This window comes from Ranitomeya variabilis, chromosome 5 (assembly GCF_051348905.1).
Source record: "Ranitomeya variabilis isolate aRanVar5 chromosome 5, aRanVar5.hap1, whole genome shotgun sequence".
Taxonomy (NCBI): Eukaryota; Metazoa; Chordata; class Amphibia; order Anura; family Dendrobatidae; genus Ranitomeya; species Ranitomeya variabilis.
Window position 1 is genome coordinate 227,550,353 of NC_135236.1, and position 144,179 is coordinate 227,694,531.

The following is a 144,179-nucleotide window of genomic DNA, read 5'->3' on the forward strand; positions in this document are numbered from 1 at the left end:
CCCACTTGCAACAGCTACAGGGCAAGTTGGAAGAGCCCAGTAAAGTGCCACAATTGGCGCATCTTTGGATATGCCAATTGTGGGGCAGCTGCAGGCTGCTATTTTTAGGCTGATGAGGGCCAAAATCCATGGGCCTCGCCAGCCTGAGAATACCAGGCCACAGCAGTCTGCTTTTTACTTGGCTGGTTAACAAAAGTAGGGGATCCCCCTATTTTTCCTAACCATCCAAGGTAAGCAGACTGCTGCGGCCTAGTATTTTCAGGTTGATAAGGTTCATGAATATTGGATCCTGACCAGCCTGAGAATACCGGGCCACAGCTGTCTGCTTTTTCCTTGTCTGGTTAACAAATACAAGGGACCCCACGCTTTTTTTTTGGAGGGGATCACCCTATTTTTGCTGACCATCCTAGGTAAGCAGACTACTGCGGCCTAGTATTATCAGGCTTGTAAGGTTCATGGATATTGAATAATTAACACCCTGAAATACCAGTCCCAGTAGTCTGCTTTACTCTGGCTGGTTAACAAATATAGGGGGACCCCATGCCATTTAAAAAAATATATATAGTAAAAAAAAAAGGAAAGGACATTACATATTAGCGACCTCTCTCTGCTTTCTGGAACTTCCTGTGTGGCCGGTGTCACACTTGCAAGTGTGATGTGAGAAACTCGCATGAGTCTATCACATCAACACCCGGCACTGCCACCGGAACTGCCACCGACACTCAGGACCGGAGTATGTGGCAGCATGTATTTCTATGGAGCCGCACACGCTGATCAAAGTGTTGGCGGCAGTGCCAGGTTTTGATGCGAGTTTCTCGCATCACACTCGCAAGTGTGACCCCGACCTGTCACGCACTTCCGGATCTGACAAAAGATTCAACATATGTAAATTAGCACACATGCATAGTAAGCTGCATTTTCACAGACAATACGCATGTGACTAATAATTAGATGTGATTTTACCGCATCTAAGGGTATGTCTCCACGGTCCAGAGCGGCACCGCTTTGAAGGCAGCACATGCCACATGTTCAAAGTGCTGCCGGCTCTTGTACGTTCAGTGATTCCGCATGTGCTCATTGAACCATGTGGAATCACTGCATCCTTTACATTAAACTGTGATATTTATCTTGCAGAGACTAAGCGTCTCCGCAGTATAAATAGACACGCTGTATGTGCATATATGGAGGGATGCTGGAGGCGTCCCTGCACGCATAGTGGAGATGGGATTTCATAAAATCCCATCCACTATGCTGTAACATCTGGACGCTGCAGGTTTGATGCTGCAGATTTACAAAGTGTCCAATTCGCAGCAAATACTGAACATGGAAACATACCCTAATGATAGTTTATGGGGAAATAAAGCTGAGGGGACTGAGCATCTCCACACCGTAAATACCTGTAGACATGCTGCGGTCTGGAAAGACGCACCGCATGTCCGTTTTCGTAGGTCTGCCACCAGCGTCTTTGAACGCATAATGGATATGGGATTTCTTGAAATCCCATCCACTATGCTGTATCATCTGGATGCTGCGAGTTTGACGCTACAGATGGACACAGCGTCCAACCTGCAGTGTTTACTGACAGTGGGAACATACCATAATATATCTGCAAACAGTAAATCACTTTTTTTTCCTTCCCAGAAGCCAACTTTCAATTAGCTTTGTTTCAAGTGACAAAAAAAAGCATGAAATGAAAAAATGCATCAAAAATGCATGTAAAAACGCATAAAAAATGAAGGTGACCTGCCAGTGACCTCAGATGCAGATTTGGTGCAGATTTTACCAACGTCAAATCCTGAGCAAATACTGAGCCATTCCTGACAGCGGAAACATACCCTTAAGGTGTTTTGTATACATTTGGTTTGGCCTCCCAATGGGGTTCAGGTATGTTCATCAAACCGTTCGGCAAACATGTTCAGTGAACATCTAAATGTTTGGCGAATCAAACCTATTTGAACCTTGAACGGTTCGCTCATCTCCTCCCCATGCCACTTAACTTCAATTTCAACTGTATTTAAATGTACCCCATTGCTTCTCCAAAAATTGCACTCGCCGTTTCAAGTAATGATGTCGTACACAAACTCCTCCATTACATGCTACAACACCAGCAATGGCCTTTCTTGAGTTTTACCTTTGCCCTATTAATCCCTTTTTGGGATCTAGCTGCTCGCCACATCCTCCTAGGCACTATGTCTGACCACACTACCACTGTTTTGGACATACCAACCAGAATGTCAAGAGATCAAAATTAATGTTTTTTCATCAATTCTCTAACCACTCTTACACCTAAATCATTGCCTCCTATGTGCAGAACTAGTATATCTGGCATGCTATCTTAACACGCGACCTTATGCAATTTGGATAAAAACCTGCTCCATATCTGTAAATCCAAGCCATCTAAAATCAGTGCATCCCTATGAAAACCTAGCTGCCGTCCCTCAGGATTGATATCCACACGGTGGGCCCCCCAACGAACAAACATCTCAAACCCAGAAATACAAACAAAAACCAACTGCTTTCCTATTCGTTCCAAAGCGTCAAATGAACTGGACGTCTGTTATCCTTTAATAGCAGACACTTTCTATTTATTATTTATTTATTTATAACCCTGTAAGGTCTGATTGACCATAAATTCTTTAGTATCATCTTTCTGTCCCTGAAGTTTAAAACCAAAAGCCAAAGTCGCCATAAACTATTGATTTTAGCTACTGGAAAACGCAATTCAGCCGCTTGTCCAATAAAAAACAACACTGCAAGCATTCTGTCCGTATCTGAAATGACCTCACCCCAATATATTAACCAGCTTATCCATACTCACCAAGTCAATGCATAAGCCTCCCACATACGGTCAGCAAACGAACCCTGAATCAGTCATCTCTCTCCTCGATAACCAGCCTCCGCAGGTGCATCGGGCATACCAATCCCAAATCCTGAGACTCTGGGACAAATTTTAAAAGCGATCCCACTGATATCGCCTTAAAGAATCTGCAATAGAATTCTCAATTCCTGGAACATGTACTGCTACAATACAATCATTTAGTTCTAGGCAACAAAAGACAAATTCCCTGAGCAATTTTATCACAGAAGGGGATGAAGCCAGGAAACTGTTAGTAATTATAAAAATGAATTATAGATAGCATTCCGATACCGCAAGAATCGGGTATCGGCCGATACTTGCGGGTATCGGAATTCCGATACCGAGATCCGATACTTTTGTGGTATCGGGAATCGGTATCGGGATTAATATCAATGTGTAAAATAAAGAATTAAAATAAAAAATAGGGATATACTCACCTCTCCGGCGGCTCCTGGACTTTACCGCCGTAACCGGGAGCCGTTGTACCTAAGAATGCAAGCTCGCAGGGCCTTAGATGAGGTCACTGCGCTCTGATTGGTCCGTAGCGGTCGCGTGACCGCTACGCGACCAATCACAAAGCAGTGACGTCACCTAAGGTCTTTCAAGCGCTTGAAATACCTTAGAAGACGTCACTGCATTGTGATTGGTCGCGTAGCGGTCACGCGACCGCTACGCGACCAATCAGAAGCTGCGGACGTCTTCTAAGGACGTCTCCTTCAAGCGCGCATTCTTAGGTACAACGGCTCCCGGTTACGGCGGTAAAGTCCAGGGCGCGTCAGAGAGGTGAGTATATCCCTATTTTTTATTTTAATTCTTTCTTTTACACATTGATATGGATCCCAGGGCCTGAAGGAGAGTTTCCTCTCCTTCAGACCCTGGGAACCATCAGGGATACCGTCCGATACTTGAGTCCCATTGACTTGTATTGGTATCGGGTATCGGTATCGGATTAGATCCGATACTTTGCCGGTATCGGCCGATACTTTCCGATACCGATACTTTCAAGTATTGGACGGTATCGCTCAACACTAATTATAGACTGAAAGTTAGAAACATCCCTCACCACTAGAGATGGGCAGACCCCTGGATGTTCTGGTCCGACGGGTTTGGCTGAAAAGTAAAAAAAAAAAGCTTGAGTTTCGGTACCAAAACAGTACCCAGACCCGGATCCTATTCACTTGTACGGGGAGCCCAAACATCCAGTGTTGCCACACTGTCATGTGCACGACAGAGCGTCAAACACTACTTCATTACTAAAATTATTACCGCTGGTCAAACAGGTATGGTTCTCAAGCTGTCAAATGACAGCATGAGCCCACAGCTGTGATCGGAGGAATAAAGTTTACCTCTGGTCACTGGCCTTAGCTGATAGGACTACTGCTCAAATCAACCAGCGCCTGCTGCTGCTATTAACAGTGAGAGTAGGCGGTAGCCTATGGCAGTATTCATCAGCCGGTACCTGCGCTTTAAATAAATAATTTTAAAAAAATGGAGTGGGTTCCCCTGTATTTTTGAGAATCAGCCAGGCAATACTAACTGCTAGGGGCTGCAACCCGAAAGGGGCATCACTTGTCCTCACTTCCCTCAAAACTGATAATCTAACATTCTGCAATGGACAAAACATAGAGCCATACTCACCAAGTTGCGCATGTGATGTAAGACTGCCAGCCACAGATCCCACATTCAGCTGGTCTCCAATAGGCGCTCTCAGTCTTGATGGCTCGTTCTCACTTCTGTCTTCCACCGGTCCTTCTCCCCTCACCTCTGTGGCAGCCGGGAGTATTTGTAATCCAAATGCTGACTCTGCATTTTCCAGGCTAGCACACTGCGGTGCGTTCCTGCCCAACTGATGACCTCTCTCCATGACCCGTCTTCTCCTTTCCTGGCCCCATCTCTTCTCCTGGGTCCCTATTCAATGATACCAGCAGGCCCTGCACCAGAAACTCGAGTACCAGGACCCACCACCTGATTTCTCACTCCTTGCAGCCTGGATCCAGCTCCAGCCATCCTGTCCACCTGAAATTTTATCTTCGTCCACTTGATGCTGCCGTTCTCCCATTTTACAAGCAGAATCTGTGACAGGAGCATCGCTGGCAGAGCCCATCACTGCAGAATTCACTTCCAGTCTCCCAGGAAAAGCATTGCGGCCTACTTTCTCCTGCAGCCCCAGGCTGGCTGTCAGGATTTCTCCCAGGCTGTGGACGCTGTCCAGATGACATATGCAGGTGCCCACTGCCCGGAGGGGCTCCTGAGATGACACATGAAGTGAGGGGTCAAATCAGGGCTCAATCTTTTTGGTGGCCTTGTCCTCTTCGGCCACCAACCAGACCCCTCAGGCTGAGGCTGTGGCTCTCCTCTTCACAACAGCATGGATAACTGCTGCTCCAGCCAGGCCTTACCTCTCCCCACTGCTGCAGCTCTCAGCCGGGCCAGAAGGGCCTCCAGGTTAGACATCCTAAAGGTAAGCAGGTGAGGGTGTGTGTGAGGATGGACTCATCGCACTGATATCCCCACAAGAATGGCCCTTTTTCCCACACTTTTTCTTTTATACACCCCTTTTACTGCCCCCTCCCACTCCTTCTTGATCCAATCCCATAGCATCCATTCAAACTTTATTTTTCACTCCAGGCCCAATCACCGTCATGTGAGCCTCTGCCTACAAGTACGGCTCCAGCCCCGTTTTCATACAGTACGTACGTGACCGTATGTTCTTTAAAATTTCAGTCCTAATTTCAGTATCAGGCACTGACAGTAGACTTTATGAAAGTCCCCAAGATCATTATGTTTGCCAATTTTTCTTGCTCCCAACACATTAATCTAAAAAACTGGCAGTTTACATGGAATTGAATGCAGCTCATCAATTGACTGGTACAATTGTCACAAGATGATAATAATCTTTGTTGATCACTTCACCTTCTTTTAATGTTATGGTTGCCCAGTGTATAAAAGCTTTAGGAAAGCCATTGCATAAGTTTAAAGGGATTGCCATCTTGGCAACCCCTTCTTAACTATTAAAGAGCTCAAGATAATCAAAACACATAGTCAACTCCCAGATCAGTGACATTCCTACAAAAGTCAGCACTGTGTCTCCTGTCAGCCATAAGACATTATGTCACTGCAGCCCCCCAAAAAAGACTCTACTGTACTCATACAAGCTTGTTAAGTTTAACATTAACAGGGAATAAGACTCTGTTCATGCCTGCAATGGATGCTCTGTAAGGAGCCTCCATCTCAGTTTCTCCTGGTATTGATATGAACAACAGCTATATTTACGATCAAGAAGACAGACAATGCAGCAGCGACCCTGTGCATACCCTGTAAAGGCCCCATCTCACATAGCGATTTACCAACGATCACGACCAGCGATACGACCTGGCCGTGATCGTTGGTAAGTCGCTGTGTGGTCGCTGGGGAGCTGTCACACAGACAGCTCTCTCCAGCGACCAACGATCAGGGGAACGACTTCGGCATCGTTGAAACTGTCTTCAACGATGCCGAAGTCCCCCTGCAGCACCCGGGTAACCAGGGTAAACATCGGGTTACTAAGCGCAGGGCCGCGCTTAGTAACCCGATGTTTACCCTGGTTACCAAAAAAACAAACAGTACATACTCGCCTTTCGGTGTCCGTCAGGTCCCTCGCCGTCTGCTTCCTGCTCTGACTGAGCCGCTGTACAGTGAGAGCAGAGCGCAGCGGTGACGTCACTGCTGTGCTGCGCTCTCACTGTACGGCGGCACTCAGAGCAGGAAGCAGACGGCAAGGGACCTGACGGACACCGAAAGGCGAGTATGTACTGTTTGTTTTTTTTGGTAACCAGGGTAAACATCGGGTTACTAAGCGCGGCCCTGCGCTTAGTAACCCGATGTTTACCCTGGTTACCAGTGAAGACATCGCTGGATCGGTGTCACACACACCGATTCAGCGATGTCAGCGGGACCTCAACGACCAAAAAAAGGTCCAGGCCATTCTGACACGACCAGCGATCTCACAGCAGGGGCCTGATCGCTGGTACGTGTCACACATAGCGAGATCGCTACTGAGGTCGCTGTTGCGTCACAAAACTTGTGACTCAGCAGCGATCTCGCTAGCGATCTCGCTATGTGAGACGGGGCCTTAATTCACAGGGGACTGCTTGGCACTGGCAATGTTCATTATGTAATAGATCTGGAGATATGATAAACCACTAAAACACACAAGAGCTACCCTACCTCTCAAGCACAAAAGACCGCCTAGCAGCTGCAATCAGGACAGGTGGGTGCCAGCCCTGCCACTAAATTGCAAATGGTTGGTTTTGATAGCTGATCCACTCTTGGGGTAAAGAAGAATATATATAATCAAAGCAGTGATAAATGCACTTAAGCACAGAGAAAAAAAAAGTGGAGAAACCCCTATGGCGTAAACTGCACAGTGAGCAAAAACCCTATATGTGATAATGGGACTGTTACATGCAGCCTAAGGAAGATCAAAGCCTAGGCTGAGGTGATAAATATGTTTCAGTATTAAATAAAACCTGATAAAAGTGATACAATAAGAATCTTTAGGTTATGCACCAAACTATAAGAAATTGCCCCAAAGTGAATTTACACATATAAACATATGCACCGTCCCAGGTATAAAACTGGTTCATATAACACTCCCCCTGGTAACTTACCAGTGCTTCAGGCACAAGTGTGTGAGAGTAGTAGAATCATGTCATAAAGCCAAGCTGTTTATTGCCTGAGTTGTAAACTGACCCATGCCCTGTCAAGCTGACAGTTGGCTGAAGTGTGCTTGAATAGTCCACAGTGTAGGAGGAGAGCTGCGTAAAGCCAGGAGAAGCTGTGGGCGATGGTATCCCTGGATACCAGCAAGAAAAAAAGATGGCACTAAACAGCCTGGCTTTATGACATGATTCTACTACTCTCAGACTTTGATCTACCTTAGGCTGCATGTACTGGTCCCATTGTCACATATAGGGTTTTTGCTCACTGTGCAATTTACGTTATAGGGGTTTCTCCTTTTTTTCATTGTGCTTAAAGGGAAGGTGCCACCAGTATTCTTGTAGTTTGTTTTTTTGTAAGATTAAGCTTAAAATAGCAATTAAAATGTATTAACCCTTGTCAGGCTGCATAATTTTACAACCTTAACAGGCTGCATAGGTACAATTGTACCTTCACATATACCTCCACTGTGGGAAGACTTTACTTGGTTTCAGAAACTAAAGTTCATTCAGCTACAAATGTTATGCTGATATCTATTGTTCAGTGTTGTTACTGGTCACTTATGTTGCTGTCAATTAAGTTAATTCAAACTGGGAGTGGCTTCTACTTGTCTTCCTGCCTCCCTCCTCTCATTAGCCATTTTGCTGTTCATCTCATTGCTGTGAGCACTAGTGTTGAGCATTCCGATACTGCAAGTATCGGGTATCGGCCGATACTTGCTGTATCGGAATTTCCGATACCGAGATCCGATACTTTTGTGGTATCGGGTATCGGGTATCGCAACAACATTAATGTAATAATGTGTAAAAAAGAGAATTAAAATAAAAAATATCGCTATACTCACCTGTCCGACGCAGCCGGGACCTCAGCGAGGGAACCGGCAGCGTTGTTTGTTTAAATTTCGCGCTTTTACTTGGTTACGTGAAGTCCCGGCTTGTGATTGGTCAGGGCGGCCATGTTGCCGGGACGCGGACCAATCACAGCAAGCCGTGATGAAATTACGTCACGGCTTGCTGTGATTGGTCCGCGTCCCGGCAACATGGCCGCCATTAACCAATCACAAGCCGTGACGTCACGGGAGGCTGGACATGCGCGTATTTTGAAAAGCGCGCGTGTCCAGCCTCCAGTGACGTCCCGGCAACATGGCCGCCATTAACCAATCACAAGCCGGGACGTCACGGGAGGCTGGACATGCGCGTATTTTGAAAAGCGCGCGTGTCTAGCCTCCAGTGACGTCCCGGCAACATGGCCGCCATTAACCAATCACAAGCCGGGACGTCACGGGAGGCTGGACATGCGCGTATTTTGAAAAGCGCGCGTGTCCAGCCTCCAGTGACGTCCCGGCAACATGGCCGCCATTAACCAATCACAAGCCGGGACGTCACTGGAGGCTGGAAACGCGCGCTTTTTAAAATACGCGCGTGTCCAGCCTCCCGTGACGTCACGGCTTGTGATTGGTTAATGGCGGCCATGTTGCCGGGACGCGGACCATTCACAGCAAGCCGTGACGTAATTTCGTCACGGCTTGCTGTGATTGGTCCGCGTCCCGGCAACATGGCGCCGTGACCAATCATAAGCCGGGACTTCACTGGAGGCTGGACACGCGCGCTTTTCAAAATACGCGCATGTCCAGCCTCCCGTGACGTCCCGGCTTGTGATTGGTTAATGGCGGCCATGTTGCCGGGACGCGGACCAATCACAGCAAGCCGTGACGTAATTTCGTCACGGCTTGCTGTGATTGGTCCGCGTCCCGGCAACATGGCCGCCCTGACCAATCACAAGCCGGGACTTCACGTAACCAAGTAAAAGCGCGAATTTTAAACAAACAACGCTGCCGGTTCCCTCGCTGAGGTCCCGGCTGCGTCGGACAGGTGAGTATAGCGATATTTTTTATTTTAATTCTTTATTTTACACATTAATATGGTTCCCAGGGCCTGAAGGAGAGTTTCCTCTCCTTCAGACCCTGGGAACCATCAGGAATACCGTCCGATACTTGAGTCCCATTGACTTGTATTGGTATCGGGTATCGGTATCGGATTGGATCCGATACTTTGCCGGTATCGGCCGATACTTTCCGATACCGATACTTTCAAGTATCGGACGGTATCGCTCAACACTAGTGAGCACACATTTCTAGGCTTGTGAAGTCTTCAATTTCTTGGAAACGAAGGTAGGAAAGTCTCACAGCATCTAACAGCCAGTTATACCTTTATTCTCATTATGTGGGGACAGAACAGTCAAATTGTCTTTCAGCCTGGACTTGGCTTACATATATTTTGTATGAAACTTATCACTATAGGTATAATTTTTATACGAAAAATGGATAATAATTAGTATCTACATATTGTTTTACGATGTTTTATTTATATTCAGCACAAAATACGAAGCCAAAATTCATCTAGCAAGTCATCATGAGTGATAGTAATGCTGGATCTAGTTTCCGCCATAATCCAAGAAAACGTGTTTGCAGGTTAGTATAATTTTGTGAAAAGCCAATAATGTAGTATTTCGGAAAATTATTTATTTTACATTTTTTCATATTTACAGATTTACGTCTGACGAAATAATGCGAATGCTAGAAGAATCTGATTCTGAGCATGAGGATGAACCATATGTTGCATCTGATGATGAAAACTATGTACCACAAGTGGATGTTACTGAAGAAGATTCAGACATTGAACAAGAAATGGTCATAGAGCATGAAAATGAATACGAATCAGACGAAAGTGTTGAGGATGATTCTGTGCCTCAAAGTGCAGGCGACATTTGGACTGCTAAGGATGAAACTCAATGGTGCAGTAATCCACTGCCAAATGCACAAACAAAATCTCGTAATGTCCTACGACAAAGAGGTGGCCCTGCAGCAATCAGCAACCTATATACAGCAAAAGAGCTATTCAAGTCCATCATGACTCCCGAGATGTGTGACATCATATTACGGGAAACGAATCGAAAGGCCAAGAGAGTTCGTGATGCTTACAACAACGAACTGGTACAACGTTTTCCTGATTCTTCCAAACGGCCACCACAAAAAACATTCAAGCAATTTACTGAAACTGAACTTCATGCATTTTTGGGCATACTGATTGCTGCTGGTGTGCACAGAGCCAACAAAGAGAATCTGGAGGAAATGTGGAATGTTGCTGCTCTGCCTCTTATACGTGCAGCCATGTCTCGTGACCGCTTCAAGATGATACTCAGATTTATCAGGTTTGACAACGAAAATACACGTGCAGAACGTGTGCAAACAGATAAAGCTGCACCAATACGGGACATCTGGACAATGCTGAACAGTAATCTGGAGAGAGCCTACAAGCCATATCATTGTATCACCGTCGACGAGCAATTATTTCCATTTAGAGGTCATACTAAATTTACCCAGTATATACCTTCAAAACCAGCTAAATATGGCATAAAGATTTTCTGGGCTTGTGACTCATCAAATGCCTACCCTTTACAAGGTCAGCTCTACACTGGGAAACCAACTGATGGTCCTCGACAAGTAAACATTGGAGAACGAACAGTATTGGACCTAGTGAGCTCGTATAAAGGCTCTGGAAGAAATGTCACCACCGATAACTTCTTTACAACCATGGAACTAGCTAAGGTATTGAACTCCTGGAACATGACACTAGTTGGTACAGTAAGAAAAAACAAAAGGTTCCTACCTAGCAACATGCAGCCTGCCAAAGAAAGGCCTGTAAACTCGACAAATTTTGCCTACAATCATGATGCAACAGTCTGTTCATATGTACCAAAGAAGAACAAATCAGTCGTGCTTCTATCATCTATGCACATGACGGGAGAAGTTGAAGAGACACTAGCAGCCAAGCCAGAGATAATAAAATACTACAACATAACAAAAGGTGGCGTTGATGTTATGGATAAAATGTTGGGAGAGTACACTGTGAAACGACGAACATCACGTTGGACTTTGGCATTTTTCTACAATATGATTGATGTCAGTGGGTTAGCATCCTACATCATCTACAGAGAACACAATCCAAGCTTCAGGGCAAAGGATCAACGAAGAAAGTTCCTGAAAGATCTCGCAAATCAGCTGTGTATGATTGCAATTGAAGATCATAGTACAAACAAAATGATAATGAGAAACCATTTTCTTCGAGGTGCAGTAGAAATGGTGCTTGGACGATGCATTGTGGTAGCATCGCAGCCAGCAGCTGGCCCCAACATACCTCATGGTAGTCGTGGACCCTCCACTGTTGTTGGTAGTTGCTATGTCTGCAGAGACCTGAGGCGAAAACAACGCAAGACTAGAAAGTCTTGTGTGGTTTGTGTGAAACCCATTTGCGATGAACACTCTGTAGCAAAGCCAACATGCATTACTTGCAAAGAAAATCAATAAAAAAAAGTTTCTTACATTTTCTTTTATAATGTAAATGAACAGTTTTTTACTTGTTTATAATAGTTAAATAGCATTATCATTAAAAAAAAAATTATGCTTTTTCCCTTGCATTATCTTCATTCAAAATATATGAGGTACATTTGTACCTATGCAGCTTGTTATGGATGCAAAAAGATCTCGACCCCTTATCTCGGAAGCGGGTGGAGATATTTTATTGAAATTTGGCCAATATATTCTGGACCAAAAATGTAGAGATGTCACGAAATTTCAGCCCTCTACGTCTTTTCAAAAAAAAGTTATTGCAATTTTAAAACGGAATAGTTACAATTGTACCTATTCAGCCGGATAAGGGTTAATGCAATGTTTGCACTGTTTGCAAACATTTCTATAAGAAAAATATATATTTTCTTAAAAATATATATATATATATTCACAACTAGGGGGAGCATTTTCCGTTTTAGACCTCAAACAGCTATAGTAAGACTTACCAGCTTTACTGTTAGCGGCAAAATTGGGGCAGTAACTGCTGACATCACCATTTCCCTCCCCTTTTGGGTGGTCTAGTATCCCTGGGGCAGAATGAAGAGTAGCATCACAGGGCAGCGCCATTTTGTGGGTGACTGCCCTGTGATCTGCTATCACCAGCAGTTACTGTTTTTCACTCTCCCATCAGTCTCTCCTATCCAGATGACATGATTCACCTCCCTCCACAACGCCTGGCCATTCAGTGCAGCTCCTTGTCTTATATTAGGAAGGGATGAATCATAACACCCCCAGAGCAGCTGACAGCTCCTGTTCCCATAATGCTAATAGTGCACTGTTCCTCCTTGATGTCTCTGCTATTCTGCCTGTGATTTTCTCCTACATTTTACTACTGTCAGCCCTCAATCTAGGATCTGTTCTGTTGGAAGCAGTACTGCTTATGTTTAGTTAGCAGATCTGAGGGCTCTATGAATATGGCAGCAGAACACTCCCACTGCCGTGAATTGTGCAGCCTACAGAGGCATGCCTTGTTTACATCAGTGACTGCTCCATTACAATAGATAGAGTCAGCGGCGGTCTGTTATCTCCTATGACCATGGGGTGCCGTATTATGACACTGACAGTGTCGTGCTGCTTCTGTGAAAACAAGATGTCAGCCCCAAGTGCCTTCTTTTAACTCCTATAGCACACGAAATATGTTTCAAATGCAATCAAATCTTAGTTATAACAACATGTTATGCTACATTACATTGATTTATTAATGATCTACAAACTTGGTACCTTCCCTTTCAGTGCATTTATCACTGCATTGATTATATATATTCGTCTTTACCCCCGAGCACGGATCAGACCTGGAAATATGCAATCATTTCTATTTGGAATAGAATCTATGATACAGATATGATCATTAGGGTTGAGCGACTTTCATTTTTTTAAGATCGAGTAGGGTTTTGGGAAACCCGATTTTGTCCAGAGTTGAGTCGAGTGCAGTCGGCCGATTATCGCTAAAAGTCGGGGATCGACCGAAACACGAAACCCAATGCAAGTCAATGGGGAAGCATAGTCGGCAGTGAGTGGAGGCCAGGAAAACACCTACAGTGCCCATTTTAATGCCAAAAACATCCATTCTTGTTTCTGAAGCTTGCCAATCTTAATTAACTGTATAATAATAGTTGGGCATAGGGAATTGGGGGAAAGTTGTGGGGGGAGTAGGGCTGGCTCAAGTTTTTCGTGGGCCCAGGAAATGCGGACTACGTCACGGCGGTGTTGCAGGGAAAGGTAAGTATTTAAACGTTGCAAGTGCTGTGATCCTGAGCAAGCAGGGGGGGGCCCACTCGTTCGCATTGGCACTGGCACAGGGCCCCTCAAAGTACGGCGGTGTGTTTGCATGGCGGGGGCGCCTCCCACCAGCAGCGACACTTTTGCGTACTCTGAGGGGCCCTGTGCCAGTGACGTCGCCAACGAGTATGCCCCCCCACCTGATGAAGGAACCTGCACTTTCATCTGCACCTTCCTCTTTGTCCCTGTGTAAGGTGGTATAACATGCGGGAAGGGGAACCTTACTTTCAGCAGGGTCAGATTCTGGCTGTCTAGAGTACAAGGGGAATGTAGTGGTCTAGGTCAATGTACCAGCAGACTCATTTAGCAATGGCTGGGCAATGGGCAGGATGAGGAGGAAACAGATATAGGGCCAAAGAATAAAGTAGGCTAAATGCAGTCCAAAATTGGTAACAGGACTAAACAGGCGGCATTGCTTTGTTCAGTGGAGTAGCAAACCCAAGAGCAGCAGACACTGTTTCAAGGGCCTAACCACACTAGTAGGCCAAATGCAGTTTAATATCTGATAGTATAGGGCGAAAGCCAGAATGTGGAAGCTCAGCTTTATTCAGTTGAGGACAACACCAGGGAGGGGCAGACACCTTTAGTAGGCCGGAAAAGCCTATTGCATTTTTTAAAATGGTAATTTGGAGCAGAAGGTTGAAGCTCAGCTTTATTTAGTTGAGGACAACACCAGGCAGGGGCACACAGACAGACACCTTTAGTAGGCCGGAAAAGCCTATTGCATTTTTTAAAATGGTAATTTGGAGCAGAAGGTTGAAGCTCAGCTTTATTTAGTTGAGGACAACACCAGGCAGGGGCACACAGACAGACACCTTTAGTAGGCCGGAAAAGCCTATTGCATTTTTTAAAATGGTAATTTGGAGCAGAAGGTTGCAGCTCAGCTTTATTTAGTTGAGGGCAACACCAGGGAGGGGCAGAAGCCGTTAGTAGGCCCTAACCACAATTTTGTTTTTTAAAAACCACTTAATGAGAGCCGGAAGGTTGAAGCTCAGCTTTATTCAGTTGAGGACAACACCAGGCAGGGGCACACAGACAGACACCTTTAGTAGGCCGGAAAAGCCTATTGCATTTTTTAAAATGGTAATTTGGAGCAGAAGGTTGAAGCTCAGCTTTATTTAGTTGAGGACAACACCAGGCAGGGGCACACAGACAGACACCTTTAGTAGGCCGGAAAAGCCTATTGCATTTTTTAAAATGGTAATTTGGAGCAGAAGGTTGAAGCTCAGCTTTATTTAGTTGAGGGCAACACCAGGGAGGGGCAGAAGCCGTTAGTAGGCCCTAACCACCATTTTGTTTTTTAAAAACCACTTAATGAGAGCCGGAAGGTTGAAGCTCAGCTTTATTCAGTTGAGGACAACACCAGGCAGGGGCACACAGACAGACACCTTTAGTAGGCCGGAAAAGCCTATTGCATTTTTTAAAATGGTAATTTGGAGCAGAAGGTTGAAGCTCAGCTTTATTTAGTTGAGGGCAACACCAGGGAGGGGCAGAAGCCGTTAGTAGGCCCTAACCACCATTTTGTTTTTTAAAAACCACTTAATGAGAGCCGGAAGGTTGAAGCTCAGCTTTATTCAGTTGAGGACAACACCAGGCAGGGGCACACAGACAGACACCTTTAGTAGGCCGGAAAAGCCTATTGCATTTTTTAAAATGGTAATTTGGAGCAGAAGGTTGAAGCTCAGCTTTATTTAGTTGAGGGCAACACCAGGGAGGGGCAGAAGCCGTTAGTAGGCCCTAACCACCATTTTGTTTTTTAAAAACCACTTAATGAGAGCCGGAAGGTTGAAGCTCAGCTTTATTCAGTTGAGGACAACACCAGGCAGGGGCACACAGACAGACACCTTTAGTAGGCCGGAAAAGCCTATTGCATTTTTTAAAATGGTAATTTGGAGCAGAAGGTTGAAGCTCAGCTTTATTTAGTTGAGGGCAACACCAGGGAGGGGCAGAAGCCGTTAGTAGGCCCTAACCACCATTTTGTTTTTTAAAAACCACTTAATGAGAGCCGGAAGGTTGAAGCTCAGCTTTATTCAGTTGAGGACAACACCAGGCAGGGGCACACAGACAGACACCTTTAGTAGGCCGGAAAAGCCTATTGCATTTTTTAAAATGGTAATTTGGAGCAGAAGGTTGAAGCTCAGCTTTATTTAGTTGAGGACAACACCAGGCAGGGGCACACAGACAGACACCTTTAGTAGGCCGGAAAAGCCTATTGCATTTTTTAAAATGGTAATTTGGAGCAGAAGGTTGCAGCTCAGCTTTATTTAGTTGAGGGCAACACCAGGGAGGGGCAGAAGCCGTTAGTAGGCCCTAACCACCATTTTGTTTTTTAAAAACCACTTAATAAGAGCCGGAAGGTTGAAGCTCAGCTTTATTCAGTTGAGGACAACACCAGGCAGGGGCACACAGACAGACACCTTTAGTAGGCCGGAAAAGCCTATTGCATTTTTTAAAATGGTAATTTGGAGCAGAAGGTTGAAGCTCAGCTTTATTTAGTTGAGGACAACACCAGGCAGGGGCACACAGACAGACACCTTTAGTAGGCCGGAAAAGCCTATTGCATTTTTTAAAATGGTAATTTGGAGCAGAAGGTTGAAGCTCAGCTTTATTTAGTTGAGGACAACACCAGGCAGGGGCACACAGACAGACACCTTTAGTAGGCCGGAAAAGCCTATTGCATTTTTTAAAATGGTAATTTGGAGCAGAAGGTTGAAGCTCAGCTTTATTTAGTTGAGGACAACACCAGGCAGGGGCACACAGACAGACACCTTTAGTAGGCCGGAAAAGCCTATTGCATTTTTTAAAATGGTAATTTGGAGCAGAAGGTTGAAGCTCAGCTTTATTTAGTTGAGGGCAACACCAGGCAGGGGCACACAGACAGACACCTTTAGTAGGCCGGAAAAGCCTATTGCATTTTTTAAAATGGTAATTTGGAGCAGAAGGTTGAAGCTCAGCTTTATTTAGTTGAGGGCAACACCAGGGAGGGGCAGAAGCCGTTAGTAGGCCCTAACCAAAGTTGAAGGCCAAATGCAGTTTAATTTCTGATACTATAGGCCGAAAGCCAGAAGGTGGAAGCTCCGATTTAGACAGTGGAGGACAATTTGAATTAGGGACTGCAGACAGACTTAGTAGGCTGTCCCCTGTGGACCATGCATCCAACACATTAACCCATTGCGCCGTAATGGACACGTAATCTTCCGTGGCCATGCCTACAGGTCCATGCGTCTGTTGTCAGGTGCACCTTTGTACTCACAGATTGCCAGAGTGCATGGACAATGCGGTCTTCTACATGCTGGTGGAGGGTTGGGATGGCTTTTCTCGCAAAAGAAGTGTCGACTGGTTAGCTTGTAGCGTGGTACAGCGTAGTCCATCATGGCCTTATTAATAGTAAATAAAATATATAACTAGGCTCTATGAACTTTTAAATAGGTTCCAGGGGTACACGGGCAGCATTGGTGTGGTCAGTGGAGGAGTATTGCAAGTAGGGGCTGCAGACAGGCTATCAAAGGCCTAAAATACCAAACAGTAGGCACTCATGGCAGTTTTACATCGGTTACATGGATACACAGGCAGGCACTCCAGGCAGCATTGTGGTCAGTGGAGGAGTATTGCAAGTAGGGGCCGCAGACAGGCTATCAAAGGCCTAAAATAACAAACAGTAGGCAGTCATGGCAGTTTTACATCGGTTACATGGATACACAGGCAGGCAATCCAGGCAGCATTGTGGTCAGTGGAGGAGTATTGCAAGTAGGGGCCGCAGACAGGCTATCAAAGGCCTAAAATAAAAAACAGTAGGCAGTCATGGCAGTTTTACATCGGTTACATGGATACACAGGCAGGCACTCCAGGCAGCATTGTGGTCAGTGGAGGAGTATTGCAAGTAGGGGCCGCAGACAGGCTATCAAAGGCCTAAAATAACAAACAGTAGGCAGTCATGGCAGTTTTACATCGGTTACATGGATACACAGGCAGGCAATCCAGGCAGCATTGTGGTCAGTGGAGGAGTATTGCAAGTAGGGGCCGCAGACAGGCTATCAAAGGCCTAAAATAACAAACAGTAGGCAGTCATGGCAGTTTTACATCGGTTACATGGATACACAGGCAGGCACTCCAGGCAGCATTGTGGTCAGTGGAGGAGTATTGCAAGTAGGGGCCGCAGACAGGCTATCAAAGGCCTAAAATAACAAACAGTAGGCAGTCATGGCAGTTTTACATCGGTTACATGGATACACAGGCAGGCAATTCAGGCAGCATTGTGGTCAGTGGAGGAGTATTGCAAGTAGGGGCCGCAGACAGGCTATCAAAGGCCTAAAATAACAAACAGTAGGCAGTCATGGCAGTTTTACATCGGTTACATGGATACACAGGCAGGCACTCCAGGCAGCATTGTGGTCAGTGGAGGAGTATTGCAAGTAGGGGCCGCAGACAGGCTATCAAAGGCCTAAAATAACAAACAATAGGCTCATTGCAGTTTTACAGCGGTTACATGGATAGACGGGCAGGCAGCTTGGTGGTGAGTGGAGGAGTATTTAAAGTAGGGACCGCAGACAGGCTTCAAAGGCCTAACATAAGAAAATGGGCTGGCTGTAGGCACTTTATAATTGGTTCCAGGGGTACACGGGCAGCAGTGGTCTGGCCAGTGGAGGACTAGTGGAAGGAGGGACCGCAGACAGGCTTCAAAGGCCTAACATAAGAAAATGGGCTGGCTGTAGGCACTTTATAATTGGTTCCAGGGGTACACGGGCAGCAGTGGTCTGGTCAGTGGAGGACTAGTGGAAGGAGGGACCGCAGACAGGCTTCAAAGGCCTAAAATAACAAACAATAGGCTCATGGCAGTTTTACAGCGGTTACATGGATACACGGGCAGCTTGGTGGTGAGTGGAGGAGTAGTGCAAGGAGTGTCTGTCCCAGTACTCCCAAAATATAAATAGATGTTAATGTCTCGCAAAACAACCAAAACAAAAAAAAAGGTGGCATACTTAGGTACAGGGGTGGGCTCATCTGCTGAGTTTCTGACATAGTAATTTGGCAGTAACTATTTAATGGTGCCAATATAGGACACAGACACAGACTACTTTAAGTTGCATCATAGATGTCTACAAATGTGTATTGTCAGTGCCAGACATTGAATGATGTCAGCGAATAGACTAAAGATTGGTGGAGCTGTGCGACATTATTTTGCATGTGGTAGAGCACATTTTGAGCTGGGGTAGGGGGGAACTCTCTAGAGGCCGGCGGGACCGCCCCAGGGCCCCTCATGTTACAACGGTGTGTCTGACGTTGGGTGCGCACCACCACCGCCAGAGACACTACATTGTACTATGAGGGACCCAGTAGCAATGCCGTCAACCGAAAGCGAGCACACCCACCTCTTCAGACAAACAGCAGTCTCACGGGTGCTTGCGCCAAGTCGCGATACCACGGCCCCGTGTGGGGAGTTTGGCCATTTAGGGAGGTGTAAACATGTCGTATGCTGTACAATCAGCTGCAGCAAATTAGACATTAGAAAAGTAATTCACAGGCAAGAGCCTTTCATAGGAAAGCTAGGTGTCGGCCGGGCAAGGTGGGGCAAAAGATTTCGAAATCCAGTTGTGGTTCATTTTAATGAATGTTAGATCGTCAACATTTTGGGTAGCCAGACGAGTCCTTTTTTCGGTTAATATTGAACCTGCAGCACTGAATACTCTTTCTGATAGGACACTTGCTGCCGGGCAAGCAAGCTCCTGCAATGCATATTCTGCCAATTCTGGCCAGGTGTCTAATTTGGAGGCCCAGTAATCAAATGGGAATGACGGTTGAGGGAGAACATCGATAAGGGATGAAAAATAGTTAGTAACCATACTGGACAAATGTTGTCTCCTGTCACTTTCAATTGATGCAGCAGTACCTGTCCTGTCTGCGGTCATAGCAAAATCACTCCACAACCTGGTCAGAAAACCCCTCTGTCCAACGCCACTTCTGATGTGTGCACCCCTAACACTCCTAGTCTGCTGCCCCCTGGAGCTCGTGTGAGAACGATCACGTGCGCTGTGTGCTGGGAATGCCTGAAGCAAACGGTCAACAAGAGTTGATTGTTTGGTTGCTAATATTAGTTCCAAGTTCTCATGTGGCATAATATTTTGCAATTTGCCTTTATAGCGTGGATCAAGGAGGCAGGCCAACCAGTAATCGTCATCGTTCATCATTTTCGTAATGCGTGTGTCCCTTTTTAGGATACGTAAGGCATAATCCGCCATGTGGGCCAAAGTTCCAGTTGTCAAATCTCCGGTTGTGATTGGTTGAGGGGCAGTTGCAGGCAAATCTACGTCACTTGTGTCCCTCAAAAAACCAGAACCCGGCCGTGACACGCAACCAATTTCCTGTGCCCCCGGGAAAGGTTCGGCATTAAAAATATACTCATCCCCATCATCCTCCTCGTCCTCCACCTCCTCTTCGCCCGCTACCTCGTCCTGTACACTGCCCTGACCAGACAATGGCTGACTGTCATCAAGGCTTTCCTCTTCCTCTGGTGCAGACGCCTGCTCCTTTATGTGCGTCAAACTTTGCATCAGCAGACGCATTAGGGGGATGCTCATGCTTATTACGGCGTTGTCTGCACTAACCAGCCGTGTGCATTCCTCAAAACACTGAAGGACTTGACACATGTCTTGTATCTTAGACCACTGCACACCTGACAACTCCATGTCTGCCATCCTACTGCCTGCCCGTGTATCCTCCCACAAATAAATAACAGCACGCCTCTGTTCGCACAGTCTCTGAAGCATGTGCAGTGTTGAGTTCCACCTTGTTGCAACGTCTATGATTAGGCGATGCTGGGGAAGGTTCAAAGACGGCTGATAGGTCTGCATACGGCTGGCGTGTACAGGCGAACGTCGGATATGTGAGCAAAGTGCACGCACTTTGAGGAGCAGGTCGGAGAACCCAGGATAAGTTTTCAATAAGCACTGCACCACCAGGTTTAAGGTGTGAGCCAGGCAAGGAATGTGTTTCAGTTGGGAAAGGGAGATGGCAGCCATGAAATTCCTTCCGTTATCACTCACTACTTTGCCTGCCTCAAGATCTACTGTGCCCAGCCACGACTGCGTTTCTTGTTGCAAGAACTCGGACAGAACTTCCGCGGTGTGTCTGTTGTCGCCCAAGCACTTCATAGCCAATACAGCCTGCTGACGCTTGGCAGTAGCTGGCCCATAATGGGACAACTGGTGTGCAACAGTGTCATCTGCCGATGGAGTGGTTGGCAGACTGCGTTCTGTGGAAGAGCTGTAGCTTCTGCAGGAGGACGAGGAGGAGGAGGAGGAGGGGGTGCGAACGCCTACAGCCAACTGTTTCCTAGACCGTGGGCTAGGCACAACTGTCCCTAAATTGATGTCGCCTGTGGACCCTGCATCCACCACATTCACCCAGTGTGCCGTGATGGACACATAACGTCCCTGGCCATGCCTACTGGTCCATGCATCTGTAGTCAGGTGCACCTTTGTACTCACAGATTGCCTGAGTGCATGGACGATGCGCTGTTTAACATGCTGGTGCAGGGCTGGGATGGCTTTTCTGGAAAAAAAGTGTCGACTGGGTAGCTCGTATCGTGGTTCAGCGTACTCCATCAGGGCTTTGAAAGCTTCGCTTTCAACTAACCGGTAGGGCATCATCTCTAACGAGATTAGTCTAGCTATGTGGGCGTTAAAACCCTGTGTACGCGGATGCGAGGATAAGTACTTCCTTTTTCTAACCAGAGTCTCATGTAGGGTGAGCTGGACTGGAGAGCTGGAGATCGTGGAACTTTCGGGTGTGCCGGTGTACATGGCAGACTGAGAGACGGTTGGAGACGGTATTGTTTCCGCCGGTGCCCTAGATGCAATATTTCCTCCTACAAAACTGGTGGTTCCCTGACCCTGACTGCTTTTGGCTGGCAAAGAAACCTGCACAGATACTGCCGGTGGTGCAGAAAATGGTGGCCTTACAGTGACGGAAGGGATGTTGCGTTGCTGACTAGCTTCATTGGCCGAGGGTGCTACAACCTTGAGGGACGTTTGGTAGTTAGTCCAGGCTTGAAAATGCATGGTGGTTAAGTGTCTATGCATGCAACTAGTATTTAGACTTTTCAGATTCTGACCTCTGCTTAAGCTAGTTGAACATTTTTGACAAATGACTTTGCGCTGATCTGTTGGATGTTGTTTAAAAAAATGCCAGACTGCACTCTTCCTAGACTCGGATCCCTTTTCAGGGATTGCAGACTGAGCTTTAACCGGATGGCAACGCTGTGCTCCAACAGGTTTTGGCTTTGACACGCGTTTTGGGCCAGATACGGGCCCGGCAGATGGAACCTGTTGCGATGTTGATGCCTGCTGCGGCCCCTCCTCCACCTCCGCTTCTGAACTACTGCCGCCTGCACCCTGTTCCCCCAATGGCTGCCAATCGGGGTCAATAACTGGGTCATCTATTACCTCCTCTTCGAGCTCGTGTGCAACTTCGTCTGTGTCACTGTGTCGGTCGGTGGTATAGCGTTCGTGGCGGGGCAACATAGTCTCATCAGGGTCTGATTGTGGATCTGTACCCTGAGAGGGCAATGTGGTGGTCTGAGTCAAAGGAGCAGCATAGTACTCTGGCTGTGGCTGTGCATCAGTGCACTCCATGTCAGAATATACTTGTAATGGGCATGGCCTGTTAAATGTTTCACTTTCTAAGCCAGGGACGGTATGTGTAAAGAGCTCCATGGAGTGACCCGTTGTGTCGCCTGCTGCATCCTTCTCTCTTGTTGTAGTTTTTGCTGAGGAGGACAAGGAAGCGACTTGTCCCTGACCGTGAACATCCACAAGCGACACGCTGCTTTTACATTTACCAGTTTCGGAAGAGGAGGCAAAAGAGCTAGAGGCTGAGTCTGCAATGTAAGCCAAAACTTGCTGTTGCTGCTCCGCCTTTAAAAGCGGTTTTCCTACTCCCAGAAAAGAGAGCGTTCGAGGCCTTGTGTAGCCTGACGACGAAACTGGCTCCACAGCTCCAGACTTAGGTGGAATATTTTTATCCCCACGACCACCTGATGCTCCACTACCACTACCATCATTACCAGCTGACAATGAACCCCCACGACGACCTCTTGCACCAGACTTCCTCATTGTTTTAAAATCTTAACCAAAGTAACTTTATTTGTTGCTGTCAAACAACTTACACGGTGAGCTATAACTTCAGTATGATTTCAATATCCCTTAACAGGTTGGTGAGACCACAAGGAAAATCAGGCACAATGTTACACACTCTGTTTTCTGTGGCACAAAATCACAGAGATGACACACACGCAGGACTGTCACTCAAGCACTAATGTCAATATTAATCTCCCACCTAATTTATTTTTTTTTTTTTCTCAGGGAGACTTTAGAAACCAAATAATATTAAAAAAAAAAAAAAGGCTTTCTATGGCCCACAATTAGAGAGAGAGAGGTGGCACACCCAGGAGTCAAGACTGGCGCACAAGCTGAAAGGGCAATATTACTCTCCCACTGTTTTTTTATGTTTTTTTTGTTTTTTTCAGGGAGACTTTAGAAACCAAATAATATTAAAAAAACCAAAAAAAAAAATAGCCTTTCTATGGCCCACTGAATGAGAGAGAGAGGTGGCACACCCAGGAGTCAAGACTGGCACACAAGCTGAAAGGGCAATATTACTCTCCCACTGTTTTTTTAGGTTTTTTTTTTTTTTTCAGGGAGACTTTAGAAACCAAATAATATTAAAAAAAAAATAAAATAAATAGGCTTGCTATAGCCCACTGAATGAGAGATAGCACACACAGCAGTGACACACAAGCCCTGACTGAGGCCAATATTTTTCTCCCACTGATTGATGTAGTGTTTTTGTGTTGAGGTAGAATTTAGAACACAAATCACGGAAAAAATAAATAGGCTTTCTATGGCCCACTCAGTGAGAGATGGCACACACAGGGATGGCACTGTAGCAGAAATGCCAATCTTAATCTCCCACAAAAAAACCAAAAAAAAAACAGGGACTGTCCTACAATTACTATCTCCCTGCAGTAATCTAAGCCAGGTATGGCAGGCAGCAATAGGAGTGGACTGATGCACAAATTAAATAAAAAGTGTGGACAAACAAAAAAGATAGCTGTGCAGAAAGGAAGGAACAAGAGGATATGTGCTTTGAAAAAAGCAGTTGGTTTGCACAGTGGCGTACACACAGCAATACAGCTATCACGGAGCCTTCTAGGGCAGCCCAATGAGCTACAGCGCTGAGGGGAAAAAAAAAAAAAAATAGCTTCCACAGTCCCTGCACACCGAAGGTGGTGTTGGACAGTGCAAATCGCTGCAGCACAAGCGGTTTGGTGGTTAGTGGACCCTGCCTAACGCTCTCCCTGCTTCTGACGAAGCGGCAGCAACCTGTCCCTAAGCTCAGATCAGCAGCAGTAAGATGGCGGTCGGCGGGAACGCCCCTTTATAGCCCCTGTGACGCCGCAGACAGCAAGCCAATCACTGCAATGCCCTTCTCTAAGATGGTGGGGACCAGGATCTATGTCATCACGCTGCCCACACTCTGCGTTCACCTTCATTGGCTGAGAAATGGCGCTTTTCGCGTCATTGAAACGCGACTTTGGCGCGAAAGTCGCGTACCGCATGGCCGACAAGCACAGGGGTCGGATCGGGTTTCATGAGACGCCGACTTAGCCAAAAGTCGGCGACTTTTGAAAATGATCGACCCGTTTCGCTCAACCCTAATGATCATAGCCTTCCAGCAAGATTGCAAGATTGGAAAAATATTTACAGAGCTGACAAGCAAACATTAACTATAAACCTATTTCTGATTCAGAACACTTATTTTAGACAAGCTGACTGCAATTAGATCTTGAAGTTCAGGATATTAATAATACCATTGATTGGTTTTGGCATTTTCTGTCTGATTACTCCTTTTACCTATCAAACATGGTGTTCATAATGAGTCATGAGTACAGTTGGACATTTACCAACATTAATTAGACTGAAAAGGTTAGAAAGATATCAACATTAAATATAGCCGTTTATTATTAGGTGATCATGGAAAATTATGATGTAGATTTTAGGTTCTGCAAAAACAGAAGTAATTAAATTTGACAAACTGAGTTAAGAAAGGTTGATCAGCATTCCCTGGAGTGTTGTATCTGTAGACTAAGCTCTGAAATCTGCAGTTACCCTTTTAATCTCAAGAAATCACTGTAAAATCTACTATCATATCCAGGAGCAATTACCATGATTTATATATAACTGTGGGACACATTTGCTAACTTCCAGAAGTTAAATCTGTTTTCTGCTTTTTTTTTTATTTATGCTCATTAAAAAGTTTTAGATAACCCTTTCGTTTAATAATTTCAGCTGATCAACGAGGCAAACATGCATTTGTAACATAGTGTTAATTTAAACAATAATAACACATTGACTGTAATACACAACACATTGGCAGCAATTTTAAAGTTTTTCAGTATTTCTTTTATTGTTTACTTCATTTTGCTATCATTAAATATAGCCCAGGTATCTGTTTTTTTATCCAGTAAAAAACACAAATGTAATAATATGCAGCTACTGAATAGCAAACATTGATTCCGAATAAAAATAAAATTGCAATTACAGATAAATTACTGTATAGATTTTTCCCTTGGCTAAAATGAAGGTAAATGTTGCATTGCATAGAGCCACTGAGACAGCACGGATACTATTTTCCATTTCATTACTTTATCAGTTATAATCACTTAGAGTCATAACAGCTAGGCTAAAATATTGGAATATACAGTGTATGTAAAATGATCTATTACTAGTAACTCTTTTTTATCCTGCCTTACTGTGGTGACAGGCAGATGTAGCCAAACTTCACTATGCAAATAACACGACTTCTGATAACTTTTCTTAGAAAGTTAACTCATGTACAATAAATGGATTAAGATAAATTGACATTGCAAAAGTCACTGATTGATGTCAAGTTATGTGTCAGACTATACTTTTCAGTGCTGTGTTATCCCAGTGCTGGATTATCTGCATTCTGGTAAGAGTATGGGCACACTTTAAATATTTGCGGCAAATATTTCTGCACCAAATGTGACTTTTTGCCAAACTATTTCTGCATTTTTTACTTGCGTTTTCCATGTGATTCTATTTGAGGTTTTTCCCCATGCATTGGGATAGGTGAAAAAATACTGCAAAAACACTGAAAGAATTGACATGCTCAAATTTGAAATAGCTTCAAATCTGTAACGAAAAAATAAGCAAGGTATTTAAGAGACCAAGAATCTCATTCACTTTACAGATACTAAGAAATGTTTCAGTGTTTAGGCAAAACTACAAAGTAAAAATGCAACAAACACACAGCAAATACATAATCTGTGCACATACCCTAACCGTGGTTACATCTGTGAATAATAACAGAGATCAGACAAAAGAGAAGTCAGTTTTAAGGTGCATTTAGACAAGCCGAGACTTGGTGAATGATCATTTGAGTATCAACCTGTGTGAAAGATCATATGTCAGGCTGGATCATTTATACTGGCATAATCATATTGAGTTTCAACACCCTATTTGTTGCTAAGAAACTCACTACCCTTTCCCTTATGTGAGCAAATGCATGCTCATCTCGACCAAACTTGCACAGTAGGGGAAATAAGGTTTTGATGCCTTGCTGATTTTGTGAGTTTGACCACTGACAAAGACACGAACAGTCTATAATTTTAAGGGTAGGTTAATTTTAACATTGAGAGATATAAAATCCAGAAAATCACATTGTATAAATTGTATAAATTTATTTGCATTTTGCAGTGAAAAATAAGTATTTAATCCCTCTGGCAAACAAGTCTTAATTCTTGGTGGCAAGCACAGCAGTCAGTTGTTTTTTGCAGTTCATGATGAGGTTGCGCACGTCAGGAGAAATTCTGGTCCACTCCTCTTTGCAGATCATTTCTACATCATTAAGATTTTGAGGCTGTCACTTGGCAACTCGGAGCTTCAACTCCCTCCATAAGTTTTCTAAGATATTAAGGTCTGGAGACTGGCTAGGCCACTCCATGACCTTAAAGTGCTTCTTTGTGAGCCACTCCTTTGTTGCCTTGGCTGTATGTTTTGGGTCATTGTCTTGCTGGAAGACCCAGCCACAATCCATTTTTAAGGTCCTGGCGGAGGGAAGGAGGTTGTCACTCAGCATTTTGCGATACATGACTCCATCCATTTTCCCATTGATGCAGTGAATTAGTCCTTTGCCCTTAGAAGAGAAACACCCCCAAAACATAATGTTTCCACATCCATGCTTGACAGTGGGGACGATGTTCTTTATGTCATAGGCAGCATTTCTCTTCCTCCAAACACGGCGAGTTGAGTTAATGACAAAGACCTCAATTTTTGTCTCATCTGACCATAGCACCTTCTCCCAATCACTCACAGAATCATCCAGGTGTTCTTTGGCAAACTTCAGATGAGCATGCACATGTGCTTTCTTGAGCAGAGGGACCTTGTGGGCACTGCAGGATTTTAAACCTTTACGGCGTATTGTGTTACCAATGGTTTTCTTAGTGACTGTGGTCCCAGCTTCTTTGAGATCATTAACAAGTTCCCCTTGTGTAGTTTTAGGCTGATATCTCACCTTCCTCATGATGAGGGATACCCCACGAGGTGAGATTTTGCATGGTGCCCCAGATCGATGTCGATTGACAGTCATTTTGTATTTCTTCCATTTGCTTACTATTGCACCAACAGTTGTCTCCTTCTCACCCAGCATCATACTTATGGTTTTGTTGCCCACTCCAGCTTTGTGTAGGTCTAGGATCTTGTCCCTGACATCGTTAGAAAGCTATTTGATCTCGCCCATGTTGTAGAGGTTAGAATCTGAATGATTAATTGAGTCTGTGGATAGGAGTCCTTTATAAAGGTGACTATTTAAGACAGCTGTCTTTAATGCAGGTAACGAGTTGATTAGGAGCGTCTAACTGGTCAATAGAAGCCATAACTCGTTGGTAGGGATCAAATACTTATTTCTCACTGTAAAATGCAAATAAATTTATATAATTTATACAATGTGATTTTCTGGATTTTGTTTTTGATATTCTATCTCTTAATGTTAAAATTAACCTACCCTTAAAATTAGGTCAGAGTGTGCAAAATTGATTGAACTTAACAGACAGCACATGCAACAGTGACTTCAGTAAAGCTGGAAATGCAAGTTGGCAGGTAGATAAACAGAGCTGGCATCACTAGATACAACAGGGTCAAATGACGAGAATGCACAGAAACAGCAGGGATGTGTAGGCAATTTGAAATCTTGTAGGAGTGTAGTAACACACAGAAGCAGAGGAGCTGTAAGTCCAGAGTAAGTGCAGACACCATGATAGCTGAAAGTTAGTTATCAGTTATCAGCAGTGGCGTAACTTGAAACTCATGGGCCCCGATGCGAAAGCTCCAACGGGGCCCCCAAATATTTTAAATCTTCAATAGCAATAGTCTTTTCTATAGGCCAAAGGGACTTTTAGGGCCCCCTAGGCTCCAGGGCCCGGGTGCAATTGCAACCCCTGCACGTGTTGTAGTTACGCCCCTGGTTATCAGGTACCTTGGCACAGTAAATGTAATGGTGGGAACAGCTTCAACATTAGAACAGATAGATTTGTTATTAACAAACTCAATTTGCCAGAGCTGAAGGTGTGAAGAGAACTAGGAATGCATGGCTGAGCTTGTAATAGAAGCTTTTTCCAGGATATCAGTCTGGAGCAGCAGAACAAATAATCAGATCGGGTTTTAAGCAGAACCAAATGGGAAATGTGGTTTAACTACAGGAAAACACATGATTACAGAGTGCAATATAACCTCAATACTCAAGCAGCAAGCAGGTACCTGAGCTGGTTTTAAGGGGAATCTATCAACAGGTTTTTGCTATGTAATCTGAGGACAGCATGAGAGATGATAGATTTCAGGGATGTGTCACTTATTTGGCTGTGTGTTGTTATTTTAATATGATGAATGTTTTAACACCAGGAGGTTACCACTGCCTGGAAAACTGCTTGCTTGAGCCCTAGTCTGACCACCCCCCTCCTCTGATAAACAGCATACTGTCAATAGACAGTGTACACAGAAAGCTGTGGTGTGGGCGGGGTCAGCTTTCTAAGCTCTGCTACATGCTATATCTAAAAACGTTGTGCAACGACTACTGCACCCAGTAACCAAAGTGATACATCGCTGGAATTGTTTTTTTTTTACCTACATTATGCTGCTCGCAAGTGAGTTAATAACTTGGTGACAGATTTCCTTCAAATGGCCTTGGATAATGACATGATAGATGCATGGCAAGTTACAATAGTATCAGTGCACAGACTAGCACTAACAGATCTGGCCATAGAGGAAGGAAGCAAAGCCCAGCGCTAATGTTTGGCCAGGTGAGTAACAGTATAGGAGAGGCATAGGAATAGCTTTTGGCCATACAGCTGTTCTGCCGATGGTTAACAAAGTTACATGAAAAATGTTACTAAACACGTCAGACACAGCGACACTGTATGTAAAATTAACTTCATTCAATTAAAGCCAATAATAGAAACTGAAATAACCAAAGAGTCAGCAATTCATTGAGGTCATTATTTATACCTTGCTAAACAGAAGGTTTATTAAAATTGTTATGTGACAGCAAATCCATTTTAAGATTTGTGATAAATAAAAGTTTAGAGCCATATGTGGCTAGATTTGTGAATGCTTGTTAGCAGGCGACTATCCTCAATGCTTTGTAGTTCATTCTTTTACTCTGTAAGAAACAGTTTGATGGGAACATTAAATTTAATTTGTGCAGAAAACAAGAAAACTAAGTAATCTGTTAGGGGAAAATCCATAGACATTTTAAGACGATTATAAGCCTCCAGGTAGAAAACAGTTGCTTTTTAAACTTTTTAGGTCATGGTAAGTGCCCTATGTGATAAAAGAAACAGTTTGATATATTTTATAGAATGCTCTGCATTCATAATTACAACTGCTACATTTGTAAAATAGCCATGATTTATTTTAGAATTTCAATTGACATTCAAGGTAAAATTTCACAATGATGTGTTCTTGCTTATAACATAAAAATGAACAAAACAAATGAATTAAATAATACAAGAACACTCCCACCTTGAAAAATGTGTTTTTTTTTGCATTTGATAGTCAAAGCAAAGAAGTTGATAATGGGTTGTAATAACATATTATTTATTGCACCTGTCTCCCATTTGTATTGACATTGAATTTCAATTCATGTACAAAAGAATCATTTGACATTTTATAAATATGTGGTTTGTTATTTCAAGCTATAAAAATAACCATCCTCTGATCACAATTTCATCAGCAACTAGACACATTTGCTTTTTCAACACAAGTGTTGTATAACAAAGGATACAAACAACATAACTCTGTGTAAGTAGCAGACATAAATGTCGCTATAGGCCTCATTCCATCCCCTTACTGAAAATTGACTGTTGCTAATCAGTAGCCATTAGCTATTGGTTAACCCATTAGCGACAGAGCCAATTTGGTACTTAAAGGGAACCTGTCACCCCCAAAAATCGAAGATGAGCTAAACCCACCTGCATCAGGGGCTTATCTGACCTTTCCTGGCACCTGAACACTGCAGTACTTTGCTCTGCCCTGAACAGGGCAGACAAAGTATGCCTGCGCCGCAGCATGAAGGCAAGAAGAGGACGTCATCGTAAGAAGATGGGAGGTCCGGGACCGGACCGCAACGCCCATCGGACCCAAACCGCAGTGGGACCACCCTTGGGTGAGTATAATCTAACCTCTTTTTCTCATCTTTCAGGATACATCGGGGCTTATCTACAGCATTACAGGATGCTGTAGATAAGCCCCTGATGCCGGTGGGCTTAGCTTACCCTCGATTTTGGGCATGACAGGTTCCCTTTAATGACCAAGCCAATTTTTAAAATTTTGACCATTGACACTTTATGCGGTTATAGCGCTGGAATGCTTCAACAGATTCCACTGATTCTGAAAATGTTTTTTTCATGACATATTGTACTTCATGTTTTTGGTAAAATTGCTTTTATATGACTTGCGTTTATTTATGAAAAAATGGAAATTTGGCCAAAATTTTGAAAATTTAGCAATTTTCAAACTTTTTTTGTGCCCTTAAATCAGAAAGTCATATCGCACAACATAGTTAATGAATACCATTTTCTACATGTCTACTTTACATCAGCACAATTTTGGAAAAATAAATATTTTTTGTTAGGAGGCTATAAGGGTTAAAAGTTGACAATTGATTTCTCATTTTTCCAACAAAATTTACAAAACCATTTTTTTAGTGACCACCTCACATTTGAAGTGAGTTTGGGAGGTCAGTATGACAGAAAATACCCAAAAGTGACACCACTATAAACTCCACCCCTCAAGGTGCACAAAACCACACTCAATAAGTTAATTAACCCTTCAGGTGCTTCGCGAGAACTAAAGCAATGTGGAAGGTAACAATTAACATTTTACTTTTTTCACACAAAACTAACTTTGTAGCTAAACTTTTTTATATTTACAAGGGTATCAGGAGAAAGTGGAACACAAAATTTGTTGTGCAATTTCTTCTGAGTATGACTATACCCCGTATGTCTAGGAAAGCCACTGTTTGGGCGCATGGCAGAGCTAAGAAGGGAGGGAGCACCATTTGACATTTTGAATGCAAAATTGGCTGGAATCGATGGTGGGCACAATGTCATGTTTGGAGACCCCCTGATGGACCTAAACAGTAGAAAACCCCCAATTTTAACTCCAGCCCTCTACACAGCCCTAACCCCAGCCCTAACCCCAATACACCCCTAACCCTAATTGTAACTTTAACCATAACCTTAACCACAACTCTAACCCCAACACCACTTTAACCCCAACCACACGACCCTAATCCCAACACAACCCTACCTCTAGTCCCAACCCTATCCCTAACCCAACAATAACCCTAGCTCTAGCCCCAACCCTAACCCTAGCCCCAACCCTAACCCTAGCCCAACCCTAACCCTAGCTATAGCCCCAACCATAACCCTAATCCTAGCCCAACCCTAACCCTAAACCTATCCCCAACCCTTACACTAGCTACAACCCCAACTATAACCCCAACCCTAACTCTAACCCAACCCTAACTATAATGGAAAAATAGAAATAAATACTTTTTGTTTTATTATTTTTACCTTACTAAGGGGGTGATTTACTATTTTTTTCATTTTGATCACTGTGATAGACCATATCACAGTGATCAAAATGAACCAATCAAAAATGATGCAGGAGGGTCCAGTGACACCGGAGGTACCGAGGGACCCATTTCTCTCTCCTCTGAAGTGCTAGATCACATCAGAGCAAAGAGAAATTAAATGGGAAATTGGACTTTTTTTTTGCGGTTGCCATTGAATAACTATGACGCAACACTGGGGTCAGTAAAAAACAAAACAATCAAAAGAAAATTTTTTGCACACCATAGCTCAAAGTAATGACAAGTGCATAGTATCACATAAAGTCATACATAAATCCAGGCTAAAAGGTGTGGATGGTTACCCAGAGTCCAGACAGCTCCAGTGTAAGGGTAACCTTCTTTTGTTTCTGTACTTTCCTATTAATTAATTTTTTTTCCCTAGCTCATTATACCCTTTGTGTGATACTTCATATGAGTTGCCAGAGACAAAAGCCAGCAGCGTCCAGCTTATTTATTTATGTGCTTGTTTGCATCTAGTCATTTGCACCTTGCACATTATTCCTGTTTATTTCAATACACCTGTCTTTATATACTAATTCAGAGTAGGGTTGAGCGAAACAGATCGGCACTTTTCAAAAGTTGCCGACTTTTAGCCGACTTCCAGATGTGCCTTTTCTGTGGTGGCTGGGGGCAGATGTTTTTAGCCACGGGGGGGGCCAATAATCATGGACCCTCTCCTGGCTATTAATATCTGCCGTCAGTCACTGGCTTTACCGCTCTGGCGGAGAAAATTGCGCGGGAGCCCACGCCAATTTTTTCCGCGATTTAACCCTTAAATTTAATAGCTACAGCGCCGAAATTTTGCACATACACACTACTAACATTAGTAGTGTGGAATATGCAAAAAAAAGGGGGATATGAGATGGTTTACTGTATGTAAACCATGTCTCATATCTTGTCGGGTTTAGGCAGGAGAAATGAAAAGCCGGCAATTGAATTACCGGCTTTTCAACATTATCGCGCTGAAGCAAATATTAAAAAAGTATGCTTCCCCATTGAAAGGCATTGGGTTTCGTGTTTTGGCTGATCCCTGACCCCGACTTTTCAATAAGATCGGCCGATTTCACTCAACCCGACTTTTGAGAAAGTCGGGTTTCGTGAAACCCGACTCGATCTCAAAAAATGAAAAGTCGCTCAACCCTAATTCAGAGTCTATTTTTGCAAGTTGCTGTATTTTATATATAACTTTGGACATAACTTACTTGCTCAGTGTTGGCTCGTTTTCCATTGCTGTTATGTGTGTTTACATCTCCATTTTTTTTACTTTTTAACTATGTGTTCTAATATAATTACTTTTCATGCAAATTATGATTGAAGGACTACTTCTTTACATACGTTTTACACATGCCTCCTGACGAAGCCATAGATGGTGAAACGCGTGTCGAGGCTAGCGCGTCTCACGGACACAGCAGCACATAAAGAACATCATGTCCCAAGGTATGGTATTGTAATCAGTTACCTTGTTCCAGAACCCTAGATGTTAATAACTGCCAGCTTGTACTTACCACCATTTCCGCACTGCAACAAACTACTATTAGAACCGAGTAGTTCTTGTAAAATAGTATGTAACCACTGCTATTGTTATACTGCAGCAGGTTGCTATCAGACACCAGCAGCCTTCTATTGCTGGATATTGGCTGGATGTCTGCTCACATTCATTTAGCCGACCGCACCAATTTAAGTACATAAAGGCAGACCTCCAATTGGGGATTATTGTTTGGTCTATCGTACTGGATAAAAATATGTAGCTATGCCCACTGAGACACGTTTTCTGTTATTTCTTTTTGGCACCACATATTGTCATCTTTATAGTGTCAATAATCTTTCAGCTGTATTTTACCAGTTATACCCCTCTTTTGTATTCCTGTTTTACTTTTTGATACATGTTTAATAAAAGTATGTTGTTTAATCATATTTACCCCTCCCTGATTTCTTTGGGACTCCTTAATATAGACTTGATATCATTATAGTGTAGTGCATTATCACTGCACAGTGGAATTTCTTATAGAGGACCCGAATTGAGTTATGCTCTTTAGGAGCAAACTTTTTGTTTTTGGTACATATGTTTGGTCTGGGGGGTTTAATTCCGTTTTGGCCACGGATACTCTTTTGTAGGTTGTATTATTCTTTACATAAGTTGTCTGTTGTGTCACGGTCCTCTGTTATGACCCCAATGGCGAGGGTCTCAGAGGAACGTGGAAGTCTGCAGAATACAAAAATCCAGCTCATAGGGCAGTGGTAACTGGGTTGACCATATATCTACTCCTAACGCCAACACTAGAAGTAGCCGGGGATCATTCCTACGTTGATTCTAGATGACACGCGCCAGCCGGAGAATCTAGCTACCCCTAGTAGAGGAAAACAAAGACCTTTCTTGCCTCCAGAGAAGGGGACCCCAAAGCTGGATAGAAGCCCCCCACAAATAATGACGGTGAGGTAAGAGGAAATGACAAACACAGAAATGAACCAGGTTTAGCACAGAGAGGCCCGCTTACTGATAGCAGAATAAAGAAAGGTAACTTATATGGTCAACAAAAACCCTATCAAAATCCACACTGGAAATTCAAGAACCCCCGAACCGTCTAACGGTCCGGGGGGAGAACACCAGCCCCCTAGAGCTTCCAGCAAAGGTCAGGATATAGATTTGGAACAAGCTGGACAAAAATACAAAACCAAAACAAATAGCAAAAAGCAAAAGGCAGACTTAGCTGATATAACTGGAACCAGGATCAGTAGACAAGAGCACAGCAGACTAGCTCTGATAACTACGTTGCCAGGCATTGAACTGAAGGTCCAGGGAGCTTATATAGCAACACCCCTAACTAACGACCCAGGTGCGGATAAAAGGAATGACAGAAAAACCAGAGTCAAAAAACTAGTAACCACTAGAGGGAGCAAAAAGCAAATTCACAACAGTACCCCCCCCTTAGTGAGGGGTCACCGAACCCTCACCACGACCACCAGGGCGATCAGGATGAGCGGCATGAAAGGCACGAACTAAATCGGCCGCATGAACATCAGAGGCGACCACCCAGGAATTATCCTCCTGACCATAGCCCTTCCACTTGACCAGGTACTGAAGCCTCCGCCTGGAGAGGCGAGAATCCAAGATCTTCTCCACCACGTACTCCAACTCGCCCTCAACCAACACCGGAGCAGGAGGCTCAGCAGAAGGAACTACAGGCACAATGTACCGCCGCAACAAGGACCTATGAAATACATTGTGAATAGCAAACGACACAGGAAGATCCAGACGAAAAGATACAGGATTAAGGATTTCCAATATCTTGTAAGGCCCAATAAAACGAGGTTTAAATTTGGGAGAGGAGACCTTCATAGGAACAAAGCGGGAAGAAAGCCACACCAAATCCCCAACGCGTAGTCGGGGACCCACACCGCGGCGGCGGTTGGCAAAGCGCTGAGCCTTCTCCTGTGACAACTTCAAGTTGTCCACCACATGATTCCAGATCTGCTGCAACCTCTCCACCACAGAATCCACCCCAGGACTGTCAGAAGGCTCCACATGACCCGAAGAAAAGCGAGGATGGAAACCAGAGTTGCAGAAAAAAGGCGAAACCAAGGTGGCGGAACTAGCCCGATTATTAAGGGCAAACTCAGCCAACGGCAAGAATGTCACCCAATCGTCCTGATCAGCAGAGACAAAACACCTCAAATAAGCCTCCAAAGTCTGATTGGTTTGCTCCGTCTGTCCATTAGTCTGAGGATGGAAAGCAGACGAAAACGACAAATCAATGCCCATCCTACTACAAAAGGATCGCCAGAACCTGGAAACGAACTGGGATCCTCTGTCAGACACAATATTCTCAGGGATGCCGTGCAAACGAACCACGTTCTGGAAAAACACAGGAACCAGATCGGAAGAGGAAGGCAGCTTAGGCAAAGGAACCAAATGGACCATCTTGGAGAAGCGATCACATATCACCCAGATAACGGACATGCCCTGAGATAGCGGAAGATCAGAAATGAAATCCATGGAGATATGTGTCCAAGGTCTCTTCGGGACAGGCAAGGGCAAGAGCAAACCGCTGGCACGAGAACAGCAAGGCTTAGCTCGAGCACAAGTCCCACAGGACTGCACAAATGACCTCACATCCCTTGACAAGGAAGGCCACCAAAAGGACCTGGCAACCAGATCTCTGGTGCCAAAAATACCCGGGTGACCTGCCAACACCGAGGAATGAACCTCGGAAATGACTCTGCTGGTCCACTTATCCGGGACAAACAGTCTGTCAGGTGGACAAGACTCAGGCCTATCAGCCTGAAATCTCTGCAACACACGTCGCAGATCCGGAGAAATAGCTGACAAGATAACTCCATCTTTAAGAATACCAACAGGATCAGCGACTCCAGGAGCATCAGGCACAAAGCTCCTAGAAAGAGCATCGGCCTTCACATTCTTTGAACCTGGTAAATACGAGACAACAAAATCAAAGCGGGAGAAAAACAATGACCAGCGGGCCTGTCTCGGATTAAGGCGTTTAGCAGACTCGAGATACATCAGATTTTTGTGATCAGTCAAGACCACCACACGATGCTTAGCACCCTCGAGCCAATGACGCCACTCCTCAAATGCCCATTTCATGGCCAACAACTCCCGATTGCCCACATCATAATTTCGCTCGGCAGGCGAAAACTTCCTAGAGAAAAAGGCACAAGGTTTCATAACAGAGCAACCAGGGCCTCTCTGCGACAAAACGGCCCCTGCCCCAATCTCCGAAGCATCCACCTCAACCTGAAAGGGAAGTGAGACGTCAGGCTGGCACAAAACAGGCGCCGAAGTAAACCGGCGTTTCAACTCCTGGAAAGCCTCCACGGCAGCAGGAGCCCAGTTAGCTACATCGGAGCCCTTCTTGGTCATATCCGTCAAAGGTTTCACAATGCTAGAAAAATTAGCGATAAAACGACGGTAGAAGTTAGCGAAGCCCAAGAACTTCTGAAGACTCTTAACTGACGAGGGCTGAGTCCAATCAAGAATAGCTCGGACCTTGACTGGGTCCATCTCCACAGCAGAAGGGGAAAAAATGAACCCCAAAAAGGGAACCTTCTGTACACCAAAGAGACACTTTGAGCCCTTGACAAACAAAGAATTTTCACGCAAAATTTTAAAGACCAACCTGACCTGCTCCACATGCGAATCCCAATTATCAGAAAAAACCAAAATATCATCCAGATAAACAATCAAAAATTTATCCAGATACTTCCGGAAAATGTCATGCATAAAGGACTGAAAAACTGAAGGCGCATTGGAGAGCCCAAAAGGCATCACCAAGTACTCAAAATGACCTTCGGGCGTATTGAATGCGGTTTTCCATTCATCACCTTGCTTAATGCGCACAAGGTTGTACGCACCACGAAGGTCTATCTTGGTGAACCACTTGGCACCCTTAATCCGGGCAAACAAGTCAGACAACAGCGGTAAAGGATACTGAAATTTGACAGTGATCTTATTTAAAAGCCGATAATCAATACAAGGTCTCAAAGATCCGTCCTTTTTTGCCACAAAAAAGAATCCCGCACCAAGAGGGGAAGAAGACGGACGAATATGTCCTTTTTCCAGAGACTCCTTGATATATGAACGCATAGCGGTATGTTCAGGTACCGACAGATTAAACAGTCTTCCCTTAGGAAATTTACTGCCTGGGATCAAATCTATAGCACAGTCACAGTCCCTATGAGGAGGCAGTGCACTGGACTCAGACTCACTGAAGACATCCTGATAATCAGACAAATACTCCGGAACTTCCGAAGGCGTAGAAGAAGCAATAGACACAGGCAGGGAATCCTCATGAATACCACGACAGCCCCAACTTGAGACTGACATAGCCTTCCAGTCCAGGACTGGATTATGGGTCTGTAACCATGGCAGCCCTAAAACGACCAAATCATGCATTTTATGTAAAACCAGGAAACGTATCACCTCGCGGTGTTCAGGAGTCATGCACATGGTAACCTGAGTCCAATACTGCGGTTTATTTGCTGCCAATGGTGTAGCATCAATACCCCTAAGAGGAATAGGATTTTCTAATGGTTCAAGAGTAAATCCACAGCGCTTAGCAAATGAGAGATCCATGAGACTCAGGGCAGCACCTGAATCTACAAACGCCATGACAGGATAAGATGACAGTGAGCAAATCAAAGTTACAGACAGAATAAATTTAGGTTGCAAATTACCAACGGTGACAGGACTAACAACCTTAGCTATACGTTTAGAGCATGCTGAGATAACATGTGTAGAATCACCACAGTAGTAGCACAAGCCATTCCGGCGTCTATGAATTTTCCGCTCATTTCTAGTCAGGATTCTATCACATTGCATTAAATCAGGTGTCTGTTCAGACAACACCATGAGGGAATTTGCGGTTTTTCTATCACATTGCACCGAATTAGGTGTCTGTTCAGACAACACCATGAGGGAATTTGCGGTTTTGCGCTCCCGCAACCGCCGGTCAATTTGAATAGCCAGTGCCATAGTATCATTCAGACCTGTGGGAATGGGAAAACCCACCATAACATTCTTAATGGCTTCAGAAAGGCCATTTCTAAAATTAGCGGCCAGTGCACACTCGTTCCAATGTGTCAGCACGGACCATTTCCGAAATTTTTGGCAATACACTTCAGCCTCGTCCTGCCCCTGAGACATAGACAGCAAGGCCTTTTCTGCCTGAATCTCAAGATTGGGTTCCTCATAAAGTAAACCGAGCGCCAGAAAAAACGCATCAAGATCAGCCAATGCCGGATCTCCTGGCGCCAGCGAAAAAGCCCAATCCTGAGGGTCGCCCCGTAAGAACGAAATAACAATTTTTACTTGCTGAGCAGAATCTCCTGATGAACAGGGTCTCAGGGACAAAAACAATTTACAATTATTCACGAAATTCCTAAACTTAAACCTGTCTCCGGAAAACAGTTCAGGAATCGGTATTTTAGGTTCTGACCTAGGATTTCTGATAACATAGTCTTGTATGCCCTGCACACGAGTAGCCAGCTGGTCCACACTTGTAATCAAGGTCTGGACATTCATGTCTGCAGCAAGCATAGCCACTCTGAGGTAAAGGGGAAGGAGAAAAAAAAAAAAAAAAACTCAGAATCTTCTTTCTTATAATCCCTCTTCTGCAATGCATTAAACATTTAATACGGGCCTGGCAAACTGTTATGACCCCAATGGCGAGGGTCTCAGAGGAACGTGGAAGTCTGCAGAATACAAAAATCCAGCTCATAGGGCAGTGGTAACTGGGTTGACCATATATCTACTCCTAACGCCAACACTAGAAGTAGCCGGGGATCATTCCTACGTTGATTCTAGATGACACGCGCCAGCCGGAGAATCTAGCTACCCCTAGTAGAGGAAAACAAAGACCTTTCTTGCCTCCAGAGAAGGGGACCCCAAAGCTGGATAGAAGCCCCCCACAAATAATGACGGTGAGGTAAGAGGAAATGACAAACACAGAAATGAACCAGGTTTAGCACAGAGAGGCCCGCTTACTGATAGCAGAATAAAGAAAGGTAACTTATATGGTCAACAAAAACCCTATCAAAATCCACACTGGAAATTCAAGAACCCCCGAACCGTCTAACGGTCCGGGGGGAGAACACCAGCCCCCTAGAGCTTCCAGCAAAGGTCAGGATATAGATTTGGAACAAGCTGGACAAAAATACAAAACCAAAACAAATAGCAAAAAGCAAAAGGCAGACTTAGCTGATATAACTGGAACCAGGATCAGTAGACAAGAGCACAGCAGACTAGCTCTGATAACTACGTTGCCAGGCATTGAACTGAAGGTCCAGGGAGCTTATATAGCAACACCCCTAACTAACGACCCAGGTGCGGATAAAAGGAATGACAGAAAAACCAGAGTCAAAAAACTAGTAACCACTAGAGGGAGCAAAAAGCAAATTCACAACAGTACCCCCCCCTTAGTGAGGGGTCACCGAACCCTCACCACGACCACCAGGGCGATCAGGATGAGCGGCATGAAAGGCACGAACTAAATCGGCCGCATGAACATCAGAGGCGACCACCCAGGAATTATCCTCCTGACCATAGCCCTTCCACTTGACCAGGTACTGAAGCCTCCGCCTGGAGAGGCGAGAATCCAAGATCTTCTCCACCACGTACTCCAACTCGCCCTCAACCAACACCGGAGCAGGAGGCTCAGCAGAAGGAACTACAGGCACAATGTACCGCCGCAACAAGGACCTATGAAATACATTGTGAATAGCAAACGACACAGGAAGATCCAGACGAAAAGATACAGGATTAAGGATTTCCAATATCTTGTAAGGCCCAATAAAACGAGGTTTAAATTTGGGAGAGGAGACCTTCATAGGAACAAAGCGGGAAGAAAGCCACACCAAATCCCCAACGCGTAGTCGGGGACCCACACCGCGGCGGCGGTTGGCAAAGCGCTGAGCCTTCTCCTGTGACAACTTCAAGTTGTCCACCACATGATTCCAGATCTGCTGCAACCTCTCCACCACAGAATCCACCCCAGGACAGTCAGAAGGCTCCACATGACCCGAAGAAAAGCGAGGATGGAAACCAGAGTTGCAGAAAAAAGGCGAAACCAAGGTGGCGGAACTAGCCCGATTATTAAGGGCAAACTCAGCCAACGGCAAGAATGTCACCCAATCGTCCTGATCAGCAGAGACAAAACACCTCAAATAAGCCTCCAAAGTCTGATTGGTTTGCTCCGTCTGTCCATTAGTCTGAGGATGGAAAGCAGACGAAAACGACAAATCAATGCCCATCCTACTACAAAAGGATCGCCAGAACCTGGAAACGAACTGGGATCCTCTGTCAGACACAATATTCTCAGGGATGCCGTGCAAACGAACCACGTTCTGGAAAAACACAGGAACCAGATCGGAAGAGGAAGGCAGCTTAGGCAAAGGAACCAAATGGACCATCTTGGAGAAGCGATCACATATCACCCAGATAACGGACATGCCCTGAGATAGCGGAAGATCAGAAATGAAATCCATGGAGATATGTGTCCAAGGTCTCTTCGGGACAGGCAAGGGCAAGAGCAAACCGCTGGCACGAGAACAGCAAGGCTTAGCTCGAGCACAAGTCCCACAGGACTGCACAAATGACCTCACATCCCTTGACAAAGAAGGCCACCAAAAGGACCTGGCAACCAGATCTCTGGTGCCAAAAATACCCGGGTGACCTGCCAACACCGAGGAATGAACCTCGGAAATGACTCTGCTGGTCCACTTATCCGGGACAAACAGTCTGTCAGGTGGACAAGACTCAGGCCTATCAGCCTGAAATCTCTGCAACACACGTCGCAGATCCGGAGAAATAGCTGACAAGATAACTCCATCTTTAAGAATACCAACAGGATCAGCGACTCCAGGAGCATCAGGCACAAAGCTCCTAGAAAGAGCATCGGCCTTCACATTCTTTGAACCTGGTAAATACGAGACAACAAAATCAAAGCGGGAGAAAAACAATGACCAGCGGGCCTGTCTCGGATTAAGGCGTTTAGCAGACTCGAGATACATCAGATTTTTGTGATCAGTCAAGACCACCACACGATGCTTAGCACCCTCGAGCCAATGACGCCACTCCTCAAATGCCCATTTCATGGCCAACAACTCCCGATTGCCCACATCATAATTTCGCTCGGCAGGCGAAAACTTCCTAGAGAAAAAGGCACAAGGTTTCATAACAGAGCAACCAGGGCCTCTCTGCGACAAAACGGCCCCTGCCCCAATCTCCGAAGCATCCACCTCAACCTGAAAGGGAAGTGAGACGTCAGGCTGGCACAAAACAGGCGCCGAAGTAAACCGGCGTTTCAACTCCTGGAAAGCCTCCACGGCAGCAGGAGCCCAGTTAGCTACATCGGAGCCCTTCTTGGTCATATCCGTCAAAGGTTTCACAATGCTAGAAAAATTAGCGATAAAACGACGGTAGAAGTTAGCGAAGCCCAAGAACTTCTGAAGACTCTTAACTGACGAGGGCTGAGTCCAATCAAGAATAGCTCGGACCTTGACTGGGTCCATCTCCACAGCAGAAGGGGAAAAAATGAACCCCAAAAAGGGAACCTTCTGTACACCAAAGAGACACTTTGAGCCCTTGACAAACAAAGAATTTTCACGCAAAATTTTAAAGACCAACCTGACCTGCTCCACATGCGAATCCCAATTATCAGAAAAAACCAAAATATCATCCAGATAAACAATCAAAAATTTATCCAGATACTTCCGGAAAATGTCATGCATAAAGGACTGAAAAACTGAAGGCGCATTGGAGAGCCCAAAAGGCATCACCAAGTACTCAAAATGACCTTCGGGCGTATTGAATGCGGTTTTCCATTCATCACCTTGCTTAATGCGCACAAGGTTGTACGCACCACGAAGGTCTATCTTGGTGAACCACTTGGCACCCTTAATCCGGGCAAACAAGTCAGACAACAGCGGTAAAGGATACTGAAATTTGACAGTGATCTTATTTAAAAGCCGATAATCAATACAAGGTCTCAAAGATCCGTCCTTTTTTGCCACAAAAAAGAATCCCGCACCAAGAGGGGAAGAAGACGGACGAATATGTCCTTTTTCCAGAGACTCCTTGATATATGAACGCATAGCGGTATGTTCAGGTACCGACAGATTAAACAGTCTTCCCTTAGGAAATTTACTGCCTGGGATCAAATCTATAGCACAGTCACAGTCCCTATGAGGAGGCAGTGCACTGGACTCAGACTCACTGAAGACATCCTGATAATCAGACAAATACTCCGGAACTTCCGAAGGCGTAGAAGAAGCAATAGACACAGGCAGGGAATCCTCATGAATACCACGACAGCCCCAACTTGAGACTGACATAGCCTTCCAGTCCAGGACTGGATTATGGGTCTGTAACCATGGCAGCCCTAAAACGACCAAATCATGCATTTTATGTAAAACCAGGAAACGTATCACCTCGCGGTGTTCAGGAGTCATGCACATGGTAACCTGAGTCCAATACTGCGGTTTATTTGCTGCCAATGGTGTAGCATCAATACCCCTAAGAGGAATAGGATTTTCTAATGGTTCAAGAGTAAATCCACAGCGCTTAGCAAATGAGAGATCCATGAGACTCAGGGCAGCACCTGAATCTACAAACGCCATGACAGGATAAGATGACAGTGAGCAAATCAAAGTTACAGACAGAATAAATTTAGGTTGCAAATTACCAACGGTGACAGGACTAACAACCTTAGCTATACGTTTAGAGCATGCTGAGATAACATGTGTAGAATCACCACAGTAGTAGCACAAGCCATTCCGGCGTCTATGAATTTTCCGCTCATTTCTAGTCAGGATTCTATCACATTGCATTAAATCAGGTGTCTGTTCAGACAACACCATGAGGGAATTTGCGGTTTTTCTATCACATTGCACCGAATTAGGTGTCTGTTCAGACAACACCATGAGGGAATTTGCGGTTTTGCGCTCCCGCAACCGCCGGTCAATTTGAATAGCCAGTGCCATAGTATCATTCAGACCTGTGGGAATGGGAAAACCCACCATAACATTCTTAATGGCTTCAGAAAGGCCATTTCTAAAATTAGCGGCCAGTGCACACTCGTTCCAATGTGTCAGCACGGACCATTTCCGAAATTTTTGGCAATACACTTCAGCCTCGTCCTGCCCCTGAGACATAGACAGCAAGGCCTTTTCTGCCTGAATCTCAAGATTGGGTTCCTCATAAAGTAAACCGAGCGCCAGAAAAAACGCATCAAGATCAGCCAATGCCGGATCTCCTGGCGCCAGCGAAAAAGCCCAATCCTGAGGGTCGCCCCGTAAGAACGAAATAACAATTTTTACTTGCTGAGCAGAATCTCCTGATGAACAGGGTCTCAGGGACAAAAACAATTTACAATTATTCACGAAATTCCTAAACTTAAACCTGTCTCCGGAAAACAGTTCAGGAATCGGTATTTTAGGTTCTGACCTAGGATTTCTGATAACATAGTCTTGTATGCCCTGCACACGAGTAGCCAGCTGGTCCACACTTGTAATCAAGGTCTGGACATTCATGTCTGCAGCAAGCATAGCCACTCTGAGGTAAAGGGGAAGGAGAAAAAAAAAAAAAAAAACTCAGAATCTTCTTTCTTATAATCCCTCTTCTGCAATGCATTAAACATTTAATACGGGCCTGGCAAACTGTTATGACCCCAATGGCGAGGGTCTCAGAGGAACGTGGAAGTCTGCAGAATACAAAAATCCAGCTCATAGGGCAGTGGTAACTGGGTTGACCATATATCTACTCCTAACGCCAACACTAGAAGTAGCCGGGGATCATTCCTACGTTGATTCTAGATGACACGCGCCAGCCGGAGAATCTAGCTACCCCTAGTAGAGGAAAACAAAGACCTTTCTTGCCTCCAGAGAAGGGGACCCCAAAGCTGGATAGAAGCCCCCCACAAATAATGACGGTGAGGTAAGAGGAAATGACAAACACAGAAATGAACCAGGTTTAGCACAGAGAGGCCCGCTTACTGATAGCAGAATAAAGAAAGGTAACTTATATGGTCAACAAAAACCCTATCAAAATCCACACTGGAAATTCAAGAACCCCCGAACCGTCTAACGGTCCGGGGGGAGAACACCAGCCCCCTAGAGCTTCCAGCAAAGGTCAGGATATAGATTTGGAACAAGCTGGACAAAAATACAAAACCAAAACAAATAGCAAAAAGCAAAAGGCAGACTTAGCTGATATAACTGGAACCAGGATCAGTAGACAAGAGCACAGCAGACTAGCTCTGATAACTACGTTGCCAGGCATTGAACTGAAGGTCCAGGGAGCTTATATAGCAACACCCCTAACTAACGACCCAGGTGCGGATAAAAGGAATGACAGAAAAACCAGAGTCAAAAAACTAGTAACCACTAGAGGGAGCAAAAAGCAAATTCACAACAGTCCTCCATGTTTACTTTGCAGGACACTCGTGTTCTCTGTTATGAACGTAGTCTAAAAGTACTTTAAAAACACATAGTCCCCAATTCAATAAAGTATTTACCACAAAATTCTGGTGAAATAGCCGTTATTAAGCTGCAATGTGTTTGCGCAACTCAACATTTGCTCAAAAATATTGCACAGTTGGCGTTTACATGTCATTTTGCGTTTACATGCCGGTCTTGGACAGATACGGTATGTCAATATGGGTATAGCATTGGTGGGACATGTCGTGGTTATTGTAGTGGCGTATCTTACCCAGAAATGTACTCCAGTCCATGGCTAGAGTACATTTCTGGTGGAGTCATACATCAGTTAGCTGATGTATCGAGTTCCTTACGTGGAGTGCATCGCTCAATGAATTATCTACAAAATTCTCAACACCATTCTTAATGTATTAGTCCCAAAATGCTTAGATTTTGATATTATTGTGGTCATCTGTGTGGGGATGTGATGAGGCATTGTGGGGCTGATTTATTAAAGCTTTTATACTGGAAAATCCCATCAAATTAATAAAAATGCCTGCGCTTTGCACACTAGAAATGATACTCCAGTCTTCGACTGATGAATTGGTTCCTGCATCTTTTATTTATACCATAGTACAGTAATTGGCTGTCATTGCTCTGAGGACACTGTTGCTGTCACATTTATAGGAACAATGTGATTGGATGGCCATACTTCAATGTCCCAACTTTACCAAGATGTTAAATCCCATCCACAGGTAGATCGCTGTTTTGCTGGAAACTCTGTGTGAACACTCACTTTTGGTGCAAATTTAAGGACAGTTTTGACTAATTCTTAGGGGCCGAGTACTGTTGGTACACAGGTTGCTAATAGTGGTGAGCGAGTGTGTTCAGATAAGGTGTTATCCGACCACACTCATGTCCTACTAGAATATCATTGGCGGGCTTGAATACTAGGCTCCAGTCTTCATGGCTGCATGTTTCACGGCTGTTAGACAGCTGAAACACATGCAGGGATTGCCTGTCGAACAGCCGCAAAACATGCAGCCACGGCGACTTGAACATAGTATTCGAGCATGTTGAAGATACTCTATTAGGACTTGAGCATGTTTGGACAGCACCTTATCTGAACACACTCGCTCATCACTAGTTGATAACAAACTAAAATACCACCTTGAATTGTTGTTAGCACTTACCTTAAGTTAAACTAAAAAGCACCTACAACTCTCTGTTAAAATAACGCAAATGAAAATAAGAAAATAATTAGATTTCAATAACATTTTTAATTTTTTTTATGATGAGACACTCATTTTATGATTTATCATAGAACAAGAGCACAGCTTTAAACTCATTACCTAACCCATGCCTGTAATATCTAACTTGTCTTCATACAGTAAGTTTTCATGTTATCTTTGTGAATGAATAAAGCATTTATAACTCATTACTACATTGGAATAGAAATTTATGAGATCAAACAAGATGGAAAGGTTGTCGTTCCAATATTATGGACAACACTGCACAGTGTTATTGTCTTACTCAATTTCCTGGGCAGTATTGTATTTAATTCAATTTTTATTAAATTCATCATACTAATCTATTATACTTAGTTTCATTTTATTGCAGACATTTACATGAGTGCTCCACATGTACTATCAATGCCTTGCATGTACAGTGAACACTAATACACTATATTACAAGCTTTTCTCTCCATTTTACACTTCAGAAAAGAAGATTTTAGTTGAAACTGCAAAATGTCTTTCTGCCAGTCTGTGAGCTCTCAGAGAAACTCATGAAGAATGGAAGCAATGTCAGAAATCTACAGTACATTGTTTATTCACCTTGAATATGATCAAGGAGATTTGCTATACGAAGCATAGAGCACTTGGCGGGTGCAAAAGGGGAATAAACTTGCAATACATTTTTTAAGCATAATTAAATATTAACAGGGAAAAGCAAACTGCTTAATTTGGCAAAATAAAGTATCTGGAACTTTTCCACATTTAATATTGTCCTGGTCATCCAGCCATATTACTTTCTTTGGACACCATCTGTACAGTTCACTGCAAGGTAATCCCGGGAGCAAAGAAGCAAAGTGTGTTGATTAACTTTGACAGTTGAGCTTATTTGGACATCTCTGGGTAAAGTGTGATTCAAAAATGCAAACAAAATGTCCCATTTTTGTCAAGAAAAAAATGGCTTTATCCATGTGTAAATATTATCTTGACGTAATGCGTTACTATTATCTTAAATGAATTTGCTCCTGTTATTAGTTGTTGAATCCTATAATGTACTTATTTAGTAGAGATTTTTTTAATATACTGTGTGCACAATGATTAAGCAAGTGAGTACTTTTAACATATCCTTTTTATGCAGATTGCCCAACTTCAAGCTATATAAACTTGAATGCTATTGGATGAATCAGATCATGTGAGATGTATTTGTGTAATGAGGGAGGATGAGGCCTAAGGATACAACACCCTTTATGATGGTGTGCAGAATTATTAGGTAACTTGTTTTCCTCTAGAAAAATGGGTCAAAAAAGTATTTAACTATCTGATATTGGGGCGTTATCATAGAACTGCCCAAAGTTTTCCTGCAAAATGGGCAGCACAGTGGCTCAGTGGTTAGCACTGCAGTCTTGCAGCACTTGAGTCCTGGGTTCTAATCCCACCATGGACAACATCTGCAAGGAGTTTGCATGCTCTCCCTGTGTTTGCGTGGGTTTTCTTCGGGTTCTCTGGTTTCCTCCCACATTACAAAGACATAGGGAACTTAGATTGAGAGCCCCATCGGGGACAGCGATGATAATGTATGTAAAGTGCTGCAGAATATGTTAGCGCCTTATAAAAATAATGAGAATTATTATTATTATTATTATTAAATAGTCAACACGGTTGTAAAAACGTGTTGAGAAACAGAAGACGCACCAAAGATTTGAGAATAATCAAATTTGAAGTGACCAGGAACCCATTATCCTCCAGTGGTGCCATATCCCAGAACTGCAACCTTCCTGGAGTGCCCAGAAGTACAAGTTGTTCAGTGCTCAGAGACGTGGTCTAGGTCAGGAAAGCTGAAATCCATGTATCAGTGAACAAGACACATCAAGATTAAGCCAAGAAGTATCTGAAGACAGATTTTTCAAAGGTTTTATCGACTGATGAGATGAGAGTGACTCTTCACAGACCATATGGATGAGCCAATGGCTGGATCAGTAAAGGGCAAAGATCTCCACTTCAACTCTGAAGCCAGCCAGGTGGAGGTGGGGTACTGCTATGGATTGGCATTATTAACTGATTCCCTACATTTGCAGTATATATACTGTACATCATAGTTGGGAAGTACTTCCCGACTGATGCAGTATACATGTGTCATGACAGTCTCCTGCACACAGGAGGCTGTGAGCAGGTGATCACCACCGGGTGTCATTTGATACTGACAGCTGACATCTGGCACTCAGTGCTTGGAGTGGTGCCTGCAACACTTCCAGCACTTTAACCCGCTAAATGCTGTGATTGATATCAATAGCAGCATTTAGCAGGCATGCTCCGCAGGGGCCCAATCGCTGCCATAGTGACTCTATGTGATCATGATGACATCTGAATCACCAGAGCTAGTAAACTTGCTACACTATTCTCTGATCATGGTGTAGCATGTTTGTCTATCGCCGCATCCAGAACGGCCCGACCTATAAAACGTACAACTAGTCAACCCCTTTAGTAAACACTGTAAAAAAAAAAAATAGACAAAAAACGATGCCTTATCATCATACTGCCAAGCAAAAAGTAGAATAAAACATGATCAAAAAGACGATTGTAAATAAATATGGAATGTTTGAAAATGTAATCTTGTCGCGCAGAAAACAAACTGCCATACAGCTTCATCAGTGGAAAAGTAAAAAAAGAATAAAGGGATGCAAAAATTATTATTTTTTCTATGAAATATTTTTTATTGTGTAAAGGCGCCAAAACATTAAAAAATTATAAGAATGTGGTATCAATTTAATAGTACTGACTTACAGAATAAAGCTTCCTTATTACTTTTACCACACACAGAACAGTATAAAAAAACAGCAATTGGTGAATTGTTGGGTTTTGTCAATGTTGCCTCCCAAAAATCATAATAGAAAGCGATCAAAAAATATCATGTGGCTGAAAATGGTATCAATAAAAATGTCAACTCGTCCTGCAAATAACAAGCCCATACATGACTCTGTCAACTGAAATATGTAAAAATCCAAACATAAAATACTGATATAGATCTGGTACTGCTGTAATCACATCGACGCTAATAATTAGTCGTCCAATCACTTATACAGTATGAGAAACAGCATAAAAAATAAATAAAACCAATTCTTCACCTGTTACACAGTTATTATTAAGGTTGAAGGAAGACTTTAAGTCCATCTAGTTCAACCCATAGCCTAACCTAACATGCCCTAACATGTTGATCCAGAAGAAGGCAAAAAAAAACTCATGTGGCAAAGAGTAAGCTCCACACTGGGGGAAAAAAATTCCTTCCCGACTCCACATACGGCAATCAGACTAGTTCAGACTAGTTCCCTGGATCAACACCCTATCAAGGAATCTAGTATACAGTGGGGCAAAAAAGTATTTAGTCATTCAGCAATAGTGCAAGTTCCACCACTTAAAAAGATGAGAGGTGTCTGTAATTTACATCATAGGTAGACCTCAACTATGGGAGACAAACTGAGAAAAAAAAATCCAGAAAATCACATTGTCTGTTTTTTATCATTTTATTTGCATATTATGGTGGAAAATAAGTATTTGGTCAGAAACAAAATTTCATCTCAATACTTTGTAATATATCCTTTGTTGGCAATGACAGAGGCACCACCATGACAGAAGTCTTCACAAGGTTGCCACACACTGTTGTTGGTATGTTGGCCCATTCCTCCATGCAGATCTCCTCTAGAGCAGTGATGTCTCAGGTCTATGATTAAAAAGATCATCAGAAAGGTCTTTGTAATGCCCCCTCATATATTTATACATTAAAATAAGATCACCCCTTAGCCTTTGTTTTTCCAAACTAAATAGCCCCAAGTGTAATAACCTATCTTGGTATTGCAGACCCCCCAGTCCTCTAATAACCTTGGTCGCTCTTCTCTGCACCCGCTCTAGTTCAGCTATGTCTTTCTTATACACCGGAGACCAGAACTGTACACAGTATTCTAAGGCCGGCCTCACACTAGCGAGTTTTACGGACGTAAGAGCGCAGAAATTACGTCCGTAAAACTCGCAAAATAAACGGCACAATTATTCTCAATGGGGCTGCTCCTATTAGCCGTATACACTCACTGGCCACTTTATTAGGTACACCATGCTAGTAATGGGTTGGACCCCCTTTTGCCTTCAGAACAGCCTCAATTCTTCGTGGCATAGATTCAACAAGGTGCTGGAAGCATTCCTCAGAGATTTTGGTCCATATTGACATGATGGCATCACACAGTTGCCGCAGATTTGTCGGCTGCACATCCCAAAGATGCTCCATACAAGGCAGGATGGATCCATGCTTTCATGTTGTTTACGCCAAATTCTGACCCTACCATCCGAATGTCGCAGCAGAAATCGAGACTCATCAGACCAAGCAACATTTTTCCAATCTTCTACTGTCCAATTTCGATGAGCTTGTACAAATTGTAGCCTCAGTTTCCTGTTCTTAGCTGAAAGGAGTGGTACCCGGTGTGGTCTTCTGCTGCTGTAGCCCATCTGCCTCAAAGTTCGACGCACTGTGCGTTCAGAGATGCTCTTAGGCCTACCTTGGTTGTAACGGGTGGCGATTTGAGTCACTGTTGCCTTTCTATCAGCTCGAACCAGTCTGCCCATTCTCCTCTGACCTCTGGCATCAACAAGGCATTTCCGCCCACAGAACTGCCGCTCACTGGATTTTTTTTCTTTTTCGGACCATTCTCTGTAAACCCTAGAGATGGTTGTGCGTGAAAATCCCAGTAGATCAGCAGTTTCTGAAATACTCAGACCAGCCCTTCTGGCACCAACAACCATGCCACGTTCAAAGGCACTCAAATCACCTTTCTTCCCCATACTGATGCTCGGTTTGAACTGCAGGAGATTGTCTTGACCATGTCTACATGCCTAAATGCACTGAGTTGCCGCCATGTGATTGGCTGATTAGAAATTAAGTGTTAACAAGAAGTTGGACAGGTGTACCTAATAAAGTGGCCGGTGAGTGTATTACGGTTCAGTATTATACGGCTTTCTACGGCCGTACAAAATCGCAGCATGCTGCGTTTGTCAGCGTATTGCGCAAAAAAATCGCTAATGAAAGTCTATGGGGGCGAGAAAAATACGGATTCCACACGGACCTGCAGTGTTAACCCCTTCAGATGGATTACTTCGTGGGACGAGACGGTTCACCAGACGGTATGTATCTTGTGCGTTTATTATTTTTCCAAGCGAGGGTGTTCCTGATGGATTGAGAGAACAATAAATTATTACAACAACCGCTGTGTTTATTTCATTAAACTACTTTTAAATCATGTGTGTGTGTGTTTTTTAACCCTTTCCAACAATTGGATTAATAATGGATAGGTGTCATAATTGACGCCTCTCCATTATTAATCTGGCTTAATGTCACCTTCCAATAGCAAGGTGGCATTAACCCTTCATTACCCCATATCCCACCGCTATAGGGAGTGGGAAGAGAGTGGCCAAGTGCCAGAATAGGCGCATCTTCCAGATGTGCCTTTTCTGGGGTGGCTGGGGGCAGATGTTTTTAGCCACGGGGGGGCCAATAACCATGGACCCTCTCCTGGCTATTAATATCTGCCCTCAGTCACTGGCTTTACCATTCTGGCGGAGAAAATTGCGCGGGAGCCCACGCCAATTTTTTCCGCCATTTAACCCTTTATTTCAGCAGCTACAGCGCTGAAATTTTGCACATACACACTACTAACATTAGTAGTGTGGAATATGCAAAAAAAAGGGGATATGAGATGGTTTACTGTATGTAAACCATGTCTCATATCCTGTCGGGTTTGTGCAGGAGAAATGAAAAGCCGGCAATTGAATTACCGGCTGTTCACAGATATCGCGCTGAATGAAATCTAAATACAGAATATATATATATGTGTCTCAATGACATATATATATATATATATATATATATATATATATATATATATATATATATATATACTGTATATATGTTTTCCCTAACATTTGAGCACATAAATCCATTAGATGTCGGTTTTGCAAGCCTGCGCGAAAATCTCGCAGTACGGATGCCATACGGATTACATACGGAGGATGCCATGCGCAAAATACGCTGACACACCCTGACTACGGATCAATATTTTGGGAACATTTCTCCGTATTACGGCCGTAGTACGGACGTATAATACGTGGCGTATTGTCTTACGCCAAGTGTGAGGCCGGCCTAAGTGTGGTCGAACTAGTGAGTTGTATAGAGGTAAAATTATGTTCTCCTCATGAGCATCTATGCCTCTTTTAACCCCTTCACCCCCAAGGGTGGTTTGCACGTTAATGACCGGGCCAATTTTTACAATTCTGACCACTGTCCCTTTATGAGGCTATAACTCTGGAACGCTTTGACGGATCTTGGCTATTCTGACATTGTTTTCTCGTGACATATTGTACTTCATGTTAAAGGTAAAATTTATTCGATATAACTTGTGTTTATTTGTGAAAAAAATGGAAATTTGGCGAAAATTTTGAAAATTTTGCAATTTTCCAACTTTGAATTTTTGTGCCCTTAAATCACAGACATATGTCACGCAAAATACTTAATACGTAACATTTCCCACATGTCTACTTTACATCAGTACAATTTTGGAACCAAAATTTTTTTTTGTGACGGAGTTATAAGGGTTAAAAGTTGACCAGCAATTTCTCATTTTTACAACACCATTTTTTTTTAGGGACCACATCTCATTTGAAGTCATTTTGAGGGGTCTATATGATAGAAAATACTCAAGTGTGACACCATTCTAAAAACTGCACCCCTCAAGGTGCTCAAAACCACATTCAAGAAGTTTATTAACCCTTCAGGTGTTTCACAGGAATTTTTGGAATGTTTAAATAAAAATGAACATTTAACTTTTTTTCACACAAAATTTATTTCAGCTCCAATTTGTTTTATTTTACCAAGGGTAACAGGAGAAAATGGACCCCCAAAGTTGTTGTACAATTTGTCCTGAGTACGATGATACCCCATATGTGGGTGTAAACCATTGTTTAGGCGCATGGCAGAGCTTGGAAGGGAAGGAGCGCCATTTGACTTTTCAATGCAAAATTGACTGGAATTGAGATGGGACGCCATGTTGCGTTTGGAGAGCCCCTGATGTGCCTAAACATTGAAACTCCCTACAAGTGACACCATTTTGGAAAGTAGACCCCCTAAGGAACTTATCTAGATGTGTGGTGAGCACTTTGACCCACCAAGTGCTTCACAGAAGTTTATAATGCAGAGCCGTAAAAATAAAAAATCATATTTTTTCACAAAAATGATCTTTTCGCCCCCAATTTTTTATTTTCCCAAGGGTAAGAGAAGAAATTGGACCCCAAAAAATGTTGTGCAATTTGTCCTGAGTACGCTGATACCCCATATGTGGGTGTAAACCATTGTTTGGGCGCATGGCAGAGCTTGGAAGGGAAGGAGCGCCATTTGACTTTTCAATGCAAAATTGACTGGAATTGAGATGGGACGCCATGTTGCGTTTGGAGAGCCCCTGATGTGCCTAAACATTGAAACTCCCTACAAGTGACACCATTTTGGAAAGTAGACCCCCTAAGGAACTTATCTAGATGTGTGGTGAGCACTTTGACCCACCAAGTGCTTCACAGAAGTTTATAATGCAGAGCCGTAAAAATAAAAAATCATATTTTTTCACAAAAATGATCTTTTCGCCCCCAATTTTTTATTTTCCCAAGGGTAAGAGAAGAAATTGGACCCCAAAAAATGTTGTGCAATTTGTCCTGAGTACGCTGATACCCCATATGTGGGTGTAAACCATTGTTTGGGCGCATGGCAGAGCTTGGAAGGGAAGGAGCGCCATTTGACTTTTCAATGCAAAATTGACTGGAATTGAGATGGGACGCCATGTTGCGTTTGGAGAGCCCCTGATGTGCCTAAACATTGAAACTCCCTACAAGTGACACCATTTTGGAAAGTAGACCCCCTAAGGAACTTATCTAGATGTGTTTTGAGAGCTTTGAACCCCCAAGTGTTTCACTACAGATTATAACGCAGAGCCGTGAAAATATATATTTTTTTTTCTCAAAAATGATTTTTTAGCCCCCAGCTTTGTATTTTTACAAGGGTAACAGAATAAATTGGACCCCAAAATTTGTTTTCCAATTTGTCCTGAGTACGCTGATACCCCATATGTGGGGGGGAACCACTGTTTGGGCGCATGACAGAGCTCGGAAGGGAAGGAGCGCCATTTGGAATGCAGACTTAAATGGATTGGTCAGCAGCCGTCACGTTGCATTTGCAGAGCCCCTGATGTACCCAAACAGTACAAACCCCCCACAAGTGACCCCATATTGGAAACTAGACCTCCCAAGGAACTTATCTAGATGTGTTTTGAGAACTTTGAACCCCCAAGTGTTTCACTAAAGTTTATAGCGCAAAGCCGTGAAAATAAAAATTCTTTTTTTTTTTTCACATAAATGATTTTTTAGCCCCCAGTTTTGTATTTTCACAAGGGTAACAGGATAAATTAGACCCCAAAAGTTGTTGTCCAATTTGTCCTGAGTACGCTGATATCCCATATGTCGGGGGGAACCACTGTTTGGGTGCATGACAGAGCTCGGAAGGGAAGGAGCGCCATTTGGAATGCATCCTTAAATGGATTGGTCTGCAGGCGTCACGTTGCATTTGCAGAGCCCCTGATGTACCCAAACAGTACAAACCCCCCACAAGTGACCCCATATTGGAAACTAGACCTCCCAAGGAACTTATCTAGATGTGTTGTGAGAACTTTGAACCCCCAAGTGTTTCACTACAGTTTATAATGCAGAGCCGTGAAAATAAAACATCTTTTTTTTCCCACAAAAATGATTTTTAGCCCCCCAAATTTTTATTTTCCTAAGGATAACAAGAGAACTTGGACCCCAGAAGTTGTTGTTCAATTTGTCCCGAGTACGCTGATAACACATATGTTGGGGTAAACCCCTTTTTGGGCGCACGGGAGAGCTCGGAAGGGAAGGAGCACTGTTTTACTTTTTCAACGCAGAATTGGCTGGAATTGAGATTGGACGCCATGTCGCGCTTGGAGAGCTCCTGATGTGCCTGGACAGTGGAAACCCCCCAATTCTACCTGAAACCCTAACCCAAACACACCCCTAACCCTAATCCCAACGGTAACCCTAACCACACCCCTAGCCCTGACACACCCATAATTCTAATCCCAACCCTAATCCAAACGTAAATGTAATCCAAACCCTAACCCTAACTTTAGCCCCAACCCTAACTTTAGCCCCAACCCTAACTTTACCTCCAACCCTAGCCCTAACCCTACCCCTAACCCTAACCCTAAACGTGACTGAAATACGTGGCACTGAAATACGTGGCACTGAAATACGTGGCACTGAAATACGTGATACGTGGCACTTAAATACGTGGCACTGAAACACGTGGCACTGAAATACGTGGCACTGAAATACGTGGCACTGAAATACGTGGCACTGAAATACGTGGCACTGAAATACGTGGCACTGAAATACGTGGCACTGAAATACGTGGCACTTAAATAAGTGGCACTGAAATATGTGATATGTGGCACTTAAATACGTGGCACTGAAATACGTGGCACTGAAATACGTGGCACTGAAATACGTGGCACTGAAATACGTGGCACTGAAATATGTGATACGTGGCACTTAAATACGTGGCACTGAAACACGTGGCACTGAAATACGTGATACGTGGCACTGAAATACGTGGCACTGAAATACGTGGCACTGAAATACGTGCAACTGAAATACGTGGTACTAAAATATGTGGCACTGAAATACGTGATACGTGGCACTGAAATACGTGGCACTGAAACATGTGGCACTGAAATACGTGATACGTGGCACTGAAATACATGGCACTGAAATACGTGGCACTGAAATACGTGGCACTGAAATACGTGGCACTGAAATACGTGGCACTATGACTGTCAGAAAATGTTCATTAAACGGTTAGGGGTGAGGTTAGGGGTAGAGTTAGGGTTAGGGTTTGGATCCCTTTATCACCTTGATGGTGGTGGGTGGCTTTTCAGTGTGTTTTCTGTTTTTTTCGATAAAAATGCATGCGTTTTTAACGCAAACAAACGCATGTGCTTAAAAACGCAAGAAAATACTGCAGGTTGTATTTCTGAAAATGAACGCATGCAGAAAAAAACCGCATGCGTTTGAAAACGCGACCAAACGCGTACAAAAAAACCGCATGCGTTTTCAATGTTAAATATAGGGAAAAAACGCATGCGTTTTTTTGTGCAAAAAACGCTGCAGACAAAAACGGAAGTGTGAAACCAGCGACGCTTTTTATAGCAAAAAAGTTTTTGCGTCTCCACATTTTGAGACCTATAATTTTTCCACATTTGCTCCACAGAGTCATGTGAGGTCTTGTTTTTTGCGGGACGAGTTGACGTTTTTATTGGTAACATTTTCGGACACGTGACCGTTTTTGATCGCTTTTTATTCCGATTTTTGTGAGGCAGAATGACCAAAAACCTGCTATTCATGAATTTCTTTTGGGAGAGGCGTTTATACCGTTCCGGGTTTGGTAAAATTGATAAAGCAGTTTTATTCGTCGGGTAAGTACGATTACAGCGATATCTCATTTATATCATTTTTTTTATGTTTTGGCGCTTTTATACGATAAAAACTATTTTATAGAAAAAATAATTATTTTGGTATCGCTTTATTCTCAGGACAATAACTTTTTTATTTTTTTGCTGATGATGCTGTGTGGCGGCTTGTTTTTTGCGGGACAAGATGACGTTTTCAGCGGTACCATGGATATTTATATCAGTCTTTTTGATCGCGTGTTATTCCACTTTTTGTTCGGCGGTATGGTAATAAAGCGTTGTTTTTTGCCTCGTTTTTTTTTTTTTTCTTACGGTGTTTACTGAAGGGGTTAACTAGTGTGGCAGTTTTATAGGTTGGGTCGTTACGGACGTGGCGATACTAAATATGTGTACTTTTATTGTTTTTTTTTTTAATTTAGATAAAGAAATGTATTTATGGGAATAATATTTTTTTTTTTTTCATTATTTTGGAATATTTTTTTTTTATTTTTTTTACACATTTGGAAATTTTTTTTTTTACTTTTTTACTTTGCCCCAGGGGGGGACAATACAGATCGGTGATCTGCCAGTTTGCATAGCACTCTGACAGATCACCGATCTGCGAGAAGTACAGGCTGCTTCACAGTGCCTGCTCTGAGCAGGCGTCTGTGAAGCCACCTCCCTCCCTGCAGGACCCGGATCCGCGGCCATCTTGGATCCGGGTCTGGAGCAGGCAGGGAGGGAGGTAAGACCCTCGCAGCAACGCGATCACATCGCGTTGCTGCGGGGGGCTCAGGGAAGCCCGCAGGGAGCCCCCTCCCTGCGCGATGCTTCCCTGCACCGCCGGCACATCGCGATCATGTTTGATCGCGGTGTGCCGGGGGTTAATGTGCCGGGGGCGGTCCGTGACCGCTCCTGGCACATAGTGCCGGATGTCAGCTGCGATATGCAGCTGACACCCGGCCGCGATCGGCCGCGCTCCCCCCGTGAGCGCGGCCGATCGCGTATGACGTACTATCCCGTCGGCGGTCATACGGGCCCACCCCACCTCGACGGGATAGTACGTCAAATGTCGGGAAGGGGTTAATGCATCCCATTATTTTATTTGCCTTTGTAGCAGCTGCCTGACACTGGCCACTAAATGTGAGTTTGTCATCCACTCATACTCCCAGGTCTTTTTCATTGATGGTTTTGCTCAGAGTTTTAGAATTAAGCACATACACTCACCGGCCACTTTATTAGGTACACCTGTCCAACTTCTTGTTAACACTTAATTTCTAATCAGCCAATCACATGGCGGCAACTCAGTGCATTTAGGCATGTAGACATGGTCAAGACAATCTCCTGCAGTTCAAACCGAGCATCAGTATGGGGAAGAAAGGTGATTTGAGTGCCTTTGAACGTGGCATGGTTGTTGGTGCCAGAAGGGCTGGTCTGAGTATTTCAGAAACTGCTGATCTACTGGGATTTTCACGCACAACCATCTCTAGGGTTTACAGAGAATGGTCCGAAAAAGAAAAAAAATCCAGTGAGCGGCAGTTCTGTGGGCGGAAATGCCTTGTTGATGCCAGAGGTCAGAGGAGAATGGGCAGACTGGTTCGAGCTGATAGAAAGGCAACAGTGACTCAAATCGCCACCCGTTACAACCAAGGTAGGCCTAAGAGCATCTCTGAACGCACAGTGCGTCGAACTTTGAGGCAGATGGGCTACAGCAGCAGAAGACCACACCGGGTACCACTCCTTTCAGCTAAGAACAGGAAACTGAGGCTACAATTTGTACAAGCTCATCGAAATTGGACAGTAGAAGATTGGAAAAACGTTGCTTGGTCTGATGAGTCTCGATTTCTGCTGCGACATTCGGATGGTAGGGTCAGAATTTGGCGTAAACAACATGAAAGCATGGATCCATCCTGCCTTGTATGGAGCATCTTTGGGATGTGCAGCCGACAAATCTGCGGCAACTGTGTGATGCCATCATGTCAATATGGACCAAAATCTCTGAGGAATGCTTCCAGCACCTTGTTGAATCTATGCCACGAAGAATTGAGGCAGTTCTGAAGGCAAAAGGGGGTCCAACCCGTTACTAGCATGGTGTACCTAATAAAGTGGCCGGTGAGTGTAGTTATACATCTTAATACTTCTACCCAAGTGCATAACCTAACATTTATCTACGTTAAAGCTCATTTGCCATTTATCAGTCCAAGCTTTTAGTTTACACAAATCATCCTGTAATGTAAAATTGTCCTCCTCTGTATTGATTACCCTGCAGAGTGTCATCTGCAAATATTGAAATTCTGCTCTGTATGCCCTCTACAAGGTCATTAATAAATATGTTAAAAAGAAGAGGGCCCAATACTGACACCTGTGGTAACCTACTGCTAACCGCGACCCAGTCTGAGTGTGTTCCATTAATAACCACCCTTTGTTTCCTATCCCTGAGCCAGCTCTTAACCCACTTACACATATTTTCCCCTATCCTCATTATTCTCATTTTATGTTTCAACCTTTTGTGTGGCACCGTATCAAAAGCTTTTGAAAAGTCCATATACACTATGTCCACTGGGTTCCCTTGGTCCAGTCCAGAACTCACCTCTTCATAGAAATTGATCAGATTAGTCTGACAAGAACGGTCCCTAGTAAACCTATGTTGATATTGGGTCATGAGTAGTGTTGAGCATTCCGATACCGCAAGTATCGGGTATCGGCCGATACTTGCGGGTATCGGAATTCCGATACCGAGATCCGATACTTTTGTGGTATCGGGTATCGGTATCGAAACAACATTAATGTGTAAAAGAAAGAATTAAAATAAAAAATATTGCTATACTCACCTCTCCGACGCAGCCTGCACCTTACCGAGGGAACCGGCAGCGTTCTTTGCTTAAAATTCGCGCTTTTCCTTCTTCCGTGACGTCACGGCTTCTGATTGGTCGCGTGCCGCCCATGTGGCCGCGACGCAACCAATCACAGCAAGCCGTGACGTAATTTTAGGTCCTTCAGTATTTTAAAATTACGTTCCAGCGTTGTGATTGGTCGCGTCGCGGTCACATGGGCGACACAACCAATCACAAGCCGTGACTAGGGTTGAGCGAAACGGGTCGTTCATTTTCATAAGTCGCCGACTTTTGGCAAAGTCGGCGTCTCATGAAACCCGATCCGATCCCAGTGTGGGTCGGCCACGTGGAACGCGAACTTGGCGCCAAAGTCGCGTTTCGAATGACGCCTTCCCCGCCATTTTTTTGAGCCAATTAATTGTGGGCAGCGTGATGACACAGGTTCCGGCTCCTGCGGCATCATAGTGCTATGTTACGTTTTCGGACGTAGTAATTTCCGGAGTCAAAAAATAACATATGCCTTGCACGGAGGAGAGAGAGAGAGAGGGAGAGAGAGAGAGAGAGAGAGAGAGAGAGAGAGAGAGAGAGAGAGAGAGAGAGAGAATAAAAAAATAATTTCATTGACATACATTGGGTTTCGTGTTCCGGGTCCGGAACCCGACTTTACAGTAGAATCGGCCGATTCCATACGATCCGACATCCGAGAAGGTCGGGTTTCACAAAACCCACCTCGATCCTAAAAAAGCTAAGGTCGCTCAACCCTAGCCGTGACGTCACGGGAGGCAGGAGACGCGCGCATTTTAAAATGCGTGCGTGTCCAGCCTCCCGTGACGTCACGGCTTGTGATTGGTCGCGTCGCCCATGTGACCGCGACGCGACCAATCACAACGCCGGAACGTAATTTTAAAATCCTGAAGGACCTGAAATTATGTCACGGCTTGCTGTGATTGGTTGCGTCGCGGCCACATGGGCGATGCGACCAATCACAAGCCGTGACGTCACGGGAGGCTGGACACGCACGCATTTTAAAATGTGCGCGTCTCCTGCCTCCCGTGACGTCACGGCTTGTGATTGGTCGCGTCGCCCATGTGACCGCGACGCGACCAATCACAACGCCGGAACGTAATTTTAAAATACTGAAGGACCTAAAATTACGTCACGGCTTGCTGTGATTGGTTGCGTCGCGGCCACATGGGCGGCGCGCGACCAATCACAAGCCGGGACTTCACGTAAGGAAGTTAAAGCGCGAATTTTAAGCAAACAACGCTGCCGGTTCCCTCGGTAAGGTGCAGGCTGCGTCGGAGAGGTGAGTATAGCAATATTTTTTATTTTAATTCTTTATTTTACACATTAATATGGTTCCCAGGGCCTGAAGGAGAGTTTCCTCTCCTTCAGACCCTGGGAACCATCAGGAATACCGTCCGATACATGAGTCCCATTGACTTGTATTGGTATCGGGTATCGGTATCGGATTAGATCCGATACTTTGCCGGTATCGGCCGATACTTTCCGATACCGATACTTTCAAGTATCGGACGGTATCGCTCAACACTAGTCATGAGGTTATTCCTCTTCAGATACTCCATCATAGCACCTCTTAAAATACTCTCCAGGATTTTACCCACAGTAGAGGTTAAGCTTACTGGCCTATAATTTCCGAGTTCAGTTTTTGTCCCCTCTTTGAATATTGGCACCACATTTGCTATACGCCAGTCCTGTAGTACAGACCCTGTTAATATGGAGTCTTTAAAGATTAAAAATAATGGTCTATCAATGACTGTACTTAATTCCTGCAGTACTCGGGGGTGTATTCCATCCAGGCCCAGAGATTTGTAAATTTTAGTGATTTTTAGACACCGACGTACTTCCTGCTGGGTTAAGCAGGTGACATTTAATGGGGAATTTTTGTTATCACTGATCATATTGTCTGCCATGGAATTTTCTTGTGTAAATACTGATGAACAAAAGTCATTTAGCATATTGGCTTTTTCCTTATCCTCATCCACCATTTCACCCCAACAATTTTTTAGGGGGCCAACACTATCATTTTTTAGTTTCTTACTATTTACGTTGTTAAAGAATATTTTGGGATTATTTTTACTCTCTCTGGCAATGAGTCTCTCTGTCTCAATCTTTGCTGCCTTGATTTGCTTTTTATTATTATTATTATTATTATTATTATTATTTATTTATATAGCACCATTAATTGCATGGTGCTGTACATGAGAAAGTGGTTACATACAGGGTTATAGATATCGCTTACATTAAACAGGTTTACAGTGACAGACTGTTACAGAGAAGAGAGGACCCTGTCCTTGCGGACTTACATTCTTTTTACAGAATTTATTTAATTTTCTGTATTTATTTAATGCCTCATCACTACCTACTTCCTTTAATTCTCTAAAATCCTTTCTTTTTGTCACTTATTGTGCCCATTACAGCTCTATTTAGCCATAGTGGTTTCCTCCTATTTCTAGTATGTTTATTCCCATACGGTATATATTGTGCACAGGTCCTATCCAGGTTGCTAATAAACATCTCCCATTTTCTTTGTGTATTTTTATGTCTCAAGATATCATCCCAGTTAATTGCACCAAGATCATCTCTCATCCGTTGGAAATTTGCCCTCCTGAAGTTTAGTGTTCTTGTAACCCCTCTACTACACATCTTATTAAAGGATACATGAAAACTTATTATTTTGTGATCACTATTCCCCAAGTGACCCCCAACCCTTATATTTGATATGTGGTCTGGCCTGTTGGTTAATATTAGGTCTAGCAGTGCCCCCCTTCTTGTTGGGTCCTGAAACAATTGTGAAAGGTAATTGTCTCTCATAGTTGTCAAAAACCGATTACCTTTGCTGGAAGTGCTGATTTCCATTCCCCAATCTATTTCAGGATGGTTGAAGTCCCCCATAATAATGACTTCTCCTTGAGTCGCAGCTTCATCTATTTGCTTTATGAGGATATTCTCTGTTGCTTCCATTATTTTTGGAGACTTATAACAAACCCCTATCAGTAATTTATTATTTTTCCCCCTCCCCTTATCTCCACCCACAAGGACTCTACATTTTCATTAGATTCACCTTTATTATCACGCAGGATGGGTTTTAAGGATGATTTTACATATAGACACACCCCTCCCTCTCGCTTATCCGTTCAGCCATTACTGAACAGACCATAACCCTGCAAGTTAACAGCCCAGTCATGGCTCTCATCCAGCCACGTTTCAGATATCCCCACCATGTCATAATTATGCTCCAACGGCATTAATTCTAATTCGTCCATTTTGTTGGCGAGGCTTCTGGCATTAGTATACGTGCAATTTATGTATCTCTCTGTACCTCTATTCTTTCTTAAATTATTAACCCCTTCATGACCCAGCCTATTTTGACCTTAATGACCTGGCCGTTTTTTGCAATTCTGACCAGTGTCCCTTTATGAGGTAATAAATCAGGAACGCTTCAACGGATCCTAGCGGTTCTGAGACTGTTTTTTCGTGACATATTGGGCTTCATGTTAGTGGTAAATTTAGGTCGATAATTTTTGCGTTTATTTGTGAAAAAAATGGAAATTTGGCAAAAATTTTGTAAAATTTCGCAATTTTCAAATTTTGAATTTTTATTCTGTTAAACGAGAGAGTTATGTGACACAAAATAGTTAATAAATAACATTACGAACATGTCTACTTTACATTAGCACAATTTTGGAAACAAAATTTACAAAACCATTTTTTTAGGAACCACCTCACATTTGAAGTCAGTTTGAGGGGTCTATATGGCTGAAAATACTCAAAATTGACACCATTCTAAAAACTGCACCCCTCAAGGTGCTCCAAACCACATTCAAAAAGTTTATTAACCCTTAAGGTGCTTCACAGCAGCAGAAGCAACATGGAAGGAAAAAATGAACATTTAAATTTTTTGTCAAAAATGATATTTTAGCAACAATTTTTTTATTTTCCCAAGGGTAAAAAGAGAAACTGGCCCCCAAAAATTATTGTACAATTTGTCCTGAGTACGCCGATACCCCATATGGGGGGAACCACTGTTCGGGCACACGACAGGGCTCAGAAGGGAAGGAGCGCCGTTTGGCTTTTTCAATGAAAAATTGGCTCCAATCTTTAGCGGACACCATGTCGCGTTTGGAGAGCCCCTATGTGCCTAAACATTGGAGCTCCCTCACAAGTGACCCCATTTTAGAAACTAGACCCCCCAAGGAGCTTATCTAGATGCATAGTGAGCACTTTGAACCCCAGGTGCTTTAGAAATTGATCCGTAAAAATGAAAAAGTACTTGTTTTCACAAAAAATTTCTTTTAGCCTCAATTTTTTCATTTTCACATGGGCAACAGGATAAAATGGATCCTAAAATCTGTTGGGCAATTTCTCCTGAGTACACTGATACCTCATATGTGGTCACAAACCACTGTTTGAGCACACAGCAAGGCTCAGAAGGGAAGGAGCGCCATTTGACTTTTTGAATGGAAAATTAGCTCCAATTGTTAGCGGACACCATGTTGCATTTGGAGAACCCCTGTGTACCTAAAGATTGGAGCTCCCCCACAAGTGACCCTATTTTGGAAACTAGACCCCTCAAGGAACTTATCTAGATGCATAGTGAGCACTTTGAACCCCCAGGTGCTTCACAAATTGATCCGCAAAAAATTTAAAAGTTCTTTTTTTTCACAAAACATATCTTTTAGCCTCAATTTGTTCATTTCCACAAGGGTAACAGGATAAAATTGATCCTAAAATTTATTGGGCAATTTCTCCTGAGTACACTGATACCTCACATGTGGGATAAACCACTGTTTGGGCACATGACAGGGCTCAGAAGGGAAGGAGCGCCATTTGACTTTTTGAATGAAAAATTAGCTCCAGTCGTTAGCAGACACCATGTCGCATTTTGAGAGCCCCTGTGTGCCTAAACATTGGAGCTCCCCCACATGTGACCCCATTTTGGAAACTAGACCTCCCATGGAACTAATCTAGATGTGCGGTGACCACTTTAAACCCCCAAGTGCTTCACAGAAGTTTATAACGCAGAGCCGTGAAAATAAAAAATCATTTTTCTTTCACCAAAAATTATTTTTTAGCCCTAAATTTTCTATTTTCACAAGAGTAACAGGAGAAATTGGACCCCAAAAGTTGTCCAGTTTGTCTTGAGTACCCTGATACCCCATATGTGGGGATATGTGGGGGGACCCACTGTTTGGGCACACATCGGGGCTCAGAAGGGAAGTAGTGATGTTTTGGAATGCAGACTTTGATGGAATGGTCTGCGGGCATCATGTTACGTTTGCAGAGCCCCTGATGTGCCTACACAGTAGAAACCCCCCACAAGTGACCCCATTTTGGAAACTAGACCCCCAAGGAACTTATCTAGATTTGTGGTAAGCACTTTGAACCCCCAAGTGCTTCACAGAAGTTTATAACACAGAGCCGTGAAAATAAAAAATAATTTTTCTTTCCTCAAAAAATATGATTTAGCAAGCAATTTTTTATTTTCACAAGGGTAACAGGAGAAATTGGACCCGAATAGTTGCCGCCCAATTTGTCCTGAGTATGCTGGTACCCCATATGTGGGGGTAAACCACTGCTTGGGCACACGTCGGGGCTCAGAATTGAAGTAGTGTTGTTTTGAAATGCAGACTTTGAAGGAATGGTCTGTGGGCGTCACGTTGCGTTTGCAGAGCCCCTGATGTACTTAAACAGTAGAAACCCCCCACAAGTGACCCCATTTTGGAAACTAGACCCCCCAAGGAACTTATCTAGACATGTGGTGAGCACTTTGAACCCCCAAGTGCTTCACAGAAGTTTATAATGCAGAGCCATGAAAATAAAAAATCTTTTTTCTGTCCTCAAAAATTATGTTTTAGCAAGCAATATTTTATTTTTGCAAGAGTAACAAGAGAAATTGGACCCCAATAGTTGTTGCCCAGTTTGTCCTGAGTATGCTGGTACCCCATATGTGGGGGTAAACCACTCCACTATTTGGGCGCAAGTCAGGGCTCAGAAGGGAGGGAGCACCATTTGACTTTTTAAACCAAGATTGGCTGGAATCAATGGTGGTTCCATGTTGCATTTGGAGACCCCTGATGTGCATAAACAGTGGAAACCCCTCAATTCTAACTCCAACACGAACCCCAACATACCCCTAACCCTAATCCCAACTCTAGCCATAGCCCTAATCACAACCCTAACTGTTATGACCCCAATGGCGAGGGTCTCAGAGGAACGTGGAAGTCTGCAGAATACAAAAATCCAGCTCATAGGGCAGTGGTAACTGGGTTGACCATATATCTACTCCTAACGCCAACACTAGAAGTAGCCGGGGATCATTCCTACGTTGATTCTAGATGACACGCGCCAGCCGGAGAATCTAGCTACCCCTAGTAGAGGAAAACAAAGACCTTTCTTGCCTCCAGAGAAGGGGACCCCAAAGCTGGATAGAAGCCCCCCACAAATAATGACGGTGAGGTAAGAGGAAATGACAAACACAGAAATGAACCAGGTTTAGCACAGAGAGGCCCGCTTACTGATAGCAGAATAAAGAAAGGTAACTTATATGGTCAACAAAAACCCTATCAAAATCCACACTGGAAATTCAAGAACCCCCGAACCGTCTAACGGTCCGGGGGGAGAACACCAGCCCCCTAGAGCTTCCAGCAAAGGTCAGGATACAGATTAGGAACAAGCTGGACAAAAATACTAAACCAAAACAAATAGCAAAAAGCAAAAGGCAGACTTAGCTGATATAACTGGAACCAGGATCAGTAGACAAGAGCACAGCAGACTAGCTCTGATAACTACGTTGCCAGGCATTGAACTGAAGGTCCAGGGAGCTTATATAGCAACACCCCTAACTAACGACCCAGGTGCGGATAAAAGGAATGACAGAAAAACCAGAGTCAAAAAACTAGTAACCACTAGAGGGAGCAAAAAGCAAATTCACAACAGTACCCCCCCCTTAGTGAGGGGTCACCGAACCCTCACCACGACCACCAGGGCGATCAGGATGAGCGGCATGAAAGGCACAAACTAAATCGGCCGCATGAACATCAGAGGCGACCACCCAGGAATTATCCTCCTGACCATAGCCCTTCCACTTGACCAGGTACTGAAGCCTCCGCCTGGAGAGGCGAGAATCCAAGATCTTCTCCACCACGTACTCCAACTCGCCCTCAACCAACACCGGAGCAGGAGGCTCAGCAGAAGGAACTACAGGCACAATGTACCGCCGCAACAAGGACCTATGAAATACATTGTGAATAGCAAACGACACAGGAAGATCCAGACGGAAAGATACAGGATTAAGGATTTCCAATATCTTGTAAGGCCCAATAAAACGAGGTTTAAATTTGGGAGAGGAGACCTTCATAGGAACAAAGCGGGAAGAAAGCCATACCAAATCCCCAACGCGTAGTCGGGGACCCACACCGCGGCGGCGGTTGGCAAAGCGCTGAGCCTTCTCCTGTGACAACTTCAAGTTGTCCACCACATGATTCCAGATCTGCTGCAACCTATCCACCACAGAATCCACCCCAGGACAGTCAGAAGGCTCCACATGACCCGAAGAAAAGCGAGGATGGAAACCAGAGTTGCAGAAAAAAGGCGAAACCAAGGTGGCGGAACTAGCCCGATTATTAAGGGCAAACTCAGCCAACGGCAAGAATGTCACCCAATCGTCCTGATCAGCAGAGACAAAACACCTCAAATAAGCCTCCAAAGTCTGATTGGTTCGCTCCGTCTGTCCATTAGTCTGAGGATGGAAAGCAGACGAAAACGACAAATCAATGCCCATCCTACTACAAAAGGATCGCCAGAACCTGGAAACGAACTGGGATCCTCTGTCTGACACAATATTCTCAGGGATGCCGTGCAAACGAACCACGTTCTGGAAAAACACAGGAACCAGATCGGAAGAGGAAGGCAGCTTAGGCAAAGGAACCAAATGGACCATCTTGGAGAAGCGATCACATATCACCCAGATAACGGACATGCCCTGAGATAGCGGAAGATCAGAAATGAAATCCATGGAGATATGTGTCCAAGGTCTCTTCGGGACAGGCAAGGGCAAGAGCAACCCGCTGGCACGAGAACAGCAAGGCTTAGCTCGAGCACAAGTCCCACAGGACTGCACAAATGACCGCACATCCCTTGACAAGGAAGGCCACCAAAAGGACCTGGCCACCAGATCTCTGGTGCCAAAAATTCCCGGGTGACCTGCCAACACCGAGGAATGAACCTCGGAAATGACTCTGCTGGTCCACTTATCCGGGACAAACAGTCTGTCAGGTGGACAAGACTCAGGCCTATCAGCCTGAAATCTCTGCAACACACGTCGCAGATCCGGAGAAATAGCTGACAAGATAACTCCATCTTTAAGAATACCAACAGGATCAGCGACTCCAGGAGCATCAGGCACAAAGCTCCTAGAAAGAGCATCGGCCTTCACATTCTTTGAACCTGGTAAATACGAGACAACAAAATCAAAGCGGGAGAAAAACAATGACCAGCGGGCCTGTCTCGGATTAAGGCGTTTAGCAGACTCGAGATACATCAGATTTTTGTGATCAGTCAAGACCACCACACGATGCTTAGCACCCTCGAGCCAATGACGCCACTCCTCAAATGCCCATTTCATGGCCAACAACTCCCGATTGCCCACATCATAATTTCGCTCGGCAGGCGAAAACTTCCTAGAGAAAAAGGCACAAGGTTTCATAACAGAGCAACCAGGGCCTCTCTGCGACAAAACGGCCCCTGCCCCAATCTCCGAAGCATCCACCTCAACCTCAAAGGGAAGTGAGACGTCAGGCTGGCACAAAACAGGCGCCGAAGTAAACCGGCGTTTCAACTCCTGGAAAGCCTCCACGGCAGCAGGAGCCCAGTTAGCTACATCGGAGCCCTTCTTGGTCATATCCGTCAAAGGTTTCACAATGCTAGAAAAATTAGCGATAAAACGACGGTAGAAGTTAGCGAAGCCCAAGAACTTCTGAAGACTCTTAATTGACGAGGGCCGAGTCCAATCAAGAATAGCTCGGACCTTGACTGGGTCCATCTCCACAGCAGAAGGGGAAAAAATGAACCCCAAAAAGGGAACCTTCTGTACACCAAAGAGACACTTTGAGCCCTTGACAAACAAAGAATTTTCACGCAAAATTTTAAAGACCAACCTGACCTGCTCCACATGCGAATCCCAATTATCAGAAAAAACCAAAATATCATCCAGATAAACAATCAAAAATTTATCCAGATACTTCCGGAAAATGTCATGCATAAAGGACTGAAAAACTGAAGGCGCATTGGAGAGCCCAAAAGGCATCACCAAGTACTCAAAATGACCTTCGGGCGTATTGAATGCGGTTTTCCATTCATCACCTTGCTTAATGCGCACAAGGTTGTACGCACCACGAAGGTCTATCTTGGTGAACCACTTGGCACCCTTAATCCGGGCAAACAAGTCAGACAACAGCGGTAAAGGATACTGAAATTTGACAGTGATCTTATTTAAAAGCCGATAATCAATACAAGGTCTCAAAGATCCGTACTTTTTTGCCACAAAAAAGAATCCCGCACCAAGAGGGGAAGAAGACGGACGAATATGTCCTTTCTCCAGAGACTCCTTGATATATGAACGCATAGCGGTATGTTCAGGTACCGACAGATTAAACAGTCTTCCCTTAGGAAATTTACTGCCTGGGATCAAATCTATAGCACAGTCACAGTCCCTATGAGGAGGCAGTGCACTGGACTCAGACTCACTGAAGACATCCTGATAATCAGACAAATACTCCGGAACTTCCGAAGGCGTAGAGGAAGCAATAGACACAGGCAGGGAATCCCCATGAATACCACGACAGCCCCAACTTGAGACTGACATAGCCTTCCAGTCCAAGACTGGATTATGGGTCTGTAACCATGGCAGCCCTAAAACAACCAAATCATGCATTTTATGTAAAACCAGGAAACGTATCACCTCGCTGTGTTCAGGAGTCATGCACATGGTAACCTGTGTCCAATACTGCGGTTTATTTGCTGCCAGTGGTGTAGCATCAATACCCTTAAGAGGAATAGGATTTTCTAATGGTTCAAGAGTAAAACCACAGCGCTTAGCAAATGAGAGATCCATGAGACTCAGGGCAGCACCTGAATCTACAAACGCCATGACAGGATAAGATGACAGTGAGCAAATCAAAGTTACAGACAGAATAAATTTAGGTTGCAAATTACCAACGGTGACAGGACTAACAACCTTAGCTATACGTTTAGAGCATGCTGAGATAACATGTGTAGAATCACCACAGTAGTAGCACAAGCCATTCCGGCGTCTATGAATTTTCCGCTCATTTCTAGTCAGGATTCTATCACATTGCATTAAATCAGGTGTCTGTTCAGACAACACCATGAGGGAATTTGCGGTTTTTCTATCACATTGCACCGAATTAGGTGTCTGTTCAGACAATACCATGAGGGAATTTGCGGTTTTGCGCTCCCGCAACCGCCGGTCAATTTGAATAGCCAGTGCCATAGTATCATTCAGACCTGTGGGAATGGGAAAACCCACCATAACATTCTTAATGGCTTCAGAAAGGCCATTTCTAAAATTAGCGGCCAGTGCACACTCGTTCCAATGTGTCAGCACGGACCATTTCCGAAATTTTTGGCAATACACTTCAGCCTCGTCCTGCCCCTGAGACATAGCCAGCAAGGCCTTTTCTGCCTGAATCTCAAGATTGGGTTCCTCATAAAGTAAACCGAGCGCCAGAAAAAACGCATCAAGATCAGCCAATGCCGGATCTCCTGGCGCCAGCGAAAAAGCCCAATCCTGAGGGTCGCCCCGTAAGAACGAAATCACAATTTTTACTTGCTGAGCAGAATCTCCAGATGAACAGGGTCTCAGGGACAAAAACAATTTACAATTATTCACGAAATTCCTAAACTTAAACCTGTCTCCGGAAAACAGTTCAGGAATCGGTATTTTAGGTTCTGACCTAGGATTTCTGATAACATAGTCTTGTATGCCCTGCACACGAGTAGCCAGCTGGTCCACACTTGTAATCAAGGTCTGGACATTCATGTCTGCAGCAAGCATAGCCACTCTGAGGTAAAGGGGAAGAAGAAAAAAAAAAAAACTCAGAATCTTCTTTCTTATAATCCCTCTTCTGCAATGCATTAAACATTTAATATCGGCCTGGCAAACTGTTATGACCCCAATGGCGAGGGTCTCAGAGGAACGTGGAAGTCTGCAGAATACAAAAATCCAGCTCATAGGGCAGTGGTAACTGGGTTGACCATATATCTACTCCTAACGCCAACACTAGAAGTAGCCGGGGATCATTCCTACGTTGATTCTAGATGACACGCGCCAGCCGGAGAATCTAGCTACCCCTAGTAGAGGAAAACAAAGACCTTTCTTGCCTCCAGAGAAGGGGACCCCAAAGCTGGATAGAAGCCCCCCACAAATAATGACGGTGAGGTAAGAGGAAATGACAAACACAGAAATGAACCAGGTTTAGCACAGAGAGGCCCGCTTACTGATAGCAGAATAAAGAAAGGTAACTTATATGGTCAACAAAAACCCTATCAAAATCCACACTGGAAATTCAAGAACCCCCGAACCGTCTAACGGTCCGGGGGGAGAACACCAGCCCCCTAGAGCTTCCAGCAAAGGTCAGGATACAGATTAGGAACAAGCTGGACAAAAATACTAAACCAAAACAAATAGCAAAAAGCAAAAGGCAGACTTAGCTGATATAACTGGAACCAGGATCAGTAGACAAGAGCACAGCAGACTAGCTCTGATAACTACGTTGCCAGGCATTGAACTGAAGGTCCAGGGAGCTTATATAGCAACACCCCTAACTAACGACCCAGGTGCGGATAAAAGGAATGACAGAAAAACCAGAGTCAAAAAACTAGTAACCACTAGAGGGAGCAAAAAGCAAATTCACAACACCTAACCCCAACACATCCCTAAGCACAACCCTAACTCCGACACACCCCTAACCCTAATCCCAACCCTAATCCTAACCCTAATACCAACCCTAACCTAATCCCAACCCTAACCACAACCCTAACCCCAACACACCCCTAACCATAACCCTAACCACAAGCCTAATCTTAACCCTGTTTCCAACCCTAGCCCTAATTCCAACCCTAACTCTAATTCCCACCCTAACCCTAAGGCTATGTGCCCACGTTGCGGATTCGTGTGAGATTTTTCCGCACCATTTTTGAAAAATCCGCAGGTAAAATGCACTGCATTTTACCTGCAGAATTACCACAGATTTCCTGTGTTTTTTGTATGGATTTCACCTGTGGTTTTACACCTGCGTATTCCTGTTGAGGAACAGGTGTAAAACACTGCCGAATCCGCACGAAGAATTTACATGCTGCGGAGAAAACAATGCAGCATTTCCGCGCGGTATTTTCCGCACCATGGGCACAGCAGATTTGGTTTTCCATAGTTTTACATAGTACTGTAAGCTTGATGGAAAACTGCTGCGAATCTGCAGCGGCCAATTCGCCGCGGATCCGCATCCAAATCCACACCGTGTGCACATAGCGTAATTCTCACCCTAAACCTAATTCTAACCCTAACCCTAGCTCTAACCCTAACCCTAGCCCTAACCCTAACCCCAACCCTAGTTCTAACCCTAACCCTAGTTCTAACCCTAACGCTAGTGGAAAAATAAAAGTAAATATATTTTCTTTATTTTATTATTGTCCCTACCTATGGGGGTGATAAAGGGGGGTTCATTTACAATTTTTTTATTTTGATCACTGTGATAGGTTTTATCACAGTGATCAAAATGTACCTGGAACTAATCTGCCGGCCGCAGATTCGGTGGGCGCACTGCGCATGAGCCCACCATTTTGGAAGATGGCAGAGCCCATGGAGCAGACGGACGGACATCGGGAGGCTCGGTAAGTATGAAGGGGGATCGGAGCACAGGGGGGATCGGAGCATGGGGAGGTGGGATCGGAGCATGGGGGGAGCAGACAGGAGGACAGGGGAGCGGACAGGCAGATGGAGGGGAGCAGAGCACAGGACGGAGGACTGGGGAGGCGATCGGTGGCAGTGGGGGGGCAGATCAGGGTTTCCAGCCATGGTCGATGATATTGCAGCATTGGCCATGGCTGGATTGTAATATTTCACCAGCTTTCATAGGTGAAATATTACAAATTTCTCTGATTGGCTGTTTGAATTTCAACAGCCAATCAGAGCTATTGTAGCCACGGGGGGGTGAAGCCACCCCCCCTGGGCTTAAGTACCACTCCCCCGTCCCTGCAGATAGGGTGAAATTGGAGTTAACCCTTTCACCCAATCTGCAGGGACGCGATCCCTCCATGATGCCACATAGGCGTCACAGGTCGGATTGGCACCGACTTTCATGACGCCTACGTGTTGTCACAGGTCGGGAAGGGGTTAATTGCTCTAACCCCACCCCCATGCCACCGCCACCCCCATCTTCCTTATTTGTGCCCAGGTCTCTATCTGCACTATCTTCCCCTCCTATAAAATGAATACCCTCCCCCCAATCCCTAGTTTAAACACTCCTCCAACCTTCGAGCCATTCTCTCCCCAGCACAGCTGCACCTTCTCCATTGAGGTGCAGCCCGTCTCTAGAGTAGAACCCGTAGCAAACTGAGAAGTCGGCTCAGTTCTTCAGCAACCCAAACCCCTCCTTCCTACAACAATTCTTGAGCCACTTATTAACCTCCCTAATCTCCTGTTGCCTCTCTGGCGTGGCATGTGGTACAGGCAGTATTTCGGAAAATACCACATTGGAGGTCCTTGCTTTCAGCTTGCAGCCTAATTCCCTGAAATCGTTTTTAAGGACCTTCAACCTACCTCTAACTTTGTAATTTGTGCCAATGTGCACCATGACCGCTGGGTCCTCACCAGCCCTCCCAGTAATCTGTCAACCCGATCAGCGATGTGTCGGACTCGAGCGCCAGGTAGGCAGCACACCGTTCGACAATCCCTGTCTTTGTGACAGATTGCCCTATCTGTTCCCCTAATAATTGAATCCCCCACTACCAGCACCTGTCTGGCCTGCCCTGCTCTCCTATTTCCCTCTTTACTGTAGCAGTCACTCATCCGGCTTTCAGAGGACATGCCTGGCTGCAGCAATGCTACCCCTGTACTGGCACCCCCCTCATATGCCAACTTAGCAAACTTATTGGGGTGTGTCAGATCAGGACTAGCCTACCTGGCGCTCGAGTCCGACACATAGCTGATCGGGTGGACAGATTACTGGGAGGGGCTGGTGAGGACCCAGAGGTCATGGTGCACATTGGCACAAATGACAAAGTTAGAGGTAGGTGGAAGGTCCTTAAAGATGATTTCAGGGAATTAGGCTGCAAGCTGAAAGCAAGGACCTCCAACGTGGTATTTTCCGAAATACTGCCTGTACCACGTGCCACGCCAGAGAGGCAACGGGAGATTAGGGAGGTTAATAAGTGGCTCAAGAATTGGTGTAGGAAGGAGGGGTTTGGGATCCTCTGGATCAACATGTTAGGGCATGTTAGGTTAGGCTATGGGTTGAACTAGATGGACTTAAAGTCTTCCTTCAACTTTAATAACTATGTAACTATGTTATTCCTCCCTTGGAAACTCCCTGAATCCAAAGTCACTGAATCTCAAGTCACACACTTACCGCCATTCACACTTACGCTCAGGTCACACTCAGCTCATTCACACTCGCTAAGCTGAAGATTTAAAGAGATTTTTTTTTCTTTTTCCCCTCAGCAGCAATCCACCTTGCTGTTCAATGCACTTCCAAAAGCGTTCATTCTGCCTCCCAAAGATCGGAGTAAGGCATGGCTCACATTTATCCAGCGCACTACGCTGAGTGCTTACACAAGGGATTTCCACATAAATCTCTGAAATGTGTGATTATGACTGAACCCCTGGTGGAAAATTCCATATAATGAGACAGATGGAGATACTGTGGGCGCCATCTGACCTGTGATCTACTGGTGTCTCTCTTTTAGCTGTGTATAAAAGCACTTTCCGCCACAGTTTTGTGCACTTCTGAAAAAAAAGGACAATGTTGAGTAGAGTCCAGAGTAACACTGTGGTCTCATTATAGTTAATGGATGCATTGAAGGTTTCTTCTGAATCACATCACTTGGAAATTAAGATGGAAACACTGGTAAAAGTGGTCATCATTGAGCACCGGAAAAATGTGATCCCAAATGTTATGTAAAGTGTTCCAAATTAACCCCTTTCTGCCATCAGATGGAATAATACGTCCCACGGCAGATCCCCTGCTTTGATTCAGGCTCCGGCGATGAGCCCGCATTAAAGCCGGGACATGTCAGCTGTTGAACAGCTGACATGTGCCCGCAATAGGCGCATGTGGAATCGCAATCCACCCACCTCTAGTAACTAGTTAAGTGCCCCTGTCAAATGCTGACAGCGGCATTTAACAAGCGCTTCTGGCCATCGAGCAGGAATTGCACGCACCGCTGACCCCGTCACGTGATTGGGGTTATCGGTGCATTGACATAACAAGCAGAGGTCTCCTGCAGACCTCTATGGTTGTTGATGCCAGATTGCTGTGAGCGCCACCCTGTGGTCAGTGCTCATAGCAATGCTGTAATTCTGCTACATTGGGGCGATCTGAGCCTTGCTCCTATGTAGCAGAGCCGATCAGGCTTTGCCAGCTTCTAGCCTCCCATGGAGGATATTATAGCATGGCAAAAGTAAAAAAAAGTTTTAAAAAATATGAAAAAAATAAAAAAAAATAAAGTTCAAACCACCACCCTTTCGCCCCATTCAAAATAAGACAATAAAAAAAACAATCCCACACATATTTTGTATCGCTGAGTTCAGAATCACCCAATTTATCAATTAAAAAAAGAATTAACCAGATCGCTAAACGGCCTAGCAAGAAAAAAATTAAAAATGCCAGAATTACGGTTTTTTTGGTCCCCGTGACATTGCATTACAATTAAATAACGGTTGATCAAAAGAACGCATCTGCACAAAAATGGTATCATTAAAAACGTCAGCTCGGCACACAAAAAATAAGCCCTTACATGACCCAAGATCCTGAAAAATTGAGACACTACGTGTATCGGAAAATTGCGCTTTTTTTTTTTTAGCAAAGTTTGGAATTTTTTTAACCACTTAGATAAAAAGTAACCTAGACATGTTTGGTGTCTATGAACTCGTAATGACCTGGAGAATCATAATAGCAGTTTTAGCATTTAGTGAACCTAGCATAAAAGCCAAACAAAAAACAAGTGTGGGATTGCACTTTTTTTGTAATTTCACCGCACTTGGATTTTTTTTCCCATTTTCTAGTACAAGACATAGTAAAACCAATGGTGTTGTTTAAAAGAACAACTTGTCCCGCAAAGAATAATCCTCACATGGCCATATTGACGGAAAAATAAAAGAGTTATGGCTCTGGGAAGGAGGGGAGAGAAAAATGAAAAAGCAAAACCAAAGAAAGCTCCGGGGGTTAAGGGGTTAAAGTTTCAACTCAATCCACACAAAAAAAGCAAGGCCCCACTCAGGTCTGTCATCTATTAATGGAAATATAGGGGGCTTCCACATTCAAAAACAAGTAGTGCAAAGGATGTGGAAAAGCAAAATGGCTCCTTGCCCCACAAAACAAATTCAGCAAATTCTGTGCTTCCAAATACCCCCCTCCCTTCTTAGCATACATTATGCCTAAACTGCAGTTACCATTCACAAGTTTGGCATTTCTGTAATGATGAGAGCCCGCCTAATTTTCAGGTGCATGAGTTGGGCACAATGAACGGGCACTAAAATATACTGGTCACTACAACATAGTGGTCACTACAACAGTAGTATTCAATTTTCACTCAGCAACATCCACTGCTGCCTGTTTTTGGAAAACACCCATGGAGTTAAAATTGTCACTAATACTAGTGACTTATTACACCTGTACATAAATTCCAAAAGGGGTATAATTTCCAAAATGGGGTCACTTGAGAGGGGATACTTCTCTTTTAGCACGTAGGAGCTCTGTATATGGAGTCTGCATACTATTCTTGGAAAATCTGCTGTCAAGGAGGAAAATAGCGCTCCGTCCCTCACTAGTCTTGTCGTATGGCTAAGCAGTACTGTACAGTCACATATGGGGTATTTCTACATTCAGCAGAAATTGTGGGACAAATTTTGGTGTCATTTTTACTCATTTTCCAGCATGAAAATGTGAAATCTGGGGCTAAAACAATATTTTCATGGTAAATATTTTTTTCTTCACTTTGCGATGGCATACAATTCTGTTACCCACCTGTTAATATGATCACTACACCACTAAAAGAATTCCTTTTGTGTAGTTTGTAAAATGGGGTCTCTTATGTGGAGTTCTTCTGGTCTGGCTCCTCAATGGTTCTAACAATGTGTCATGACACCCTTAAACCAGTCCAGCAAAATATTATTTCTAATATGGCACTTAATCCCTTCTGAGTTTTGCACTGTTCCTCAAAAGGAGTCTGTAACCACATACGGGGTATTGGCATACTCAGGAGAAAATGCACAACAAATTTTGAGGTCGATTTTCTACTATTCTTGTGAAAATGAAAGAATTTGGTGCTAAAGCAACATTTTTGTGAAAAAAAAATATTTTTTTTCATTTTCAGACATTAACGTAAAATTCTGTGAAGCACCTGAGAGTTCAAGGCACTCACTACACATCTAGATAAATTCCTTGAGGTGTCAAGTTTTCAAAATGGGCTCATTTGAGAGGGTTTACCACTGTTTAGGCACATCATGGGCTATCTAAACATGAAATTGGGTATCGGCGTACTCAGGAGAAATAGCACAACATATAGTATGGTGCAATTTCTCTTGTTACCCTTATGAAAATTCTAAATTTGGGACTAAAAACATTTTTGTGGAAAAATTTGATTTTTAAAATTTTCACTTCTCAACATTATAAACTTCTGTGAAACACCTGAGAGGATGCATATGCTCAACACATGTCTAGATAAGTTCCCTGAGGGGTCTAGTTTCCAAAATAGTGTCACTTTGTCACTTTGTTCAGGGTTTCCCCCATTTAGGCACATAAGAGGTGCCTCAAACAAGATATGGCATCCGCTAATTGTTACAGCAAATTTAACTTTCAAATCGCGCTCTTTCCCTTCGGAGCCCTGCTGTGCACCCAAACTGTGGTTTTCCCTCAGATATGCTCAGTAGAAATTGCACAACAAATTTGGGGGTCCATTTTCTCCTGTTATCCTTGTGAAAATAAAAAAATTGGGTCTAAAATACAATTTTTGTGAAAAAAAGTTAAATATTATTTTTTTCCTTCCACATTCCATTAATTCCTGTGAAGCACTTGAATGGTTAATAAACTTCTTGAATGTGGGTTTGAGCACATTGAGGAGTGCAGTTTTTAGAATTATGTCACTTTTGGGTATTTTCTGTCATATTGACCCCTCAAAGTCGCTTCAAATATAATATGGTCCCTAAAAAAAACAATTTTGTAAATTATGTCGGAAAAATTAGAAATTGCTGATGAACGTTTAACGCTTCTGACTTCCTAACAAAAAATTTGTGTTTCAAAAATTGTGCTGATGTAAAATAGACGCGTGGGAAATGTTATTTGTTAAATATGTTGTGTGAAATAACGCTCTGCTTTAAGGGTATAAAAATTAAAAGTTATTGCTTAATGACCAAGCCAATTTTTACAATTCTGACCATTGTCAATTTATGTGGTTATAGCTCTGGAGCGCTTCAACAGATCCCACTGATTCTGAGATTTTTTTGTGACAAATTGTACTTCATGTTAGCGGTAAAATTTCTTCGATATGGCTTGCGTTTATTTATGAAAAAGCGGAAATATGGCGACAATTTTGAAAAATTCGCAATTTTCAAATTTTTATGCCCTTAAATCAGAAACATATGTCACTCAAAATACTTAATAAATAACATTTCCAACATGTCTACTTTATATCCGCACAATCTTAGAAGCAATTTTTTTTATTAGGAAGTTATAAGGGTTGAAAGTTGACCAGCGATTTCTCATTTTGTACAACAAAATTTACAAAACCATTTTTTAAGGGACTTTGAGGATGTACATGACAGAACATACCCAAAAGTACACCGTTCTAAAAACTGCACCCCTCAATGTGCTCAAAACCACATTCAAGAAATTTATTAACCCTTTATGTGCTTCACAGGATCTGAAGCAATGTGGAAGGAAAAAATTAACATTTAACTTTTTTTCGTAAACCTTTTTCTTCAGAGCCAATTTTTTTATTTTCACAAGTGTAAAAAGAGAAAATGAACCATTACAGTTGTTGTGCAATTTCTCCTGACTATGCTGTTGCCCCATATTTGAGGGTAAACCCCTCTTTGGGCACACAGAAGAGCTTAGAAGGGAAGGAGCACCGTTTGACCTTTTCAATGCAGAATTGGCTGGAATTGAGATCAGATGCCATGCCGCAATTGGAGAGCCCCTGATAAGCCTAAAAATCCCCCAAAAGTGACACCATGTTGGAAACTAGACCCCCCCAAGAAACTTATCGAGATGTGTGGTGACCACTTTGAACCCCCAAGTGCTTCACAGAAGTTTATAACATAGAGCCGTGAAAATAAAAAATCATATTTTTTCCACATAAATTATATTTTCACCCCCAAATTTTTATTTTCCCAAGGGTAACAAGAGAAATTAGACCCTCAATATTGTTGTGAAATATGTCCTGAGTATGCTGATACCCCATATGTGGGGGTAAACTATTGTTTGGGTGCATGGCAGGGCTCAGAACAGAGGGAGCACCGTTTGAATTTTGAACGCAAAATTGTCTGGAATCAGTGGTGATGCCATGTCACATTTGGAGACCCCCTGATGTACCTAAACAGTGGAAACTCCCAATTCCAACTCCATCCCTAACCTCAACACACCCCTAACCCTATTCCCAACCCTAACCATAACCATAAACACAACCCTAACCCCAACACACCCCTAACCCTAATCTCAACCCTAACCATAACCCTAACCAAAGGCCTAACCCTAACACACCCCTAACCATAATCCCAACCCTAACCATAACCCTAACCACAGCCCTAACCCCAACACACCCCTTACCCTAATCCCAACCCTCACCACAACTCTAACCCCAACACACTCCTAACCCCAATTCAAACCCTAACCATAACCCTAACACAAACCTAACCCTAAAAAAACCCTAACCCTAATCCCAACTCTAATCGTAATCCCAACCCTAGCCCTAATGCTAACCCTAATGCTAACTCTAAACCTTTTGTTAACCCTAAAGCTACTTTCACACTAGCGTCGTGCACTGCACGTCGCAATGCATCGATGTGGAGAAAAATGCATCCTGCAAAGTTGTCTGCAGGATGCGTTTTTTCCCCATAGACTAACATTACCGACGCATTGCGATGCAGTGCCACACGTTGCAACCGTCGTGCGACAGTTGCGTCGTGTTTTGGCGCACCGTCACCACAAAAAAATGTTACATTTGTGCATTTGTGCATGCGTGGCCGAAACTCCACCCCCTCCTCCCCGGACCTTACAATGAAGCAGCGGAAGCGTCTTAAAACTGCTTCCGCTGCCAACGTCGGGCATTTTCTTCACAGTATGCGTCGGTACGTCGGGCCGTTACCGACGCTAGTGTGAAAGCAGCCTAACCCTGACCTTAATGCTAACCGTAACCCTAATGCTAACCCTAAAACTTACCCTAGCCCTAACCCTGACTTTAGCCAAATTTACTTTAGCCCAAATCTAACCCTCATGGAAAAATAAATATTTATTTTATTTATTTTTTTAAAAAATTTTTTTTCCCCTAACTAAGGGTTGATAAACAGAGTTTTATTTACTTTTTTTTTAAATTCTGATCACTGTGATATGTTCTATCACAGTGATCATAATTAACCAATAGGAAAAAATTTCTATTGTTGCTGGCTTCTGGCTGGCAGTTCTCGGCGGGCATACTGTGCATGTGCCTGCCATTTTCTCCTGGAAGAAGATGCCGGCGGCCCGGGGAACTTTACGGGGGGATGCCGAAGGATCCAGGGACAACAGAGGCATCGGGGGACCCTGTTTCTCTTTCCTCTGATGTGGGATCACATCAGAGGAGCAAGAAATTAAATGGAAAATCAGACAACACCAGAGTCAGTAAAATCCAACCGAAATCATGTTCTCTGGGGCCTCAGCTATCCGATGGTGGGGGGCACTACACACTTAAACCTCAGTGCCGTTAAAAAGCGACATTATGTTTTAAGTACCCTTAACTGCCACCGTTAAAAGGCATATCAGTGGTCGTTAAGGGGTTAAACAGGAGAATTACAATGAAGGAAAACAGTACACCTCCTCTCTGAAGAGTGTTTGGGAGGCTGTGGTTGGTTCCACAATAGAGAAATACCAGTCATAAATTCCCATATACGTATATCTAATGGCGACTCATCCACAATATCATCACAGGAGACAAAAGAGTCCAAAAAGTTGCCAATTAAAGTTAAAAGTTAAAAAAATAACAATATTTATTTGAACAATAAAATACATTAAAATTCCACAATGTTACAAAAATTGAAGTATATGGATTTTATCATCAATGCAACTATATCCATAGATGCAAAGGGTGACCCAAGCATGCAGAACGGGACATATAATTCCCACAGCAGGTTCAAAAGAATCATACAAAAAGGCATGATGTCTATAATAATATAAAGTGCATGTGCCTAATATATAGTGATTATTGTAAGAAGTGCATCAGTATAAACAATTAATCCCTTAATCCCTTTATGCCTCTGTGCGCATAATCCAAAATAGTAAGAATGAGTAAGCAGGATATTTACCCATGTGTAGAAGTCCCGTCTAGACCCTGGTCACCTTACCTGCCTAAAAAGTTGATTGTCAACATCTTAAGAAACTCCAGACTCCATGGATGTAAGACTTATGGCTGTTATTGAATAGAAGGGTGGCAATATTTGTCACTGATATTTTTTTGAAATTTCAGAAATGTATTTTGAGTTGTTTGGTCATAATTCTTACTTTAACAGATATACATATACAAATAATATTAGAAAATGTACATTTTTCATTTAGTTGCATAATAATTATGCACACTAATAGTTGTGGCTACAGGTACATTGCTTGGGTCACATGGTCTGTGTTCAGAGTGTATGGACATGAATGTTCAGAGTGTAAGGTCCTGAATGGCCTGTCTTGGAAGATCCTAGGAGTAGGATCAGATTCCTGGAAAACACATGGTGAGGCTATGGACCTGAAGGCCTATGTGTTGGAAGGTCCAAGGAGAGGGACTTCCTGAATAGCAAATGGAGAGGCTGTATGTGCAGAGTCAGTGACGGCACTGCATTGGGGAACCTACGGTTCCTTCTGCGGGTTTGGAATGTCATGAGTGCCCTGGTCACAAGGACTGTGATCCCAGTAAGGCAGCTTTCCCCAGGAGAGAGGATTGACAGGAGTCAGTGTGTGGAGCAGGAGCTCCTGTAAGGTGACTCCAGATAAAGGGGGTTATGTGCAGACAAGTATCTGCCAGTGGAACAGACTGTTAGTGCTTATGATGTTCTACAGCTCCGGCGTGTGTAGTGCCTGCAACCTAATGTCGTGCTATGAAGTATCTAAGTCAAAGGTGTAAAATTATGAAGTGCTATGGACTTTGTGAGGTCTGTGATGTGTAACATGGCCTACAGCGGTTTATGAGTCTAAATAAACCGGAATAGACTATTTTTGTGAGAAAACGTTCCTCTGTGATTTAATCCCGTTGCCAAGCGAGTGTCCCCCAATGCACTCAGGGAACGCTATCTTACAGAAGGCTTTGCACATGGAAACACGAGAAGCAATGGAATGAAACTGAAAGGGAGAAGATACAGATTAGATATTGGAAAAAAAAACTTTTTCACAGTGAGGTTGATCAATGAGTGGAACAGGCTGCCACGAGAGGTGGTGAGTTTTCCTTCAATGGAAGTCTTCTAACATAGGCTGGACAATCATATGTCCGAGATGGTTTATTGAATCCTGCACTGCATTGAGCAGGGGGTTGGACACCTTGACTCTTGAGGTCTCTTCTAAATTTAACATTCTAGGATTCTATGATTGTCTCTGATCGTGGAGTTCAGTTCACTTCAAAATTCTGGAGAGCTCTTTGCAAGTTGCAGAATATACAGCTGAATTTTTCTTCCACATACCATTCTCAGACCAATGGGTAAGTGGAACGGGTGAATTTGATCCTGAGGAACTATCTTCACCACTTAATCTCTGCCTGTCAGGATTACTGGGTACAAATAATCCCATGGGTTGAGTTTTCCTCCAACTATCAAGTTGGGGAGACTTCCAAAGCATATCAATCCTTCGTTATTTATTTACAGCATTATCAAGTGCCTTTGCTTATGTCAGCTTTCTCCGATGTACCAGTGGCTGTTTTTTCTAATGGAAATGTCCTTCAGATCTGAGAGCAAGTCAAGACCTCTCTCCTTAAGGGTATGTGCACACGTCCGGATTTCTTGCAGAAATTTCCTGAAGAAAACCGGAAATTTTCTGCAAGAAATCCGCATTTTTTTTTTGCGGTTTTTTTCCGTTTTTTTTGCGGTTTTTTTAGCATTCTGCAAGCGTAATTAGCTTGCAGAATGCTAAAGTTTTCCAAGCGATCTGTAGCATTGCTTGGAAAACTGACTGACAAGTTGGTCACATTTGTCAAACATACTGTTTGACAAGTGTGACCAACTTTTTACTATAGATGCTGCTTATGCAGCATCTATAGTAAAAGATAGAATGTTTAAAAATAATAAAAGAAATAAAAAAAATGCTTATACTCACCTGCAGACAGCTGATCTCCTCAGCGGCGTCCGTTCCTATAGATGCTGGTGTGTGTGCGCAGGACCTTCCATGACGTCGCGGTCACGTGAGCGGTCACATGACCAGTCTCGCGACCAATCACAGGACCGCGACGTCATTGCAGGTCCTTCACCGCACACCAGCTATAGGAACCGAAGCGGCAGCATGCACCTGAGAGGCGGGAAGACATCGAAGGTGAGTATATCACTATTTTTTATTTTAATTCTTTTTTTTTTTGACCAATTATATGGTGCCCAGTCCGTGGAGGAGAGTCTCCTCTCCTCCACCCTGGGTACCAACCACACATAATCTGCTTACTTCCCGCATGGTGTGCACAGCCCCGTGCGGAAAGTATACAGATCAATGCACTCCTAGGTGTGCGGAATACCCGCAATTCCGCATTTTTAATGAACATGTTGCTTTTTTTTCCACGATGCGATTTTTTCGCGGAAAAAAATGCAACATTTGCACAAGAAATGCGGGAAACACTGTAAATAATAGGAGGCATATGTTAGCGTTTTTTTCGCGTTTTTATCACGTTTTTATAGCGAAAAAAACGCGAAAAAAACGCGAAAAATACTGAACGTGTGCACATGGCCTAAAGGGAACCTATCAGCAAAATTGTGCTAAGTAACCTAGAGAGAGTGTCAGGTTGGTGCCTTTAAACTGATTAAAATTATACCTTGGTTGATGAAATTCGTCTTGTGGTCATTGTTTAATCTTAATGCTTCAGGGTGGGGCCTGTGAGGAGGGGGTCTTTATGTGGTGCTCTGCTTAGGAATTCACCAGTATAGCTTCTGACAGGTCACTGATCCCTCAGTGACCTACCTGCCCTCATTTTACATACTGAATATAATATGTATTGAAAAAAAAAAACATTCAGCAGGCAGGCACTGGCGCAGCAGCATGATTGCATGTATTATATGCATTTAATAATTTTATTTGTTGATATAAATTTATTCTGGGGAAAAAAATCTCTCCCTAAATGGAGCCAGCTGCGCCTGCGCAGTAGCATCCATTGGCGATTCCATAAATTTAATTGTGCAGGCTCCGCTGATGCCAACTTGCTAGAAAAAAAAATGGCCACCAAGATTGTGCCAGCGGCGCCTTGGCAGTAGCATTTGTCAGCGATCCGATAGATGTTACAGCACAGGTCCATCGGCACCATCTTGGTGGAGACTGTGAGGAGCTGGCCACTTACTAAAGACTATTGGACCTATGCCTGTAGAGTGAAGTTATCTGCTCTATGGGAGGTAGACTTTTCCAGCACGGAGGCTGGTTGAGTCAATATTGTTGTTTTTCATTAGAGATTTTGTTGCTGTGTTTTATTAGTTATTAGCTTGCTCATCAGTTTAGCCTTAGGAATCAATGTTTCCATTCAGTGACTGCAAGCAGAGGAGGATGTGCTAGATGGATTTTATATATAACTTAGGCCACACAGGAGATTGCTAAAGGTAAATGTAAAGCAATCCTATTAATCTATTCTGTATCTCAAGGTCTCAGTCCATTGTGCTGCCAGCAGCTAGGCCAATTATGTGGATAACTTTCACAGAAATTAGAATATAAGTGCCAATAAATTCAAATTATTTAAAATGACAACCAAATAACACATACGACCTTCAGACAAGGCCTGTTGTTTGGCTGAAAGATACAGGGTGCACAGTATCCCTAGTTAACAGTCTATCTGTACCCTACCTTACCGCAGAGGTTGGCGCCCTAAGTCCTGCGCAGTGGCACCCCCGCTCAACGTAGGCTTTCCCTAACTCGCCCTAATGGGCCCTGTTGTGTAGGAAAAGACAGCAAATCAAACAGCAGACCATACAATTCAGACAGACACATAAAAGAAATTATCATCAATATTAAATTAAGAACATGTGCTCAGATATATTGCATATTGCCCAGTGCAATATTGTGTGTCAAGTTACAATACACACTTAATATTATTGCATCTACTCCCAGAAGCCAGTGTGCTAATAAATACTGGGGAGTAAAAATATACACTGTACCTAGATTCACCCTACCTACCTGCGGAGGTTGGCACCCTATATTCCTGCGCGATTGGTGTCATGATCTCAATGGCAAGAGATCATAGCATAAGCATATATAGGAACTAGCTCTTGGAAGATGGGAACTGAGCTGACCATGAACTAAACCTAACACACAACTAGCAGTGGCCGGGTAGCATGCCTACGTTGATTCTAGATGCCCAGCACCAGCCGGAGGACTAAATAATGCTAGCAGAGGAAAATATTAGTCCTAGCTCACCTCTAGAGAAATACCCCAAAAGGAGACAGAGGCCCCCCACATGTATTGGCGGTGAATTAAGATGAAATAACAAACGTAGTATGAAAATAGGTTTAGCAAATTTGAGGTCCACTTACTACATAGCAGAAGACAGAAAGGACACTTTCATGGTCAGCTAAAAACCCTATCAAAACACCATCCAGAAATTACTTTAAAACTCTGGCATTAACTCATAACACCAGAGTGGCAATTCCTGTTCACAAGCGCTTTCCAGACACAGTAACGAAACTACAGCTGTGAACTGGAACCAAAATGCAAAAACAAACATGGACAAGAGTCCAACTTATCTAGTAGTTGTCTAGGAGCAGGAACAAGCACAGAGAGGCTTCTGATAACATTGTTGACCGGCAAGCAACTAACAGAGCAGCAAGGTTATATAGCGACTCCCACATCTTGATGGGAACAGGTGAACAGAGAAGATGAAGACACCAGTTCAATTCCACCAGTAGCCACCGGGGGAGCCCAGAATCCAAATTCACAACAGATTGGCACCCCCGCTCGTCGTCGTCTGCCCCTAGTATTCCCTATCACTCTTTATTTAGGGGGGTCATTTAAGATATAGGAACGGCATGCCGTTTCTTCCAGTGGTAGATGCCAAATAGGTCACCAGGTTGACAGTGCAAAATATTCAATTGATAATATTAATGACAATTCTCCCTTATAATATAATACATCTTAATTAGCATAATTATTAAGCATGTTCATCTCAATTATTAAGCATGTTCATCTCGACGCGTTTCCCCGAGGTCGGTTCATCAGGAGACATACTTTCCATTAAATCATAAAAAAAACTTATCTGAACTTAGAGTTAGAAGGGTGAGGATCACACTAGATTGGAGGTGTGTGCCTTAGGTAGCAGTGGGGAACGATGTCCATCCAAAACCGCCGGTCTCAATCAGACTTGTGTTACTAGTGCTTATCTCAGCCTTATATACACACACTAACCTCCTCGTGGTTTCTGACACATCAGTGCTCTGTGACACCCGCCGTCTTCACTACTTCTGGGCTCATGCGATGAAGGGTCCCGCGCCATACCATGGTAAACCACTTCCGGTATATGGAACGTAACTGCGCTCCACATTGTGCATGCGCAAATACATTTGCTTTCTCTATCCCAGCCGCATATATGCTGTATTCCACAGCTACAATGAGCGATGGGTGAAGCGTTAATACGTCCCATAGTAGGCAGGCGCCACACAATATCTTATTCTTTGAGAATGTCAGAAAAATTGCCCCTTGGAGCCACACCCCATTAACCCTTCAGGTCGAAAAAAACATAAATTTAAATATAATGTGATAAAGAGTAATAAACAATACTGACCAAACCCCATTAGGAGCAATGGGTCAAAGGATTTACATCCATAAGGGACTACTAGGGTAATAGGCCAAATAATTCTTTTACACAAAGCAACCAAATTGCAATTGGTCATTTAAGCCTTGTGATTTTATACTTTTCATACAGTTCTCTGTGATGGAAGTGGTTACACCACCAGTGAAAAAGAGGCAAAATGGATTTTCCCTATGAAAAGTATAAACATCAACATCACTCAGTGTATAGAACACAAGACTGTGTCATTCGCACACAGTAACAGAAAAGGTGCTCTGCAGTAGAGCTGTGTCATTCACACACAGTAACAGAGCAGGTATGGCCCTAAACACGAACCCTGTTAACCTCACAGGAGAACGCAACTCTCACCAGGGCAAGGGAATAGGTAGTGGACACAAACACAGCATGTGCAAGCACCTGAACTTCTCTACAGAAGTGCTGGAATTCTAAAGGCTATAAGCCTTCTCTGAATTCACCCAAACTCCTCTCCGGAGGTGCCTCAATTCTAAAGGCTATACGCCTGCCCTGAGCACACACAGACAAGTTCACACTACCATTATGTTCCCCACATACATATGACAAACATGATCTTAGGACGCTGACGCGCACTCCAAGAAACATTTTATACATTCCTATTCAAGTCCAATCAGACAGGACCTTGCTCGTGGACCAATCCGGAACTGCCACGTCACTCGAGCTGCTGATGACCGACCACCAATGAGAGGTTGCCCCCTCATGAGCATGCTCAGTAGGGTGATTCCTGGACTTGGCCTCTGGAATGCCTATTCGCCACTGCCTATTGCTAGTTACAATAGCTTTGGCTAGAGAGCCAGTAGTAAGCAAGCGAACAGCACGAGTCTGGGCAAGGTGCTGAGACTGGTGTATTTGCTGAGCAGCTCCCACTGTGGCTGAAGCAGAATGGGAGACTGCACAAGCAGACAAGGCTTGGGATTTACCCTGTGCAGTGGGAGAATCTCAGGGCCTAATAACATGTGCACAGACCTATTCATTTGAATGTGTGAAAGCTGTCACCACATGTACCAGAGACATGGACATGTGAAAGAGGCCTTAGACAGTGCGTAAATTGGTAGTGCACATCTTTTTTTTTTCTTAATCTTTGTTAATTAAATCACAATTTGTTCAAATTTGTAGGGATGTGTGAATTTCAGGAAATTCATCTCAAAGTCAATTCTCAGTGCATCAATTCACTAATCTCTACTTGATAGAAATTTTCATTTTAATTTTCAAAGCTTTACGTTACTTCAACTGACTAAAATTTAAACATTGCAAAGCATTACTAGCGCAGATATACAGTATGTAACATTGGGTGAATATATTTTTTTATTAAAGTATTTTCATATTTGTTTTTTTCAAATTTCTCTACTATGATGCTGACATTAGTTGAAAGTGTTAGGGCTAATTTGACTTCTTAGATAATTTTCTGATCAAAACGCATGTTATATTTTTAACTCTACCTTGCTATGTGTAAGTCTGCTATTTATTGTAGGCGGCTGCAGCTTAACTATAGTGCTCCAGGCTCCCTCATCTGTTCCACATCTGTTTGGAGTGAAAAATCATCCCTAAAGTCCATTAGCCCCTTTGGCTTAGTAATAAGTGCCAATACGAAGAGTGTTAAGTGAAAGCACTTGCTAGTTTTTGCAATGTATTAAGATTGTTTATTAGGGTATATTCACATGCAACAGATTTGTTGCAGAATTTTCTCTCACTGTCTCGCTTACCTGAATTGAATTTGCAGGAATCCAAATGCAAAAAATCTGCATCATGCACATATTTTCTTATTAAGATTTACCCATTAGTTTCCACCATGCTATATCATTCTTAAAAATGTAAATGAATAAGGACTCATTCTTATGTCATTGCTGCATATATGTTTTACGTCTGTCAGATGAAAAACCGTAGACAGCACCGCCAATTGTCTGGATTAGGGAACCGGACACACCAGATTGCGGCTGAAGCTTGCTTCTGGATCTCAGGTGCTTTGCCGAAAAAACATTGAGATGTAATCCATAAAACAAAGAAAAGAAGATAAGCAGCACTCACCGATCCTTAAAACAGGTTTGTCCTTTATTCAATCATAGATAAACTCTTCATGGTTCGGGGATGTGCAAGGATACGGATGGACCTGCACACTCTTATTCTTGCACATATGGATTGCATATATATTTTAGATCAGTTTCTTCCACATGTGCTCATTGTAATCTATGGTTCCATTCATATGTCCATTTTTTTTTCACAGACTGTGTGTCCATGCATAACACACGGAGACATGATGATAAGGGTTAATACAAGTTAATACAAGTCCATGGGTCCAAGAAAAACGCATACAACACGTCCCATCAATGTGCTGAATGTCTTTAATATGTAAATCATAGCAGAAGCAATCTCATTTATTTCTTTATCCATCCATGAAAACCACTGTTGACTAGTGTTGAGCGATACCGTCCGATACTTGAAAGTATCGGTATCGGATAGTATCGGCCGATACCCGAAAAGTATCAGATATCGCCGATACCGATACCCGATACCAATACAAGTCAATGGGACACCAAGTATCGGAAGGTATCCTGTATGGTTCCCAGGGTCTGAAGGAGAGGAAACTCTCCTTCAGGCCCTGGGATCCATATTAATGTGTAAAATAAAGAATAAAAATAAAAAATATTGATATACTCACCTCTCCGACGCAGCCTGGACCTTACCGATGTAACCGGCTACCGTCACGTTACCGCTCACGCTACCAATCACAGGCCGCGACGTCATCTAAGGTCTTTCAAGCGCTCATTCTTAGGAACGGAAGCTGCCGGTTACATCGGTAAGGTCCAGGCTGCGTCGGAGAGGTGAGTATATCAATATTTTTTATTTTTATTCTTTATTTTACACATTAATATCGATCCCGATACCGATTCCCGATATCACAAAAGTATCGGATCTCGGTATCGGAATTCAGATACAGCAAATATCGGCCGATACCCGATACTTGCGGTATCGGAATGCTCAACACTACTGTTGACACATCAATTCTAAAAACGAACACACTGATGATGCAAAATATTTATGACACTGGTACCATTTTTTTCACATACATTTTAAATATGGACATGATGACAGCTTGTACAGAAGCAAATTATACAAAGAGAAAATAAATACTTTACAAAACTATTTGTAAAAGTTGGAAATTACATTCATTCTACTGCTATCCATTTCATGCTGGGCTTTATATATGTGTATTTTTATGGGTAACATGTTTTTTGTCTTAATCCCCTCTTCATTCGATGCCCTTCAGATTCCCTTATGGTGGGTTCACACAATGAGATCAGATTTCTTATTTTTCTCCAAAGAATGGAATGCTGGCAAAAACACATTAAGTCCTGTTAATTATTGAATTTGCACCTGTTTTTTTTTACCAAGCTTTTATTCTTTTGCACCTTTCTTATGTATTATTCAACTTTCCATTTGTATCTTTTTAAGCCCATTTATTATTTGTTCAGTTTACCTGTTTTGTTTTCATTAGTTTGACACAGTGGGCAGAGTTTAGTCTTTCCAGATGTTTTTGCCAGATTCATCATTTGCAAAGTTTTATGAAATTGCTAATATTTTCGCAAATGTACTCCAGTTTTTAATGTATACCAGGCAGTTTTTCTCCATTTTGTGAAATGTGAAACATTTTGCGCTAAAAAGTTGCAGAGAAAACCTAAAGATAAAAATTATTAAAGACCATTTTTTACTTTGTGCAACATTCATCATGCACTATTTTGAATAATTTGGTTCAAAAACTTGCTAATTACCACATTACCAGAATACCACAAGACAAAAACAGAAAACTAACTCAAATAGCATAAGTGAAGAATCAGGGCAATTTTTCTTAGTGCAGTTTTGAAAACTTGCTGCAAAGAATGCACTATAACCTCATTCTGTGAGCCCACCCTCAGGCTTTTTTTCAAGCACTTTTTTCAAATTTTTTGTCAGAAAAAAGTGTTTATCTGCATTTTCAACAATAGTAATAATGTTTTATAACTCATAAAACACTAAAGATAATTAAATTGATTCAATATAAATTACGATTGAATTTTATGGCAATGTGTGATTTGATTTGCCCCCCAAAAATGCGGCCACTATTTTACACATTGCAGATGATTAGATCTGTCATAAATAGGTTGACATGACCTTATGTCCGCATGGACGTCCTGATATTGCCATGCAGCTATCACATCCTGTTGTATAGAGTAGCATTTTCAGGAGTGACTAGCCTCGCTTGTATAAAAGTAGAAATCATGTTAAAGTGATTTTAGTGAGAGTATATGAGGGGTTACAGCTCAGCAGCAAAGATAGGAAAAAATGCCCTAAAACTTTGGACAAATACTTCAAAGAGTAATATGTTGAATAACTGCAGCAGTGAAGAAGATGAATGTTGCAATCTGTGAATAAGGGCTTATACTCACATGCGAGAAACTCACACGTCAATACCCGGGCACTGCCACCGGCACTCAGGATCAGTGTGTTCAGCGCACATATTGCTATGCGGCCGCACGCTCCAATCTGAGTTCCGGGTGCAGTGCCGGGTATTGAAATGCGAGACTCATCCGATTTTCTCGCATGTGAGTATGAGCCCTAATTCCGAGATTCCATTAATAGGTGGGGAGAAAGATAAGAAAGGCACTAGCAACAGCAGTGGCAGACTCAGTGTGATTGATCAGTGATATGGTGCAGTAAGCATCTATCTTGCGGCATTTGAATTAAAATAACACTCTTGTTTTTTCATTTTTAATGCATTAAAAAAGCAGATGCAAGGCAGTGTAATATTTTTTACAAAGTCCCCATGAAAACAGTGAGAGAAAATATGCCAGCTTGCTAAACCCATAAAAACAGTGACAGAAGATATGCTAGCTTGCTGCACAAGAACTGTACTGAGTTTTTGTATTTATCGTGAGATCATTTTTCTGAAGAGAGTTTTTTTTTAATAGAAAAGGAAGTTCCTCAAAATCAAGACATTTAATTGTAATTATGTACCTTTAAAATGTGCGCTTTTTTGCACATCTCATTTCCTAGTTAAAATTTACATCTGTACCTTACATATATAAAGTCCTGTTGCAGGTGTTGACTTTTTTGTCATGTATATTCCTATAATTTCTTATTTTTGCATTTTTTGGAAAGGGGGTTGAATTTTGATGAAAAAAAAATGGAACAAAAGAAAAATAATGTAGGCATTTACCTGACTATTTCAGATTTTCACATCAGCTTTACTAGAACAATTTCACAATTGTATGCTAAACACCTATACAGAAGCTTGACTACACTTTTTGTTGGCAGACATGCAACAGATACAGACTTATTTGTGTGCAGGAGGAGTTTACACTTTTCTGACAGTAGATGGTGATGTTGTTACTGTTATACGCTTAGTTGAATGTAATGCATATACTTGTTGTACTTTGGTTTCACTTTCTCTCTGGTAAAAGGGCTTTCAGACTTCCTGTTATGCTTGTATTAAGAAGCTGATGCATGTACCTCATGTTCTGTGAAGATAAAAGTTGAATTACCCCATATAATCTACTCTCACAAGTTTCTTCTGCAACCAAACTGTAAAAGAGGTTATGGGTCCAGCATAGAAGACAAAAGGTGAATGCAAAAGAATACTTCAGTGCAATTCTCTCCAAACAAGTACTACAAATAAGTTAAAGATGAGCAGCAGTTCAGAGTTGAGACTCACAATAGCTAAGCAGAACAATGAGAACTATCAGTTATGGAAGTTTAAAGTATAGATGTTATTGTCTAAAGATGATTTATAAGAGGTAATCACTACAGACAGACCCAATGATAATAATCAGACATGGGATAAGAAAAACAGAGAAGCAAGAGCTACTATCAGCTTATTATTTGATCAGTTAATCCACATAAGGAATGAGAATACAGCAAAAGGAATGTGGGAAGCATGTTGTGAATTATGTTCTGGAGCTCCCTCCTGTGGTTGCTAATGGTATTTTTGTGAGTTCTGCCCTTGGGCTCCCTCTGGTGGTTTCGAGTGGAAATGCTGCTCCTTTAGGTAGCTGTGGCAGCTGCCTTCACTAATCGCTTTGCCTGGGTTTGTTATTTAAACCTGCTCTGGGCTTTAGTTCATGCCAGCTGTCAATGTTCTTGGTTGGATTTGGTTCTCTCCTTGGATTTCTCACATGGCCTGTCCTTGTCAGCAAAAGATAAGTTTTTGCTAGTTTTTTGTTTGTCCATTTGCTTGAACTCTATTGCTCTGCAAATATGTCTCTTTTTGTCCAGCTTGTCACTATGTCATATTCAGGCTAGCTGGAAGCTCTGGGAAAGCAGATTTGCCCCTCCACACCGTGAGTCGGTGTGGAGTTTATTTTTGTAAACTCTGCGTGGATTTTGTAGTTTTTAATACTGACCGCACAGTATCCTTTTCTCTCTGTCTATCAAGTTTAGTATTGGCCGCCTTTGCTGAAATCTGATTTCATTTCTGTGTACGTCATTTCCCTCTTCACTCACAGTCAATATTTGTGGGGGGCTGTCTTTCCTTTTGGGGTTTTCTCTGAGGCAAGATAGCTTTCTATTTCCTTCTTTAGGGGTAGTTAGTTCTTAGGCTGTGAAGAGGTGTCTAGGGAGAGTCAGGAACATCCCACGGCTATTACTAGTGTTGTTGTTAGGATTAGGGACTGCAGTCAGTAGAGATACCACCTTCTCAGAGCTCGTCCCATGTTGCGTTTTAGCCACCAGGTCATATCCGTGTGGCCTCTTAACCACCAGGTCATAACAGTACAGCTGGCCCACAATGTGTTAAATGCATCTCAAAAGAGGGGAAAGAAAGTTCTGAGTCATTTTTTTTTCCTTTGTAGCTTGTTTTGTCTTTTTTTTCCCCTTAATCTCTGGGTGGTTCAGGATTTTGGTGCTGATATGGAGGTTCAGGGTCTGTCCTTGCGCGTGGATCAACTCGCTGCAAGGGTACAGAGTATCCAAGATTATGTTGTCCAGACTCCGGTATTAGAGCCTAGAATTCCTATTCCTGATTTATTTTCTGGGGATAGATCTAAATTTTTGAACTTTAAAAATAATTGCAGATTGTTTTTTGCTCTGAGACCCCGTTCCTCTGGTGACCCCATTCAGCAGGTGAAGATTGTTATTTCTTTGCTGCGTGGTGACCCGCAGGACTGGGCATTCTCCCTTGAGCCAGGAAATCCTGCATTGCTCAATATTGACGCATTTTTTCAAGCGCTCGGATTGCTGTATGACGAGCTAAATTCTGTGGATCGGGCAGAAAAAACTTTGCTGGCTCTGTGTCAGGGTCAGGAAGCAGCAGAAGTATACTGCCAGAAATTTAGAAAGTGGTCTGTGCTCACAAAATGGAATGAGTATGCCCTGGCAGCGATTTTCAGAAAGGGTCTTTCTGAAGCCCTTAAAGATGTTATGGTGGGGTTTCCTATGCCTGCTGGTCTGAATGAGTCAATGTCTTTGGCCATTCAGATTGATCGGCGCTTGCGCGAGCGCAAGGTGGTGCACCATATGGCAGTGTCCTCTGAGCAGAGTCCTGAGCCTATGCAATGTGATAGGATTTTGACTAGAGCAGAAAAGCAGAAATTCAGACGTCAGAATGGCCTGTGTTTTTACTGTGGTGATTCTGCTCATGCTATTTCTGATTGCCGTAAGCGTACTAAGAGGGTCCCTAGGTCTGTTACCATTAGTACTGTACAGCCTAAATTTCTCTTGTCTGTTACCCTGATTTGCTCATTGTCGTCCTTTTCTGTTATGGCATTTGTGGATTCTGGCGCTGCCCTGAACTTAATGGACTTAGAATTTGCCAAGCGCTGTGGTTTTTCCTTGGAGCCTTTGCAAAGCCCTATTCCCTTAAGGGGGAGTGATGCTACGCCATTGGCCAAGAATAAACCACAGTACTGGACACAGTTAACCATGTACATGGCTCCAGCACATCAGGAAAATATTCGCTTTTTGGTGTTGCATAATTTGCATGATGTTGTTGTGCTGGGTTTTCCATGGTTACAGGTACATAATCCAGTACTGGATTGGAGATCTATGTCTGTAACTGGTTGGGGTTGTCAGGGGATACATAGTGATATTCCTTTGATGTCCATTTCCTCGTCCCCTTCTTCTGAAGTTCCTGAGTTTTTGTCGGATTTCCAGGATATATTTGATGAGCCCAAGTCCAGTTCCCTGCCTCCTCATAGAGACTGCAATTGTGCCATTAATTTGATTCCTGGCTGTAAGTTCCCTAAGGGCCGACTTTTCAACCTGTCTGTGCCAGAGCATGCCGCTATGCGGAGTTATGTAAAGGAGTCCTTGGAGAAGGGGCATATTCGCCCGTCTTCGTCACCGTTGGGAGCGGGATTTTTTTTGTTGCCAAGAAGGATGGCTCATTGAGACCCTGTATAGATTATCGCCTTCTCAGTAAGATCACTGTCAAATTCCAGTACCCTTTACCTTTACTTTCTGATTTGTTTGCTCGGATTAAGGGTGCCAGTTGGTTTACTAAAATCGACCTTCGAGGGGCGTATAATCTCGTGCGTATTAAACAAGGTGATGAATGGAAAACAGCATTTAATACGCCCGAAGGCCATTTTGAATATCTTGTGATGCCATTCGGGCTCTCTAATGCTCCATCGGTATTTCAGTCCTTTGCATGATATCTTCCGGAATTATCTGGATAAATTCATGATTGTGTATTTGGATGATATTTTGGTTTTCTCCGATGATTGGGAGTCTCATGTGAAGCAGGTTAGGATGGTATTTCAGGTCCTTCATGCTAATGCGTTGTTTGTGAAGGGGTCTAAGTGCCTCTTTGGAGTTCAGAAGGTTTCTTTTTTGGGTTTCATTTTTTCTCCCTCGGCTATTGAAATGGACCCTGTTAAAGTCCAGGCCATTCATGATTGGACTCAACCTACATCTGTAAAGAGCCTTCAGAAATTTTTGGGCTTTGCCAATTTTTATCGCCGCTTTATTGCTAATTTTTCTAGTGTGGTGAAGCCTCTGACCGATTTGACAAGGAAGAGTGCTGATGTGATGAATTGGTCCTCTGCGGCTGTTGAGGCCTTTCAGGAGCTTAAATGTCATTTAACTTCTGCCCCTGTGTTGCGTCAGCCAGATGTTTCTCTCCCTTTTCAGGTTGAGGTTGATGCTTCTGAGATTGGGGCAGGGGCCGTTTTGTCTCAGAGAAATTCTGATGGCTCTTTGATGAAACCATGTGCTTTCTTCTCCAGAAAGTTTTCGCCTGCTGAGCGTAATTATGATGTCGGCAATCGGGAGTTATTAGCTATGAAGTGGGCATTTGAGGAGTGGCGACATTGGCTTGAGGGAGCCAAGCATCGCGTGGTGGTCTTGACTGATCATAAGAATCTGATTTACCTCGAGTCTGCTAAGCGGTTGAATCCTAGACAAGCTCGGTGGTCTCCGTTTTTCTCACGTTTTGATTTTGTGGTCTCGTATATTCCGGGATCTAAGAATGTGAAGGCTGATGCCCTTTCTAGGAGTTTTTTGCCTGATTCTCTGGGAGTTCTTGAGCCGGCTGGGATCCTCAAGGAGGGGGTGATTCTTTCTGCCATCTCCCCTCATTTGCGGCGGGTACTTCAGGAGTTTCAGGCTGATAAACCTGACCGCTGTCCTGTGGGGAAACTGTTTGTTCCTGATAGATGGACTAGCAGGGTAATTTCTGAGGTTCATTGTTCAGTGTTGGCTGGTCACCCTGGGATTTTCGGTACCAGAGATTTGGTGGCTAGGTCCTTTTGGTGGCCTTCCTTGTCGCGGGATGTGCATTCGTTTGTGCAGTCCTGTGGGACCTGTGCTCGGGCTAAGCCTTGCTGTTCCCGTGCCAGTGGGTTGCTTCTGCCTTTGCCTATTCCTGAGAGGCCCTGGACGCATATTTCCATGGATTTTATTTCTGATCTTCCTGTTTCTCAGAAGATGTCTGTCATCTGGGTGGTTTGTGACCGGTTTTCTAAGATGGTCCTTTTGGTACCGTTGCCTAAATTGCCTTCCTCCTCTGATTTGGTTCCATTATTTTTTCAGCATGTGGTTCGTTTGCATGGTATTCCGGAGAATATTGTGTCTGACAGAGGTTCCCAGTTCGTTTCTAGGTTTTGGCGGTCCTTTTGTGCTAGAATGGGCATTGATTTGTCTTTTTCTTCAGCATTCCATCCTCAGACAAATGGCCAAACGGAGCGAACCAATCAGACTTTGGAAACCTATTTGAGATGCTTCGTGTCTGCTGATCAGGATGATTGGGTGACCTTTTTGCCGTTGGCCGAGTTTGCCCTTAATAATCGGGCTAGTTCGGCTACCTTGGTTTCGCCTTTCTTTTGTAATTTTGGTTTTCATCCTCGTTTTTCTTCGGGGCAGCTTGAGCCTTCTGACTGTCCTGGTGTGGATTCTGTGGTGGACAGGTTGCAGCAAATTTGGACTCATGTGGTGGACAATTTGACGCTGTCTCAGGAAAAGGCTCAACGTTTTGCTAACCGTCGTCGGTGTGTTGGTCCCCGGCTTCGTGTTGGGGATTTAGTCTGGTTGTCTTCTCATCATGTTCCTATGAAGGTTTCTTCCCCTAAGTTCAAGCCTCGCTTTATTGGGCCTTATAAGATTTCTGAAATTATCAATCCGGTGTCTTTTCGTTTGGCCCTTCCAGCTTCCTTTTCCATTCATAATGTGTTCCATAGATCCTTGTTGCGGAGATATGTGGTACCTATGGTTCCCTCCGTTGATCCTCCTGCTCCGGTGTTGGTTGAGGGGGAATTGGAATATGTGGTGAAGATTTTGGATTCTCGTTTTTCGAGGCGGAAGCTTCAGTATCTGGTCAAGTGGAAGGGTTATGGCCAGGAGGATAATTCTTGGGTTGTTGCTTTCGATGTTCATGCTGCCGATTTGGTTCGTGCTTTCCATTTGGCTCATCCTGATCGGCCTGGGAGCTCTGGTGAGGGTTCGGTGACCCCTCCTCAAGGGGGGGGTACTGTTGTGAATTCCGTTCTGGAGCTCCCTCCTGTGGTTGCTAATGGTATTTTTGTGAGTTCCGCCCTTGGGCTCCCTCTGGTGGTTTCGAGTGGAACTGCTGCTCCTTTAGGTAGCTGTGGCAGCTGCCTTCACTAATCGCCTTGCCTGGGTTTGTTATTTAAACCTGCTCTGGGCTTTACTTCATGCCAGCTGTCAATGTTCTTGGTTGGATTTGGTTCTCTCCTTGGATTTCTCACATGGCCTGTCCTTGTCAGCAAAAGATAAGTTTTTGCTAGTTTTTTGTTTGTCCATTTGCTTGGACTCTATTGCTCTGCAAATATGTCTCTTTTTGTCCAGCTTGTCACTATGTCATATTCAGGCTAGCTGGAAGCTCTGGGAAAGCAGATTTGCCCCTCCACACCGTGAGTCGGTGTGGAGTTTATTTTTGTAAACTCTGTGTGGATTTTGTAGTTTTTAATACTGACCGCACAGTATCCTTTTCTCTCTGTCTATCAAGTTTAGTATTGGCCGCCTTTGCTGAAATCTGATTTCATTTCTGTGTACGTCATTTCCCTCTTCACTCACAGTCAATATTTGTGGGGGGCTGTCTTTCCTTTTGGGGTTTTCTCTGAGGCAAGATAGCTTTCTATTTCCTTCTTTAGGGGTAGTTAGTTCTTAGGCTGTGAAGAGGTGTCTAGGGAGAGTCAGGAACATCCCACGGCTATTACTAGTGTTGTTGTTAGGATTAGGGACTGCGGTCAGTAGAGATACCACCTTCTCAGAGCTCGTCCCATGTTGCATTTTAGCCACCAGGTCATATCCGTGTGGCCTCTTAACCACCAGGTCATAACAGAAGCATTGAGAAAGTTACATGAAAGATCTAGCTTAAATCACAAACTATTCCTGCTAAGAAAACTTTACAAGATGAGATTAAGTGCAAGGAAAGACATGCAGGAGCATATATACTTCATGATGGAGGTGGTAGTACAGCTGAGATCAGTCGGTGAAGACATTAAGGAAAGCCATATAGAAGCATTATTATTGTGCAGTTTACCAGATTCATGCACTGCTCTGGTAAATGCACTAGAGACAAGACCTGAAGCAGATATTACACTAGAGTTTGTAAAGACCAGACTTATAGATAAATGTCTTAAGGTACCTTCACACGAAACGACTTTGTAACGATATCACTAGCGATCCGTGACATTGCAGCGTCCTCGCTAGCGATATCGTTTAGTTTGACACGCAGCAGCGATCAGAATCCTGCTGTGATGTCGCTGGTCGCTGAATAAAGTCCAGAACTTTATTTGGTCATCCGATCGCCGTGTATCGTTGTGTTTGAAAGCAAAAGCAACGATACCAGCGATGTTTTACACTGGTAACCAGGGTAAACATCGGGTTACCAAGCGCAGGGCCGCGCTTAGTAACCCGATGTTTGCCCTGGTTACCAGCGTAAAAGTAAAAAAAACAAACAGTACATGCTCACCTGCGTGTCCCCCAGCGTCTGCTTCCTGACACTTACTGAGCGCCGGCCCTAAAGTGAAAGTGAAAGCACAGCGGTGACGTCACCGCTGTGCTGTTAGGGCTGGAGCTCAGTCAGTGTCAGGAAGCAGACGCTGGGGGACGCGCAGGTGAGCATGTACTGTTTGTTTTTTTAACTTTTACGCTGGTAACCAGGGTAAACATCGGGTTACTAAGCGCGGCCCTGCGCTTAGCAACCCGATGTTTACCCTGGTTACCCGGGGACCTCGGCATCGTTGGTCGCTGGAGAGCGGTCTGTGTGACAGCTCCCCAGCGATCAAACAGCGACGCTGCAGCGATCGGCATCGTTGTCGCTATCGCTGCAGCGTCGCTTCGTGTGAAGGTACCTTTCGAAGGAAAGAGCAAATAAATGATTCCACTGAAAGGGATAGTGAAAATGCTCTTAAAGGGACAGATAAGAAGCCCATACTACAGAGACAAGAGAATGTTTCAGATGTAAGAAAAATGGACATTTAAAGAAAGACTGTACAATATGGAAAGCAGAAGAACAAAAATTACACCAAAAGAAGAATAAACAGAAAGTAAAAAGCACAATTTCTAACCGACATGCAGATCAATGGAATGGTACATTTAAAGTAACTGATAAAGAGTCATTGTCAGGCCGCAGAAGGTATTGGACAAGGAATGCTAATCTGTCCTGATAGGCATAATTCAAAATTACTAGTAAAGCATGTGATATATGTTTGTCACGGGGGTACTGGGTAGGCTACAGCTGATTACCCGGGCCCCTGCAATATCCCTCAAACTAGGGAAACCCTGTCTGTCCCTCTCCCAGAGTTTACACTGAAAGTTTGCATGTCTGGGCCGCCAGGCCTGACCCTGAGTCCTGTTTCAGTACTAAGCTGAAACCTCCACTCGCCACCCAGTAATAAGACCTCACACCAACCCCTACAGAAAGCACAGACAGGGAAAACTAAAAACGCACCACGCCACAGACACATAGGAAAACACTATAATGTGCACAGGGCAAAACAATACAAATATAGGAAGGAGAAATATAACGAAGGATAATACACCACCAGATACGATATTTCCCAAAGCCCAGCAAAACTATTTAAAGGCAATGGGCGTGACTAAGCCTCCAACCCGAGTACCAGCCTGATTAACCCCGGACAATCTGGATCAATCTAGCCGGCGCCACTGACCATATAGTGTACGAATGAGGAATTACCACTGTCTGTCGGACGCCCTAGTGTGAACAGCGTCCGACATGACATTACCCCGCCTTCTACGAGGGACCCCAGGGCCCTCACGACTTATAGGACCCGGCTTGTCCGGATGGCGGCGGTGAAACATACTGGCCAGCCAGTCCACATGTATGTCCGAAGCTGGTACCCAAGACCTCTCCTCCGGCCCATAACCACGCCAGTGTACCAGGTACTGTAACGTGCGGCGCACCACTCGAGAGTCAACGACCTTGGAAACTTCAAACTCTAAACTGCCATCCACCAAGACTGGAGGAGGCATCGGCGCCGCATCCACAGAACCCACTACCTTTTTTAATAACGATCTGTGGAACACGTTGTGAATCTTATATACCGTAGGGAGCTCCAATCGGTAGGCAACCGGGTTAATGATGGCGGCGACCCTAAACGGACCAATAAACCTAGGACCCAATTTAAGGGATGGTATTTTGAGTTTTATGTTTTTTGTGGACAACCACACCCAGTCACCCACACTCGGGTCCGGACCTGGCACACGTCTACTGTCAGCCACACGTTTGTACCTTGCACCCACGCTCAACAGGCGCTGTTTCACTTTCCTCCAGATGGAAGACAGTTGTGCTCCTAACAGGTCCTCCTCCGGGACGCCGGTAGAGCCCCCCTGACTCAAAGTACAAAATTGAGGATGGTGCCCGTAAACACAAAAGAACGGAGACTCCCCAGAAGATTCCTGGCAGTGATTATTTATGGCAAACTCAGCCAAAGGAAGGAACGTCAACCACTCCTCCTGGTTGTCAGAAACAAAACAGCGTAAGTACTGCTCCAAATTTTGGTTCATACGCTCGGTCTGACCATTTGACTGAGGATGAAATGCCGAAGAATGCGACAACTTGATCCCCAGCCGTGAGCAAAATGCTTTCCAAAATTTTGCCACAAACTGAGTACCCCTATCAGACACGATGTCAGATGGGACCCCGTGAAGTCTGACCACCTCCTGCACGAATACCTGAGCCAGAGTCTTAGCGTTAGGCAACGAAGGCAAAGACACAAAGTGTGACATTTTTGAGAACCGATCAACAATCACCAAGATGACCGTGTTCCCAGCTGAGGAGGGCAAGTCCGTGATAAAATCCATGGAGATCTCCGTCCATGGCCTACTGGGTACCTCGAGAGGAAGTAGTGTGCCAGCAGGACGGGAGTGGAGCGTCTTAGCCCTAGCGCACATGGTGCATGCTGACACTTATGAGACCACGTCCTGTCGGATTTTGGGCCACCAAAACCAACGCGACACCAACTCCAAAGTACCCCTAACCCCTGGGTGACCAGCCAGGACAGCATCATGATGCTCTGCCAATATCTTTAGGCAAAGATGGAGCGGTACAAACGATTTGTTAATGGGAAGTTCTGGTGGTACTTCCTCCTGAGCCTCGGCAATCTCAGCCTCAACCTCTGTCGTGAGAGCCGAGACCACTACACCTTTTTGGAGGATGGGTACCGGTTCTTCCCGAGGTTCTCCCCCCGGAAAACACCTGGACAAAGCATCCGCCTTAGTGTTCTTATACCCAGGTCGGTAAGTAACAAAAAAGTTGAACCACGTGAAAAACAATGCCCAGCGAGCCTGCCTGGGGGACAGACGCTTAGCTGACTCCAAATAAAGCAAATTCTTATGGTCGGTAATAGTGTTGAGCATTCCGATACTGCAAGTATCGGGTATCGGCCGATATTTGCTGTATCGGAATTTCCGATACCGAGATCCGATACTTTTGTGGTATCGGGTATCGCAACAACATTAATGTAATAATGTGTAAAAGAGAGAATTAAAATAAAAAATATTGCTATACTCACCTCTCCGACGCAGCCTGGACCTCAGCGAGGGAACCGGCAGCGTTGTTTGTTTAAATTTCGCGCTTTTACTTGGTTACGTGAAGTCCCGGCTTGTGATTGGTCAGGGCGGCCATGTTGCCGGGACGCGGACCAATCACAGCAAGCCGTGACGAAATTACGTCACGGCTTGCTGTGATTGGTCCGCGTCCCGGCAACATGGCCGCCATTAACCAATCACAAGCCGTGACATCACGGGAGGCTGGACATGCGCGTATTTTAAAAAGCACGCGTGTCCAGCCTCCAGTGACGTCCCGGCTTATGATTGGTCACGGCGCCATGTTGCCGGGACGCGGACCAATCACAGCAAGCCGTGACGAAATTACGTCACGGCTTGCTGTGATTGGTCCGCGTCCCGGCAACATGGCCGCCATTAACCAATCACAAGCCGTGACGTCACGGGAGGCTGGACATGCGCGTATTTTAAAAAGCGCGCGTGTCCAGCCTCCCGTGACGTCACGGCTTGTGATTGGTTAATGGCGGCCATGTTGCCGGGACGCGGACCAATCACAGCAAGCCGTGACGTAATTTCGTCACGGCTTGCTGTGATTGGTCCGCGTCCCGGCAACATGGCCGCCCTGACCAATCACAAGCCGGGACTTCACGTAACCAAGTAAAAGCGCGAATTTTAAACAAACAACGCTGCCGGTTCCCTCGCTGAGGTCCAGGCTGCGTCGGAGAGGTGAGTATAGCAATATTTTTTATTTTAATTCTTTCTTTTACACATTAATATGGATCCCAGGGCCTGAAGGAGAGTTTCCTCTCCTTCAGACCCTGGGAACCATCAGGAATACCGTCCGATACTTGAGTCCCATTGACTTGTATTGGTATCGGGTATCGGTATCGGATTGGATCCGATACTTTGCCGGTATCGGCCGATACTTTCCGATACCGATACTTTCAAGTATCGGACGGTATCGCTCAACACTAGTCGGTAATAACAGTAACCTGGTGAACTGACCCCTCCAAAAAGTGTCACCATTCCTCAAAAGCCAACTTGATAGCCAACAACTCCCTGTTGCCGATATCGTAGTTACATTCGGCGGGAAACAGTTTCTTGGAGAAATAGGCGCATGGATGCAACTCGCTCAAGGATGAGCCTTGAGACAGCACCGCCCCCACTACAACCTCAGATGCATCGACTTCCATGGTAAATGGTTTCGATACATCCGGTTGCACCAGAATGGGAGCTGAAGCAAAACTGTTCTTCAGAAACTCGAATGTGCGCACAGCAGGCTCAGACCAGGCGGAGAAATCGGTACCTTTTTTTGTCATGTCAGTGAGTGGTTTAGCAATGGTAGAAAAGTTTTTGATAAACTTTCTATAATAGTTAGAAAACCCAAGGAACCGCTGGAGCACTTTTAGGTTATCAGGCCGTTCCCAACACAGCTCCGCTGGCACCTTAGCAGCGTAAATTTTAAACCCAGAAGCGGACACAATATAACCCAAGAAAGGTAACTCCTGAACTGCATATACACATTTCTCCAATTTAGCATAGAGCTTATTCTTTCTGAGTAGCTGTAACACCTGCCTAACATGCTCTAAATGAGTATCACGGTCGCATGAATAGATGAGAATGTCATCAAGGTACACAATAATGAATTTTCCCAGGACATGAGAGAACACATCGTTTATGAAATGTTGAAATACAGCAGGCGCGTTTGTCAAACCAAATGGCATCACCAGATTTTCAAAATGACCCTCAGGAGTATTAAAAGCCGTTTTCCACTCATCCCCTTGACGGACTCTTATGAGGTTGTACGCCCCCCTGAGGTCAAGCTTAGAGAACCACCTAGCACCAGCCACCTGATTGAACAGATCGGGTATCAGCGGCATAGGGTATGGGTCACGAATAGTGTTGAGCAATACCTTCCGATACTTGAAAGTATCGGTATCGGATAGTATCGGCCGATACCTGAAAAATATTGGATATCGCCGATACCGATACCCAATACCAATACAAGTCAATGGGACACAAGTATTGGAAGCTATCCTGGATGGTTCCCAGGGTCTGAAGGAGAGGAAACTCTCCTTCAGGCCCTGGGATCCATATTCATGTAAAAAATAAATAATTAAAATAAAAAATATGGATATACTCACCCGTCTGGCGGCCCCTGGACCTTACCGATGTAACCGGCAGCCTCCGTTCCTAAGAATGAGGAGTTTAGGACCTTCGATGACGTGGCGGCTTGTGATTGGTCACGTGACCGCTCAAGTAACAAATTTACTGCGTTCCCCAGAAAACCTTTCAGGTAAAGGAAACTTTGGCTCAGCAACTCTGCCTGCAGATTCAGCTTGCACATTAGATACTACTAGACCCTGTTGCTGAACTGCAACTCAGCTCAGTGACCTGCAGGGACAGCGCCTCCAACTGGCGGGTTATGGAAGTCATGGGATCCGTGGAATACAAAAAAATATGGCCGATTATAATGTCACGGGGGTACTGGGTAGACTACAGCTGATTACCCGGGCCCCTGCAATATCCCTCAAACTAGGGAAACCCTGTCTGTCCCTCTCCCAGAGTTTACACTGAAGGTGTGCATGTCTGGGCTGCCAGGCCTGACCCTGAGTCCTGTTTCAGTACTAAGCTGAAACCTCCACCAGCCACCCAGTGATAAGACCTCACACCAACCCCTACAGAAAGCACAGACAGGGAAAACTAAAAATGCACCACGTCGCAGACACACAGGAAAACACTATAATGTGCACAGGGCAAAACAATACAAATATAGGAAGGAGAAATATAATGAAGGATAATACACCACCAGATACGATATTTCCTATCCTAGACCACCACTCCAGACCGAGATCACCAGGCACAAGACACAAGCTATAATCGGCGACACCCAAAGCCCAGCAAAACTATTTAAAGGCAATGGGCATGACTAAGCCTCCAACCCGAGTACCAGCCAGATTAACCCCGAACAATCTGGATCAATCTAGCCGGCGCCACTGAGCATATAGTGGATGAATGAGGAATTACCGCTGTCTGTCGGACACCCTAGTGTGAACAGCGTCCGACATGACAATGTTCCAGGACTAGAAGGAGGATTGTTATCCATAAAGCGTCTGACAGCCAAAGGACTTACTGTAAAATTCAAAGATGATAATTGTACAATCCTAGCGGGAGATAAGGTAATAATTAATGTCAAAGCAGGTGAATAATTTTATCACCTAGACACATTAAAGGAACAGATTATGTGCACACAAAAATTGCATTCACATGTGGCATAGACATCTAGGACACAGACATCCTGAGAGTATAATGGCATTACAAAAGAAGAATTTGACAAAAGACCTCTTGATATCTGATTGCTCAATTACCATAAAATGTGAATGTTGTATAAAATCTAAAGCTAAAAGAGTATCTATACCTAGAGAGAGTGATACAAAAATCACAAGACCACTTGATTTGGTACATACTGATGTATGTGGACCCATGAAAGTGGCCACATCAGGAGGTAATAGATATATGGTGACCTTCATAGATGACTACTCAAGGCACACAGTCACATAATTGATGAAGAACAAAAGTGAAGTTTTTGAAAAATTAAAAGACTATGTGACAAAGTCAAATAACAAGTTTGAGAGGAAGCCAATCAACCTCAGAAGTGATAATTGAGGTGAATTTACGAGACACTAAATTGAAAACTACTTAAGGCAGAATGGAATAGAACATCAAAAGTCTGTTCCATACACACCTGAACAGAACAGGTAGCAGAAAGAGAAAGAACTCTTACTGAAATGATAAGATGTATGCTAGCATACTCCAAGCTACCATTGACATACTGGGGTGAAGCAGCAATGACAGCTACCTATCTGCAAAACAGACTTTTTTCAAGAAAACTGAAAAAAAAACATATGAACTGTGGCAAGGTAAGAAAACAAGTGTAAATCATTTAAGAGTTTTTGGCTGCAAAGTTTTTGCATTTATTCCAGAAGAAAAATGCTCCAAACATCAAAACAGAGCCACTGAAGGAATATTTGTCGGAAATAATGACAATTGCAAAGGATACAGAATCCTAAATCCCAAGACAGACAGAATCACAGTGAATATCAGGGTAACATTCATTGAAGATCTAAATGATGACATAATGACATCACTGGAAATGAAAAATGAGAGAAACGACAGTGATATAACTGCAGGAACATCTGATGAGAAAGAAGTGGAAATCAATGAAAATCTAAAAGCTGAAAGTCAAGATGTACAGCTCCATACAAACCCAGAACCAAGACGCTCAATAAGAGAAAACAAGGGAAGGCCACCTCAACTTTTTTCATACAAGTCTTGTACAAATAAAATTTATGAACCTACATCTTGGGAGGACATATCTTAACATTCAGAAGAAGAGGCCAACAAATGGATAAAGGCTGCAGAAACAGAAATAAAATTAATGCATGATTCAAATACATGGACACTGACAGAGCTACCAAAAGAAAAAAAGGCTATAGGATGTAAATGGGTTTTTAAAGTAAAATATCAAGCAGACGGCACAGCTGATTGATACCGAGCAAAACTCGCAGCTAAAGGCTATTCTCAGAAATATGGAGAAGACTATAATGAGACATTTGCTCCAATTGTCAAACACACCACAATCAGAACTTTGTAGTTGCAGCAATGAAATAAATGCAGTTGAAACATCTGGATGTAAAGGCAGCATTTCTGAACAGAGACTTAACAGAAGACATTTATATGGAACAACTCCCAGGATTCAAGCATAAAAGGAAATCAAACATGGTAAGCTACAGAAAAGTATACAGTATATGGTATAAAACAAGCCGCTAAAGCGTGGAATGATATAATCACAGAAGTACTCCTAAATGAACATTTTCAAAGAAGCAAAGTGGATTCTTGTCTATATACAAAGAGACTGACAGACAGATGGATCTATGTTCTGAAATATGTGGACGTAATTTTAGTTTGTTTTGAAAAAGAAAGGGATGAAGCAGAGATAGTGAAAACTTTGGATCAACACATTGAGATCAAAGATCTGGGAAGGAGATACATCCGAAACGCGCATCGGGTGCTTGCAGGTTCAGGACTCAGCCTACCCCCCAGGTATATATAATATATAGCGTTGTGCTATCTCACCTCTGTTGCATGGTTACATGCTGTTTGGCCTTTATATAGGTCTGTGCACTTGGGCACTTTGAACAACTGTGTTTGAGTTCTTATATATAATTATTTTGTATTATGCACTTTTTGGCACCCTTTGCCCTGTGCTGCTGAGCTTTCTGTATGAATTTTTACACATATATTGTTTTATTTTCTATATATATTTTTTTAAAATATATGTAAACATTTATACACGTTTTTTATGGAATTATTGCACCTTATATGATAATTTTTTGCACTTCATGATATGCACAACTAAAAAAGAAAAAAAGGAAAATACAGTATTTCTTCAATATCGGGGGCTATTTTTTGCTGAGTATAAGTATTATCTTATGTAATCCTGTCCTTACGGAATTTTTTTTATTTATATCCTTTTAAATATTTTCATGTAATCGTTGCCAGTTTTACAAATAAAGGCCTATTCTTAACTATTCCTGTGCTCATAGACTATCTGGTGATTTCTTGTTCCATGGTGGTTCGGTATTGGTCACATATTATACAGTGTATATTGTCACTGTACAGGTAGCACATTGATTCACTAGTGACATTACACACAGGAGCTCTGTGTATAGTGTCTGTGCATAGGTAATAGTTACTCACCAGTGACATTATACACAGGAGATCTGTATATAGTGTCAGTGTACAGGTAATAGTGACTCATTAGTGGCATACACAGGAGCTCTGTTTATAGCATCGGTGTACAGGTAATACAGTGATCATCGGTAACATTTCACATAGGAGCTCTGTATATAGTGTATAGGTAATACAAGGATCACCAGGGACATTATACACAGGAGCTCTGTTTATAGCATCGGTGTACAGGTAATATGGGGGTCACCGGTAACAATACACATAGGAGCTTTGTATGTAGTGTATAGTTTACAGGTAATACAGGGATAACCAGTGCCATTATACACAGGAACTCTGTATATAGAGTTATATTTAATACAGTAAGAAATTTGTGACCTAATAAAGTGTAAAGAGACAAGAGCTGTAGGTAAGTCTGCGATGCCCGCTAGGGCCGTTGGGTACTCGAAACCGGGTTGGATGGTTCTTCAGGGAGTTGACACGGCAACAGTGATCCAGCCGAGGCCCTGGGCGTGCAATAAAAATGATGAGGGACAGGTTTTAGGGGAATTAACATGATGCCACCTGTCGTGTTCGGCAATGAGTGGCCGACGCTGCTTAAGGGGACTGCTGAGGTCAATGGTGTCACAACTGGGATGTTTCTGCTTCCAACAGGTGGAGCGGGGCCTCAGGGCTACTGGTATAGTTTGTAAGGGATCGTAGATATTGGGGTGCAGGACTGAGGGTGTGGGAAATGACAGGAGGACACAAGGACTGCAGTTTTATCTACCTTTACTTGACAGTTGCAGGTACAGTCCGGGGCATGGGTAACAGGTGATAATTGGGACCCGGGCAGCCTGGAAGCAATTTAGGATTCCTTCTGTGCTGTTCTCTTATGTCCACACTGCCTGGTTCTAGCTGCGGCCCTCTCCTGCATGTTGGCTTCCACCCGTATGGCAGACAGCGCGAGCCTTTTATGGGCACTGCCTGTCCACTGGCAGTACTGGGCTCTTGGCCTGCTGTGGTGCCTCCGGTTGTTCGGTGTGGACAGGGGACTTGCAATGCCCTGCCCTCCAGATTAGGCTGTTGAGGCGTGCAGAACCTGCACAGCCAAGGACTCTGACATCCTTGTCAGCGCTCAGGTCTGGGGTGAGCTTGGTTGCAGCTCCACTCCCCAGGTTCTTCTTCTCTTGTCTCCTCTTCCCTCAATCTCTCAGACTCAGACTAACTCTGTCTCCAGGCCAGAAGTTATAGGGAAGCTCCCCTGAAACTGGGGGTTAGAGCTCCCCCTTCTGGTCTGTAGTCAGGAAAAGTGTTGGATGCTGGTCTTACCTGATAAGGGGACCCTGCCTTGCTTCCAGGCATGACATCACCGCCTGTGAGGGAGGCAATGCCACTGTGGCAACAGGACTCCTTGGGTGCCACATTCCCCCCCCTAGTGAAATTCAGTACTCCTGGACTGAGAAAACATTAGCATGTTAAAAAGTGAACAATTGTAACTATTTACAGGATTTCAAAAATAAAAATTACAAAAATCAAAGCTCAAAAATAGTCCTGGTGATGATTAGTCCATTTGTCATTGTCCATTGTTTATTCCTGAGCCAAGTTGGTAACTATATGCAAGTAAGGTCCTGGCCACACATAGTCCTGTGGCCCAATTGTCCTTCAACAGGTTATTATGAATATTTAAAAGTTCATACAGCAAGTCTCTGTAGGCTCTCATGCTTAACAGTTTCAAGTATTCATGTTATTAACTTATTTATGTAACAACCCTGCCGGCATCACTGCATGGCCTCCCATCCCCCACCTGTCTTACACATCAACTTACTCTCTACTCCAGGCCATGTTGTGAGTTCTGTCTGCTGCCGGCTCCATGCTGTGTGCCTCATGTTGTCTGTCTGCTCTGTTCATGCTTCCTGGCTGTGTGCAAAGGGGGTGGCACTGGCAATTCCTGATTCTTATTGAGACTGTGTTCACCTTCTTAAGGTGTCCCCTTGCCAATTGCCAAGAGGCCTCTGGTACTTAAGGCATTCCCACCACTAGGGGAATGCCTGAGCAACTTTCTTACCAGCTGACATCAATCCCAGAGGTTAGTAATGAAGAGGTGTCTATAAGAAGCCCCAATTACCAACTCCATAGTCATATTGTAATTAAAGAACACGCAGTATACAGTCCTTTAATTGAAATAAAGACACTGACACCTTTATTTGAAATAAAAAAACAAAGTTATTCTCACCTTTGTTATGCCTTAGCCACTGAAACTCATGTTCCCTTGATCATAGTTCACTGAAGTCTATGTCCCTGTAAAAGGGAAAAAAAAACAAAGAAACATATTTCTCATCTGTTTGACGACAAGATGATAATCCAGTTGCTCTCCGACGAGTATAGCAATGCTATATCTAGATGCCATGCTGAACATTGGCATGTTGCGAGCCTTCAGCCTGGCAGTCAGCAGGGACACTGAGCTGGTCATCGTAGTGCAGCATCAGTGTCTTGCAGTGACATAACTAAGGGTACTGTCACACTCTGCAACTTTCCAACGATCACGACCAGCGATACGACCTGGCCGTGATCGTTGGAAAGTCGTTGTGTGGTCGCTGGAGAGCTGTCACACAGACCGCTCTCCAGCGACCAACGATGCCGAGGGCCCCGGGTAACCAGGGTAAACATCGGGTTACTAAGCGCAGGGACTCACATTCCGGTGTCCTTCAGGTCCCTTGCCGTCTGCTTCCCGACCTGACTGAGTGCCGCCGTAAAGTGAAAGCAGATCACAGCGGTGACATCACCGCTGTGCTCTGTACTGCCTTACGGCCGGGAGTCAGTCAGGGTGGGAAGCAGACGGCAAGGGACCTGAAGGACACCGGAATGTGAGTATGTACGTTTTTTTTTTTTTTTACTTTTACGCTGGTAACCAGGGTAAACATCGAGTTACTAAGCGTGGCCCTGCACTTAGTAACCCGATGTTTACCCTGGTTACAAGCGAACGCATCGCTGGATCGCTGTCACACACAACGATCCAGCGATGACAGCGGAAGATCCAGCGACGAAAGAAAGTTCCAAACGATCTGCTACGACGTACGATTCTCAGCAGGGTCCCTGATCGCTGCTGCGTATCAGACACAGCGATATCGTATGGATATCGCTGGAACGTCACAGATCGTACCGTCGTAGCGATCAAAGTGCCACTGTGTGACAGTACCCTAAGGCAAGCAGAATTCTTAGCCAAAGAACTCCATTCCCCTCATTGTCATCACCACTAAGGTGTGAGAATGTTCAGTTACTGAGCGAATGGCTGAATTCTGTCCCTGGGGCCCGAGAAGGAGGGGGGCCAGGATCAGGCCCCCCTCCTCACCAAGACCCATACACCAGTAAGGGCAGTAATGCCCTTATGGTGGCCCTGTACATCACACTTGAGATCACATATCAAATTTCCCAGGAAAATCCACACAAACTGAATAATTTGAATTGCAAACAATCCGCTTATCACTATTAAAAGCACACTGGTCCATACCCTATGCTCTGTATTGAAGCATCTACTGAGCATATATAAAAACATCACAGAAGAAGGAGCTATGAAATCACCTAATGTGAATAGTGAAAATGCATTTAACACAAGAACCTGATTTCAACAACAGATCATTTTCTGATAGTACCTTTGCTTTAAAATATATGGGACTGAAAAAAAAGTGGTGCTAACACAATTCAGTTGAAGTGAATATTCACTAACTCACTCGTCTCTACTCACTCATATTTAGTAATTAGATTCCAGTGCTTTAAATAGGAAGAGACAAAAATGAGATAAACAATCAGATGAATATAAATCAAGAGTATAGTACAGATGTATCAGAATGAAATGACCCTGTACGAGCCTAAAATACCTTTTGATATTTTGAAAAAGTCAATTCTCAGTAACGCGCCAGTACATACAATTAGTTGGATGCAAATATTTATTGTTTTAGCCAACTCTTTTCCCTTGTCAGGATAACAGATGACTTGAATTCAATATTCATCTAATCTAAACAGCTGAAGGCTCTACCACGATTCATCAATTCAGAACATGCTGGCGGGGCAAGAAAGTAAAACTTGTTTTATTAATTCTGTCACTACAAGCTTCTATACATATACTTTATTTGTAAGCTTTTTCATCATAATTTTTTATCAGTGTTAACTTTTTATTACAATCAGAAACATATTTTAATGACTTTGCTCTCATTGTTTTTCACTCTAGCACCATTTGACTTTAAGAATAGATGAGTTAGGAAAATGGAACAATTTTTCATTGCTTTTAGAAATAGCTTTTTAAAAAAGCTAAACATCTTGTCAGTTTTTCAACTTTTTTGTATATACCGTATATACTCGAGTATAAGCCGAGATTTTCAGCCCAAATTTTTGGGCTGAAAGTGCCCCCTCGGCTTATACTCGAGTCACGGTCTGTGGCAGGGTCGGCGGGTGAGGGGGAGAGGGCGCTGAGGCATACTTACCTAGTCCCGGCGATCCTGTCGCTCCCCCTGCCCGTCCCACGGTCTCCGGGTGCCGCAGCTCTTCCCCTGAGCGGTCACGTGGGACCGCTCATTAGAGAAATGAATAGGCTGCTCCACCTCCCATAGGGGCGGAGCCGCCTATTCATTTCTCTAATGAAGCGGTGCCGGTGACCGCTGATAGAGGAAGAGGCTGCGGCACCGAAGACAGGCAGGGGAAGGAGCGGGACGCCGGGAGCAGGTAAGTATGACATATTCTCCATCTTCCCGGCGTCTCTCCGCACTGACTGTGCAGGCAGAGGGCGCGATGACGCATATAGTGTGCGCGCCGCCCTCTGCCTGATCAGTCAGTGCGGAGAGACGCCGGGAAGATGGCGCCGAGGAGCTGCAGGCAAGACAGGTGAGTATGTGTTTTATTATTTTTATTGCAGCAGCATCAACAGCTATGGGGCAATAATGTACGGTGCAGAGCACTATATGGCACAGCTATGGGGCAACGGTGCAGAGCACTATATGGCACAGCTATGGGGCAATAATGGTGCAGAGCACTATATGGCACAGCTATGGGACAATAATGGTGCAGAGCACTATATGGCACAGCTATGGGACAATAATGGTGCAGAGCACTATATGGCACAGCTATGGGGCCATAATGGACGGTGCAGAGCACTATATGGCACAGCTATGGGGCAATAATGGTGCAGAGCACTATATGGCACAGCTATGGGGCAATAATGGTGCAGAGCACTATATGGCACAGCTATGGGGCAATAATGGACGGTGCAGAGCACTATATGGCACAGCTATGGGGCAATAATGGTGCAGAGCACTATATGGCACAGCTATGGGGCAATAATGGACGGTGCAGAGCACTATATGGCACAGCTATGGGGCAATAATGGTGCAGAGCACTATATGGCACAGCTATGGGGCAATAATGGTGCAGAGCACTATATGGCACAGCTATGGGACAATAATGGTGCAGAGCACTATATGGCACAGCTATGGGGCAATAATGGACGGTGCAGAGCACTATATGGCACAGCTATGGGGCAATAATGGTGCAGAGCACTATATGGCACAGCTATGGGGCAATAATGGTGCAGAGCACTATATGGCACAGCTATGGGACAATAATGGTGCAGAGCACTATATGGCACAGCTATGGGGCAATTATGAACGGTGCAGAGCACTATATGGCACAGCTATGGGGCAATAATGGTGCAGAGCACTATATGGCACAGCTATGGGGCAATAATGAACGGTATGGAGCATCTATTTTTATTTTTGAAATTCACCGGTAGCTGCTGCATTTTCCACCCTAGGCTTATACTCGAGTCAATAAGTTTTCCCAGTTTTTTGTGGCAAAATTAGGGGGGTCGGCTTATACTCGGGTCGGCTTATACTCGAGTATATACGGTAATTCTTTCTTTTCTTATGAGTTTTCCTTATATACGTTTATTATTGAAAGCACATCTCTTGCAGTGAGTCCTAGAGTTGGATTGTAGCAAGATAAAAACTATCATATATTTTACATCGGACAGTTTGGTAGCTCAGTGATTTACTTGAGTAACGAGTACAGGGTGGGCCATTTATATGGATCCACTTAAATAAAATGGGAATCAACTTCCTGTTTATGGCATATTAGTATATGGGAGGGGGAAAACTTTTCAAGATGGGTGGTGACCATGGCGGCCATTTGGAAGTTGGTCATTTTGGATCCAACTTCATTTTTTTCCAGTGGGAAGAGGGTCATGTGACACATCAAACTTATTGAGAATTTCACGAGAAAAACAATGGTGTGCTTGGTTTTAATGTATCTTTATTCTTCCATGAGTTATTTACAAGTTTATGACTGCTTATAAAATGTGTTCAAAGTGCTGCCCGTTGTGTTGGATTGTCAATGCAACCCTCTTCTCCCACTCTTGACACACTGATAGCAACACTGATAGCAAGAAATGCTAGCACAGGCTTCCAGTATCCATTGTTTCAGATGCTGCACATCTTGTATCTTCACAGCATAGACAATTGCCTTCAGATGACCCCAAAGATAAAAGTCTAATGGGGTCAGATCAGGCGACCTTAGTGGTCATTCAACTGACCCACAATGAACAATCCACTGTCCAGGAAACTGTTCATGTAGGAATGCTCGGACCTGACACCCATAATGTGGTGGTGCACGATCTTGCTGGAAAAACTCAGGGAACGTGCCATCTTCAGTGCATAAAGAGGACAACACATCAGCCCTTTTCTTAATTTTGACTCTGCAAAAACTCTTACTGTTCACTCATTCAGTCTCGTCTGGACTATTGTAACTCTCTGCTAATTGGCCTCCCTCTTACCAAACTCTCCCCGCTCTAATCTGTCCTGAATGCTGCTGCCAGGATAATAATAATAATAATAATAATTTTATTTATATAGCGCCAACATATTCCGCAGCGCTTTACAACTTATAGAGGGGACTTATACAGACAATAGACATTACAGCATAACAGAAATCACAGTTCAAAACAGATACCAGTAGGAATGAGGGCCCTGCTCGCAAGCTTACAATCTATGAGGAAAAGGGGAGACACGAGAGGTGGATGGTAACAATTGCTTTAGTTATTTGGACCAGCCATAGTGTAAGGCTCGGGTGTTCATGTAAAGCTGCATGAACCAGTTAACTACCTAAGTATGTAACAGTACAGACACAGAGGCTATTAACTGCATAAAGTGTATGAGAACATGATGGAGGAACGTGATTATGTTGTTGTTTTTTTATTAATAGGCCACACAGGGATAATTAGGTTAATGCGTTGAGGCGGTAGGCCAATCTGAACAAATGAGTTTTTAGGGCACGCTTAAAACTGTGGGGATTGGGGATTAATTGTATTAACCTAGGTAGTGCATTCCAAAGAATCGGCGCCGCACGTGTAAAGTCTTGGAGACGGGAGTGGGAGGTTCTGATTATTGAGGATGCTAACCTGAGGTCATTAGCAGAGCGGAGGGCACGGGTAGGTTGGTAGACTGAGACCAGAGAGGAGATGTAGGGTGGTGCTGAGCCATGGAGTGCTTTGTGGATGAGGGTAGTAGTTTTGTACTGGATTCTGGATTGGATGGGTAGCCAGTGTAATGACTGGCACAAGGTAGAGGCATCGGTGTAACGGTTGGCGAGGAATATGATCCTGGCAGCAGCATTCAGGACAGATTGGAGCGGGGAGAGTCTGGTAAAAGGTAGGCCAATTAGTAGAGAGTTACAATAGTCCAGACGAGAATGAATAAGTGAGACAGTAAGAGTTTTTGCAGAGTCGAAAGTAAGAAAAGGGCGAATTCTGGAAATGTTTTTGAGATGCAGATAAGAAGAGCGAGCCAGTGATCGGATGTGGGGGGTGAATGAAAGCTCGGAATCAAGGATGACTCCAAGGCAGCGGGCATGTTGCTTTGGAGTAATGGTGGAACCGCACACAGAGATGGCAATGTCGGGCAAAGGTAGGTTTGTAGAGGGAGAGAACACGAGGAGTTCAGTTTTTGACAGGTTCAGTTTCAGATAGAGGGAGGACATGATGTTAGAGACAGCGGTAAGACAATCACTGGTGTTTTCTAAAAAGGTCGGCGTGATAACAGGAGAAGAGGTATATAATTGGGTGTCGTCAGCATAGAGATGGTACTGGAAACCAAATCTACTGATTGTTTGTCCAATAGGGGCAGTATACAAAGAGAAGAGGAGGGGGCCTAGGACTGATCCTTGAGGAACCCCAACAGTAAGGGGAAGGTGAGAGGAGGAGGAACCAGCAAAACAAACAGTGAAGGATCGGCCAGAGAGATAGGAGGAGAACCAAGAGAGAACGGTGTCCTTGAGGCCGATGGAGCGGAGCATAGTGAGAAGGAGCTGATGATCCACAGTGTCGAATGCTGCGGAGAGATCCAAGAGAATGAGCATGGAATAGTGACCATTAGATTTAGCTGTTAGTAGGTCATTAGAGACTTTAGTGAGGGCAGTTTCAGTAGAGTGTAAAGAGCGGAAACCAGATTGAAGAGGGTCGAGAAGAGAATTATCTGAGAGATAGCAGGTAAGACGGGAGTGGACCAGGCGTTCCAGGAGTTTAGAGATGAAGGGAAGATTAGAGACAGGTCTATAATTAGCGGCACAATTTTGATCGAGGGAGGGCTTTTTAAGTAGTGGATGTATGATGGCATGCTTAAATGAGGAGGGAAAAATACCGGAAGTGAGGGAAAGGTTGAATATTTTTGTTAGGTGAGAGGTGACAGCCGGGGAAAGGGACTGGAGGAGATGCGACGGAATGGGGTCGCTGGTGCAAGTGGTCGGGCGAGAAGATGCAAGGAGCCTGCTTACTTCTTCTTCTGTAACTGGTTCAAAGTCAGAGAGTGAACTAGATGCAGTGGGGGAGGGAGGACAGTGCTTGGTATGAAGAGATTGGGAAATGATTTCCTGTCGAATGTGGTCAATTTTTTCTTTGAAGTAATTGGCCAGATCGTCAGCGCGGAGATCTGTGGTTGGGGCCTGCTCTCTTGGGTTGAGTAGGGACCGGAAAGTGTCAAAGAGACGTTTAGGGTTATTGGACAGCGAGGTGATGAGGGTGTTGAAATAGGTTTGTTTGGAGAGGTGAAGGGCAGAGTTGTATGTTTTTAACATGAACTTATAATGGATGAAATCTTCGGGCAGATTAGATTTTCTCCACAGACGTTCGGCGCACCTGGAACACCGCTGCAGGAAACGTGTTTGCAGCGTGTGCCACGGTTGTTGCCGTCTGTGCCGAGTTGTTCTATGTATAGGAGGTGCAGCTTCTTCCAGGGCACTTTGCAGGGTTTCATTGTAATGCTTCAGAGCAGAATCAGGACAAGAGATGGAGGAGATTGGGGCCAATGAAGACTGCAAGTTCTTCATAAGTTTCTGGGTGTTAATGGCCTGTATGTTTCTATAAGTGTGGAAAGTGGGGGTGACCTGAGCGGGATGGCAGTTCTTGATAGAGAATGAAAGAAGGTTGTGGTCAGAGAGTGGGAGAGGGGAGTTTGTGAAATCATCCAGTGAGCAAAGCCGGGAGAAGACCAAATCAAGGGAGTTTCCATCATCATGTGTTGGAGAGTTAGTATGCTGCGAGAGGCCGAAAGAGGAGGTTAGAGATAAAAGGTGAGAAGCAGATGGGGAGAGGGGAGAAGCAATTGGGATATTGAAATCACCCATGATGAGGGTGGGGGTGTCATAAGAGAGAAAGTGTGGAAGCCAGGTGGCAAAATGATCCAGGAACTGGTGAGAGGGGCCAGGAGGACGATACTATAATATTCCTCACCAACCGTTACACCGATGCCTCTACCCTGTGCCAGTCATTACATTGGTTACCCATCTACTCCAGAATCCAGTACAAAACTATTACCCTCATCCACAAAGCACTCCATGGCTTAGCACCACCCTACATCTCCTCCCTGGTCTCAGTCTACCACCCTATTCGTGCTCTATGTTCTGCTAATGACCTGAGGTTAGCATCCTCAATAATCAGAACCTCCCACTCCCGTTTCCAAGACTTTTCATGTGCTTCCCCAATTCTTTGGAATGCACTACCCAGGTTAATACGATTAATCCCCAATCCCCACAGTTTTAAGCATACCCTAAAAATACATTTGTTCAGACTGGCCTACCGCCTCAATGCATTAACCTAACTATCCCTGTGTGGCCCATTCAAAACAAAAACAAACAAACAAAAAAAAAAAACATAATCAGGTTCCTCGCATCATGTTCTACACTTTATGCAGTTAATAGCCCTCTGTGTCTGTACTGTTACATACTTAGGCTGTTAACTGCGCGTTTCGCCACGACGGCGAAACGCGCGTCGAGGCCCTCCTCCCCTCTTTGCAGCATTTCGGCATTTCACCACCAACATGTCCCAAGGTAATTATGTAGCACTATTAGTGTTCTAATACGTATCTCTTAGATACCTGGGGTGTCATGTATGTTTATCTATGCTCTTGGTCTTTATACTTTGATCTTTATACTGTGGGCTTATCATATACAGGTACAATATGACCTTTTTCTGACATTTACCAACCATGACCATAGAACATATGTTGTGTTGATGCTGCAATGGGGTTGCTTGGATTCGCATGTGTTTCGTAGCCAGTATCAATTTTTTCCACCTTCATATACTGGTCTCTTCAGCTGTTGTTTTCCATTCACCATTGTTTGTCCATATATGTATTTTGCTTATGTATATTTGATACTTTAATAAACTTGCTCTGATTGTTCTCGATACCTCTACCGCTTTGGCGTGGGTTTCTGGTCAATAATTAATCTTATTATAAATTATGGATTATTAGACCCATTGACATTTGTCACTGTTCCACAACTCAGCGTGACTCTCTATAGGTTTCTTGTGTTTTGACCTAAAGGTATGCCCTCTGTTGGTCGAGAGGGCACTTTTGTTTAAGGTCAGTCTCAGTGTCTTGCTCAGAGCTGGGCTGTATGCTTGGTTACTGCCGCCTTTCCAGGTTCAGCTATAGTAACTTTCTTCTCTCAGCAGTATGCAGTCACTCCTGAGACTAAGTCAAGGTTTTGCTCTACTGAGCATGTTCGTGGGTCGACTTCTCATTGGCGGTCGCCTGTCACATGCTCAGGTCCTGGTCTGGCTCCGGATGGGACAGTGAGCAAGGTCCTGTCAGATTGACAGAAACTATAAAGGGATCTTTGGTGCACCAATCGGTGCGCTAAGATCATTTGTGCTTGGTGTGTGAGAGGAACATGACGGTAGTGTGAACTCAGCTGTGTGTGCTCAGGGCAGGCTAAGTGCCTTTAGCTTCTCTGGAGAGGAATTGGTGTGGTTGCATTCAGGGCAGTGTATGATTGTAGCATCATACGCAATGAAGAGGCAGTGACCCACAAAGTTCCAACACAAAAGTATCTTTAATGTGTTTCCTCACAGCATTAAATTCCAAATCATACAAATGCATATAACTTCAGTGTATATTGTCAGTGTTCAGTTCACACCAGTTCAAAGCAATACATATCATATGGCTTTAGATTTACAGTTCCTAAACAGGCCAGACTTCCCTTGTCCAGTTTCCCTGGGCGACCACACACCATACCACAGTCTCCATATACACAGCCTCATATGTTGCAGACACTACACACCCAGCCCCCTCCGACTAGTTCCCGTATGTGTCCTGCATCACTGTATCACAGTCTCTTACAGTCTTTTTACTCACACAGCCATACACAGCCCAGGATATCCTCTGGATAGCAGCCGGGCACCATATCCACCTGTTTGCAATCGTTACACATGCTAGTTCTCTTTTGGGCACAGGACTGTCCACATCCGTCTTTTGGGCACAGGACATCCACCTCCGGGCAAAGAACTGTCCATATCTGACTCCTTCAGGCACAGGACTTCCACCTCCGGGCACAGGACTGTCCACATTCATCTCCTTCGGGCACAGGACATCCACCTCTGGGCACAGGGCTGTCCACATCCGAGACCAGTACCATGGATGACTTGCATCACTGTATACGCTGTGGGTGCCAGGCTGTTCAGCTGCCCTGGGTGCTGGCTCCACTGGCCTGTGCCTCTATGCACTCAGCCAGCGCTCTGCAGGCCTCTACTCTGCACAACAGACTGACACGGAGATTGTACCTCACATCTGACACCTGACACACCCATACTTGTTGTGGATTCTGTTTTTGGGCTCCCTCTGGTGGTTACGGCTGGTACTGGGTGACTTTGGTGGGTTGCGGTCTCTGCTTTCCACCTGTCCATTAGAGGCTGGGTGTTTCCTATTTAACCTGGCTTTTCTGTCATTCCCTTGCCGGCTATCAATGTACTCAGATGTGCTCAGTTTGGTTCCTGACTACCTGCTCCCAGATCTCTCAGGATAAGCTAAGTTCTGTTTTTTATCAGGTATTATACCAAGAGCGCTGCCCCTCCTCTAATCCTGCGGCTGATATATCTACAGTATCACCTAGCTGTAGCGGTATAGGAAATCTAATTAGTAAAGTAAAAGAATATCTGCGCTGGGAACATCGAATGAGAAGACCGTATAAAAGACAATAGTTATGCTGTGATCAGACCTTGGAAACTTATTTAAGGTGTTTTGTTTCTGCTGATCAAGATGACTGGGTTGCCTTTTTGCCACTGGCCGAATTTGCCCTTAATAATCGGGCTAGTTCTGCTACTTTGGTCTCTCCTTTCTTTTGTAATTCGGGGTTTCATCCTCGTTTTTCCTCTGGTCAGGTGGAGCCTTCGGATTGTCCTGGAGTGGATGTGGTGGTGGACAGGCTACATCAGATTTGGAATCAGGTGGTGGACAATTTGAAGTTGTCTCAGGAGAAGACTCAGCAGTTTGCTAATCGCCGTCGCCGCGTGGGTCCCCGACTTCTTGTTGGGGACTTGGTGTGGTTGTCTTCTCGTTTTGTCCCTATGAAGGTCTCTTCTCCTAAGTTCAAGCCTCGGTTCATCGGTCCTTATAAGATCTTGGAGATTCTTAACCCTGTATCTTTTCGTTTGGATCTCCCAGCATCGTTTGCTATTCATAATGTGTTCCATCGGTCGTTATTGCGGAGGTATGAGGTGCCCGTTGTTCCTTCGGTTGAGCCTCCTGCTCCGGTGCTGGTGGAGGGAGAATTGGAGTATGTTGTTGAGAAGATCTTGGATTCTCGTGTTTCCAGACGTAAACTCCAGTATTTGGTTAAGTGGAAGGGTTATGGTCAGGAGGATAATTCCTGGGTGGTCGCCTCTGATGTTCATGCGACTGATTTGGTCCGCGCCTTCCATAGAGCTCATCCTGATCGCCCTGGGGGTTCTCGTGAGGGTTCGGTGACCCCTCCTCAAGGGGGGGGGTACTGTTGTGGATTCTGTTTTTGGGCTCCCTCTGGTGGTTCTGTTTTTTAGTTGTTTGGTTTTTTGTCTAGCTTGCTAATTATGACTCTATGCTAGCTGGTAGCTCTAGTGGGCTGAGGTTCTCCCCATGTGCCATGAGTTGGCACATGGGTTCTTGTAATCTCAGGATGGTTTTTGATTAGGGTTTTTTGCTGACCGCTCAGACCCCTTTTGTATCATTCTGCTTTCTAGTTATAGCGGGCCTCATTTTGCTAAATCTATTTTCATCTCTGTGTGCGTGCCTTCCTCTCATTTCACCGTCAATACATGTGGGGGGCAACTATACCTTTTGGGGTTCATTCTTCTGGAGGCAAGCTAGGTCTTTATTTCCTCTGCAGTGCTAGTTAGCTCTTAGGCTGGCGCGTGGTGTCTAGAATCAACGTAGGCACGCTCCCTGGCTATTTCTAGTTGTGTTTGTCAGGAGTAGGGCAGCGGTCAGCCCAGGTTCCATCACCCTAGAGCTCGTCCGTTATTTATGTTTTTTTTGCTTGTCCAGTGCGATCCCCAGCCATTGGGATCCATGACAGTATAGCCGGCCTACAAAGTGTTAATTGTTTGGGCTGAAGCAGGAGAAAAAGAAGTGTTTAAGGGAAAATTTTTTTTTTTTTTCTCCCTCAGAGTTTTGCTGCCTAGCCCTTAATTGCTGTCTAGCTGCTTCTTACCTCCTCTTAACCCTTGAATGGCTCTGACCTTAGCTGTTTAACATGGATGTCCAGAGTTTGGCTTCCAGCCTGAGTAATCTTGCTGCAAAAGTTCAAAACATACAGGATTTTGTTGTTCACACTCCCATGTCTGAACCTAGAATTCCTATTCCACAGTTTTTTTCTGGAGATAGATCTACCTTCCTGAATTTCAGGAACAATTGCAAATTGTTTCTTTCTTTGAAATCTCGCTCCTCTGGAGACCCTGCTCAGCAGGTTAAGATTGTAATATCTTTCCTGCGGGGCGACCCTCAGAATTGGGCATTTGCATTGGCACCAGGGGATCCTGCATTGCTCAGTGTGGATGCGGTTTTTCTGGCACTGGGATTGCTCTATGAGGAACCTAACCTGGAGATTCAGGCTGAAAAGGCTTTATTAGCCCTCTCTCAGGGGCATGATGAAGCGGAAGTATATTGTCAAAAATTTCGGAAATGGTCGGTACTTACTCAGTGGAATGAGTGCGCCCTGGCTGCAAACTTCAGAGATGGTCTTTCTGAGGCCATTAAGGATATTATGGTGGGGTTCCCTGCGCCTACAGGTCTGAATGAGTCTATGACTATGGCCATTCAGATTGATCGGCGTTTGCGGGAGCGCAAACCTGTGCACCAGTTGGCGGTGTCTTCTGAACAGGCACCTGAGACTATGCAATGTGATAGAATTCAGTCCAGAAGTGAACGGCAAAATTATAGGCGGAAAAATGGATTGTGTTTTTATTGTGGTGATTCAGCTCATGTTATATCAGCATGCTCTAAACGCACAAAAAAGGTTGATAAATCTTTTGCCATTAGTACTCTGCAGTCTAAGTTCATTTTGTCTGTAACTCTGATTTGTTCACTGTCATCCATTTCCGTCGATGCCTATGTGGATTCGGGCGCTGCCCTGAGTCTTATGGATTGGTCATTTGCCAAACGCTGCGGTTTTAGTCTGGAGCCTCTGGAAGTTCCTATTCCTTTGAAGGGAATTGACTCTACACCATTGGCTATGAATAAACCGCAGTACTGGACACAAGTGACCATGCGCATGACTCCCGTTCATCAGGAGGTGATTCGCTTCCTTGTACTGTATAATTTACATGATGTACTAGTGCTTGGTATGCCATGGTTACAAACTCATAATCCTGTCCTGGATTGGAAAACAATGTGTGTGTTAAGCTGGGGATGTCAGGGGGTTCATGATGATGCACCTCTGATTTCAATCGCTTCATCTACTCCTTCTGAGGTCCCCGCGTTTTTGTCTGACTATCGGGATGTTTTTGAGGAGCCTAAGCTCAATTCGCTCCCTCCTCATAGGGATTGTGACTGTGCTATAGAATTAATTCCTGGCAGTAAGTTCCCTAAGGGTCATTTATTTAATCTGTCAGTGCCAGAGCATACTGCTATGCGGAATTATATTAAGGAGTCCTTGGAAAAGGGACATATTCGTCCATCTTCGTCCCCTCTGGGAGCAGGTTTTTTTTTCGTGGCAAAAAAAGATGGTTCCCTGAGGCCTTGTATAGATTATCGCCTTCTGAATAAGATTACAGTCAAATATTAGTATCCATTGCCATTATTGACTGATTTGTTTGCTCGCATTAAGGGGGCTAGGTGGTTCACTAAGATAGATCTTCGCGGTGCGTATAATCTTGTGCGGATAAAACAGGGTGATGAGTGGAAAACCGCATTTAATACGCCTGAGGGCCATTTTGAGTATTTGGTAATGCCTTTTGGACTTTCTAATGCTCCTTCAGTCTTTCAGTCCTTTATGCACAATATTTTCCGTGAATATCTGGATAAGTTTATGATTGTGTATTTGGATGATATTTTGGTGTTTTCTGATGACTGGGAGTCTCATGTTCTACAGGTCAGGAAGGTGTTTCAAGTCCTGCGGGCCAATTCTCTGTTTGTGAAGGGCTCAAAATGTCTCTTCGGAGTCCAGAAAATTTCTTTTTTGGGGTACATTTTTTCTCCTTCTACTATTGAGATGGATCCCGTCAAGGTTCAGGCGATTTGTGACTGGACATAACCTACATCTGTTAAGAGTCTTCAGAAGTTCTTGGGTTTTGCTAATTTTTATCGTCGGTTCATTACTAATTTTTCCAGTGTTGTTAAACCTTTGACTGATTTGACTAAAAAGGGTGCTGATGTTGCTAATTGGTCTCCTACGGCTGTGGAGGCCTTTCAGGAACTTAAGCGCCGGTTTTCTTCTGCTCCTGTGTTATGTCAACCAGATGTTTCACTTCCTTTTCAGGTTGAGGTTGATGCTTCCGAGATTGGAGCGGGGGCGGTTTTGTCACAGAGAAGTTCCAATGGCTCGGTGATGAAGCCATGTGCGTTCTTTTCTAGAAAATTCTCGCCCGCCGAGCGCAATTATGATGTGGGTAATCGGGAGCTTTTGGCCATGAAGTGGGCATTTGAGGAGTGGCGTCATTGGCTTGAGGGTGCTAGACATCGTGTGGTGGACTTGACTGATCACAAAAATCTGATTTACCTTGAGTCTGCCAGGCGTCTGAATCCTAGACAGGCTCGTTGGTCGTTGTTTTTTTCTCGTTTCAATTTTGTGGTTTCATACCTGCCAGGTTCAAAGAATGCGAAGGCAGATGCTCTTTCCAGGAGTTTTGTGCCTGACTCTCCTGGAGACTCTGGGCCTACTGGTATCCTTAGGGATGGGGTAATATTGTCCGCCGTCTCCCCAGACTTGCGACGTGCATTGCAGGAGTTTCAGGCGGATAAACCTGATCGTTGTCCACCAGAAAGACTGTTTGTTCCGGATGATTGGACCAGTAGAGTCATCTCCGAGGTCCATTCTTCTGTGTTGGCTGGTCATCCTGGAATATTTGGTACTAGAGACTTGGTGGCCAGGTCTTTTTGGTGGCCTTCCTTGTCAAGGGATGTGCGCACCTTTGTGCAGTCTTGTGAAGTGTGTGCTCGGGCTAAGCCTTGCTGTTCTCGGGCCAGTGGGTTGTTGTTATCCTTGCCTATCCCGAAGAGGCCTTGGACGCACATTTCCATGGATTTTATTTCAGATCTCCCTGTCTCACAGAAAATGTCCGTTATCTGGGTTGTGTGTGACCGCTTTTCTAAGATGATTCATTTGGTACCCTTGCCTAAGTTGCCTTCCTCTTCTGAGTTGGTCCCTTTATTTTTTCAGAACGTGGTTCGTTTGCATGGGATTCCAGAGAATATCATTTCTGACAGGGGATCCCAGTTTGTGTCTAGATTTTGGCGGACGTTTTGTGCTAAGATGGGCATTGATTTGTCTTTCTCGTCTGCATTCCATCCTCAGACGAATGGCCAGACGGAGCGAACTAATCAGACCTTGGAAACTTATTTAAGGTGTTTTGTTTCTGCTGATCAAGATGACTGGGTTGCCTTTTTGCCACTGGCCGAATTTGCCCTTAATAATCGGGCTAGTTCTGCTACTTTGGTCTCTCCTTTCTTTTGTAATTCGGGGTTTCATCCTCGTTTTTCCTCTGGTCAGGTGGAGCCTTCGGATTGTCCTGGAGTGGATGTGGTGGTGGACAGGCTACATCAGATTTGGAATCAGGTGGTGGACAATTTGAAGTTGTCTCAGGAGAAGACTCAGCAGTTTGCTAATCGCCGTCGCCGCGTGGGTCCCCGACTTCTTGTTGGGGACTTGGTGTGGTTGTCTTCTCGTTTTGTCCCTATGAAGGTCTCTTCTCCTAAGTTCAAGCCTCGGTTCATCGGTCCTTATAAGATCTTGGAGATTCTTAACCCTGTATCTTTTCGTTTGGATCTCCCAGCATCGTTTGCTATTCATAATGTGTTCCATCGGTCGTTATTGCGGAGGTATGAGGTGCCCGTTGTTCCTTCGGTTGAGCCTCCTGCTCCGGTGCTGGTGGAGGGAGAATTGGAGTATGTTGTTGGGAAGATCTTGGATTCTCGTGTTTCCAGACGTAAACTCCAGTATTTGGTTAAGTGGAAGGGTTATGGTCAGGAGGATAATTCCTGGGTGGTCGCCTCTGATGTTCATGCGACTGATTTGGTCCGCGCCTTCCATAGAGCTCATCCTGATCGCCCTGGGGGTTCTCGTGAGGGTTCGGTGACCCCTCCTCAAGGGGGGGGGTACTGTTGTGGATTCTGTTTTTGGGCTCCCTCTGGTGGTTACGGCTGGTACTGGGTGACTTTGGTGGGTTGCGGTCTCTGCTTTCCACCTGTCCATCAGAGGCTCGGTGTTTCCTATTTAACCTGGCTTTTCTGTCATTCCCTTGCCGGCTATCAATGTACTCAGATGTGCTCAGTTTGGTTCCTGACTACCTGCTCCCAGATCTCTCAGGATAAGCTAAGTTCTGTTTTTTAGTTGTTTGGTTTTTTGTCCAGCTTGCTAATTATGACTCTATGCTAGCTGGTAGCTCTAGTGGGCTGAGGTTCTCCCCATGTGCCATGAGTTGGCACATGGGTTCTTGTAATCTCAGGATGGTTTTTGATTAGGGTTTTTTGCTGACCGCTCAGACCCCTTTTGTATCATTCTGCTTTCTAGTTATAGCGGGCCTCATTTTGCTAAATCTATTTTCATCTCTATGTGCGTGCCTTCCTCTCATTTCACCGTCAATACATGTGGGGGGCAACTATACCTTTTGGGGTTCATTCCTCTGGAGGCAAGCTAGGTCTTTATTTCCTCTGCAGTGCTAGTTAGCTCTTAGGCTGGCGCGTGGCGTCTAGAATCAACGTAGGCACGCTCCCTGGCTATTTCTAGTTGTGTTTGTCAGGAGTAGGGCAGCGGTCAGCCCAGGTTCCATCACCCTAGAGCTCGTCCGTTATTTATGTTTTTTTTGCTTGTCCAGTGCGATCCCCAGCCATTGGGATCCATGACACATACTCCTTACTGCAGGGCTTTTAAACACACACAAACCTGTGGCCTTCAGCCACATGGAAAACCCGGACCGGAAATCCGTGACTCCCATGCACACCTATGGACTTCATCTGTCTGCATGCACAACCTGGGGAGAACACACAGAGACCCCTACCTGTGAAATGAATCACTGCCTCACTAGTGCCTTTAGAATTCTGGCCCCTCCAGAGAGGAGTTCTTTGAGTGCTTGGAGTCCACTACCAGTTCCCATGCCCCAGTATGGCTTGCATACTCCTGAGACACTAACAGGGTATGCGTTTAGCGCCATATTCACTCTGCGGCCATGTGCCGATAAACACGGTCTCATAGCAGAGTTTCTTTTCTGTCTCTGTGTGCAATTGGAACAGCCATGTGCTACTCCACTGAGTGACGTTAACTCAGTGTGAGTCTGCTTCGCTTGCTGCAAGTCTCGCCATTGTCCTTTTAGCTGCAGTGTACCATCTCTGCACAGTGGACCCTGGGTGGCGAACACACTTCATTATTATAAATTATTTAGTGCGTTCCGCCTACCGTAACAACCTGTTTCACGAAATTTGGCAAGCTGTTTACTAACTGTAGCGTGGGAGATGGGTGGTCTCATAGGGTGTCTTGGATTGAAATCTGCTGCAATGACCTGGGTACTGCGTTCACCAGACATCAAACCAATTTCTATCAGCTCCTCACGTATTAACCTCTGTGACATGTCAATGGCTGTAAACAAAGAGAAACTTGTAAATAAATCATGAAAGAAAAAAGTCATGTTAAAACCAAGCCCACCATTGTTTTTCTTGTGAAATTCTCAATAAGTTTGATGTGTCACATGACCCTCTTCCCATTGGAAAAAAATGAAGTTGGATCCAAAATGGCCAACTTCAAAATGGCTGCCATGTTCACCACCCATCTTGAAAAGTTTTCCCCCTCCCATATATTAATGAGCCACAAACAGGAAGTTGATATCATCAACCATTCCCATGTTATTTTGGTGTACCCATAAAAATGGCCCACCCTGTATAATGGAAGTCAATGGGAAATTCAAGCATTTTTCTGGAAGACCCTAACAGGAGGTATGGGGGGGGGGGCAGGAAAATTTCTGTAATGGATAAAAACAGCATTCAAATGGAAAGAGAACAGCATGGAGAAAATTTACACATGTCTGACTCAGTTAACTCCTGGGTACAATGTTGTCAGAATATAACTACTTTTACAGACTGACAGACATTAAAACATTCAAAACCGAAGATAAAATGGATTTTACAGGAAAAAATGTTAGGAAACATTCATTCCTGCATCATGACTTATATATGATACACAACTGAAAAGAGAAATAAATGACATAGTAGAATACTAACTAAAGCTACACCCAACTGCAGTCACTGATAAATATAATTTTAACATTTGACTACCTCATCTGGGCATGTAGTGTGTCTGACATGGTCAGACACATCCTCTTTAATTTATGAGGAAGATACAATGAAACTCACAAAGCATATTGCAAGAATGGCCAAAAATTAGAAGGAAGAGGGACTTTCCGTCACCTCCTATATACAATCTCTTGCCTGCTGTTGTTGCTTGCACCTAAAGAAAATCTTTAGAATCTGCTCCTTCCTCACCATGGAAACAGCAAAAACTCTCACTGTTGCCCTGATCCGCTCCCACTTTGACAAATGTAATTCTCTAATAATTGGTCTCCCCCTCGCTCGGCTTTCCCCTTTCCAGTCCATCCTTAATGCAGCAGCCAGGGTCATCTATCTGGCTAAACGTTACTCGGACGCATCCGCTTTGTGACAGTCATTGCATTGGCTGCTGATACTTTATAGGATCCAATTTAAACTGCTAGTTCTCACCCACAAAAGTCTCCACAGCGTGGCAACCCCCTACATCTCCTCCCTCATTTCTGTTTACCAGCCTACCCACACATTACGCTCCGCAAGCGACTTTTGACAAACATCCGCCATAATCCATATGTCTCACTCCAGGGTCCATGACTTCTCCCAGGCTGCACCAATCCTCTGGAATGCTCTACCCCAAGAAATTAGGACTAACCACTAGTGATGAGCGAATTTGTTCAGAAAAGATCGATAAGCATAAATTTGGCATGTACTGTATATGGCACATTCGGATTCGTGATCGGAAACACAAGCAAAATTTTATAAAATAAGAAAAAAATCAGTAACATTCGGTAAAAAGTGCAGGAAAATATTTGCGTTGCCACACAAGTATTTTCAGCACTTTAGCAACGATACTGGTGGTGTATCGGGAGCATTTCGCATGCATTTCATGAGGGGAGGGGGATTACAGAGCTCAGAAGTATGGCGTTCTTGTAAACAGTATTTTTTTCCCTAACTTTATGTGTGCACATTACAGCTAGCCAATCAGGGCACAGGAAACACCCACAATGTCCTGACACAATGGCTTATGTCATTTGCTGCTGAAATTACATGTCCCTCTCCATATACTGCTCTGGCAAAAATTAAGGTATATTTATTGGTATATTTTTGAGTAAAATGTAAATTGTTCTTTTATTCTATAAACTACTGACAACGTGTGTCTGAAGTTCCAAGCAATACATTTTGTATTTATTTTCTGAAAATGAGAAATGGTCAAAATAATAAAAAAATACATTGCTTGCAGACCTCAAATAATGCAAGAAAAGCAAGTTCATTTAGAAAAAATAATACTAACTTTTTACCTCAGGAAGAGTTCAGAAATCCATATTTTGTGGAATAACCATGATCTTTAATCACAGCTTTCATGCATCTTGGCATGCTTAACACTAGTCTTTCACACTGCTTTTGGGTGACCTTATGCCACTCCTGGTACAAAAATTTAAACAGTTCTTCTTTGTTTGATGGCTTGTGACAATGCATCTTCCAGTTGATTACATTCCAGAGGTTTTAATGGGGTTCAGGTCTGGATATTGGGTTGGCCATGACAGGGATTTGATGTGGTGGTCCTTCATCCACACCTTGATTGACTTAGCTGAGTGGCATGGTACATTGTCCTGCTGGAAAAAACAGTCCTCAGAGTTGGGGAACATTGCCTGAGCAGAAGGAATCAACTGTGTTTCCAGATAACCTTGTATGCGACTTAATTCATACATCCTTCGCAAAGAGCAATCTGACCAATTCCAGCTTTGCTGAAGCAACCCCAGATCTCCACCAAATTTCACAGTGGGTGCAAGACACTGTGGCTTGTACGCCTCTCCAGGTCTCCGTCTAACTATTAGATGACCAGGTGTTGGTCAAAGCTAAAAATTAGACTCATCAGAGAAGATTACCTTACTCCAGTCCTCTATGGTCCAATCCTTATGGTCTTTGGAAAACTTCAGCCTGGCTCTCCTTTGCTTCTCATTGATAAAAGGCTTTTTTCTAGCTTTACATGACTTGAGTCCTGTCTCTAGGAGCCTGTTACGAAGTGTTCTTGCCATGCACTTCACCCCAACTGCCATTCACCATTCTTTTTGCAGGTCCCTTGATGTCATCCTGCGGTTGCTGAGTGACATTCAAATAAGATGACGGCCATCCTAGTCAGTGGAGAGTCGTTCTCACCCTTTGCGGGTCTGTAGCTTTGCTGTCCCCAATGTCTGCTGCTTGACCTTGTTGTAATGGACTGCCGTCTTAGAAATTTTAAGGATGGGGGCAACATGATGCTCACTGTGTCCCTCTTCTATTAAAACCAGAATTGAGCCCTTCTGTTCCCCATTCAAGACTTTTCTTTTCATCTTTTTTGGCATGGTTAAAAGTTATTTTTTCATTCCTATTACTTTTGGGATATTTCTAGCACTTGTTTTGCCATCCAGCTTGTCCTATTGCAAGAGGATTGTGAACACCACAGCAACATTTTTTATACTTTCCTTTGTTAAATAAGATTTGGTTTAGATGATTACCTAATCAGATGCACATTAAGTAGAATGAGGTGTACTCTGGTTGGAATTCAACTGACACTGGAATGGAATAACTGTCAGACATGTAGAGGAGCTGGTTTTTATAAAACTGTGCAGTGGTCTCTTAGTTTTTGCCAGAGCTGTAAATAGTGAACATCTTGTTTTAGCTCCATTTTGACACTGTAATAGTGCAGAGAGGCTGCTCCTGACACTGGCACTGTTAGCAACACGATTTTAGCTAGTTAGCTAGGTGATTGTATATCAGTCAGATAGTGTGGCTAGCTAGGATCCAGTGTTACTGTTAAATTTACCTTCCAGCATTTTTTTGCCATTACTGAGGTCCACAAACAAAGCCAGCAGGGTATATGTCCTACAAGTGTGTTGTGCACTGCTTCTATTGTGCTCCATGCATAAGTATAGCATTCTAAATAAAACAAATTCACTAGCTAAATGGGAAAAAGCCTGCTGTATCCTAGATTTTACCTAGTCAGCTAGGAGGTTGTGTGTCAGTCAGATAATGTAGCTAGCTAGTGTCCAGTGTGGCTGTTAAATTTACCTTCCAGCACTTTTTTTGGCCATTACTGATGTCCATAGACAAAGCCAACAGTGCACATATACTACAAGTGTGCAGTGCACTGTTTCTGTTGTGCTCCTTACATGAGTATAGCATTCTGAATAATATTTTTTCACTATCTAAATGTTATGACCCCAATGGCGAGGGTCTCAGAGGAACGTGGAAGTCTGCAGAATACAAAAATCCAGCTCATAGGGCAGTGGTAACTGGGTTGACCATATATCTACTCCTAACGCCCACACTAGAAGTAGCCGGGGATCATTCCTACGTTGATTCTAGATGACACGCGCCAGCCGGAGAATCTAGCTACCCCTAGTAGAGGAAAACAAAGACCTTTCTTGCCTCCAGAGAAGGGGACCCCAAAGCTGGATAGAAGCCCCCCACAAATAATGACGGTGAGGTAAGAGGAAATGACAAACACAGAAATGAACCAGGTTTAGCACAGAGAGGCCCGCTTACTGATAGCAGAATAAAGAAAGGTAACTTATATGGTCAACAAAAACCCTATCAAAATCCACACTGGAAATTCAAGAACCCCCGAACCGTCTAACGGTCCGGGGGGAGAACACCAGCCCCCTAGAGCTTCCAGCAAAGGTCAGGATATAGATTTGGAACAAGCTGGACAAAAATACAAAACCAAAACAAATAGCAAAAAGCAAAAGGCAGACTTAGCTGATATAACTGGAACCAGGATCAGTAGACAAGAGCACAGCAGACTAGCTCTGATAACTACGTTGCCAGGCATAGAACTGAAGGTCCAGGGAGCTTATATAGCAACACCCCTAACTAACGACCCAGGTGCGGATAAAAGGAATGACAGAAAAACCAGAGTCAAAAAACTAGTAACCACTAGAGGGAGCAAAAAGCAAATTCACAACAGTACCCCCCCCTTAGTGAGGGGTCACCGAACCCTCACCACGACCACCAGGGCGATCAGGATGAGCGGCATGAAAGGCACGAACTAAATCGGCCGCATGAACATCAGAGGCGACCACCCAGGAATTATCCTCCTGACCATAGCCCTTCCACTTGACCAGGTACTGAAGCCTCCGCCTGGAGAGGCGAGAATCCAAGATCTTCTCCACCACGTACTCCAACTCGCCCTCAACCAACACCGGAGCAGGAGGCTCAGCAGAAGGAACTACAGGCACAATGTACCGCCGCAACAAGGACCTATGAAATACATTGTGAATAGCAAACGACACAGGAAGATCCAGACGAAAAGATACAGGATTAAGGATTTCCAATATCTTGTAAGGCCCAATAAAACGAGGTTTAAATTTGGGAGAGGAGACCTTCATAGGAACAAAGCGGGAAGAAAGCCATACCAAATCCCCAACGCGTAGTCGGGGACCCACACCGCGGCGGCGGTTGGCAAAGCGCTGAGCCTTCTCCTGTGACAACTTCAAGTTGTCCACCACATGATTCCAGATCTGCTGCAACCTATCCACCACAGAATCCACCCCAGGACAGTCAGAAGGCTCCACATGACCCGAAGAAAAGCGAGGATGGAAACCAGAGTTGCAGAAAAAAGGCGAAACCAAGGTGGCGGAACTAGCCCGATTATTAAGGGCAAACTCAGCCAACGGCAAGAATGTCACCCAATCGTCCTGATCAGCAGAGACAAAACACCTCAAATAAGCCTCCAAAGTCTGATTGGTTCGCTCCGTCTGTCCATTAGTCTGAGGATGGAAAGCAGACGAAAACGACAAATCAATGCCCATCCTACTACAAAAGGATCGCCAGAACCTGGAAACGAACTGGGATCCTCTGTCTGACACAATATTCTCAGGGATGCCGTGCAAACGAACCACGTTCTGGAAAAACACAGGAACCAGATCGGAAGAGGAAGGCAGCTTAGGCAAAGGAACCAAATGGACCATCTTGGAGAAGCGATCACATATCACCCAGATAACGGACATGCCCTGAGATAGCGGAAGATCAGAAATGAAATCCATGGAGATATGTGTCCAAGGTCTCTTCGGGACAGGCAAGGGCAAGAGCAAACCGCTGGCACGAGAACAGCAAGGCTTAGCTCGAGCACAAGTCCCACAGGACTGCACAAATGACCGCACATCCCTTGACAAGGAAGGCCACCAAAAGGACCTGGCCACCAGATCTCTGGTGCCAAAAATTCCCGGGTGACCTGCCAACACCGAGGAATGAACCTCGGAAATGACTCTGCTGGTCCACTTATCCGGGACAAACAGTCTGTCAGGTGGACAAGACTCAGGCCTATCAGCCTGAAATCTCTGCAACACACGTCGCAGATCCGGAGAAATAGCTGACAAGATAACTCCATCTTTAAGAATACCAACAGGATCCGTGACTCCAGGAGCATCAGGCACAAAGCTCCTAGAAAGAGCATCGGCCTTCACATTCTTTGAACCTGGTAAATACGAGACAACAAAATCAAAGCGGGAGAAAAACAATGACCAGCGGGCCTGTCTCGGATTAAGGCGTTTAGCAGACTCGAGATACATCAGATTTTTGTGATCAGTCAAGACCACCACACGATGCTTTTTGCTCCCTCTAGTGGTTACTAGTTTTTTGACTCTGGTTTTTCTGTCATTCCTTTTATCCGCACCTGGGTCGTTAGTTAGGGGTGTTGCTATATAAGCTCCCTGGACCTTCAGTTCTATGCCTGGCAACGTAGTTATCAGAGCTAGTCTGCTGTGCTCTTGTCTACTGATCCTGGTTCCAGTTATATCAGCTAAGTCTGCCTTTTGCTTTTTGCTATTTGTTTTGGTTTTGTATTTTTGTCCAGCTTGTTCCAAATCTATATCCTGACCTTTGCTATACGTTTAGAGCATGCTGAGATAACATGTGTAGAATCACCACAGTAGTAGCACAAGCCATTCCGGCGTCTATGAATTTTCCGCTCATTTCTAGTCAGGATTCTATCACATTGCATTAAATCAGGTGTCTGTTCAGACAACACCATGAGGGAATTTGCGGTTTTTCTATCACATTGCACCGAATTAGGTGTCTGTTCAGACAACACCATGAGGGAATTTGCGGTTTTGCGCTCCCGCAACCGCCGGTCAATTTGAATAGCCAGTGCCATAGTATCATTCAGACCTGTGGGAATGGGAAAACCCACCATAACATTCTTAATGGCTTCAGAAAGGCCACTTCTAAAATTAGCGGCCAGTGCACACTCGTTCCAATGTGTCAGCACGGACCATTTCCGAAATTTTTGGCAATACACTTCAGCCTCGTCCTGCCCCTGAGACATAGCCAGCAAGGCCTTTTCTGCCTGAATCTCAAGATTGGGTTCCTCATAAAGTAAACCGAGCGCCAGAAAAAACGCATCAAGATCAGCCAATGCCGGATCTCCTGGCGCCAACGAAAAAGCCCAATCCTGAGGGTCGCCCCGTAAGAACGAAATAACAATTTTTACTTGCTGAGCAGAATCTCCAGATGAACAGGGTCTCAGGGACAAAAACAATTTACAATTATTCACGAAATTCCTAAACTTAAACCTGTCTCCGGAAAACAGTTCAGGAATCGGTATTTTAGGTTCTGACCTAGGATTTCTGATAACATAGTCTTGTATGCCCTGCACACGAGTAGCCAGCTGGTCCACACTTGTAATCAAGGTCTGGACATTCATGTCTGCAGCAAGCATAGCCACTCTGAGGTAAAGGGGAAAAAGAAAAAAAAAACTCAGAATCTTCTTTCTTATAATCCCTCTTCTGCAATGCATTAAACATTTAATACTGGCCTGGCAAACTGTTATGACCCCAATGGCGAGGGTCTCAGAGGAACGTGGAAGTCTGCAGAATACAAAAATCCAGCTCATAGGGCAGTGGTAACTGGGTTGACCATATATCTACTCCTAACGCCCACACTAGAAGGAGCCGGGGATCATTCCTACGTTGATTCTAGATGACACGCGCCAGCCGGAGAATCTAGCTACCCCTAGTAGAGGAAAACAAAGACCTTTCTTGCCTCCAGAGAAGGGGACCCCAAAGCTGGATAGAAGCCCCCCACAAATAATGACGGTGAGGTAAGAGGAAATGACAAACACAGAAATGAACCAGGTTTAGCACAGAGAGGCCCGCTTACTGATAGCAGAATAAAGAAAGGTAACTTATATGGTCAACAAAAACCCTATCAAAATCCACACTGGAAATTCAAGAACCCCCGAACCGTCTAACGGTCCGGGGGGAGAACACCAGCCCCCTAGAGCTTCCAGCAAAGGTCAGGATATAGATTTGGAACAAGCTGGACAAAAATACAAAACCAAAACAAATAGCAAAAAGCAAAAGGCAGACTTAGCTGATATAACTGGAACCAGGATCAGTAGACAAGAGCACAGCAGACTAGCTCTGATAACTACGTTGCCAGGCATAGAACTGAAGGTCCAGGGAGCTTATATAGCAACACCCCTAACTAACGACCCAGGTGCGGATAAAAGGAATGACAGAAAAACCAGAGTCAAAAAACTAGTAACCACTAGAGGGAGCAAAAAGCAAATTCACAACACTAAATGTGAAACAGCCTGCTGTATCCCACCTTGTCATTTTGTGATGTGGTGATATGAAACTGTCTGCAGACCTAAGGCACATTAAAAAAATTATAATTTTTTCTGTTGCTGAATGTGATGCAGCCTGCCATATCACACGTTGGGATTTTATGGCAGTAATATGAAGTTGTCTGCGGACCTCAAGCACATTAAAATATTATTTTTTTTCTGTTGATAACGTAATACAGCCCACTATATCCCACCTTTTCATTAAGTGGCGTTTAAATTGTTCTGTGTGCAGAGCTGTTGCACATTAAAATTAATTAATTACATTTTTTTACAAACGTGAAACAGCAGCCGAGATTTGAGTTTGAAATTGTTTTGAGCCTATCTTCTAGATTAAGTGAATCTTTGGCATCCAATTTCTAACGGGCATCTTTTATGCCTAACTTGAGACGCGCAATCTGTTACACATATTTTCTGATGAGCATCAAACACTCTCTGGTAATTGGTATTGGGTAAATTAGTAATCGTTGTAGGCGGGATCCTGGATCTCGTACTTCCCATAGCCACCCTGTTATTGATCCTGTTGTCCGATCCCATTCCCACTGTCATCAGGGCGCTTTTCCTGATTAGTTCATGTAATGACATATCGGCCATATTTCTGCAGGAAAACCTGCCCCTTACCAGCAGCAAATGTAGGAAAGAGGGCGATCCAATGTCAAGGACAATCTTCTACATTTTACAGGCCTCAGCCACACTAAAAATGTCTTTTTATGTTTCTATCTGAATACAGAAGGGGAGATCCCAGTTTGAAATTGTTTGGAGCATGTAGTCAATGTTATACAGGCCTCATGGACAGCCCCCAAAAAATCTTCTGTTACTAACATCATACAGTAGGGGACATCTTACTTTGAAATTGTTTGCAGCATGTAGTTAATGTTATACAGGCCTCATCGAAAGGACCAAAACATCTTCTGTTACTAACATTATACAGTAGGGGACATTTCACTTAGAAATCGTTTGCAGCAGTTAGTAAATGTTATACAAGCCTCATCAATAGGCCAAAACAAATTCTTCTATTACTAATGTCATACAGTAGGGGACATCTCACTTAGAAATTGTTTGGAACATCTAGTCAATGTTATACAGGCCTCATCTACAGGCACAAAACATTTTTCTGTTGCTAACGTCATACACTAGGGGACATCTCACTTTAAAAGTGTTTGAAGCATGTAGACAATGTTATACAGGCCTCATCGCATGCCCCCCAAAAATCTTCTGTTACTAATGTCATACAGTAAGGGACATCTCATTTTGAATTTTTTTTGGAGCAGATCTTTTTTGTCATACAGGCCTCGCCCACACTGAAACAATTCTTTCGTCTGTGAGTAACGTGATTCATGACCCATTTTTCACCTTTTAATTTTGTGCCTCTGAAATTTAGCTGTGTGCAGAGGTTGTGCAGAACAAAAAATCTAATTTTTAGTTACTAATAGTGTGCTCCTAGCACACTATCTGAGCAACCTGACTGGGAAAAAGCAAGGTTGTGGTGGTGTGAAGGGTTAAACTAAGATCAAAATAAAAGCAGGCTTCATTTTGTGCTTTTCGACTCCATCTTGCTGTTTGAGATAAATTCTGTTACTAGGTAAAAGTTCATAGTTGTTATGAGACCTTGATTGTTTGAACCTGAACAAGACATGAGACTGAGGGTGTATTTTTCTATGAAGACCTTGACGTACAGGCTGTTCCTGCATTCTTATAGGTTAAGAACTGTGAGCGTGTTCTTATGTTGATTGGTTGAAGTGTAACTTGTTAAGATTACGAAAAGTGCGACACAATAAACAGGGCTTAGAGATCTGCTCGATCCTCCCAAACAGAGACACACGTCTCCGTCTGGTCATTTTCAGTTGCCGGCAACGCTCTGTGGATCAATTTGAAAATCACTGAGTCAACCATGAAGGGTCACTCCAGATCCTCTGTTGTGAATTCTGTTCTTGGGCTCCCTCCGGTGGTTGCTTGTGATAGTGCAGTTGTCTCTGGGTTGTTCCAGGGCAGGTGTTTCTGCTGATTGCAGCTCTATTCGGTATTTAGGTGTGCTGGATTCATTAGTCAGTGCCAGTTGTCCATTGTTCTTGGAGGGTTTACATCCCTGTCTGGTCCCTTCTGCTCTGCTGCCAATTCAGCCAAGATAAGTGTCTGGTTTATTTTCCTGCAGCAGTGTGCTTTTCAGTTCAGAACAATTTATTGTTTTGTCTTGTCCAGCTTAGACTTGTTTGGATTTTTTCAGTCATGCTGGATTCTCTGGAGATGCAGATATACTTTCTATGTCTTTAGTTAGATGTGGAATTTTTGTATTTTCTGCTGTGCATATTTTCAGAGTTTTAATACTGACCTCTTAGTACTCTGTCCTATCCTTTACTATTTAGCTAGAAGTGCCTCTTTTGCTAAATCCCGTTTTCAGCCTGTGTGTGTCTTTACTCTTATATTCACCATCAATATTTGTGGGGGGCTGCCTATCCTTTGGGGTTTCTGCTCGGAGGCAAGATAGAATTCCCATTTCCATCTATAGGGTTATTTAGTCCTCCGGCTGTGTCGAGGTGTCTAGGATGTGTTAGGTACACCCCACGGCTACTTCTAGTTGTGGTATCAGTTTAGGGTTGCGGTCTGTACAGGTACCACCTTCTCCAGAGAAGGTCTCATGCGGCTCCAAGGCCACCGGATCATAACAATCCTCCCTCAACAGCTTGGTGCCCGAACGTGGGGCCCCCAAACAGGAACGCTTCTGCCCCCCAGAGGACAACAAAACAAAGGACCCTCGGACCGGACACAGGGACTGGAAATTGGGACTGATCATCCCCCACGACAACCACAGTAAGTTGGCAGTTATACTTTTCAAACTGAGCGTTTGGTGTGGTTTTCCTGTGCTTGTTGCTGCAAAGAGGATCTGAGGTTGTCCCCGATGGTGGGGTGATTTTTGGGTGGAATCATATAGAGGTGTAGTTCCGTTGGGGGCCCAGTGCTCGAACTGTACCTCATAAGGGACGGACACCCCGGATTGACCAGTGATTGTAATTCTCTTTCTAGTCAAAATATCCTGAAATCTTGATCACTGTTAGAATCAGGCGCGGTGAGGTGATCGAAGATTGGGTAGGATACATAACTCAGGAATATATAGATATACATATGTCCAGGGGTATCCGGAGGGATAGTCTGAGACGCCCTCCTCCTTTCACTGAGTACCGCGTTGAATTTTGGGTTGTCCAAGTGGGGGACAGATAGACCCGGTGGAAGAGACTGAACGGCCGCTCCAGTACTGTGCACAACTGAAGTAAGGATATGTAGCTCTAAAGGAGAATCATGTTTCCTTGGAAGAAAAAGAACAGTTTGAATTTGTGTGATGGAACTGATACTATTAGTCTCATGATTCAAATACGGGGAAAGAAATCTGTCAGGAATGCAGTAAAAATATTCTCAATCATGGGTTTTCCTAAGGGTGGGAGGCTACAGACTACCCTATGGGATGAAGGTTTTGTAGAAATTAATTAAGTCTGAGAACTGCTGCATTCTGTTTCAGTGTGAAAGACACTAAATCTGATGGGAGGGGCAGCCTAAGCAGCTGCGTGATTGCTTTCTCCTTTCTGTGTGGAGAGATGCTGCAAGTTCTTGTCCCTGCTGAAGTCTCTGATGTGAGGGGGCATGTAGCTGCACTCAAGATTTTCTGTATATTCTGTCCTTGGTGTAGTACACGCTGGGAGATCTGTGTTTTGTTTAAAGCAACAGTACTGTATTGAAGTAGAAAGAAATATTGTAAGTTGAAGTTGGAAGTTGAAAGTAAAATATGGTGCCTAGTTTTAGAAGGAAACGTTCAAGTGATTGTTTTGTTATCAGTGTGATTGAAAGATTGGTAAAAGATTCACCTACTTCAAGTTGAGTGATTGATGTATAGCAAATTGAGGATCAACAGAGGAAGTGAGTTCTGATTGTTTCTGTTTTTGTTACATTGAAAAAGGAAAGCTGTCTACTACTATGACAAAGACTTAGAAAGTGACTGGATGTTTTGTGGTGCAGGAAAGAATTGAGGAAGTGATTGAGGGTAATGTGCTAGAAAAATAAATAATTAAAAATAATGATCTGGGACAGCGGGACACCCTTTTAGATAATATGGTCCCTCCCCAGGAAATTAAGTCTCTTCTCCCAACTGTAAGTCCTATGACCCTTAACCCCAAGGCACCAATATATCCTGGACTGCCGAGAAGTTCTATGGGCGTCTTATGATAGTATTTAAAGATCTGGGAATCTCATTGTATAATAAAGCCCATTCACACCTTTTTGTGGCAGCTTTAATGTCCGGCCTCAAATCTGAATTGAAAGAGGCAATAATGTCAGTTAGACCTGACATCGAGACTTCCACTCCGGATGATGCATTGAAAATAGTAAAAAGTTTTCAGAAGAATTTAGCCCACTCTGCATCAGCAGGAAAGGCAAAGGTTAAACCAGTAGCCACAGTGATTCCTGCTCCAACCTCAGCCCCCACCCCAGCTACAAGGACACAGCTCGTTCCTTATCAGTGGCCCACACACAGACTCCAGCTCCTGCCCTCCTCCCCTACACAAATTCAGTTCCCTACACCAATATCCCTTTTAACCCTATGTCTGGGAATCTCACTCCCCAGTCCCGCCGTGCCAGTTTCTGTTTGCATTCACTTATCAGGGACGACAATTGATGTGGACAGTTATGCCACAAGGGGCCCAAAACAGTCCCAATCAGTTTGCAAAAAATATGGGCAAGTGTATTTTACCCTGGAAGTTAGATCACCCCTATGTCACACTGCTTCAGTATGTGGATGATCTTTTGTTGTGTGCACAAACAGAGCATGAAGCCATTGCTGCCACTGTTAGCCTCCTCAAGTATCTGGTAGATCTGAACTGTCAGGTTTCGGCCTAGAAACATCAGTTCTGCCTTGGTCAAGTGATGTTTTTGGGTCACTGTCTCCTTCATGGTGTCAGACACCTCACAAAAGAAAGAAAATTAGCAGTCAGCTCCCTTCCTTTTTCGAAAGATGAGACTGAACTCCAGCGTTTTCTTGGACTATGTCCTTATTGTCGTCAGTGGATACCGGACGCATCCCGCATAATACAACCTCTCTACAATGCCCTAAAAGATGGTATAATGAACTATAAGGAAAGATCACAGGTTTGTATGCAAAGCCTTTATCGTGCCTTCTCTGAATTAAAGCGGCTTATTGCTTGCGCCCATGCCTTGGGCATCCTGGACTATACTCGACCGTTCCATATGTATGTGTCTGAGAATGAAGGACACGCAGCAGGGGTATTTACACAGTCGCATGGCAATAGACAACGACCAGTGGGCTATTATTCGGCCCGCCTCAACCCCGTGGCCCGAGCGTCACTCGTTGCTTGACAAAACTGCAGACATAATTCTTGGACATGAGACGCACATTTTTGCCTCGCATGATATTGCGGCAATACTGACACTCCAACAGCCAAGACATTTGACTGTACAACGACACTTGTGGCTGCAGTGTTCACTCCTTTTGCCTGACTACGTCAAGTTGCATCGCTGTACTACAATCAACCCCGCTACTTTACTGCCGGTCCCCAAGAAGGATGGCAGTGATGAGGATTACCTCCAACATGACTGTTCCCAACTCCTGACCGAAGAAACAAATATTCCATCAAATGTCAGTGAAAATTCACTTCCAAATCCTGATCTGGTGTTATACATGGATGGTTCAAGATATGCTGATGAGTTTGGCAGATTCCAAACCAGATATTCTGTTACTACGGAAGACACTGTAGTGCACGCAGCTGCACTCCCGCCCTCACAGTCAGCACAAGAAGCAGAACTTCAGGCTCTGTCTTCTGCATGTGTTCAGGCCAAAGACAGGCGGGCTAATATATGCATGGACTCACAGTATGAATTTGGTATTGTTCATGATTTTGGAGGCCTATGGGCCAATCAAGGGTTTATTACTACTGCAGGGACACCAGTGAAGGATGCTGAAGCTGTTAATACCCTGATGCCTCGATAAAATTACCTACTCAGGTTGCCAGAGTCAAGTATCAGTATTAGGTATCAGAGTCAAGTATCAGAGTTAGGTATCAGAGTCAAGTATCAGAGTTAGGTATCAGAGTCAAGTATCAGAGTTAGGTATCAGAGTCAGGTATCAGAGTTAGGTATCAGAGTCAGGTATCAGAGTTAGGTATCAGAGTCAAGTATCAGAATGAGGTATCAGAGTCAAGTATCAGAGTTAGGTATCAGAGTCAGGTATCAGAGTTAGGTATCAGAGTCAAGTATCAGAGTTAGGTATCAGAGTAAAGTATCAGAGTTAGGTATCAGAGTCAAGTATCAAAGTTAGGTATCAGAGTCAAGTATCAGAATCAGATATCAGACAGAGTATTTCAGATGTTCGGAAAAAAAAAAAATGTTCCAGCTCCAAATGGATAAAATGAAAAACTTTAATGAAAACATTAAAAACACAATAGAACAATGCTCCATGCGGACAACACCATAACCCTAGTGAGTAAAGCTACGCGTTTCGACCGTTTTTAGTTCAAGCATTTTATAGGCAATAGGACCTTTTGAACATGTGACCTCTTTGGAGCTGCCAGATTGGCAGAAGGATTCCATTTATTCTATTTGGAATCATGGTAGTTGAGCTTTGACAAAGACCTTTCCGGTCGAAACGCGTAGCTTTACTCACTAGGGTTATGGTGTTGTCCGCATGGAGCATTGTTCTATTGTGTTTTTAATGTTTTCATTAAAGTTTTTCATTTTATCCATTTGGAGCTGGAACATTTTTTTTTTTTTCCACTAATCTGCATCTTGTCAGGATCGGGTTCCGTGCTCTGCTGGAAATGGTGAGCTGGCTTTTTTTCTCTTTTTGTCTTTATTTCTGATGTTTGACTTTGATTTGTGACCATGTGTGAAAGTCAGGTATAAGAGTCAAGTATCAGAATGAGGTATCAGACAGAGTATTTCTGATGTTTGACTTTGATTTGTGACCATGTGTGAAAGTCAGGTATAAGAGTCAAGTATCAGAATGAGGTATCAGACAGAGTATTTCTGATGTTTGACTTTGATTTGTGACCATGTGTGAAAGTCAGGTATAAGAGTCAAGTATCAGAATGAGGTATCAGACAGAGTATTTCTGATGTTTGACTTTGATTTGTGACCATGTCCTAAAATGAACACTGTACGCTTGCTGTCATTATAAAGATCCCAATAGCACTATGAAGTTAAAGTTAAAATTAGAGGACATTCAAAGACTCAGAGATCAATATAGTAAAGACAATGATCATAATAAGGACAGTTGGTGGGCATACACCTTCTCCTTTCTTAATCCAGCCAATTGGTTTAAGGGACTTGGGGTCTGGATAGCTGGAATCTTGCAAAGTTTGTTACACTTCGCTGCCTTTATCCTTGTCATGTTTGTAATACTAAAACTTGTTATTTGGTGTATTTCTGTATGTATTAGGAAATTCTGCACTAAGACAGCTAATGATGACACCAAAAGCGTTGCCACCCCTGCTCTTCTCTACACCGAATTCACAAAGTTACCTGATGAAGATGTTGAAGCCAAGCACATGGCTACCTTCAAAAGATCTCCTCAACCATCATCAAAAATTGTTATCCGTAAATTGTAGCATACAGGGGGGATGGGTGCGCTGCAACAGCCATGGCTGGTAACATGGCACCAGTCATGTGAAGACCGTTCCCCTCGAGCTTATAGCTTGGGATAGTACCTCTGATGCTGCATATTAGTTAACAAAATTTATCTAGGGGGGAATGTGAAGGGTTAAACTAAGATCAAAATTATGGCAGGCTTCATTTTGTGCTTTTCGACTCCATCTTGCTGTTTTGAGATAAATTCTGTTACTAGGTAAAAGTTCATAGTTGTTATAAGACCTTGATTGTTTCAACCTGAACAAGACATGAGACTGAGGGTGTATTGTTCTATGAAGACCTTGACGTACAGGATGTTCCTGCATTCTTATATGTTAAGAACTGTGAGCGTGTTCTTATGTTGATTGGTTGAAGTGTAACTTGTTAAGATTGTGAAAAGTGCGACACAATAAACGGGGCTTAGAGATCTGCACGATCCTCCCAAACAGAAACACACATCTCCGTCTGGTAATTTTCAGTTGCCGGCAACGCTCTGTGGATCAATTTGAAAATCACTGAGTCAACCGTGAAGGGTCACTCCAG